Raw genomic sequence first — 144,179 nt, forward strand, 5'->3', positions numbered from 1 at the left:
CACCCACAGAATAATTGTGCTCAATGCACAGTCTACTGCTGTGACAATGGGAATGGCATCAATCATTAATTTCCTCCAGGAACTGTTCAAAATTGGTCTTTTAAAGTATAGTTTATTATGCCTATCCCAAATATAGAAAATAATAGTAACAGACTCTAGCTGAAACAACTATGAAGTTTTCAAAATTTGCTTCAAATTTTTTCGACAAGTGAAACATTAAAATATACTTCAATTTCCTATGACTCTTTCTTGATCCCATCGTTAGCCCCTTAATAGATCATACACTCTACAATAGCCAGGTAATACCTCTCTCAAGAATTATTTTATACATTTACTGTATAAAAGCTCCCTAACAAACCCATTTACCAAAGATACACACACACACATGCACTACAACATATAAAAAATATGTGAAATTTTTCCATGTTGATACATGTAACTATTATTCATTTATTTAATTCAGTTGTATGAATATACCAAAATATATATCTAATACCTTATTTCATAAAAGTTAGGTTATTTCCAGATTTTCTCTATTACAATTAATGCTGGGATACGTATTCTTAAAGTGAATACCTTAGGCAGATGTGTTAAATATTTCCATAGGGCATTTTGCCAGAAGTAGAATTGATCTCTTTTATGGATTCAGATATTTAAATGTAATATAATTTATCAAAATTTTCCATCAAATATTTTTTATTTTTTAAGACAATTTACATTCAGTTAGCAGTATAGGTGTATTTATTTTTACCATACTCTTACCAATGCATAAACTTTCAAAAATTTTCCAGGTCTATGAAAGTGAAATGTTTTAGTGTAAAATGTCATTGCCTTGATTACCAGTGAGATTGAGCATCTTTTCATAGTTTTATTGAACATTTGGTTTTCTTTGATTCTTAATTATCTGTCATATTTATCACCCAATGTTCTATTTACTTGGGTTTTATTCCTAATTAATTCATTGATATATATTCCAGAAAAAAAATTACCATTTTCACTTAACCAGAGAGTAATCATTAGGGACATCTTGTCAGATGTATAGATGGAGGTGAATTTCTTAGCTACAATTCCTGAGCATTTTTGTTTTGGGTTCACTTTCTTGATCAATTGGATCGGTACTCTTTAATCCTGCTGTATATGAGAATTATCTGGGGAGCTTTTAAAAATGACAATGTCCTCTTCTGAGATTTTGATTCAATTGATCTACAATAGGGCATGGGCATAACACTGCTTAGATGTTTTCCCGGGTGATTTCAATGTGAAGTCTTAGATGATAATCACTGCATTAGATATAGTCAAGTCTTCTGCTTATGATGCTGAAAAGAGGGCATAAAAATCAGCTGCACACAATCATTTCAGCCCCTAGCTAAGATATCACCCAAGAAACCATTTTAACTTACAATTGTCACAAGTTATTCTGCCACCTCCCCGCCCTCAGGTGATATCTCCTTAGCTCTTCTGGACCTTGGCCTCCCAGTCAGCTCTTGCCCCTGGCATGTTTTAGTGCTCCTTTGAGAAACTATTGTTTAATGGCATAACCTTGTTCAATTTCTCCCTGTGATCTTTTCCAACATACATAGAATTATGTTCCATTCACACAGCACAATTTTAAACCCTACACATTCTTTTGAATCAAGTAGGCTCTCACCATTCCACTCTGTACTAAAGAGACCACCCACCCACATCTTTTACCCAGCTGAGGATGATCGAAATCAGACTCACCAAAACCCCATATTTCCATGTTCATCACTGCGACCGATGAAATGGAATCAATCAATGGTATTTCTACATCTCCTAACATGACACAGTAATGCTGCAACTTAAAAAATACTGCTAATAATAAGCCACTCTTGTGGTTGAATGAGTATACTAAGTGAGTAAGGGCTGTTTTATATGACATGCCAGTCTTCAGTTCAAACTCAGTTCTTTCCAATATTTCCAGTTTCTTATGGTTGTGGATATTATAATTACATAGAAAATATCAGGTTCAATTTTTAATAATAATCATTAAAAAATCATAGCCACAGGCCAGCCCTGTGGCCTAGTGGTTAAGTTCGGCACACTCCAATTCAGTGTCAGGGTTTGGTTCCTGGGTGTGGACCTAGACCACTTGTCAGTGGCCGTGCTGTGGCGGTGACCCACATACAAAATAGAAGAAGATTGGTACAGATGTGAGCTCAGGGCAAACCTTCCTCAGCAAAAAAAAAAAAAAAAAAAAAAAAAAAAAATCATGGTCAGTGTGAACGCATCTGACCCTCTTTCTTTACTACTCAAACAGGATACATTTGTCATCTTTCCAGAAGACAGACAGATACTGTCTCTGAGTGTCATTATGTTTGTGCTACCAAAATTCTGCTCTGGCTACCTCTTCCCCTTCCAGTCTCACCATGCTGCTTGTCTAAAATACTCTCTGCACTACATTTACATGTCTCTGATCTTGTCGTTATGGACTAAATATTTATGGCCTGCAAAATTTCTATGCTGAAATCCTAACCCTGATCTGATGGTATTTGGAGATGGGGACTTTGGGAGGTAATTAGGTCACAAGGGTGGAGCCCTCATGAATGGAATTAGTGCCCTTATAATAGGGACCCCAGAGAGCTCTCTCGCCCTCTTTATACCATGTAGGATACAAGAAGTCGGCAGTCTGCAACTTGGAAGAGGGTCCTCACCAGAACCTGATCTTTAGAACTATGGGAAAAAAATTTCTGTTGTTTATAAGCCACCCAGTCAATGGTACTTTGTTATAGCTGCCCAAACTGACCAAGACATTTATGTTATTTTCTTCTCAGCATCAAAACTTTTTCCACTCACATCTTATTTAATTTTCAAGGTCCAGCTCAAATGCACAAATTTCCATCTGAAGCTTTGACAAACGTAATGAAGGAAAATCATCTTAATTCTCTGTATTCCTGAATCACTTTGTTCTGCTGTTACACCTCTTACAAAGAATGCTATGCACTGTAGCTGGCACTTAGAGGCCTGCTGCCTCCTTGTGATTCTAACGTGAAGAACATCGTGAACCATAACTCATCATTGCATCCCCAAAGTATCGTATGTTAACTCCTTGGCGATAAAAGTTGTGCAGTAGATATTTGCTGAATCATATGGAACTGAATATAATCCCACCAAACAAATAGGACAAAAGAAAAGATATTGAATCATATACTAATATGGTAATATTATACTAATTTAACAATATACTAATATACTAATTTAACACTTATCTGTGGGTAATTTGGTGCATAAATTATTTGACTTGAGAAGAATAAATTATTCAATATCATCAGTAATTATTTTTACTAGAAATTATATATAGAAAAATTGTTATATGAATTTATACAAGAAAAACAATGTTGTATACACATTCAGTTTCATGATAATAATACACATATGCAGATACTTTGAAGTATGAAATTATATATTACACCTCTTTCATGCATAATTTATCTTGAGGGCTATTTCTTTCTTGCATAAGAATGAAGTATATTTGGAATATTTCATTAAACTAAATTGGATATAATTAAAGTTGTGATAAGTGGCTATAAAAAATGAAACCAAATCACTAAAAGTGGCATAATATTAATCCAAAGTAATGAATAAGTTACAATTGTTTAAAAATGCCGTGATTGCTTTATTATTTAGCTCATTATTTAGTGCAATCCACCCATGAACAGATACATTTTCCCTTTAGATAAAAGGCGCTTGCTAATGAATTAATCAAAGAACAAGTATTTATTTGGAACCTTCATGGAATCAAGTAGACATTCTTGAAAATTAATAAAACGTTTTTAAATCCCACATGATTTCTCCCCTTAAGCAGCTCACAAATTATTTGGAGAGGTGTGAGTAAGGAATATACGTAAAATTGTCCAACCTGGCAGGTTAATATTAAGACTTCTGATCACTAAGCCTAGCGCTCAAAGAAAAGATTCACTGTCCTCCTCATTCCTGCTTTTTGTCCACAGTGTAAGACAATGAGTCATTTGGCGGATAGTCCTGCTACTAAAATCATTATCCACAGACCAGCAGCATTGGCATCAGGCAAATGCCTTATAAGAAATGCAAAATCTTGAGGGCTATTTCAGACCTCCAGAGCCAGAATCTGCACTTTAGCAAGCTTCTCGGGTGATTTGTATGTGGCTTAAAGTTTGAGAATCACATGTTCCACAGAGCATGTGCCCTACATTGTATTTAATTTCTAACCCAGATATTTTACCCAGGTATCCAATTCTCTCACTCGCAAAGCCTTCCACTAACTAAAAGTACTGCTTCTCAACATCAAATGTGTTTCTATTTGTTACAGCTTAAAACATTTTCTCCATCTCTTTATCTCTCTGCCTTAATGTTGGTTGTCCTTTGAGAACAATACTTCCCTTGCACTTCTTCAATTAGCTGCTGATTATTCTCTATCACCAACCCTATGGACGTTGGGCTCAGTAACGGGGAGTATAATTTAGTGTCTTTCTTCTACTTTGTTGTCACCTCCAAACTATTGTTATTCTGCTTTCTCATAAACATATTTTTGCTTCTTGGCAGCTTCTAACATAAAACAAAATTAGACCCCTGGGTATTTTATCCTACATTAGAGGATTAGCTCATGCATTCAATTACCTGCAAAACCAATTGGCTACAATAGTTGAGAGATCAGAATAGCTTAAGGGCATTTGTCAAATTTTATTCTACTTAAAACTTATTTTACAGCTTCAACTTTTGCTGCTTCTAAGGTCCAGTGGTGATGCCATCAACTCCAAACTCTGGTCTGGGGGCTAACGCTAGAGCAATAGCAATAGTCCTACTGACTCTCCTTCCAAGAGGAAAACCTAGAAGGGCTTGCCTCATAACTGCTTGCTAATCATTAGCTAGTATGCCAGAATTCTTACCAAATGGATTTTCTTTGTCATATTTTGAGTAACAGTAACGTGTTGAAAAATTCTCAAGTGTCATAAAGGCCAGTAATCTTGAGCACAGGGCAAAATCATCCAAGAGAGGCATATCAACACACTTCTCTCCCATAGATTGAGATGCAGCTTCCTGGAGGTTTGGCCCTTCATTGATAATTATTATATTGTTTTATAATAGTATTTTATTGAAAACAGAATGATGTATGTTTAACAATACTGAAGAGGATTGTGTGGAAGTGAGTTGAAGAGTGTGGGCACAGATTAAAAAAATAGCTTAAATCTTCTAATTTAGGTCATACTAAATCATATAGATAATATTACAGCATTTCTTGTTAACATAAACCCCACTGATCCCTCTGTTACCAGACACATACACGGGTTCTATACCCGCCACACAAGACGGGCCAAATAAAAACTGGAACGCCAGGCTTATGGCAAGGAAAGAGTTTTTGTTTTGGGTAACATCAGCCAGGAGACGAGAGCTCTCAAATGCATCCCGTCTCCCTGAAAGATGGGAGGTCAAGGGATTTTAAAGGTTGTGAGGAATGTAGCTGCTTGGAGGGAGGGGAAGCCTGTGGCCTTGTTGGTCGACGCTTTCCCACCAGCCTGAGTTTGGCCTTGTGAGGCTGCTGGCAGGGAGGAGGATGGTGAGATAAGGGAATTGCAGGTGGGTGTCCTTGGTTGTCTGGCTCCATGGTGGATGGTGGATTCTGATGCCAGGAAGCCAATGAGTTGAGGTTTGGGAAGCTTTAGCTTCTTGATATTCTCTGGAAATGAGTTTCCCTGTAACAAACCTCAAGAACTGGTAATTAGCCAAAACTTCAGTGTGAGCCCAGCTTGAGGCCACCTGGGCTTTTAACAAGTTGTAACATCTATCTGCCTTGTGAAGTTCAGTGCCACTATGGTTTAAAAAACTGATATTTACATATGAACGTAACAAGAGAAGCAAGGAAAGAGGGGGAGAGTTTTTGGTCTCAGCCTCATATATGTTGGGTTTAATGTAGGGGAACTGATATCAGGGCCAGCATCACCTCCTTGTCTCAAGGATAATAATATTTAGCATACAATGAAAATTGTTTTACTCTTTGCACTCTAAAAAATGTCTGACACCAACAAAGAATAATGCCCACACTTTTCGACAAAGGTTAGGTAATATGAAAGCTTAACAGTCGCTCCCAATCTCCCTTAAAAAAGTGCTGAAAGAGACCAGGCTACTTTATCTTCTTACTGTATGCACTCAACTGACAAAGGACATTAACCAAAGTAGTGCCAAGTGAAGCCCTGTGTAAGATAGGTAGTTCCCATTTTACCATCGTATGCTATTCAGCTTGTCTTATTTGGTTAGTTTTGGTGTTGTATATCATCCATTTCATAATGGGTTGTTCTAGTCAGTGGTAGTTTCTGAGTCTTATGTTTATCTTTATGTATCTGTTACATTTAATTAACATGACCATTCTTTCTATCCCTAATTTCAGGAAGTATCATTTTTATCTCCCTTATGAGTCTGCCAAAGGCTTGAGACATCGACATGCCCACCTAATATGAGCCCTCTAATAATATATGCCCACCTTCAAATTGCACTTATGCTGGAATTCTTCCTGCTCTGTCTTCTACTATATTACTTGGCATTGTTTATGAAGCAATGTAATCATATAAATAGGATTCTCTGGATACATTAACTGTCTACCATATCCAAGGAGACATTTGGGGCTAGGTGAAACTTCAAATCTTTAAATATTGGGCCGGCCCCGTGGCTTGGTGGTTAAGTGAGCGCGCTCCACTGCTGGCGACCCGGGTTCGGATCCCGGGCTCCCACCGGCGCGCTGCTTCTCTGGCCATGCTGAGGCCGCGTCCCACATACAGCAACTAGAAGGATGTGCAGCTATGACACACAACTATCTACTGGGGCTTTGGGGGGAAAAAGTAAATAAATAAAATCTTTAAAAAAAAAAAAATCTTTAAATATACTTCTCATATATTGGACCCTAATGAGTTTGTCACTAGTTGGATACTTTGCATTTATTTGTGTTTATAAGTCATACTTGTTCCAATATACAAGCGAAAAGTTATCTAAAGTATCGTTTTCAATAACTCCAGTTAACATTATTAATAGTATGTCATTGATTTAATACATCAGGTTAGCAACTAATAGAATTTAATCAATAGTCCACTTTGGATTCCTTCCAAATAAATTATAGCATAGGAACAGAGTGCTAATATGGTTTTGATCTAAGAGAATGAAGGGAGATTGCTGTCACTACCATACCAATAAAATCGGAACTTGTGCACCAGGTACGCTGATGATGAAAATGATGCATTTGCTAAATTCAAGATTGTGTACAGCCTGTCTGAGGCTGGGGTTGTCTGAGGCTGGGGTTATGACTTTTCCAAGTTATAATAATGCCTAACACTCCCTTGGTAGTATTGAGGATACCTGACCTGTATGCCAGTTGTTCACTGTAAATTGATATGTTCCATATAGTTGCTTTATTGATCTGCCTAGAATGTTAAAGGTGGTGGTTATGGCACAAACAACCATTCTTTTCCTTGCAATTCTTTAATAATTTAATTGAATTTCATTGATTGTGTGATAATAAGAGATCACAGGATCATATATCACCTTAGGACTCATTATGGAACTATTTCTATAAGGGAATTTAAATTAAAAATTGCACGTGACAGATCTAAATTCAATTATTATTGTAATATACACACTGAGAGAGGGTTGAAATTAGATTTTTTCTCCGTGTATACCTTGCATGATATTGTCTTAAAGTATTGATGAGACATTAAAAAGTACTTCTGATGCTTTTAAACCTGCTGAGATATTTATCCAGCTGCAACCTATGGTGGTACAGGTGTCAGATCTCAAATCTGTGATGGAACCTGTGGTTCATATTTTCTCAAGGGTCACACTTACCAGCATTAAACTGGAGCGTCTAAATCCCTTAGGAAACTGACTCCTTGTATAATGAAGTTTTCAGACGGCTGTAAATTCCAGAGTGCAGAAAACTTAAATACCCCTTTCCTTCTCAGACTTGATTCTACCACTCTGTGCCAAATTTATGGTTAGTGACTTAGATATTTCAGTCTTAATCACGTTAAAGTGCTTTTGTTTTAGTGTCCATAATTGCATCCTTTGGATCTAAGAAGTATAGTGGAATGCTTTTTAGCATCTCAGAAAATTTCTATCATTACCACTTTGGATCTGGTCTAAAATATTCAGTATAGTCTGCCTTTTAGACATGAAACAGACTTGGATTCTCACTGAGTAGATTTACCAGGGCTTAAAGATTGCATTCAGGACATTATATCACAGGCACAATTGCTTGCTGAACATTGGTAATTAGATTGAGAAAATGTGTCCCCCACCTCTCGGGTTAATATCAGTAGATAAGTTTCTGGATATAGAAGTTAATTCTCATTTAATCATTTCAAATGTTCTCTGAGTCTTCATACTTAGTCAATGAGGTAAACATTAGTTCACTGGACTTCTAATTCTTAGAAAACTCCTGAAAATATGACTGGGTTGGGGTTAAAATTAAGGTTGCACTATGAGATAATATGCCCTTATTGTCACTTCTTTGATCCATCATGTCTATTGCTCAGACCTATTTCGGTGATGCTGAGATATTATCCAATCCTTTTGGCCCGAGTTTAGCAAGGCAATCAAGAGTTAGGTCATACTCCTCCTTCTAGAGGTATTCCACATCCTACGTCTTGTTTTCTCCGCTATTGAGACACCCTCCCTTCCAGGCACTCCACATGTGTCTTTTAAAAGTAATTTAATTTTTCACTCTTGGCATTTTGCTAGCTAGAAATGTAGGGTTGCTACCTATTATTGATTTTATATTTTTCTGCCTTATCTTTATACCAAGTATTATAATGTTTTATAAAGTCCGTCTATAGCAGAGTCCAGCCCCTGGGAAATAAATGCTGGCTTTTCACTGATATATAAAAACTAATTATGTTCCTAATATTGACCCCAAGCTCTATGGGACAGTCAGGATGTTTTCTTGCTCTTGTGAAATTATAAGGCTTGCATGGGCACATGATGGACAGCAGCCTCCTGGGGATAAGTTACTTTCTCTCCAGTGACTTGGCGATTCCCCCCAATTTCTCTTTCTCCTGATTTTCTCAAACTTCACATCTTTGATAGAAAGCCAAGATTTTTACAGAGTACTGACCTCTAGAGATAACATTAACAAGAAAATAGTCTTCTTCTATAATGGAGTTTCCTTTTTTTTTTTTTTTTTTTGTGAGCAAGATCAGCCCTGAGATAACATCCATGCTAATCCTTCGCTTTTTGCTGGGAAGACCGGCCCTGAGCTAATATCTATTGCCAATCCTCCGCCTTTTTTTCCCCAAAGCCCCAATAGATAGTTGTATGTCGTAGTTGCACATCCTTCTGGTTGCTGTATGTGGGATGTGGCCTCAGCATGGCCGGAGAAGCGGTGCGTCGGTGCGTGCCTGGGATCCGAACCCTTGGCCGCCAGCAGTGGAGCGCGCCCACTTAACCACTAAGCCACCAGGCCGGGCCTGGAGTTTCCCTTTTAAAAATTCTGATTCTGAACCAGTTTTGTTAATTTTCAGGTGACCATGAACCAATTTTTAGACATGAGTTTTGTCACTCGCCACTCTCTTTGAGGATGATTCAGCATTTCATTTCTCAGGGCCATAGGTCTCCACTCATAATCCTGATCATTGTGAGATGTATTAAAAGCCTTTGTATCAGCCTTGGTCAGCAGATAGCAAGAGGTTATTTCACAGGGATCTTGGTAAGATCCATGAAATTTAGAATATTGCTGCAGGTTTTGCTGTCATTACTGTACCCCATCCTGATATTTTTTGTTGGAGAAATATGGTGAAAGGTAGGGGCATTTCTGAAGAATGTCCCGAATTTGTAAGGCTCAGAGCTTTTGCTTATCATCATGTGTTCTGCTTCTGATATTACAAGGATGTGGTCAGGTAAGATGGAATAGTACTAATTTGACTTGTTGAACTGAAAAGAAGTAAGCCCACCCATTTATTATTCTTGTGAATTCTATCAGTATCCATTATCAGATCATGCAATGAAAAAGGCATATGGTTTTCTTTTACATTTAGTTAATTTTGTTTTTAATGAAATTTTAACGAAAAATAATACAAACACTATTAAGTAATGTTGCTCTTTGAAATTCTTAGTTTTCAGTTCACCATGTTTCGCGGCAGAGACTATTGGCAAAGGACACTAACAGGACTGTAATCAATTAGATGTCATGTGTTTACTTTCTTGAAAACATTTTTCTACCTATGCAGAAGTGACTAGTCAAAGGATTCAGTTAGTAGGAAAATCTATTAGAAAGTGGAAATATAGAAAGCTTTTCTTCTCTTGACATCCAGAGAGTACACTGCTGAAAAAAATCTGCTGAACCCTAAAATAAGACTTATCTGAAATATGCCTGAATTGTATTGCTCTGATGGCCAACTGATGTGTATCTATCTCCTCATCCTCCTCTTATACATTCAGCACTGAAATCCAGTTAGTTTTCTATCTCATGAAAACAAACTTGGCTGGGTCATCAGTATTTAGTTTAACAAGGGACTTAAACATTTTTTGGGGAGGGGATAATTAATACAAACCATTACATATACCAAGTGTGGAGTCATTGATTAATACTTCAAAAATAATCCCTACAATGATTTTCTAGATTTTTAAGAAAATAAGAATAAGAAAGCACTTTATGGTATTTGGCATTTGCATGTGAAGAAGGCGAGTGTAACATTAGTCTTTACTTTTTTATTGTTAATTTGAAGTCTTGTCTCTTCTACTAATTTGCCAAGAAAATGGGCAGACTATATCACTATGGTGGAAGGTTTTACCCAATAATAGATTGTCATTTTATGTTCTGTTAGAAAATTCTGAAGCTGGTAAATGTCTCTGTCCACAAATTATCTGTTTAATGAATGTAATTTTATTTATTTATATCTCTAACTATCTATTTATTTGCTGGCATGATAGAAACTGCATTATTTTTATGTTTTCTCTCCTCATTTTCATATGATTAGATCTCAGTTCTGGGCATCTTATGTAAAACAAAGGTGTTGGGAAGCTCTGTGTGATTTCTGATGTAATTTTCACATATAGGCCCATGTGTTTCCATAAAATCTACACAAGTTTAAACAGAGACATCCCTTGTACCTATTCTTATTTCAAAACGTGCAAATATCAATGATTTAAGACATTGTATTATTTGGTATGTGAGTTTGTAATTCACATTGCTGTTTCCTGACCTAAGAACAGCCTAAGTAACAGTGACTAGAGGTAAAATAAAATAGTTAATTATTTCCAGATTAATTACATTTCCCTCCACTGCTATTAGAAATAAGTTAGAAGACTAGAATAGCAGCATATCAAACATTTTATCATAAATAGCATTTATAATAATATGAATTTTGGGAAAACAAAGATGCCTAGAAGAAGGAATTTAGGTCACCCAGAAAACATTCACATTATCAGAGTTCATGGCCCAAGCAACTAGGGATTAATAAATGTAAAGTATATGCCCCAGCTTGTGTTCACACTATGTCTAAGAGCAGTTCCAATATATCCTCAGGGGAAAAGATCTCCATATGGTTGTAGTGTTTTTTAGCATAGAAAATCTACTTAGTTGAATTCACTTACTGTGCAATTCTTAGTCCTTGGAGTCTCTGAACAAAGAGTATTTAAACAACTACTAGCAAAATCATTTAAGTCAGATTACTTATATCTCTTGCTGTTTTCTCATGAATTAGTATATTTATCATGTATATAGGAGGAAGGAGGAAAAAGATAAGAAATAAAAAATTTTAAATATATAGCATGGCAGTGCAGAAAAGGAGTAACAGAAAATGTCAGTTACTGTTTTTAATAGACTATTTCCTAAGATTTTAGTTACAAACTGCAAATAATTGTTATTGGCTTATGTAGAGCTTGTTTATATATAAGATAAAATGGATTGTTTTATGTCTAACTAATATCTTGCAAATTTGACTTCCAGTTTGATCAAATGACCAACATTGAAAACTATATGATAAATGCATGTAATAATGGGGTTTAGCAATATGTTATATATATCAGAAATATTTCCAACCTATCACTTCTATAATAAAACAGTATTTATAATACATAGGTGTTTTCAGTGTACAGTAGGCCAATTTGGACAAATAAAAATTGCTCATTAGTTTTTTTTTTCAGTATTGAAATACTAGACAGTCTTACAATTTCCTATTATTCTTAGAAGTGCCAATATTCACTAGTGATTCTAAGAGCAGTGTCTCATATCGAGCCCAAATAGATCTTTATAATTTAGAATAAGCAGTAACAAATTTGAAATCTGTTTATATAAAGCCTAGGACTAGAGTTACTACTGCATTCCTTAGCATGAAGTGAAATAAAATACAGAGATACAATTTTCTGTACAGGATATTAATTGCATTTTAAAGGTTAATATCAATAATTCCAAAAACAGCAACAAAAAAATGAATATACCCAGGGAGGTAGCTCCTGACAATTATTCATAGTAAAGTAAAACAGTTTGAAAAAAATAGTTTGAATTTCAAAATTACTAAAAAATTATATACATAAATATAAAATATACATATATACATATGCATATATACATATTATATATATTGTATTACAATACTTATGATTTTTCTGATTAAAATTTATCAAATAAGGTATTTTTTAAAATGTTGTAGCTGTTCTCTTAATTTTATTTTTAACTTTAAAATGCATTTTCACAGATATATCTCAACTGCACCATAGGTTGACTTTTAAGCAGCACCAGATTTCCAGTTGTCTAGTATGTATTAGTGAGTACAAACTGAATTAACTCTAATGCAGCTTTCATTAAGGATAGAAGACAATTCAGTACAGCCATTTCTCTAGGAATTGTTTTCCTTCAGCTCCTACCAACACTATGATGAATCAAAAATTTACATTCCCAACCAACAAAATTCCATAATCACAGGAACTGCGTGCCTGGATCTGTTGGACATTTTCACTTGGATAGCCTGCAGGCACCCTAAGTTTTATGTCTTCCCACTTCAAACCTGTCTCTCCTCTATAGTTTGTCCTGGTGGATGACTCTTAAGATCCACCCAGTTAGACAAGTCAGGAAACAAGAAGACATCTTACATTCCTTCCTCTATATCTTCTTTTTCTTATCAATTAAGTTGACAATGCTATCTCACAAATATGTACTGTATTTGCCTATTACTATTTATGTCTATGCCCGTGCTGTAATTCAGCGTCACGTCCTTACTTACCTAGGCTTCTCAGCTAGTCTTCTCACAATCTATTTTACTCTTTCTTCAAAATAAGTTTTTATTAAGATACATATTTGATTGTGTCATTCCTTTGTTCAATATACTGAAATGGGTCATTTTGACCTTGAAGACACATCCAAGATGACATCACATCCTGTCATAATATATACCCAACCAGGTTCTTCTTTAATTTTCCATCCACACTCCGTTGCTCCCAAACATTTGAGCTTTCTTTCATTTTCATGCTTCTCTGCCATTATACTTGCTGCTTCCTTTGCCTTAAACACCCACAGTGGACTTATTTGGTAAGTCTCAACACAATCATATTTCTCTTATAAAGAATTTCCTAACAGCCATATGGAGGCTCTGAAAAAAACTTGCACTTTTATATACATCGTTTCTTTTACATACTTCCTTTATAACAATAGCCAAAATATATTAGACTTTTCTGTTTGTGGAGTATACTTCCATACAAAAATGTAGGCAACTCAATGTATTTGGAGTCTGAAGGCTATCTTCCCACTAGGGCACTCCAAATTCAAGGCCAGTGTTCCACAAAACTATATTGGCATAATTCCCTCTCTAATGAAAAAATCGTCTTTGTGAAAAAAAAAGAGATTTCCATTTTTTTAAAACTATCAGTGCCTCAATGCACAAACTATACATGATTGCTTATATTTATACTAATCCAAATTGACTGGACCTACTCTAAAAAATCTATTTATTTACTAAGCTGTTTACATAGGATGCCTGCCACCTCATTAGGATGTGTAGAACTATTTTCCAAATATACATTGCACATGCTAATGTCCCCCACACACACATCTTCTTCAAGTCCAATCCCTTCTTCTTCCTGGTATCTTCTATTTGGAATAGAAACATAAGACCTGGGGCATGTACCTTGACTTCATTCCCATACACTGATTAGGCCTTGCTATGTAGCATCTAGTATATCAGGTAGGCATGAACCAATGGCAGCATCACCATAATTGAGACACACCCAGAAAAATTTTGGTTTTTAAATGTCACAAATGGAATTAGTGAGTTTTCAGTGGTTAAATATTGGCCTCCTTTACATTATCATCAAAGTATCTACTATCTTAAGGTAACAGAATCCTGAACTATCAAAATTGTTTAATGATTAAGACGCTTTATAAATATCACTAACAATTCAGCCTCCATATATACGTAACCCTATCAACTCCCCAAATAATCTCACTTCAGGCAAGTATGTTACTTGAAACGTCTTTATTTACTATAATTATCTCCAGCAATTAAAACTTGTAATTCATTGCTTTTATTTTGACCTATCACTCCAAGACTCACACTTATGCCAAAAAAATAGTAAGTCCAATATCACAGTATGAAATGTCATATATGTCTGCTTGCACATCTGTTATTCAAGAAAGCTTATTCTAGTCAACATTAATGACTTATTATGAGAGTAAGAAACTGTTAGAGGGAAAGCTGAAAGCTATCTGGACATCATGGAGGAGGTAGCTTGAGGGTATATAATTAGATGAAGCAAAACCCTGAAATATGATTTGGAGTTTTGCTTGAAGAGATTAGACTCAATGAGTATCAGCCAAGACCACAGATCAGATACCTTCACCTAAAACAAAGTATACAGAGGTAACTGCAGTCCTGAGGGACCTAGAGGTCCTTCTAGAGGATTCTAGAAGATCAAATATCCAGTGATAAGTGGAAACAAATTTAAACTCAGTTCTCTGTAACACCGAACCCTATCTTCCTCACAATGAGTTACCTAATACTTGTGTCCAAAGTACCTAGGGAGCAAGCCCAGGCAGTTACTAAAGCCCAGAATTCTCGATGATTCTCTATTAAAGTTACTGATTATAAATTTCAGCTGAGAAAGCCCACATTCAAGTGTCTACTCCTAACTCTAGAAACACCTACACTCGACAACTGATCTGTTCCATCCAATACGTTGAAAGTATACCGACACATGTATTAGGCAAAGAATGCGGTAAGAGGTGTATAGTACTACAAAAATCCACAGATGATCTTTAAAATCATCTCTATGACTTTGGCTCCAAATTTTGTTCTGCTATTAACTAATTATATAGCTCTGAATAAATCTCCAACATACTAGGACTCAGTTACTTAATTTTCAAAGCGAGACTGTAAGACCAAATAACTTTTAGGACACTCTCATTAATATAAATCTATGATAATTTGAAATATAGAAAAAATATGTAATTTGAAAATGAAACGATTGATTTAATTAAATCTATGATGAATGAGTTAAAAGCCAGAAAAATTTGGGTTTTGGCCTGGTATAATTTATTTGCTACTTAGTTAAAAAAAAGTGTCATAGACTACGGTTAAAGAAATTTTGGCATATTAAATAATCATAGTTTGGAGAATTACAGAAACAAATATATCTTGGCATAGATTGTAGCTTGAAAGAAATTAACTAAATGAGATATGATGTAACTTAAGTAGAAAGAATAAAACACATATGAGAAAAAAATTAGATGAATGACAAAGCAAAATTGGAAAGGTAAATAAAGTAGATAAAGACTGCTAAATTCAGTACTGACCTGCTGCAACAATCCTTGCCTGAGCCTGCTGCAGACAATTTGAATAAATCACTGAGTTTTTCCAACTTAACCTCAAAACTCCTTGCAGCAAAGTCTTGCAGAACATTACCAGTAGGTCAGCATTTGCGCATTAAAAATAGACAATTTCTGTCCTTTGTCCAGTGTAATCTTACAGAAAACTCTCAGCGAATTTGTCAAATTGATAAAGGTATTTTTGATGTTCTTTTACCTCCTTCTTTGTGTTCATGTCTCATCATCCATTAATCTTTTCTTTGTCACCCTAGGACATTTCCTATTACAGGACCTATTCAATCTAACTGGGTTTGCTATGCAAAAAATAAATTTTATTCTAAAATTAACTTTCTATTTCCAACATATTTTATCAAGTTCTAATTTGGATTTTTTGTATAACTTAAGTAATGACTTGGAGAAAATGAGACATGTAGTCTATAAGAAGGTCTAAATAAATGTAAGATGTACTATAATACAGCCCTGTTTACTTGCCTTTCATCACAAAACTGTTTTAATGAATTTATGTCAAACAATGACACAATAAAACAAAGACTATTGAAAAGGTTTGAAGAAATATCTGTGGAGAGAATGCATTTCAGCCTCCCTTGAATAATGAGGATAATTGCTTATTCTGCTTGTGTCTAACACCATCCCTATTTATTCTGATTTAAAAACAAATGTGATTTTAAAATTGAAAATGAGTCCCTGATTCTTATCAGTATTGAAATGAGAAGATTTCATAATGGCCTTAGGACTTTTATGCTTCTGTCATGGAGAAGTCACCTTTGGTATTCCTTAAATGTGGATTTTACTTTTTTATAGCTCTTCAGAAAGTATAACTTTTGTCTATTTTTCTCTCTTTCACAAACTCAAGATCACCTTGACAATGATTGCTCCATTTGAACCATTTGAGAAAGAACAGCAGAGCAATTTTACCAATGACTAAACAGTTTCAAATGGGCTGAGATACCGATTCCAGACAGCCAAATGACCATTAAAACAGAGATGGGCTGTTGTGGAATATGAAACTAATTTGAGAAATGTGTATTTTGACATTTTTTATTACACAAGCAGTCATATACACTCTAACGTCTCCTTCTAGATATGGGGAAAAGTTATTCTTGCCATAGAAATGAAAGGACAGTTAAAGAAGGAAGCTCATTTATACAGATTTTCAAGTGACTAAGATAAAAAACAACAATACCAAAATGATATAAGTGAAAGAAATGATAAGCGCATGAGACCACTCAGCATTTGATCCTTGCCCCTCGGATCCTCTCAGAGACACCAGGAGTTGACACACAAAACCAAGTAAACACACAAAGCAGGGCAGAATTAGAGAATGTTTAAAAGCTACACTGTACCTAAAACCCAGTAATAGTATAGTAATATCTTGGTCCCTAAAATTTTATCTTTTGAAAGTATTCTAAATGATTTTGGATAATTTGAACTCATTGTTGCAATAAATAAATGATGTGATTATTTATGTAGATTTTGATCTGCAGCCATTTGGCTGATTATAGTTCCCAAATGTAACTCATAGAAACAAAGTAATACACAAATTCCCATAATTTAAAAAATTAAATATTTAATTAAATTTGCCATAGCACTCTGAAAAGAGACTATATTATTATCACAATATTATAGCTAAATATTTTGTTGCAGGAAGAAGTCAGTCATGTACCTTAACTTATATTTTCTATCATTGATCAAGTCATTATCAGAAAAGGGGGTCTTATGGAGTCTAACAAGCCAATGTTAAATATTGCTTATAAATTCAATCTGCCAAGTGTCAAACATGTTTCTGATTACCTGTCCTTGCACTCTAGGAACACTATAGCTCAGTACAAAAATGGAAAACAAAACACACAAAACCAAACAAATAAAACTAGATGTATTCCCACTCTTGAATTTTTATTAGTTACTTGAGTAAATATTCCACTTTAGTGATATAATTGCAATAGTCTATATATTCTACACATGGATGAGAAAACTCATTTGTAAAGTAAGTTTTATGACATAAAAATAGCTCTTGATCTTATTTATTGGTACTTTCTCCTTTTTACAAAATAAAGTGCAATTTTATCTATAAAGTTCTTGCCAATTATACTACTATGCAGTTTCAAGAATGTCACCTTATTATTTTCTGGTTATCATCCGCAGAGTCTACAATGCCTTTGCCTTAGAGGCTATGCAAATTTTTTGTTAGATATAAACCATCTCATTTCTGATTTTAGGAAGTCAACATAACCCATCTGCTGCTTTCACTTCCCAGCTGTATGCTGCTATGCCAAATTGCTCTGTTGAGCTTTATACTGTCTTTGTAGGCTATCTTTTACCCACCATGCTTACATTTGCCTTGTGTAATTCACCGTAGACACAGGTGCAGATGGTGTGTAAGAAAAGCAATGCATATGGGAACATGTAATGTTAGGCTTGCAAGGCTTTTGACCAACCTTTGAATTATAGTCCTAAAAAGTGAATTAATCTAGTATAAAGGTGGGCACAAGTGCGTCAAAATGGATATTATCTTTAAAGGGATGTCTAACTTTAGATCCAAAATCCCTGTATCCAGGTTTTCTGGAAGAAGTCAGTTCCTTCCATTGCTTCATTTTCAACATTCCCAGATGAAGATCGTGTAACCTTTCACTTCCCAAGGATGCTGCTTTAAAAAAAATAACTAGATAGATTAGATAGAAATATAGGTATGATATTTGTATATTGAGCTATTTTTATTAACAATGTGCTATATAATTATAAAAATAGTCTTCTCAGTGATATTTAGAATACTAAATAGGTTTAGGTTCCAACTATTGACACTTAAAATAAGAATTGAGCAGTCAGGTAAATTCTTATCAACAAGACCGTTACAATGTGCTCTAACTTCTCTGAAATGATCAAAAATCAAAACGTATGTTGGGAAGTTATAACTTCATAATTGCCCATTGAAAAGTTATATCTGGCCACTGTCATTCTGCTGACCTAGATTTTTTATGTAGATGTTATTAAAACTGCTTTGATCACTAAAGTACAATTTGTACACCTTAGCAGTTTTGACTCTTTTTATATGATATTTGAAACTGCTAAGTTGATAATTATTCTTCTTTACATGTTAAAATATTTTTCCATCCTTCTGTCTAAGAAAAACAAGATTAGAGAGACTCGGCGACATACTTTAATGGCGGTATTGAAAAGAGTAATCGTTCAAACTTTTGAGCTCATGCCCATTTTAATATAGTTACTCTCTACAGTGACTTTTGATAATCAAAAATGTGTAATAAATATACCTCAGTACATTTTTATGAATTATCAATATTTGGGTGTTATCAGAACTATAGAACTTAGGCATTTGTGACAGAAATAGGCCCACAATAAAAAAAAAAAAGTGTTCTATTAGAATTGTCAGTATGTTATGATCTGATTGAAATTCTGAATTTGTATTGCAAAACTCTCTTTACTAAGTGCAGCTTTTAATTTTGAACTGACATGATACACTTATCACAATATAGTGTCAGGAGTGATACCATCATATCTGCTTCTTGGTGCCAGAGGCTTTAAGATTTTTAATCTTTTCATTTTTCATCTAAAAATGAGTTTATCTATAAGGATGTCAAACATTTCTTAGAATTTTGACTTGCTTGTCACTTTACAACAACTTTTCCAAATGTGCTAGACACACATTTAAAATAAATTTTAGGGGGAAAGGACAGCTCATACTTGTATAAGTTTAAGAGAGATGAGAAACTGTCCCTTCTCCTTCCTAATCCCCCACCACCCAAATCAAGACACAGTGGAATCACCAAAGGTATGGATTCAATTTTTCTGCCATAATAAAATAATTCCTGAGAGGCTATTCATCTATAAATACACTTTTAGGTCAATTCAGTGAATGATGATGGATACAAACTGATACAGGACAATGAAGGCATGATATTCAAAACTGATTTTTCATTTTACTTAAAAAAACTCACAGTTTTAAAGGTCTATTTTCTTTCAAAGAATTTGGAATGAAGTTATAATTTCAACCAAAAAGTTTTTAAAAAAAATTTGTAGAATATATTTTTAAATTCTGGCATTACCTTAATTAAAGTTGCATAAATATGTACACTTATATCAAAAGATCACTCAAAGTCAAAAAACACAAAATATAACAATTTCTGATTGCTGTGAATACTGGGGGAAATTGTGCCATATTTATTTTTAAAAATGTTTTGAGACAGTATGTATTATGTCAGTCAAGGGAAATATTTTGAGCACAATAATCTTATTGTATAAAACCACAATACATTCCCAGATTTCTCAGCTAATTTCCTTTAGTCTGAATAGTTCTATAATTATTTACTCTATTATCAAATCTACTAAAAATATAATCTGGCTAAGAATTTCTGAGCCAAGAAATACAGATAACCCTTCTTTTATGCCCTTATGTAGTCTAATGTTCTTACTGGATTTGAAGCTAAAAACTGATGTTTTGAACCTGAGGCTATAGATGGTAAAAAAGGGCTGAAATTCTCTAAAAGACATGCAAAAAATTGTGTGAATATATGGGGCTTTTTATTCTATGGTAGGAAAATGTAGATGTATATTGCATACATTTGATAGGTAGGTAATTATTTCCTTAGAGACTTATTGGGAGCCTAATATGAGGGCTATGACTGCCTTCAAGGGGCTCTTGGTTTACTGACACGTAGACTCAAATTTGAGTTGACCTGTAGTATATGGTTAGTCAATGTAAGTGTTGTTTTTTCAACTGACTTCCAATTGCTTACAGAAGAATTTGAAATGCAGTGATCTGCTACATATTGGACCAACATCAGCATTCCATACATTTGAGTAGGTAGTGGGATACGCATACCCCGTGGAGCAAGACGGAACTGAGGTGAAGCAGCCATTCTTTCACTTTCCGGGTAATGAAAGATTATCTGTATACCTGCTTGGATTAGAATGGGGAAATACAGAAAAGACTATCCCTTCTTTATTGCTAGATAAAATTACTGAAAAATCATATGCCTCTTTAGGGTGAGATAATTTCTTAACTGGTGCATTTAAACATTGCTTCTCCACCACTCTCCTCGCTCCAATCTGGAGAGCAATCTTTAAAAAAAAAAAACATCTGCATTGTCTTCAGTCTGTTTAACTATTTGTTAGCTTTGCATTGGCCTCTGTGTCCCTATTTACCCCCTAGTATCTGTGAGGAGTATCCCTTTGCTCTTTGTTTGCCGATGTCAATGCCACGTTCCATTCCCTCGTCATTGCCAGACACCCTCCCGACATGGAGCTTTTTCTTATATGTTTTTTTCCCCACCATGTTCACCTATATAACCCCTACTCATTCTGAAATCTCACCGCAAATGTTCCTTTTAAGGAAAGCACTTGTGGCAATAAATAATTACAATTTTAACTTATTTTATGTGTTGTTTTGATTGATGTCTTACTCAGACGCTAGAATGTAAGCTCCAGAGGGCAGAGTTTTGTCTATTTTTACTCACTCTTATTTGCCCAGCATGTTTCCCCTTGGCTAGCCCTCCATAGCTGATAGAAGTCTGAATAATGTTTGGAGAAGGGCTATATATCAGTTCATATAATCTCAGGGGCACATTGGAGAAATGGACGTTGAAGCAGGCTTGTAGGCTTGTTTTGATCAATTTAATACTTATACATTTCTTAATATTTCCTGTGCTATAGTAACTGACTACTTGAGAAATATATATTTGCTGGTTTACAAAATAATTTTCATATGCATTATTTTATCTGGTCCTCACAATGCTCTAACAAGTAAATAGTTGCTGAATATAAATCTAGATGGGAAGATTCCTAGTCTCCCCTGCCTCGCCTCAACACAGACATTAGGTTATGGTCCATAACCTTTTCAGAAATCTAGAGTAAAAAGAATGCCACCCTCCCCATCTTTTGGAATTCAGATTATATTGTATAGTCCACTGCAGTGTGTGAGTCAGGGCCAGATGGGGTTTTTTTTTTCCCCTTAGTTTTGCACTCTAATTACTTTAACCACAGTATGAAAATATTAGTCAATTAATAAAGTTCTTTTTTCTTTTTGATTTCAGGTTTTTGAAATGGAAATTAAAAGAAAATCTTCTTCCGTTAGTGACTTCACTTGTTTGAAAAAGAAAACCTAAGTAGTTAATGATTTAGCAGAATGGAGAGAGTAAAGACAGTAGAGGAAGTTAAGGCTTACACTTTTAATCCAGTGTTTCCTACACAACAGGAACCTGAAATAGAAGCATCATTGATTCTTCCCCAGTATTAAATTCAAAGTTCTGTTTTCATACAGTTTTACCAAGCCTTTGACAGTCCTAGTTATAATTTAATGTTTACATCTTTTCTCATTTCAGAGGTTCATTATAATGTTCTTTTAATGGAAATTAGAAAAAAATTAACTTTTTTTCACAAATTGGCTGCCAAAAATTTGTTGCTTTGTTAATTTACTTAATGATGTTAGTGTCCAAGTAGATGCAAGACAAGAGAAGTAGCTTACGTCTTTATTTTCTGAAAATATTCTCCATTTCTCAGTTTTAGATTAGCTAAGAACATGTTACCTTAGGTAAGACTTCATGCCTTTCATTTTACCAATCTATAAAATTGATACAAGGTTGTCTATCTTGCTTTAGGATTAAAAAGAGGTTTCAGTAGTAGTTGATACTTCTAGCATAATTTTGAAATCATAGGATAATATTTATATATAGTTAGCCTTTTTATTTTGACCTAATTATTCTGTCTTTCAATGTAGAGCTCTTCACTTATGAACTTTGTTATCAAATTTGCTTTCACTTAATCCCATTTGCTTATGTCCGCCAGTTCTAATACACTGAAACAAAATTGCTCCAGGGAAAAACAGTTTATTATCAAACTTCAACTAGAGCAAAAAAGTAAATTGTGCCTTTATAACATTGGTGAAAATGCCTGGAACAGACGTTATCACCCATAGTTTGGTAAATCTTTGGAAAGCTGAAAAATTAAATCAGTGCATTGTCTTAAACAATGTAGAAGGATTCTAGTCTTTTGGAGCAATAATTAGAACTATTTATTATGCATCGGCTATTTGCTTACAATTCTGCCATCAAAACACCAAAGGGAAGAATATTATACAGAAACACCCAGATAATTGATTTCCTGATTCTATACTGATTGTTACACAAAAACCATAGGATGAGAAACTTGGCAATTATGTTATAAGAACTTCAGTTTAAGATAGCAGGATTACCAAAATGTTAATTTTTCAATTAACTAAAATGAAAAGAATAGAACAAAAAGCACAGAAACTTAATCAAAAAAATGAATTGGATAAGAAAGTACAACAAATGACTTGTCTCAGCAATTTTCAATTTCAAGAAAATGTATGGAAGCTGGAGTACTTATGTTTATCGCAATTTAGCAGTCTGAGTAATGTGAACAAAACTCACAGTATAGAAAAGCAAAAATTCTAGAAAAAATAATATGAAAAATTATTTTCCCACATGTTTCACAGCAAGCAAGAAAGTGAGGGAAATGTGAGCCTAAGATAATGATAAAGCATGAGTTCAAAGAAGAAAGTAAGCTTTGAAGTTGGTAGCTGCCTTAGGGCATTTGATAATCACTAGATGCCATGTCTTGAGTTTTAATTCTCTGTGTATATAGAGGATACCAAACAAACCCTAGAGTTGACACATGGTAAAATGTCATATTATAGGCTCTCAAGTAAAGGCTGAATCTTTGAAAGGGGTTGCCATACATAACAATTGAGTAAATCTAAAAATTCACCACACAGACCCGACTGTACCAACACTCACTTATAGACCTTCATTCTCATTGGAAGGATAGGAAAAGTTTCAGCAAATGCACAAACAGAGGTTGAGATCTGAATTCACTGTATTCTTCTGGCTCAAACAACTACGATTCGAGAAGATGGTTTTAACTGGTTCTGGGTTAGTAATGACCCAAGGCAGATGACAGACTCACAATCCTGAAGGAAAGCATTCTAAACTCAGGTTTCCAAAAATGTGTCTTAGCACAGACAAAGGAACATCAGCTCACAATGAAAAAGGCAATAAGCACATAAAAAACAAACCACTCTGGACAGGAATCAGATGAAACAACAGAAAAGAAAAATATATATCATTCGTTTAAAAAAAAGGATTTGAAATTATAGCAGAGGAACAAGAGATCTTCAAAAATGACCAACTGGATTTGGGAAAAATAGAAATTTTAAGAAGTAAAAATATGATGTTTGAGATTACAAAATCAGTGTATGAGTTAAATAACAGATTCGAAATCTCTGAAGAGGATTAAAAGCTACAAAAATAGATCTGAAAAAAAGAACAGCAATAATAACAACATGCAGCATAAGGAGACAAGGAAATGGAGAACACAAAAGAGATTATAAGAGGTATGAAAGATAAAATGAGACAGTTCAAGAGACGTGAAAGATAAAATAGAGTTCCAGTGTAGTTAACAGAGAAAATGTTGGACAGGCAGAATACAAAGGGATATTGATTGAGAATTTTCCAGAAACATTTACAGTCACAAATATTTGAATGAAGACTAATGGATTCCAGAAAGAAAAATAAAAATAGATTCCTATTTGGTCACTTCATGGTGAAGCAGCAAAGCACCAAAGGCAATGAAAATATGTTAAAAGTAGCCGGGGGAAAAGGGGATGGATTATGTACAAAAGAATGATAATTAGATTGTCAGCTGACTTCTAATAGTAACAATAGAAACCAGAATGAATGCAAAATACAAAACAAAATGAAAACCATTTAAATACAAACTAAAAATGTGAGGTTGTACAATGTACAACTTATCATTAAAGGAGTTTTTTTAAACATATACTTCAGAGAGAAGGAAAATGAACCTAATGAGAAATTCTGAGGAGCAAAGAAAATTGAAAAGAGCATATGATAACTTCAAAACTAGTAGAGAAAAATTAATGGAATTAGAAAACAAAATAAAACCAAAAAGAAGGAGAAACACACGCACACACAGACTTAGGTATATAGAATGAAGTAAATAGAAAGAATAAAATAAATGGTTTAAAAATATAAATGAATCAGAAATCAAATTAGATATCAATGAAACAAACTCTTCATTTAAAAGATAAATATTTTTAAACTGGTTTAAAACACAATTGCAGCTATGTGCTGTTTATAAGATAATGGCTAAAGCATGTAAATAGATATATTGAGAAAAATATATATATATAAAATGAAATCTGATAATAAAAACAAAACATTGATGTGGCTCTATTGAAATTGAAAAGAAAAGATTTTAAGGCAATGTTGAAAGTGTGATAGAAATTTTAATTTCAAACTCACATGCCCCAACATAATGTTCCCAAAGTATAACTAAAATAATTGAGAGAAATAAAAGTAAAAATGTACACCAATAATCAATGTGTTCACTTTTTACGTAATTCACTCAACAATTAATGGAGAACACACCAAAAAAATGATCAAATATTGTAGATTTAAATAAAACATATAAAACATTTTGTTCAGCGGACAAATATATAAAACAGTGCAAATGACTACAAAATACACATTTTCAAGCATACATGGAGATATAAATACCACTACATAGTCTATATATTATTCCATAAAGCAAGTCTTATCAAATTTCAAAATATTATATAACAGGAGTCAGGAATTTTTTTCTGTAAAGCTCCAGAGAGTAAATATTTTCATCTTTGCCTGCCATGTAGTCTCAATTGCAACTACTCAACTCTGCTGCTGGAAAGTTAGCAATAGAAAATATGTAGATGAACGGACATAACTGGGTTCTGATACAACTTTTTTTACCAAACAGGGTTGGGGCTGGATTTGGCCTATGGGACGTTATTTGCCAATCTCGGTTATAAAGTGCATGTTACCAGATGTGTGTATATTTAAGTTCAAAATAAGTATGATACTTAATGAAAAATACTATACAATTGTAACAATTTTAAAGGCCATTTTTAAATATCTCAAGTCAAAGAAGACATCATAACAGGAGTTGGAATATATTTAGACGTAAATAATAATGAAAATAGTACTTTATAAAAATGTAACAAATGCTAACTCAAGAAACATTTATGAACTAAGTTAAAATTCATTAAACGAAAGGCTAAAATTAAAAGACATAAATGAGTATACCTGAAGAGATGAAAACTAATGTATAATCCAAAAAAGGAGGAAAGTAAATAGTTAAAACATGAGAAGAAATTGATTAAAGAGAATATAAAATTAAAATGAGAAGGTCTACAAAAGCATTTATTTTAGTCAAATGTTTAAAGACTAAAATAAAATTTAAAGAAGAATTAAAGAACTTTTGCAATATTTCACTTTCCTTTCAAAGAGGAAAAATATACACGTGTAACAAGATCAGAGAAGATAGCCCTTAAAGTAGTATGTACTTAAAAAAAGTAAGAAAATATTACGATCAACATTTTGTCAGTATATTCAATATATTTAATACTTTAAAGAAAGAAAGCGTGCAAAAATATAACAAAAAAGATACTCATGAATACATGTATAAACTTAATAATAAAATAAATCAATATTGAAAAATTATGCTAACAACAAAATAGAAAATCAAGTTTTACAGATGAATTATATCACATATTCCAAGTAAGATAATTCCAATATTATGCTAATTCTTTCAGAGAATACAAAAAATAGAAATACTTATTATCTAATTGTGAGTCGAGTCTCCTCATATCAAAATAAAACAAAGATGACAATAGAAATACATATTATAATCAAAAATGTATCACAAAATATATGCAAAAATAATAGAAATAAATACAAAAATGTATTTAAAGGATACCATCTACACAGACACACATGCATGCATATGTGATATTTGATTCACCATATTGACATATTAAATGGAAAAAAACTAATTATGTAAAAAGATACAGAAGAAAGCTTTTGATAATGCCCTCCACATGCAACAAAAATAAAAACAAAAAATTTAGCAAAATAGAAATAGAAAGGATAGGACAAGCAAAGTATTGTATGGTGAAAATATAAAAGCTTTTCTTAAAAATAGTAAAAATGCCAAGGCTACCACTAAGTCAATTCATTGTATTAAAACTTTGGCCAGTGAAATACTAGAAGCAAGATACCCCAAACAGGTCTCCATTCTCCATTCTTTCCTCCTACAATCTCTTTTCTACCAACAGTCACAGAGATTCTTCTGTCACTTCTTTGCTGAAACCGATCCAGTTTTTTCCTCATTTTTCTTAGAGTAAGATCCAAAAACCTTACAACGGCCTACAAGTAGTTATATGATCTGACTCTCATTTTCTCTCGGACATCCTTATTCTCTGTTTCAGCTATACTGGCCTTGCAACTTAAGGCACATGCTCACTTGAAGATATTTGCAGTGGCATTTCCTTTGTCTGGACCTGGTTCCTCTGGATAGCCATTGCACCCATCCCAATCTTTGCTGGATTTCAATCTGCAATGACGCCTACTCCAACAGCCCTAGTCCTATGCGACTCCGTCTCCACCATCTCCCATACTCCAATACCTTCCACCCCCTTTACTATTTCTTTTTCTAGAGCACATATCACCTAACATTCTATATAATTGGCCTAGTTATTATTTCTTTTGATAAGATGACCATTTAATGTATTATCTGAATAGAACAATTTGAAGAATGGAAGAGGTTGCTCTTACAGCATGTTATGACAACAGTCATAACTTGGAACTATCACAAACAAAAGGGGCATGTGCTTACTCACCCTATGGCTTATTATCTTTTTTTTAATTTTTATAATTTTATTTATTTATTTTTTCCCCCAAAGCCCCAGTAGATACTTGTATGTCATAGCTGCACATCCTTCTAGTTGCTGTATGTGGGACGCGGCCCCAGCATGGCTGGAGAAGCGGTGGTGCGTAGGTGTGCGCCCAGGAATGAACCCCGGGCCGCCAGTAGCAGAGCGGGCGCACTTAACCGCTAAGCCACAGGGCCAGCCCATTATTATCTTTTCTTAATCCTTTAGTAACGTGAGTTCCGTGAAAGCAAAGATCTTTGCTTTGTTTACTGATGTAATTTAGATGGCTAGAATAATATCTGTCAAAATAAATATTTGTTCAGTGAAGAAATGGCAGACAGGTTTTCCTTACTGTAAAAATAAAATCTTTCCCTCTCAAAATACTCTGTGATCCTAAAAGTAATCAAATATTCTTGGTCAGTTAACTAGACTGCAAATGGAATTCCGAACAATTCATATAACATGATTTCACAGTTTTTCAGTAGGCAGAAATCATTCCTGAGGTGTAGACTTAAGTTATTATGACTTTTTATATAATTCTCTTGAATAAAAAGTTTTGGGTTTTGACAATGCTGGAGGGTTTTTTTTTTCCCCATGTAATATATTTTCTTCAAATATTAAAGTTTGCCTTCCTCTCATTTAAAAATTAGGTGGATTTTTGCAAAATGAAATGGAGAAAGAGGTGTGGACAACCACAACACACACAGGCTGGCAGATGCAAAACAAATAGACCAACAAAAGCATTTGGAGCCTTTACATTCTTGCCAGTCTGATGCCTTCACACAGTCTGCAAAGTGCTGTGAGGACTGTCCTTATGTTTATTCATCGAATAAGAAATATTTGCAAATTTCTCTTTCCCCTTTGGATATAAAGTTCTGTGAAATATGATAAAGTAAAAGGAACATTTGAATGACAGAATCTGCATACATATTTCCACTACAGGCAATAGGAATACTTGTGACTTTCCATCATTCAAGTGCTGTATGAATACATATTTAAAAATCTACTAGTAGATACTCCTTTATATGAGAACAATCAATAGTAATTTTTGGGAAATCAATATTTATTTTTAAAAGTGGTCATTTAAAAAAACTGATATTCAAACAATTTAAATCTAACTCCAGACGCACGATAGGAAAGAAAAAAAAACAAAAAAATATATCTCGTTTACACAGCTAAATTGAGCCTCCATTGGATATTGAAATGTTTAAAAATAATAAACATTGGCTTTTTTTAGTCTTTCATGGAAAAGGCTGTACTGTGAACTTACCTTTTAAGAAACCAAGTGATTAACTTGGGCAATATACATTCCTTACCAGTTGCTTTGCAAATGCAGGCTGTTGAGAGCAAATGAGGTTGTCTCAATACCTGCAGGGTGTACTCATTTGTCTTCTATCTCCCAAACTCTGATTCGGTTTGCATTGCTCAAAACCCACCAGACAAAGACTCTTGCTGCTTGCATTCTAGACTGGACAATGAATACACACACCCGTATATGATATATATTATATATCTCGTATATATACTCAGATATCACATACATATATACATATATACACATCGCACATACGTGAACACATTCTTGATGTATAAATTCAGATTACCAGTACTACATCAGTTGGAAAGTTGGGTTAGAAATTCCTTGAAAAATAAACACTCAAATACAGTGAGTCTTTTTCATCACTGTTACAGTAAGGGTCATGTGATGCTGTCTCTAGATGTGTAGAGGCAGGTAGTACAACCCTAACTCTATTGTTCTTCAGCTCCTAGCATGAGTCAGAGAATCCACCCTCAGGAGGACCTCTCTAAATTAATTTGCTAGCTGACAGCCTGAGCTAAAATAGTTGCTAACCTAGTTACTGGAAAGTAATTGAAGTCACTTAGGAATCACATGTACAAGGAATTGAAGACATTTTCTTTCTCTGTATAGATAACGCAAACATTTCTGGACATGCTATCCTCATATTACCTCAAATGTTAACAAGGATATTGCACAGTTGTCTAGTGCTATCTATATCTCTATCAACTAGAAACTTGCCCTGCACAGATTTATAACCATCACAACTCTGTCCCAAATAATGAAAAAACAGTCCAAACAACAAAAAATTTCTCAGTATACCTGGAATTGTAACAACCACCCCACCAGAGAAGTCAGTCTCATGTAATAGAGAAAGGATTTGTTTTGTTGCCAGGCAGAGGAGATTAAATCTTGATATTGTTTGGTCGACTTATTTATCCTCTCTGAGCCTTGCTTCTGCCACCTTTAAAATTGGAATAAATCATAGTTTACGTGTGTGTGCTGAATGTTAAATGAAACAAAGTGTTTAAAGTTGTTCTCAGATCATTCCATACTCAGTATTCGGCATATGTTTCCATTATTTTCAAAAGGTTAAACATTATGATTTTATCATAAATATTTAAGTGATTTGAATTTTAATTTATTTGAAGTATCCTAGAAGCATTTTACTTTCCTTTAAAATGCTGGAAAATCAAATATGTAAGGCATGGGTCTTTTAAACTTTTCCCCCTTAATGTTATTAATAATAGACAAAAGAAAGAACAGAATAGAACGAGGGTTGGAATATTATTAGTACTTTTAGCACAATTAATACTTTTTTGTACGCTGAATTGACAACCATCTATACAAGCTTTGATATTTTCCTGTTAATTCAGTGTTTTCCCAAGCAGTTACATTTTTTTCTTTTCTTAAAAATCTGTTTTTACCAATCAAGCACTTTGTTATTTATCAACTTTGAGTCACTAATATGAACAAAATAAATAGAAATGGAAAAATAGGCTTAGTGGTTGATATCCATTGTTTTATCTGATTGTAAAGATTAGCTTAATCTTAGTCTTATTTTTTTCAAGCATGTTTTGAGCACTTTTAAATGTACCCATTTGTACATTTGAAAGTAATGTCCTAAGGTGATAGTTTTTGGAGCCTGACTGCCCTCTTTGACACATGACAAATATCTACTTGCAGGGCTTTGCCAAGTTTTCATCTATTTCATAAAATTCACTTATCAAGGCAATTTTCAAACTTTTCTGAAAGGAAGCTCCAAGCAATTAATTAATTTGTTTTTTGATTATATTTTTCATTGCATTGCTCCCGGCCAAGAATTTTCCCTTTTGAGTTGCAAAAACAGTTTGGTCGTATTCATTCATAATTTGCATTATTGGCTTCAAAATATTGCTCTGAGTGATATTTTCATTTAGTTATTGCTCAGGGTTTTTTCTCACAAGAGACAACAAAATGCACGCTCTTTTGAAACTTCAAAGTAATAAAATCCATATTTTAAGTAAGTATCTAAAAACATCCCACTTTTTATTACTTTGGCTAATGAATAAATTGAAGTTATGATAGCCTACTCAGAAGCAGGAGCATACTCTTTCAACTCTTAGTGATTTCCAGTTACTATGAACTTCTCTCAGTATTTTATTGATTACAATATCACACATTAAAAATCCTTTAGTCTCTGTTCCTTATCTCAGTTTTTAGAAATATAATTTTAAAGTATTGCTTTTTAAGTGGAAAAGTATCTGAAAATATAATATACATTAAAATATAAATGTATAATGTATTTGACTCATATGAACTCACTGAAAGACTATTTCAACTGAATATATTTCCTTTACTTGTAATAAGTATGTAGGACAATAATCAACAACCAATGATGAATAGATAGGATTACAAAGTGACCAACTTATTTTTAAAGCCAAATGTGCTAAACTTTGAGAACACACACAACCTCCCCCACCCCACAAAGAGCATATTACTTTTCACTTTCTCTACTTTGAGTGACTAGCATTAGCTATATAGAACAGTGAATTGATCTCATCTTGTTCTAGTTCTGGTATAATGATGTTCTCTTACCAGAGTGCTCAACCTTCTCTGTTCAAAGATAAGGCTTTTTGAAAAGTATTATTCACCAGCCACTTGTTTATTTGGGAATTTACAAAGAAGCTTGAGATGGACTAACATGGAAATCTTAATTGATTTGCTTGTCCTTTTATGTGGCAAAATCTTTATGAAGTAATATATTCAATAAGTTTGAATTTATTTTGTTTAAAGATTTAAGAAATGGCCAGTCACATTCTTGTTTGGTGCAGTATAAGCTGACACTCTGCCACACAGCTCGGTTGTGTTAATGTCTCACCTTGACAACACACTTTGAAAAAAGTAGAACTGGGAATCATTAAAGTACAGTTATCTTCTTTGAAGTCTAATTAGATTAAATAGACTTTTATTATTATAACTAGTAAACTGTAATTTTTCTAGCATATTTAAATGGAATCATTACATTGATCATCACCTATCATCTGTATTTAACTGAAATTGTGAATCAGCTATCATAAAGATATTCCAATATATAAAATCCTCAAATTTGAATTAGTTATGTAAAATACTCAATTCTTAAATATTTCTTGGTTCTATGGGTGTACATTTTATTTCAGGAATTACACTATTACTTTATATTTCAATAACGGATATGACTTCTTTATGACATTCGCTTAATAGCAGAAAGAGTAGTCTATAGGGACTCATTCTCCTTCATTCTCATGTCTATAACAGATGCTTTGTATAGTTCCAAAAGTTAATTTCCCCAATATATACTTGACAAAGTTGAGAATAAAAAGCTAGGGAAAAAAGGAATAAATTTAGGTGCTTTGTCTTACAGAAGCTTATCATAACCTAGTCTAATAAAATAATTAATGATGTAAAGAATGCTATATCAATTTGTAGTCTTCACTCATTTATTACAAAATATTTAGAGGAAACCTACTATGTTACTGACTCTCTCATAAGGATATGAGAAAAAAAATATTTGATAAATTCCTTCTTTCAAGAAGCATACCATATTAATGTTTTAAACTGAAATTGCAAATAGAAACAGCAACTGTGTGTAGATTCTAGATGCTGAGAGTTTTACACATAATCATTGATGCTTTGAACTCAGAATCATCTAATTTACAAGATGGTGAGAATTTTATAGCAGCATTTAATTCCAAGACCTATCCAATTCCAGTATTACTATTATTAGAGGTTGCAGGTTGGCAACTCACATGCTTTATATGGCCCAAATTGAGGTTTCATCTGGCTAAGAAAATATGGGTCCACGAGTGAGTGCTTGTGTTTTAATTAAATTTGTGTTCAAATAGGTAATATCACACAATATTTGAGATGTATACTCTTCTCAAAAAAAAAAAAAAGCCTGACAAGTTTACACGTTTACCCCTTTGCAAGACTCTGACAGAGCTGATTAGTGGTCACCTATTAGCTAGGCCACAGCGCTTGATAGTTTACTACTGTCTGCTCCTCCCCAAGGATTTTTTTGCAGGCCTAGTGTCAGCAACCATTAGTCACTAAGGCTTCCTTTGTGGTTTTCGCATGAAAAGAGAGTCAATGAAGGAAGAAGCACACTTTCTGTATCCGAGACTCAATGAAAACCAGACATTGCCAAATGATCTATCAGCTTCATAATTCTTGAAAAAGTTCATTTACATCTGGTTTGATTCATTCATTTATATCACTATGCTAACCTCTGGATTTGAGTTTTTGGCCTCAGTTCTGAAACATTTCCAAAGGTGATTATATAGAATTTTTTTACTACCTCGTGTGTTGGAAAGCTCACTCAACAGGCAGCCCACGTCACTGAGGGATAGATGCAGCTATGTAGTAAAACTGTCTCTTTTTGCTTTTTTTTCCTTTAACATTTTCTTTTTTCATTAAAAACATGATTTCTATAACTTTCTCACTAATTTACATTTAAGAGTGATTTGCCTGTTGCACCATAAAAGTCTGCAGATTTTGCCCATGATAATGAATATATGATCAAAATGATACCTCTCTCACTCCAATCACTTATTTGCATTAAAGAATCATCACAAACGGTGAACTAGGCCTTCAGAAAATTATCTTGTAAACATCTCTGTCATCTGCATTAACATTCATGATGTGTACTTCCAAATATGTTAGAACAGCATAGCCTTCTTCACTTATAAAACACAATTATTTAGATATATATAAACCATAAAAGACAACAGTGAAATAATATGTTAAGAACCACAAAGGAAAAAATGAGCAAAATTTTAAAATTCAGACAAGCTTTCCTTCAACTATAAATAATATGACAATAATTGAAATTTTTTTTTTTTTGAGGAAGATCAGCCCTGAGCTAACATATGCTAATCCTCCTCTTTTTGCTGAGGAAGACTGGCCCTTGGGTAACATCCATGCCCATCTTCCTCCACTTTATATGGGACGCCACCACAGCATGGCTTGACAAGCTGTGCGTCGGTGCGCATCCGGGATCCAAACTGGCAAACCCTGATCCGCCCCAGCAGAGTGCACGCACTTAACTGCTTGCGCCACCAGGCTGGCCTCCAGAATAATTGAATTTTTAAGAGTGCAGTCATGAGTCTTATCTGAAGAATCAACTAGATTGGTGAAACTTCAGTGAAGAACAATGGTCAGCAATAAATATGTTTAATTGTAGTTATTAGAATCAAAGGTGGGAACAAAATGAACTAATAATATTTAAATATTATAAGTTCTCTAAAAGAAGAAATAAAATGTGAGAAAGTAAAATAACCTCATCGATGATTGCATAGGTAATGAGAAAGAGTCGAGGATATCACATAAAGATGATAAAATAAAATGGAGAAATCTAAATAATTAAAAAGGATATTAAGGATATTATGAAATATATTACTATAAGGTAATAATTTAAACAAAATCAAAATCTTCATAAATACCAGAATTAGTTCAAAAAAGCAGAGAAAACATACTCTTTATGAAAAGATATATTTAATACACACATGAAAATAACTTCAGAGCTCATGAAAATATGAAATTAAGCACATCGGTCATGTCAATATTTATAACTGTGTTTAAATCTTCTGCTTTTGGATTTGCTCATTAATCAAAATCTAAGTTTATTCTGTACAAGAGATTTACCTAAAATAGAAAGACTCATAAAGGTTAAAGGGGTGGGCAAAATTATACCAAGAAAACACAAGCAATAAAAAAGCAGGGGTTGTAATATTGATATCAGACAAGATTGTCAAAAATATTATTTGAATACAAAAATGCATGACTTTGGAGAATATGTAGCCTAATGGTATAAGAGCCCATATTCTTCCCAAAACATTCTGTGTTTGTAGGTTGATATGGGTAAAGATAAATGAATAGCCAGATCAGCTTCTGCTAAAATCAGTCAGAACACATGTAATATTGTTTCATTATTTCACGCCAATTAGAATTATCATAGAAGTTCATAATAGTTATCTTAGAAGTGTTACGCTTGTAAGGAATAAACAATTTTAAAAGTATATGCATACGTTAAGATTCAAAAGAAGTGGGAAATTGAGCATATTGAAAAAAATATTAATTTTTTGGATACACATATGATAACCACAGACTGGATATATTCCTATGATTTTTCAGGGAAGATGTTACAAATCAGAAATGTTGCTATTAAGGGGGAAATTGGAGGAATTTTTATCGCTTCTTAGGATAACAGCAAACTCCTGGTGAAATTAGACTTTATACATTCTGAAAGAAATGCTCTAAGGCTTTCAGCACTGATTGAACATGGCATGTGCACCTAGAAGATGTATGTCTTCAATAGTTGATGATTACATCATACTCAGAAAAACTCAGCACAATTAATACAACGATGAGAAGAAGAGGAGTACCAGATAATGAAGACGGAGCTGGCAGAGTGGGGATGCACGATTGGCAGTGATGGATGGAGCTTACTCTCCATGAGGACCATGAACTTATTCAGTGTGGCTACTCATGCTGAGTTCCTTTAGCCAGAAAACTGCCTGTTCAGGGGACAAAAGAGAAAGAAGATGTTTCACTAACATTTAAAATATTTATTTAAAAATATTTTGGTTGTGCTGATACCATGATCTCACAATAGGAGTGCATAGCAGAGCTTCAAGGGAAGAGAAAGAAAATGGAGATAAACCTAGTTCCTGCATCTACCCTTCAGAGCAATATGGTGAGTTGTATTCTCTGACTATGTCCACTTTGGCTCTGTTTAAATTTTTTGGTTTTTTTTTTTGTTTGGTAAATAAAATGTATATACAGCCAGCAGATGTTACATTTAAAACAATTCAGTGTTCACAATCTAACAAAACCAGTGAGAATTCCTATGCCTATGAAATCAGCAACTCTATACAGATGATGATTTTTCTCCCGATTTCTGCTGGCTGACATGTAAAAGCTATCAACAAATGTCTAGTGTATTACACGAAAAATTCAAACGAGTAACTAGCAAAAGTAAAGTGCATTATTGTCAACTATATTTATGATTAAATCATTTTTATTTACTCATTGCTACAGAAATAACTTATCATTCTCTGTCTTGTAGGGTCTGAAATTCATTGTGTAAAACAAAGTAAATTTGGCCATGGTAAATCTTGATGCTTCCATTGCTCTATGATAGATTGAAAACAGGGTTAGAGATGAGGGAACATAAAATGTTTACCTGCATTCACATAAAATCATAGTCAGTTTGTCTTAATAAGCAGTTATAGTATTTATCACGTTTTATTTTATTTATTTATTTTTTTGAGGAAGATCAGCCCTGAGCTAACATCTGTGCTAATCCTCCTCTTTTTGCTGAGGAAGACGGGCTCTGAGCTAACGTCTATTGCCAATCCTCCTCCTTTTTTTTTTTTCCCCAAAGCCCCAGTAGATAGTTGTATGTCATAGTTGCATGTCCTTCTAGTTGCTGTATGTGGGACGCGGCCTCAGCATGGCCGGAGAAGCGGTGCGTTGGTGTGCACCCGGGGTCTGAACCCGGGCCGCCAGCAGCGGAGCGCGCGCACTTAACCGCTAAGCCACGGGGCCGGCCCTCACGTGTTTTAAAATTATATGTTATTAATATTAATTTTGGTGGTCTAGTGGTTAAGAATCAGCACTCTTACTGCTGTGGCCCGGGTTCATTTCCAGGTCAGGGAAACACACCACCCGTCTGTCGGTTATCATATTATGTTGACTGTGTATTGCTGTGATGCTGAAGCTATGTCACCAGTATTTCAAATACCAGCAGGGTCACCCATGGTGGACAGGTTTTAGAGGAGCTTCCAGACTAAGACAGAGTAGGAACAAGGACCTGGCCACCTACTTCTGAAAAACTGTCCATGAAGACCCTAAAAAGAGCAGTAGAGCATTGTCTGATATGTTGCCAGAACATGAGAGGATGGTACAAAAAGACTGGGCAGGGTTTCACTCTGCTGTACACGGAGTTGCTAGGAGTTGGAATTGGCTGGATGGCACTAACAAGAAAATATTAATTACTTTTTAATTTCTGATGAATCTTTCTTTCCATATTTGAAACAAATCAAAAGAGATATTTTCAATTTCTTCTTCCATTTGGGTTTCAATTATTTTCTCCAATTTTGAAAAGAAAATAAAGGCTTTGGATCTTAGTGAATTAAGTTGAAAATTTGACTTCTATGCATGTGAGAACCATGATAATTATAAAAAATATTTGTATAGTCCCCACTATATACAGTATGAGAAATATAAATGTTATTGAGATCCAATCATCTTTTCTAAGATTTCCAAATCTAAAATGTTTAATAAGAGATGGACATAAATATAAGATAATATAGAAAAGTATAAGTCATAAGAGAGATAAAAATCAGAGTCGTTTTTTATTTAGGGGAGGGAGAAATTGCTTTAGCACAGGCCTTGAGGCATCAAGAAATATGTTGTGTCAGTTGGGACGGATTCTAAAGTGTAAATGGAGGGCCAGCCTCATGGCTTAGTGGTTAAGTGAGTGCACTCAGCTACTGGCGGCCCGGGTTCAGACCCCAGGTGCACACTGACGCACCACTTCTCCGGCCACGCTGAGGCCACGTCCCACATACAGCAACTAGAAGGAAGTGCAGCCATGACATACAACTATCTACTGGGGCTTTGTGGGGAAAAAAAGGAGGAGGATGGGCAATAGATGTTAGCTCAGAGCCGGTCTTCCTCAGCAAAAAGAGGAGGATTAGCATGGATGTTAGCTCAGGGCTGATCTTCCACACACAAAAAAAAATAAAATAAAATAAAGTGTAAATGGAATGTGGAGCAAGGGAGATGAGTCAAGATGAGGAGCATCTTTGTGGAAATAATGGAGATCTGAAAGCAAAAGCGTGTATAAGAAGCAACTTAGTTTGGACAGGTCTTGTGCTTCGTTAAAGGAGTTAGAAAAAGATAAGGCTGAGGAGGTTGAGTGAGGTTAGTTCAAGCAGAAAATTAAATATCAGGAAAATAAAATGGGCCTGTAAAAAAAAAAAGACATTGGCAATTTTGCTTTCATTGTTGCTGTTTGCTTGGGAACTGAAATATTATCAGACTCCATGGGAGAGACAGAGAAAAGAAATAACAGAGGAGAACTTTACGGATATTCCTGGCAAGTCATACTGAGAGCACGAACTGGAGAATTGGCGGTAGAGAGGTGCCCAAGAATAATCTGGGTTGTATTTTAGAATTGTCTTTATATGCCTTAGGGTAATGAAAAATATATGCTAGTCTTTGTATGAAAAGAGAAGCAAGAGTTTCAACTTAGCTAGTTGCTCTAATATGGATTAAAATATACAATAAATCACAGATAATGTTATATTGGTCGTTGAGCCAAGCAAGAAAAGTGATATGATTCCAAAATAATTTTTTGATATTGTATCTTGTAAAGAACCTCAGTATTCTGATTGATTTTAGGAAACTCATACAAAAATAAAATGTTCCTCCATCCAGGTGCCACCCTGACCTGATGAAGAGCAATAAATTCTTATAAGGGCTGAGGCTTATCTACAGCAGGAGGAGGTTAAAGTATCCTCTTGCTTTACATCACATGTCAAGACACAACTCAAACTCCATATATGGAGTCAATTTCCATATATGATCAGACCAAACACCAGCTACTGCTGCTCTTGTTCCAAAAAACGTTATTCCCATTATATTCCTCACTAGCTTTATATACTTGCAGGAAATGTACACTGAGAATTAAAATATCTTCCCTTGGAATCATAGCAGGGAGAACTAAGGAACACCGATGTAAGTGGTACTGTTTTGTTGTTGTTGTTGTTTTGGACACACTCTATATTGTTCCTTAATGAACACACCTGAACTAAAGTAATCATACAGTTGGGTTTGAGAGAGTTTGGATAACTAAATCCAGAAGCAACTCTGCAATTCTTCAATAGAAATTGTCAAAATATGAGTTTGGTAATGGTGAGGGGTAAGATACAGGACATCATCAGAATTGGTTTTAAGTACTGTATAACTAAAAAGATAAAAGTGCTGTTTCAGAAGAGGAGACCAGAGAGAAGCAGTGGATTATTTTAGGATAAGGTATTCTGAGGAATAAGATGGTGATTATTGGTTTGAAGCTTTTAAAATTGAAATGCCATTGGGTTGTCAGAAATATAAAAGGAGGAAAAATTTAGTTTTAAGTAAGAGTTTGATTAAGAATCACAGAAGAGTGACAGTTTACTTCTTAGGCATCAATAATAAGATAACTAGGAAATCCACAAAAGCATGTCAGACTTTCCACGGGTTCATTGAGGCATAACCTATTATGCTGTATCTCCAACACACAGCACATGTACCATGCTTCCCTCCACAGAGATTATCTGGCACAGTGGCATAGAATAAATATGAGAACATGATCAACAGGAGACCAAAGGTGTCATCAGGATCTAAAGGGTGTTTTTCAGAGGAAAGAATATTATTTAAAGTGTGGAGATAAAAGGAAGAATAAAAAGAAATAATGTAAGTATGAGAATCAATATACTCTATATGTCAGTGATGCTATATTATAGAGTTTTACATCAATATAGAATTAAAGAACACATCTACACAATAACAAAATGTAGAAGAGTGATAAATGGAGAAAGTGCATTAAGATCCTTGAGAAATGAGTGAGATAGTTACTCTAACTGCATGAACTAATAATAATGCAAGAAAAACAGAACGCATATCTGGAAATGTTCACCTCACGGTAAAGAATGAAATTTAGGATATTTATGTGAACTTGTTGAATCAATCTCTTAGTTTTGTAGTCGGAGGGCTGTGACTATCAAAATTTCAGTTCATTGAATCTCGCACAGGTTACATACTGACTTAGGGGCATAGGTGAATCCACATCCCCACTGGTGCTCTTTAGAGAAAGTTAGGAGAACACTTGAAAAAGTCAAATAAAAATATTTGGCATACATTAAAGATCTAGGGACTTCTCTTACACCAAACGTATATTAAAATGGTTTTCTTTGTATAAGGAAGAACTGCTTTAATGAAAGGAAAAAGCTAACCATTCTCCTCATAGCCAAATGCCCATGGACATCTGAAGTCAATCTGGTCTTGGAGAAAAATAAGGATTTAATGTAGATATCAGAGTCATAATCTGGGACATGTTGTTAGTAATGGCTATCAGGGTGCTTGAAAAACGAAGTGGAAGACAAATTTGAAGTGAGCTGAAATTCAAATTGCTAGAGAATTTGTATTAATTTCACTGACTTAGGCAGCTAAATATGATCTCTGTAGATTGCCAGTTGATATATATTAACCCAAATCTAACATTGGCCAACTCCAAATGGCAGCCAGAGGTAGAGGAAGAATATGAAAGGCTAAATATTTATTTATTAACTATGCATGTCCCCCAAGCCACTTCTAAGAATGTCCTTGAAGATTATTTCTTCACCCACTTAATGTGAAGAATAGATTGCAATATGGAACGCTAAGTTATTTGGGGAAAAATACACTTTTTTTCTGCTCTCTCATGGTCAGAAATGCCCGGGACAGCATTACAATTACAATGGTCTCATTGATATCAGCAGTACTTGAGTACCAAATATAATGATGGCCCAAAATAGTGCTTCCCAATCTTTCTCATTTTATGGCACATACAGAAAACGTTATTTGTACAATTGGTATAGCATGCCAGGGTAAGAAGATAAATCTGCTTACAACCAAAGGGACTGGCCAGAGGGTTCCAATTACCTCAGTCCCCGTCTGAGGGACAAAGAGCTGAAGGCATCAATACTACAGCACACCTGCCCTCTATTTGAGGCATAACAATGTGTTTTATAACCAAGATTTTGAATCCCAGATTTGTCCCACCGGCAGATGATCAAAGGTAGAGTAAGAATGGTGAGTGTCATGACCACAATGACAAATAGGTTGGAGATGATCATCAGATCTCAAGAAAAGTCAAATATGCACAATTTCTTCTGACTGACATTATTTAATGATAGAGATCTTGGAAAAAAAGAATCAAGAAAGCTATATTTCTTCTCTGATTCATATAAGAATTATTCATACCAAACAACTCTAGGTTTGGAAAACTGAGGCCAGAATTAAGCCATTAATCTAGAATCTTAGGTTTCATTCAATTCTGAGGACTAAGCCAAGAGACCCTAGAACAAAGGAGAAATAAGGTACATTTAAAGGACTCTGAACATAATATCATAATTTTGTTCTTAAAACTTCGTCCTAGAATATTTTAAGGAACCTGTGGCATTAAGTTGGCAACAATAGCCTAAGTAAAGGGATATACCTAAACTTTCAGAAACTTTGCATCCTAGCTCTATGGAGATATCAATTACCCCCATTTGTGACTGGTCTATTTCCTTTATTTATGGTGTTCTTAGATAAACCTAGAATCTTAATTTTAAGAGTTTCATATTAACAAATCTTATCTTTTATGGTTCTTGCTTTTCATGTCTTCTCCAAAAACACATCTTTACTCAAATTTATAAAAATAGTCTAATGTGTTTAAAATGTTTATAATTTTGCTTTTTGTATTTGTTTAATCTATTGTGTATACTCTGAGGTAAACATCCATTTTTTTAAATTTGGAAACAATTAATGTTTCTCTATTTCTTAAGTAACTGATCCTTTATCCATTGACCAATAGCACTAGCTCTGACCAATATATTACTGCTTCACGTGGTCTAGTCTGTTTCTCAGGACTGTATTTTTTCCATCATTTTATATTTCTTTCTGTATATCAATATGCATTACCCTAATTAATATAGTTTCATTATAACCATTGACATCTGGAAGAGAAAGTCTCCCCATTTGATCTTCTTTACTTGTGGATTGACAATTCTTAATTATTTATTCATTTATATATATACTAGAATTATTTCATCAAATTTCATGCAACAACATGGATTGAGATTTTCATCAGAATTGTGTTGAATCCATAGTTCAATTTGGGAAGGACAGATATGATTTCCTATGCATCAACCGGATTATCTTTCAATAATTTAGCTTATTTATATCATTCTATAAAATGTCATAACGTAATCTTAAAAGTTTCTGAACATATTTTGTTAGATATACTCTTAGGTATTTTGAATTTTTGTTGATATTATTATCAATATCTTCATTTAAATTATGTTGCTAATTGTTTTTTGTCTGTTTACAGAAATGAAATTGATTTTTGTACATTTATTTTACTTCAAGTAAAACTTGTAAAAATCTCTCCTATTACTTCTAAGAATTTATCTGTTTTGGTAAGTAAGTTTATAAAAATTTGCTTATTTTATACTTTGGATGATAAAAATGTATTGGATTTTACCACATACTTTTTTTGAACTATTGATCATAGGTGATCATATGACTTATCTTCTAGTTAACATAATGAATTAAACACGATTTTTAATAGTACACTAAACTAGTGTTCTTTGAGTAAATATTATCTGGCTATTATAACTATATATCTATACCTCTATTAATATCTATCTACATACTGTTTTATTCCCCCAATTTGTTTGGAAATTATATTCTTTTAGTGGTTACACTGACATTAAACGTAGTTGATATTTTAAAAGTTAAATAATTCAAAATCGCTAGTGTCATTCCTCCAAATTAAAAGGGCTTGAAAAGCCTTATGTCTAATCATCTCCAACTAGTTTGCATGTTTTTCTTATACATTTCAGTTCTATTTATTCTTCTTCTTAACTTCACTACTATTTAACTAAGTATCGTTGTCATCCTCCTTCCCTCTTCCTCCTCATCATTATCATTATCATTATTTGCATAATTGTTGTACTATTTAGTAAATGTTTATTTAAACTTATGTACTGTTTTTCCAATTTGTTTCTTTGTAATTTCCCAGATTTTCTTTTTGAAATATGCTGATTCTTTCTGAAGTACATTCTTCAGAAAATCTTTGTCTGATGTTATCTTGATTTAAAAAAAAAATGGTTTGGGTTATTTGCAATGTATTTTACCCTTATTGTTGAAAAATAATTTTATGTGTAGAGAACTCTAGTTTGTCAGTATTGTCTCTCAGCTCTTTAAAGTTATTATTCCATTTTTTTAATCTTATCTTATTACCTTTGAAAAAGACTCCTGTTAGTCATATATTTTTTTCCTATAGTTAATTTTCATTTTTCCCTGGCTGCTTTTAATATGATCTTTTTTGGCTTTGTTTTGCTGCAGTTTCAGCTAGAGTTTGTATATAAAATAAATGATTTTCATTTATTTTCTGGTGTATATTGTTTTTTTAGCTGTGGTTTCATATCTTTTATCAGTTTGGGATATTCTCAGAATACTCCACTGGCTCATTTCTCTTTTCAGATCTTTCCATTCATAGCCCTTCTCATTTAACTATTCTTTCATATTTCAACTCTTCTTGATTCTCTGAACTGTTTTCTGAGTGATCTTTTTTTAATATATTGTCAATTTACAAAATTTATATTCTGCTGTGACTAATCTGGCACTTAAGTCATCAGTTGATTTTTTGTTTCTGAGTTAATTTTCATATACATAGTTTCATTTTTTTCTTCTTCCTGGTCACTATATTGGTTCTATTTGTTCATTTGGTCAATAAAATTTATTTACATATTTCATACATGGTTATTTACATTCTGTTTTTAAAAATGAATGGCGCTGAGAGCTTTAGGCTTCAACAAACTCCTGTGTGTTGGTTATGTTGATTCCCATACATAGTAGCCTGTGTTTGGTGAATTTTTATTAACAGATCATATTTGACTAAATTTAATATGTGGGAATCCATAAGTATCTGTGTTGAGGATTTCCTTCTTAACCCGCAGAAGACTTATACTTGTTTCTCATAAACACCAGGGATACTAACAGCCAGGAAGAATTTAGTTTTTCAGCTTGGGAATGCTCTGTCTAATGAGTAATGTAAATTTATAAGTGGACTAGCTCACTCTATCTTGGGTAAAGGTCTGCTGAGAGATTTTGGAGGTACATGTGTGACAGACAAGGAAGGTTGTCATAAGTGTATTAAAAGGATAACCTGAATCTGTATGTTTAAGCATTTCTGGGTACTTCTGGCCTGCTGCTTCTCCCACTAACACTGCGAAAGTCAGTGTAGGTAACTAGTCACATAATTTCATACAAACATTTTGTTGCATTTTTTACATATCAGAATTACGGGCTGGAATGAACCAAGAGCTAAAAATAGAGCAAATTAACACTTTTTGGGTCCTGTGCTAGTAGATCTGGGATTAGGGCACTTAGGCTTCCTGGATGCTTGTATTATTGTCTCTACTTTTGTAACTTCCCTAGAGGGTGGGGCCTGACCAGAGACAACCAGCATCGGTAATCATCATTTGGAAGAGAAGGAATGAAATATGTTCCTTATCTCCCTGGAACCATAATAATAGAGATCTACAGACCCATGGTGAGGGGCATGTAGCTTCATCAAGTACAGACACTAAATACTAGGATTTATCACCAAAGATGGAGGCTTCCATGAAGGGAATAATAAACCCAAACCAGTGTATATTTGATTTATAAACTGGTTAGTTTCCAGAAAGGCTTCCAATTTACCTGATAGAACCTAGGAAGAGCTGCTGCAGTCCTCTGAGAAAAAATAATTTTCTCCAGGAGAAAATAGAAAGAATTGGGGGATGAGTAAAAGGCTGGGCGAGGGGGGCTACTAAAACGGACACTTCTGAGGATTAGGACAAGATTTGGCCATATGAAGGCTTATGGAGGCTAAGGAGCCAGGACTAAGGACAAAATAGTCTCTCAGTAAAAAAAAAATTATGGTAATGACTTGACTAGAGATTGAAAAAGAACCACTGAGAGTGACTATAATAGTCACAGGAATCCAGCAGAGTCTCACCATGAGCTCTATCTAGGCAATTTCAGCAGTGAGAGCAGAAAAAAACAAAACCAAACCAAAAAAGCAGCCACAACAACAACAAAAACCTAGCAGTTCTCTTGGTTGAAGTAGAAATTATGTACGCAGGTAAGGACTCTTGGGAGGACATGCAGAAAGGGCATTCTCACTTTATCCTGTAGTAAGAGATAGTCGCTATTGCTGTAATATCTTTACAGAGTCTTAGAGAATTTCAGTAGATTTGCAAAGTTCACGTATTTAAAGTACGAAAGGCAGACTTGGAAATTGACTGAGAGCTTTATTCTCTCATAATCCTAAATTTACTATATCCCAAGAGAATTCACTGACATGACCTAAATTATAGAGCCAATGTGAAAAATATAAATGTTCTAGGTTATTAATTGATGAAAAACTAACTTAGGGTGAGAAATAAAATTGGTTTTAAAAGTACACCAAACATTATCTTTCTATCCTCTTTTACAAACACTGTTTTCAATAGCAATTTTCAAGTAAGTATATGAAATAATACTTTTCAGGCTGAATAGGTTTCTCAAAATTCAGAATACATTTTTGCCATGGCAAAGCAAAATTTTGAAGGGGAAAACATTTATAAATGCAATTTGTTATTTTTTCCCCTCTAGGATATCTGATAACTAGGTTGTTGACTGAAGTGACTGGTTGTTTTCCTCATCAGGCAAGCATGACTTTAATTCTATTGGAAGACCTTTAAGAGCTTCCAGAAATGAGATTTTAGAGCTGAATGTGCTGTGAAAATATATTCTTTTCCTTTCATTTTAAGACTGCCATTCTGGAACATTCAAAAGTATGGCATTCATAATCGGAGACAGAGAACAAACATGAAAAGCTGTGGTTTTCAAATTTTGTTATGCATTTCAAACTCAGTTGTGTTATGACTGCAGAAGAAAAATAAAACTGCTTGCTGACTGACACAGAATACAGGGCTGACATGGTCATTTCCTAGCATTCTTATATATTTATGAAGTTTTCTCTGACTTCTTATTTGGAACACAACTGGATTTCATACCAATAAATTATCCTTGTTTTAAGCACAGTTCTGTGCCACCTATCCATTTTTCATAAAACTTCATGAGATGTATACAATTATTGTTCCCATTTTAGAGATGTAAAATCTAAGGCTGAGTGGTTAAAAACTTTTATAAAGTCACATATTTGTAACCAAAGAGCTAATCTCCAAACACAGTTTCTCTGTCCCAACTGCTGTTCTACAACCCTTTTTAAAAAATAATTTGCTTTAATAGGTAAAATAAATTAATGAACAGAAGAATATTTCTAAATTTTAAAACATTGTGGCAAAACTATGTTTCATTATTGTCAAAATAAGTGCCCTTAAGTATATTATGTGATATCTACATACAAAAGAAATCAAAATGTGAACTTCATCCATACACACATTTGATAATTTTGTTTTGATTTTCTCCTCTGATTTGGAGGGTAAGTAGAAAAAGTGAATAAAGGATGATTTAAAAAGAGTTTGTTCAATATATGCAGGGAATGGTCAATTCTCCACTCATGAAAAGGAGTAATATAAAATGTCTTGGTCAGTTCAGGCTGCTATGACGGAATATGGTAGACTTGGTGGCTTATAAACAACAGAAATTTATTTCTCACAGTTCTGGAGTCTGGAAATCCAAGATCAGGGTGCCAGAATAATCGAGTTCTGGTGAGAGCCCTCTTCTGGACTGCAGACTGTAGACTACTCATTGTATCCTCATATGGCAGAGACCAGAGAGAGGAAGCAGGCTCTCTCATGACTCATGAGGACACTAAACCCATTCATGAAAGTTCCATCCTCATGATCTCATCTAATCCTAATTACCTCCAAAAGGCCCACCTCCTAATACCATCTCATGGGGGTAAGGTTTCAGCAAAGGAATTTGGGGTAGGACACAAACATTCAGTCCATAACGTAAGGACTTTTATTATCCTGAAAAACAAAATCAAAATATCAAATTTCCATTCATTAAAATAAAGGATGGCTTGAGCTCATTTTTAGGTTCATGTCTAATTTAAATATTTTCATTAGAGAAGCAGCATCTTACCCGTTTGTACCATTTAAAATATTAACATTTATAAGCAAATGAGAAAATTTACTTATTGTATATAATAGTTCAGAGATATTTTATCTTGTTCACAGAATGTACTTGGCTTTTTGACGGCCTGGAGAATTCATGGCAACGGTAAAGGATATAGTGTTGATATTTCATGAAATGGTTGTGCAATATTAATGATTTCTTTAAGACTTGATTTTTGATCAGGGGAGTAATGGGCGAATTTGGTAATGTAAGGGATAACTGTTAGCTGTGTGCTGCCTTAATTCTTCAATGTACTATCCACATTGCCTACCAATGGACAGCCAGATCAAGGGATATACAAACTTAGTGTTGACTAAACTTTATGACACCTGGTAAGTGCTTTGGACTAGTGTAATAGCTTTTAAAATGTTCATTTCTGTTATTGATCTCACAAACCCACATTTGTATGGATATTAGTATGTGTGTATAGCCATTTAATGAATATCTTAGGGAACTCATCTACTCTAAAATTGACATTTTACTCGGAAGTCTCCAGGAATTTTTATTTATTTTTTATTTACTTTATTTGTTGAGGAAGATTCACGTTGAGCTAACATCTCTTGCCAATCTTCCTCTATTTTGTATGTGGGTCGCCGCCACAGCATGACCACTGATGAGTGGCGTAGGTTTGTGCCTGGGAACTGAACCCAGACCGCCGAGGGAGAGCACACCAAACTTAACCACTAGGCCACTGGGGCTGGCCCTAAGAATTTTTATTTTAATATAATTGTATTCTGACTTTATTTTCCATGTCTTCATATTCCTGTGTACTATCAATGATTACGGCATAATAGAAGTGACATAAGACTAATGCTTATATTTGGATTGTGCTTTTTCAGAACAGCATAATGGTACTATAATCATGGATACAGGAAACTCGGCCAAATGTTACCCTTAAGTATTTTTAGTAGGAAAATTAATGTAAGTTACAAATAAGATAAGTGGCTATCAATCTAGTCATCTCTATTTATGGCAGAAAATGGTCTCAAATCTGTTAACATTTCAATATCTCAGATTCCAAGTGATTCTGGAAGCTCAAAACCAAAACAGTGCATTATTTACATTTTTAATTTGCCTGGTTTTGAGGAAAATGACATCTGTGCAATTTTTTCCTTCCAAAACACATTAATTTCTACATAGGCTGAATATAAAACTGGGAAAGCTAATGCAGAATACCACTCCTATCCTGTCACACATACAATAACAACATTACAAAATATACATTTATTTTCAAGTACACATACTCTTCACAAATAAGCAGAGGTCAGTGTTTTATACTATAAAATATGTCAATTTCATAATCAAATTCCTTAAAATATTTTTTAAATTTTTAGTTAAAAAGCATGCAATTTCCTTTTTTGTGAGTTAGTGTCCGATTCTATGAGTTTTAATACATGCAGAGATTCATGTGCCCATCACCATAAACAGGATACAGGAAAATTCCATCTCCCAAAAAAGTCCCTTGTGCTTCCCTTTTGTAGTCAAACCCCGCCTTCACCCTGAACCCCTTATAACATTGATCTGTTTTCCATCTTTATAGAATTGTGTTTTCCAGGAATTTGTAAAATTTGAATCATATTGTATTTAGCCTTTTAAGATTGACTTCAACTCAGCATAATGTAATTTGTATATCTTCCATGTCATTGGCAGTGTTGATACTTTGTTCTTTTTTATTACTATGTAGTATTCCATTGAATGGATGTACAGTTTGTTTATTCATTCACCTCTTGAAGGACATTTAGCTTATCTCCAGTTTTGGGCAATTAAATAATGGTTCTATAATCATTCATGTGAAGGGTTTTGCACGACATAATTTTAGTTTCTCTAGGTAGAATTTCTGAGTCACATGTAAGTATACGTTTGGTTTTATAAGAAACTAACTAACTGATTTCCAAATTGACTGTATCATTTTTCATCCTGACCAAAATGTATGAGATATAGTGGCTCTGCACCCTTGCTGGCATTTGGTAACATTTTGTCTTGTCAGGCTTCTGTTTTGTTTTGTTTTAGCTATTATAACAGATAAATAGTAGTATCTCATTGTGGTTTTAAGTTCTACTTTCATAATCATTAATGATTTTGTTTACATTTTCATGTATTTATTTCTCATCTATTTATTTTCCTAGGGGAAGAGCCCATTCAAATCTTTTGCTAATATTTTTATTGCTTTTTGTTTTTGCATTGTTCAATTTTGAGAGTTTTTATATGTTCTAAACAAAAGTCCTTTGCCGGATATGAGATATTCAAATATTTTCTCCCAGCCTGTAGCTTGTCCTTTTATTTAGCTTTTTCATCATATAATGCATGTACATTAAGGTAGATAAGAATGCTTATAGTTGAAGAAGTCATAATCTATTTTTCTCTACTTGGAGCTATTTTATTGGTAAATCTGAGTGGCTATAGGTTCTGTTCTTGAAGAATTACTATGTAGATTTGAATTTGGCATTTAGTTTAGAAGTTGTGTGACTAAAGGTTCATTGACTTAATATCTTTTAGCCTTACTTAACTTATATACAGAATGGGATGATACTAGTTATCAAGTTATAAAGCTATTGTAATAATGTATATAAAGGCACTTAGCACAATGCATAGCCTATCATGAGTGATCTGTGATTTAAATATTAATTAGTAGTGAACTTTTAAAAATAACTTCATAGTAGTAATACAAACTTGACTAATTTTCTTACTTTACCACATATTTTAAAAGATTTTCAGGCTGCCATTCCTTTGTTGTATTATTCCATCTTTATTTAACATTACCGGATATTTTACTCCAAGACAAAATATTTTCCTCTATACATCAGCCATTTATTAAATTCATTCACAATATATGAGCTAACAGTCATAACCTTGCATACAGCATCATTTTATGTCTTGAGAATTTTTAAGTTCACTCAATTATTTCCACTTTTCTTTTGATGTTTTTAATTCTCCCCTAATTTTCCTAATCTCAGTACTCCTATTACTGCTCGTTCCTACAACTCAAATTTGAACTATATTCCTCTGCTTTTGTTTTTATATATCTTAGAATAATCACATAAAGAGAAGTGTTTCTCTTTGCTCCCTGTCTTTATACAATTGCTTCATAATGAGCAACATATCTTTTATGCCACAAAATGATTCCTAGTTTCCTAGAGCAAAGGGTGCTGCATTTCAGAGCTTCTGAGAGCTGCAAGGGAGATGCAGGTGGGTGGGGAAAAGATTCCTCCTGATACTATGATACGTTATCTACTGAGAAAAGGTTTCTAAACCTGGGTAATTTATAAACATCATATTTTAATACTCACTATCTTACGTGTCAAGACGAATAAAAATTCTTATTTCCAGATACTTAAAAATGCTAAAACAGTCTACTAATTTGGGTCTTAAAGGATAAAAAGTAAGAGCCAGCCCTGACGGCCTAGTGGTTAAAGTCTGGTGCTCTCCTCTTTGGTGCCCTGGGTTCATTTCCCGTTCGTGAAACCACACTTCTTGTCTGTCAGTAGCCATGCTGTGGCCGCAGCTCACATAGAAGAACCAGAAGCACTTACAAGTAGAATATACAACTATGTACTGGGGCTTTGTTGGGGGTGGGAAGAGAAAGCTTGGCAACAGATGTTAGCTCAGGGCAAATCTTTCCCAGAAAAAAAATATATATATATAAAAAAAGAGGATTAAAAAGTAAAAGATAAATGTGGTTTTATCACCCTAGTTCCAAAGATTTCAGATTGTTTATTTTCTATGAGTTTACCTCAATGTCAAAGTGGCTGTGAATGGATTTAAATTAATGCCATCTCTGAAACTCTTAGTTGTTGAGTCCTCATCTACAATGGTTGGATTGTTCTTGAGAGATAAGGGCCAATTTAGAACTCAAAGGATCATGTGCACAAGGCAGAAGAGCACATTTCCTGTTTGTGGTTTTGCTCTCTGGCAGTGTTTGCTGCTCTCATTCCCTTATCAACTGTCCTCCGGAACGATACTGGGTGGTAAGTGATTCTTGAAAACTCTCTATATTGACTCTGCTTTCCTTCTAATCCAAGTGATGGAGTTTGGGTTCTCCTGGAGGCAGACACTGAAATGGAGTTAGAATTGTAACCGGTATATTGGGCAGTTACACTTTAGAAAGAAAAAAGAGAAATAGATAGAACCGGACAGGGCAAACAGTCAGACCGTGATTCCAACATGACAAAATCTGAGCCAGCCCAGTGGAGAGTTCTCAGAGCAAATAGAACCTGTTAAAGAAGTCCCTCTGTTGGGTGGAAATGGCCAAGTCCTTTTACCAGCTTCTTGGTCAGCCGCTGGCCAGGCACCCCATCTATAGGAGCATAGCTGCTGCTCAGAAACATAGGTGGACCCTGAAAGTCCTAATCACTGGCGACTTTCAACTAACACACTGCAGTCGGACAGAAAGTCCTTCTAGGATGAGATGATCTAAGTGGTACTTGTGCTTCTCCATGTCTGACACAGCAAGCAAAAACACAAGGTCTAACTTAGTTAATCGCTTTACCTCACATTAAAAACCTTATAAATCAATTTATTTCTATGTTGAAGTATAGTTACTAGCTGATTATTCAGAATACATTATAGAAGTGAAACATAGATATCCCAGGGGCTGGCCTGGTGGCGCCAGCGGTTGAGTGCGCGTGCTTTGCTGCAGCAGCCAGGGGTTTGCCTGTTCAGATCCCAGGCGTGCAAGGATGCACCACTTGGCAAGCCATGCTGTGGCGGCATCCCATAAAAAGTGGAGGAAGATGCGCATGGATGTTAGCCCAGGGCCAGTCTTCCTTAGCAAAAAGAGGAGGATTGGCAGATGTTAGCTCAGGGCTGATCTTCCTCATAGAAAAAAATCCACAGATATCCTCTAAAAAATATGTTATTTGGAGTTTTGTTTTTATTTTCTAAGGAAAAACAAAATGAAAACATCAAAATAAAGACAAAATACTCCATAAGAAGATTTCCAATATACGAACTCATATATTTTTACTTTCTTTGTTCTATAAGGTTATGTTGTCAAGAACAAAACTTTAACAAACATAAAATAAATTCGACCTCTTGAGAATCACATACCAGGGACAGAGGTAATAAAAAATCCTAATATATTAATTTTTATATTTCTAAGAAATAGTCAATGTAAATTTTTTTCCTTTTTCTTTGCTGAGGAAGATTTTCCCTGAGCTAACATCTGCTGCGAATCTTCCTCTTTTGTTGCTGAGAAAGATTCACCATGAGCTGAGGTCTGTTGCCAATCTTCCTCTTTTTGTATGTGAGCTGCCGTCACAGCATGGCCACTGACAAACGAGTGGTATAGGTCTACGCCCATGACCCGAACCCAAGCCACTGAAGTGGAGTGCACCAAACTTAACCACTAGGCCACCAGGGCCCGATGAATATCAACTTTTTGCTAAATGTTTATATATATTTTTATTTATTTAATATATTCTTGACCAGAATGTACAATAAAATAAAAAAAAAATCTACTTTTGAATAAATGCCCCAAAGAGTCTAATTATCTATATGGAATGATATATTACATATTTTAAATTTTAATTTAATAACCTAAGACATACTTCTTCCTTTGTATGAGTAGATATACTGTCTAAATTGTTGTTCTAGAGAAATAATATATTGCCTATGAAGGGGAGAAGAATTTGCCACCCTAAATGATATCTCTTTGGCATAAGGATTATTTTAGGCTGATTATTTTTAGAAACAGCAGACATAGGAAAAGCTCTGAAAACTGAGTAAAAGTTACCCTCTTGTAAGAGACATTTACATTTACAAGGGAAATCTCCATTTGTAAGAGTGCCTCCCTCTCTGTACTAGGAAGAGGAGGAAGACTAAATCTCTAGGAACTCTTATCAATGGAGAAGGTAGAGACTTAAATCTGCATAACAACCATACTCTCGTTTACTGTGCTTTTCCTGATAGCCTCTGATAACTGGCCTCCTCACCAACCCCACAACATCTTCTTTTGTCTTTAGATGGAGATGGTATTTAAGATGATGGCTTGGGCCATTTCAGGAAGTTACTCAGTTTTCCTGGGTATTTCCCATTTATACAGGAGGTATTCATGTTATTAAACTTCTGTTTGCTTTTCTTCTGTTAATCTGTCTTTTATTACGGGGGGGTCTCAGCCAAGAACTTAGAAGGGTAGAGTAAAAATTATTTTTTCTCCCCTACACCTACAGCTCTGAATAACCACTGAATTTTTTTTTCATCTTCAAAAATTTTTTCTCTGCTAGAGTTTTTTCTCATTCTTACCTTTATTGAGTGTACATGCAACTGATATTTTGGTCCATTTCATATAAAATGAAGTGGATTATTTTTTATCTTATAATAAATATTTTAACAGAGAGAATAATGGCTGAGTAATATCAATTTGTTCAGAAAAGTGAATAAAATAATTTACAAGCTTACTCAGCTGAATTCTAGCTGTTCTTCCTTCTTTGTCTATGAAAAATAAGTAATATTAGGAGTAGTAATACAGGTCCACAGAGAGATGCACATGAATACATATAAATAAATCTTTTTAGCACATACTTATTTTACCATAATCAAAACACAATTTCTATAGGAGTAGTAGTAGTAATAGTACCTAGTAAAGTTTTTCTAACAATGACATAAGATATTCTTTGATTTCAAAGAAATATCATAAACAAGACTATAAAAAAATAGTTAATCAAAGTAATTGTTACTGAGCAATGGCTTGCCACCTGTTGCACACAGGAGACAGAAGGACAGGCTCTCAACTCTGTCTCCCCGATCCAGGGCTTTGGGCAAAATTGATGGGATGAAGGGCAGGGTGGTCCAAAGTGTGGAGATAAATGATTGGAGGTAAGGAGCAGTGAGGTAATTGATGAACTGCTCAAGCATAGTCAAGCTTCATGCCTCTTCATAGGATGCATGTTCACAAAATGGTGGTGTTACCATGATCTAAGGATGGAGCTTTCAGCCCTTTGATGTCAAAGAGTTCACTTATAGGGCCTTTGAGCAGCCCAAGTTGATGAGTTGATGGTCTCAACTGGCTTGAACTGGACAAGGGGTCCCAATTCCTGAAAAACCACTCTTACTTACTCTATCGATAAGCTGAGGTCAGTTGAACTGGTCCTAGAGGGCCCGTGGTTATATAATCAATTTTATACAGGTTATGCAAAACACATTAATTAATATTTAAAGCCACAAAAGGCAATGCAATTCCTCACATATTTCTGGCACTTAGAAATTTAATACCTCAATTTGTAAATATTCTCATCATTTTTCAGATTCTACACATTAACAAATACCCTGAGATTTATTACACTTCAAATGTAGTCCCTATATTTCCTAAAAATACCAATCTTTGTGTTATTGGATGAGCCAGAATTGGAATTCACGTCAAAGAACTTCTAGCTCAGAATTCTTTCTACCAAACAGTCTGTCACACACGTCAATGATATTTTAGATAGAAAACTTCCCTCCTTATTCATAAAGTGAATGTCCCATATTTAAATATGGAAGAATATTCTGAGAATGCATTATATCCACATGTATATATCTATATATCTACCCCATAGAGAAAACTGAAAGTTAGCTAACCCATAATATTTTTGCCATGTTCAGAAGTCTCTGGAAAAGAAGACTGCACTTTATCCACTGTTAATATCTTACTTGAAGGTGTCTGGTATTCAGCATTCAAAAACTAGAAGTTGAATTAGGTGAATAAATTTATAAATTGAGGATTTGGAAATATATGTGTAAATTTATTAACTTTATTAACAGTGTTTAAAGGAAGAATGGTAATGGAAAGAAGAGTTAGCTCTAACCGAGGGGAACCTCCTCAGAGAACTCACTCTGTGGCTGCCCAGTGAGTGAATTCAACTAAGCCACTTATTGTCCTTGAATTTCATTTTCTGAAGCGCAAAATCAGTGTTCCTTTCAAGGCAAATGAAATATTTACCGAGCATCTTCTTTAGGTGATGTGGTTCCAACATGTTATATAAATGAGTCAAAGATGGCTTCTGTCTATTGGCTCCTAAGTTGTTTGTTTCTTCACAGCAGGCTGAGACCTGTTGGCTTAAAAGGCCACTGGTGTCAAATTTTTACACATCTATTTGTTTTAAACATAGCCCAAATAAGCAAAATTTTAGCCATTAAGAGACTGATTGCTTTGCATACCCCACAAAATTAAGCCCATTATCTGCTAGCCATAGGTAAGATAAGGGCCCCACGCCATAAAGACCCCCGAACTGCTGCTGCCTTCAAGAGCCCTCTGACTTGGAGACTGCTGTCATGCTGACAGGCGACATGGCCTAGACAAGTAAGGCTCGTGTTTGGTCCCCCTCTCGCCCAGAGTTCCCTTGGCCTCCTTGCCTTCCGGATGGTGGCCCCTACTGCAGCCTTGGGACAGTCTGGGGCTATGATGAACTTTCTCCATGCAAACCTGTCCCAACATCACCCAAGAAAGTTTGTGTGTGCTACTGCCACCTGGTGGTCGTATATTTTTTCTTGATCAACCCTGATATCTCACTAAGAGCCCTTACTAATGTGACTAGGGTCAACCAAATTATTTTTGTCTTCTACTAGCTAGATATATTTTCTTAAAAATAATATTCACTGAGTGCTTATGTGTCCGATAATCACTGCAATATATATCACCAGTCTATAAAATTTATATCTTAAAAAAATATATAAAAATAATCTGCTACACCATTATTAAGATTAAACCATCATGTTGAGTCACTAGACATGTAAAATAATTGATGCATTCAAAATATCACTTTGACACATCTCGAAAATGCTTTCCAAAAACATCATGGCAATTTAATCCGCCACATTCAGGAAAGCAGACATTCATTTTCCAAATCTTTGCCAGTATTGAACATTGTGAACTTAAAAAAAAAGATTTCAAGTTTTATGGTTGAAAATGGAGTATCATTTTAATATACATTTCATTATTAACTAGTGCAACTTAGAAAATTTTCTTTACTCTTATGAAATTGACATCATCATGTATCTATATGTCATTCATTATCTTAGCACTATTCGTATAGAGTAATAGAATCTTATATATTTGGTTTTATAAACCTTTATTTTTTGAATTTTGATTAATATATGCTTAATATTTTTGTTCTACAATTATTATTTCTCATAGTTTTTTTCATTGTTTCAGAAATGATTTCTAAGTAAGAAGTAAGATATTTTTTCTATATTATTTTTTATAAAGACTCAAATACTTTTATTCTACTAGACTTTGTATTCTGGTCTTTTTTTAAAGTTTTGTGGTAAAATACACATAACATAAAATTGACCATTTTCACCATTTTTAGCATGCAGTTCAGTGGCTTTAAGTACATTCACATTGTTGTGCCACCATCCTCACAATCCATCTTCAGAACTTTTTCATTTTCCCAAACTGAAACTCTGTATGCATTAAAAATAACTCGCCATTCACCTTCTCCCCCAGCCTCTGGCAACAACCATTCTACTTTCTATCTCTATGAATTTGACTACTTTAGGTATCTCATAAAGTGCCTCTCACATTGACATAGAGATCTCCACAGTCTCATGCCAGGCAACATGACCTACTCCCTGAGAGTGGTCACCAGGCCCATTCCAGCCAGCATTTTTTGTCTCCCGGTATGACATTAGCATCTAGCCTTGCTTGGAAACTTGATTCTTTAAAAGCTCCATGGAAAATAGCTTCAACTAGCTGCTGAATTTAACCAACCTGGTAGAGCTCTAAGATGGTAGCAGATGCTGCAAATACCATTTCATTATACTACTATATGATAAAAGGTTTGAACCTCAGCTCTTTAACATAGCAGAGGCTGGGCTGTTGTCCTTCCAATTTTGCAGCTAAAAAGCCCACAGCCGGAGAGACAAGTTCCCTTGCAACATGTGAGATGTAGCCTAATAGATAGAGTGTAATGTCTCAGAAAGCAAGGAAAACTGGAAATCCACATGCCTGTGATTGCTCTGGGCCCCATGAGTTTCTCCCAGTAAATACTGATGCAACAGGCTTGGTATGTGTGCTGTCTGACTGTTTGTCCTGGGCTTCTGGCCTCACTGTCTTCAAAAGACCTGGAGTCTATAATACCTCACATGAGCAAACATTATTATAAAAAATGAATTAAAGTATAACATATAGATAAAATACATTTACATACACACACACACATATAAGGAATAACTGTTGTAGAACACTTAGGTTTCTATTAAAATATATACATAGAAATTCAAATAAAGTTGTTTTTTAAGTTCTCTTCTAAAAAATGCTGTCTATTGATTTTATAACAATAAAATTTTCTCTTCATTTTTAGAGAATAGTCATAGAATTGTTACTGTGGGACTCAGTTAACTTTCCTTTTTTCTATTTATTTTCTTAAATGTTAAATGGAGTTTCCCAAGCGAAAGCTTTCTTTTCCTGTCAATAACTGACTTCCAGTTAAATTCAGAGCTCAAAGCATTTGGATTGACTGTCAGAGTATAAGATCCCCAGCAGCCTTCTCTTTTATATACTTCCTATCTCTTTGTGGAAAAGCAATACACCACAATAAGATGGAAATCTTCTGGGTCAAATGCTTAAGTTCTTTTGAAGGTTATATACTCACTACTTATATAGCATTATAATATCTTGTATTTTTTCTACTCCCTGTTACCATTAACAATATCGGACATTATCATTAACTTAAAAATAGATATCTTACCTTAGAATTATTCGCTTCTTATGGAATTTTTAGCTTTTTCTCGAGTTCATTATATAGTTGCATATATCATATTTCTGAAAGCAAAATAATATAACACACAAATAGTGGTAGAATGATAAAATTACTTTCCAATAAGTATTTTCTCCCTTCAAACTTCAAGTTTATACATGTTACATAAAGCTAGAAAAAAAGTTAAAGCTTTCTAATATAATAAATCAATTCAAAATTTTCTCTTTTAACTGAAACTATTCATCAAATACCAACTCAAGATAGCTAATATACGTGACACAGAAAAAATAGCTACATATTGGATTTTTAACTTTGAATAAACAGTTTATTTTTAACAACCAATACAAATGAACATATAAAGCATAAACCAGCTTTTATATGTCTTGGAATTTAACTGAGTATAAATTAATAAACAGTAAACTACTGAGAAGTTCTTTAACTTTTACTCAAAATTCATGACGTCTGGGTCTTAATAATTTAAAAAAAAGAGAGAGCTGTTGCTAATTTTATATTTCTAAACGATTAATTTTAAGATGCAGACCACACTGGAAGAAATGTAGTGAACACAAATTGACATATAAAATTCATAGTTGGATTTTTATCTAGGAGGAATGAATGTCTGTCTGAGTGCCTAAGAAACACAAATTGATATAATATTTAAATTATTCAATAAGACAGATGCATGTAGTAGAGATTCCTCATGAGGAGACAGTCTCTAGTTTTAAGGAAAAAAAGGAATGTCTTCAATTTGATTAGAAAATTTGTATGGAAATAAAAGGAATATTTCAATGGATAGATTAGAGAGTCACAAAGGTTAAAGTTACTTTATGATAGAAATATAAATATTCCTTTTAACTCTACTTTAAGAAGAGGGAATGTTAAACATCATTTAAAATAAGCAGATTAATAAAATACACTACTTTTTATTGATTTCACTTAGGAGAGAGAGAGGGAGTTTAGGGAGAAAAAATGACTTCTAGAGACATAACTGGTGACTCTGAGGCTAAAAGATAATTGACCATCAACTTAGCAAATAAAATAAGTCAGAAATAGAAACACAAAGTCATATTCAATATGACCATGGAAAAAAGGAAAACTGTTTTTGTTTTTTTAATCAAGGAGCAATTTCTACAAATAAGCATGGCAGGTGCCAGCAGCTGGAAACTCCCGCAGAAGCAGAAGGAACTCATGGGTCAGATTAGATCAAACATCAGTGCCCATTAGTTCTGAAAAACAGAAGTGCATGGAAGCAATGAAATTAGAGTGAATGTTAATCTAAGAATGTACGTAATGAGTAGACTAAGTTATTCACAAAAGATCACACAAGCAGTGAAATGCAGAGATAAAGCAGAATGTCTACCAGACACCAAGGTGTTATTAGAAGTGGCAGACATGTAGAGTGAGATTAAAGAAACAGTAATAGTTGAAATAATTTAATGTATAAATGTCAGTTACCTGCATTTTCTTCCAGTGTGTTGGTAACTATTTCTATCAGAACAAGGTCTTATAAGTGGGGCCTCTAAAATATGCTGGTTCTTTACAGTCAAGCAAACCAAAGATATAAGGGAGAGTCTCAGACATCTGACACAAAGAAGTGTAACCTTTCAGAAATTGACACCGCTATGTTGTGCGCTTTTTCCATTTATACCACTAAAAAACTTTCAAGTGTGTGTCAGTTAAAATGAGTATTGACTTTAGTATGATATCCTTTCTCTTGTTTCACAATCCACATAAGTCTGGCTTTTTGGGGTCTACAGGACAGAAGTTTATGACCAATAGTTTCAATGATCTCAGAAAAATAAATGAAAAATGAAATTGGTCAGATGATCAAACCCAAAACCTCAAAGTAAATTACGTATTTCAGAACTTTGAGGTGCTATTTTACACCGTAAATAGGTATAATTTGGGGTGAATAAATCATTGTAACATAAAAACATTATTTACTGAAGTAACTCCAAATCATATTTGAGACTTCAAGGATTCGAAATAATAATGAGTGCCAGGGCCATTCGATGGGGAGATGTCAGTCTTTTCAACAAATAGTATTGGGAAAATGAGATATGCACATGCAAAAGAAAGAAGCTAGATCCTTACCTGAAACATCACACAAAAATTAACTCAAAATGGAGCTAAAACCCGTGAAGAAAACACACAGGAAACACTCCATTGGGTTTGGCAATAATTTCTAGGATATGAAATCAATAGCACAGGCAACAAAAGAAAAAATAGATAAATTGGACTTCATCAAAATTAAGACATTTGTGCAGCACTTCATGGTTTATGGTAGTAAGGCTATAATGAGATAATACCAATATTGCCACTGCTTGGAAAATTGGTAATTATCTAGTTTACAGTTTCATCAAAAAAGCGTAAATATAGAAAAAAAATAAAGAGAAGGAAGAAAGTGCTAAAGGCAAAGAAAAGGAAAATGAGAGAGAGGCAATAAGGGAAAGAAGGAAGGAAGAAATGAAAAAAGAAGGAAGAAATAAAGGTGAGTTAGGGAGGGAGAAAAAGTGGAAGGAGAATGGGTAAAGGCAAAATATTCAAAGACTTTTGTTTTGGTTTGATTTTTGGTTTTGGTTTTGGGCTCAGGTCAAAGTTCTCCTCTAATTACTAATTAGGCACCAGCAATAGATCAGGTTCATATGTGTTTGAAGAACTCATTAAGGAAAAAATGCACAAGTAAGAAAGTCAATTTAGCTAAAAGACAAGTTCACTTTCTACAGAGCCACATCCCAAGTTTTGAGTTATCAGTCTATAGGCCACAAACAATCACAACTCATAATTTTTCAGTACGTGACTTTCTAATTTAATGGAGCTGGAAGCTATCAGTCAAAAAAATATATAGCTCTTGAGATAATTAGATGAGTGTGAAGTAAACATAGAAAATATACTTCAAAATATTAAATAATCAATCAGTTATCATTTTGCTTACATTCATTTTTGGGTAAATTATTTCTTTGTAAACAAGAAAATGAATTAAACAGAGAAAAAAACAAAGGAGAGAAAAGGAAATAATTAAGTGCCTGGAAATTTTGGAGGAATAATCGCTTATTCAAAATTTCAATTTCATGACGAAAAGCTTGTTAGGGGAGCATAGACTTTTTGAACAGGACTTAATACTTTTGCAGTGATTTAATGTTCAATGAAACAAACAGCCTAAAATTTATCCTGCTTCTCTGTGAATACTTTTTTTTCTTCAATGAACATAATTTATTTATCACCATTGTTTTGCTAATAAGATTTATACAGTCATGCAGGGATGTGTTCTTAGAAATGCATCGTAAGGCAATTTCGTCATTGTACAAACATCATAGAGTGAACTTACACAAATTTAGATGGGATAGCCTACTACACACCTAGGCTATATGGTACCAATCTTATGGAACCACCATTGTATATGTGGTCCATCCTTGAGCAAAGCATCATTATGCAGTGCATTACTATATAAGTATGAAGAATATTCTAAAATATGTATATATTAGATATACAAAAATCTTTTTTCCTTAGTCTGGTAGAGATAATTTAAAGTAGTTGAGTCGAATCAATTGAATCCCTATGTTATCAGAAGTTAATATCACGAATTTTAATCAGCATATATTTGCATAACTGTCACTATTTAACAACATATGTTATCTGTTAACAATTAAAAAAATATAACCTTATTAATTTAAAATTAGTAAAATGCTAATGCTAGAGTAGTAGAGGATTGTGTATAACGATGAGGTTCATGATAGAGTGAATTTAATAAGTGATTTGAATAATTAAATCTATGATTTCACTAGTTTTATGAATGAGATTGTGCATTCACAGAGCTAGATGAATCCAAATGTTCAGAATTTATCCGCAGAGTTAAAATTTTTAGATTTACTCTGAAAGTCATCTCCAACTCCAAGAGTTCTATTATCTTCTGGGTAAATACAGTATGCTTTCAGTTCTATCTCATACTCCTTGAGCCATACTGATATTCAGATATATATTGAGGCAGCCAGATTAATTTAAAGAATGATTTATATGCAGCAAAATATGTTAATTTCTTCCATAGTGATGACTTCCTCTCCAAAAATAGCTAAAAATCTGATTCCACTGAGCTCAGAGTTCAGCATTAGGAAATAAATTCTATCTTCACTTGCAATCTACATAACTCATAGTTTCAGCTTGAGTCTGAAATTTCTAGTTCGTTTGTTCATAGATCTTGTCCTGTGTCTACTAGTTTATTATAAAGGATATAGATGAATAGGCAAATGAAGAGGTACATAGAGCAATTTCCAGAAGGGTCTCATATGCAGGAGCTTCTGTCCTCATGGTGTTGGTGTGCATCACCGTCCCAACACATGGATGCTTTCACCAACCTGGAAGTTCCTATGAATATTTTTTATGAGAAAAATTTTGCCTTCTTCTTTGCCTATTGTGTGAGTTAAAGATTTTTTTTTATGATTTCTTGCTTTGACCTGGATGGGGTAAATGTTTTTCATATATTATAAATTGAATACTCGGGCATTATTATGAGAGGGTTATTTCTACCTTGCTTTATGAATGTGAAAACTGAGGCTCAGAAAGTTTAAGATGTTGACAATGATTCAGGACTATGATGCCTTTAATCAATATCACATTGTTTTTAGAACAGAAATTTGCTCCTGATAATTCCCAGTATGGCCAAAATGAAAATAAAATAAAAAAAAAAAACTATAATTAGTTACACATGTAGCGATCTTTAGCTATATAAAGAAAAAATCTGCATCTCTTCATTTCCTGAAACATCTCTGCTCTGTGGCATAAACAGTCCTACTTGTCTCAACAGTGTCATGCAATTTGAAGTTCTTATATTGTTCTTGTCTCTGAATGTTTCTCTTGTCCTCATTCACACACATTCAAGTCTCTTAATGCAACTCTTTGAGTATGGTCTCAATTTGAACATAGTATATTTGTCATAACTGAAGTATCATAGAACAGATGTAAAGGCTATCCTTGAATATAAATGGATCCTTAGAAATGTCAAGTCCCTTTATTGTCTAATATCTAAAACTGCAACATAGAACCTGAGAAAAATGTGTGCATAGGGAGAAATCTGCAGTTGAATTATATTCTAAGTAAAAATCTTGTGTGTCCTATAACAATAATGTATTGTTTTGAATTAACTAATTTAAATTTTTAATTATGTCAGAATTTGAAAATTATATACCCTGCTTGTTCACAAAAGTGCTGTAAGACTCTTCTGCTCATGTGTCCCTGAAGGCTGTTGCTGTATGTTTGTACTGCTTTGGTGTGGTTTATTCTTTACAATTGGTGAATATGTTGTGTCAGGGGCAGGCTGAAATATCCAACTTTCCTTGTCTCAAAAAGGCTGATCTTCCTCCTGATGATGCTACTGCCAAGTCAAGAAAAAGACCTGTGAGAGCCAGCCCTGATGGCCTAGTGGTTAAAGTTTGGCGCCCTCTGCTTTGGCATTCTGGGTTTGGATCCCTGTCGCAGAACCACACCACTCTCTGTCAGTAGCCATGCTGGGGCAGCAGCTCACATAGAAGAACTAGAAGGATTTACAACTAGAATATACAATTATGTACTGGGACTTTGGGGAGGAATAACAAAAAAGACCTGTGAGATCAAGCAGGAGTCTTGTTCCCTGCATTATATCTCCTTTGCGTTCCTCAGTTTGTACTTGGGCATTCTGGCTCAGCAATTCTGAATACCGTCAATCTTCAAAGTCCAATGCATCTACAAGTGAATGTAGCTTATTTCACTACTCAAGGACAAGTATTTTACCCCTCCAAATAATAGCAAGCACTTATCAAGCACGGTCCTAAGACCATTTTAAGTGCTTTCATGAAATTGTACCTCATAGACCTCCAATTACAGGGAGCACAGTTGACCAGGACCCAGCTGCTATGCTCTGAAATCCATCTCTGCGTTTGTGAAAAGTCCACCCTATGCCTGGGCTGCTCCCAGGCAGTAACTGCACTCACCAGGTTACTTTTGTAGACCATTCTTGGAAGACTTAGCATACCTCTGACAGTTGGCTTAAAGACTCCCCAATAGCCTTGCTGAAATTTTCTACGTTGCACAGCAGTTCACAGACCTTCTACCCAATCTATCCTCTTTTTTTCTTCCTTCTGGGTCAGACTTCAATTGTGTATAGATGACTGCCCCAACCTTATGAAGCTCTCTCTCCAGTTTCTCTCTAACGTCTCTGCATGCTTAAATCAACTTGATAACTGTTCCTCAGATGGTTCAAACCAGCACAGGTATATACTACTATTAGCCCAATTTTTATGCCATAATAGAAATTAAGGTACATAACTGATCCAAGATTACTGACTTAGAAAGGTATAGATCTGGGACTACACTAAGTTCCCCAAAGGGAAGCCATCTTAGGTCTGATCAACTTACTGCAAGGAGTAAGTTCTAAGAAAGAGTACTTGTGAGTTGGACCTCAGGATCTCTACGTAGATTGAAAACATTTCAGTCTATATTATACCTAGCAGGAATTTTGTGTTCTGTAAAATGTCTTTCTTCTATAATTTTTAGAACTGATGCAGCAACTCTTATACTCCCATTTCTTTTTTAAAATTTTTGTCATGTTAATTCATTTTTCAATAGGGACAAGGGATGCACTAACCACATGTGCACAGGAAGAAACCTTCTTTGTAAGTGTGGGTCTGTAATTTTAATATATTGAATACAGTGCACATCTGTTCATTTAGGTTTATTTAACATAGGTGTATCTTTAGATATTTATTCATTAAAATATTCCTTTAAAGTATATTTACATCTCTACTCCTAATTATTATTTAGTGTCTTTTTAACAAATAAGGAAACTAAAGGCCAATTTATACATATATTCAGTTTCTATCCTGTCGCTAATTTGGATGATATTTAACACGTCTGGCAGTCATTGAAAAATTTCCTTTTTAAATGAAATAATGACATCTGTTTTGTTTTGTCACCTAGTTAAAAGGGAGATGAGCTCATTTGGGTGTTCACCCAATGCACACTGAAAATTTCCAGGTGGTGGTAATATAATATGAACTTGCCTTATTCAAGATAATCAACTTCAAAAGAAAGATGCAACTTTTATTATGAGTTTATGCCTACTCTAGCATGTTACGAGTGTCATAAGACTATGATTATGTCATTGATTCAAGTGGAACCATATATGTAGTATTATGATTTTATTGAAATGTTCCTTATAACAATTGTGCTCATATCCCATTCTAAACCCCTCACCAAAAATTATTTATAATAAGAATATTATAAAATAGAAACATTTTATAGTTGACTTCTTCTGATTCGTATTCCTCTAAACAATTTGAGACATACTGTCTAGATGATAGTGCAAATTTCAAATGCAAATACATGCTTATTAAAAAGAAATGCAGGTTTCCCCCACTATTCAAAATTAGAGTATTCCTATCACCTTTTGTAAGCTGAAACGTCATAAAGCAAAGATGCAATTGTCATTAACTTACATGGAAAAAATTTTTGAGCATTGCCAGATCCAAGAAATAATCTACCAAATGATACCAAATAACACACAAAACCTAAAATAACACTAATATGTAGTAAAAGCAGGAATGATATGATAAACATACAGCCTATATAAAGTAGACATAATGTTTGTACAGTGTAGTTTCTCTTACCAGAATCGGGAAGACAGCGAGCACACTGGAAGGCTGAGAGGCGGTGGTGTTGATGATGGTGTGTTAGCCTGAGTCGTCAGAGGTTGCGGTGGTGGGAGGTACAGGACACTGGGGTGTAGGAGAGAGAGGAAGAGCGTCGTCTATTGACATCTCACCATCATCTGAATCCCTCAAGGCAGGCAGGTCACTAATGTTTATACCTTCTTCTATATCTGCCTGCCTTCATGTTGATTGTCGAGGTTGGTCATCAGCTGTGGCTGATGTGGCTGATGTGCAAGGCTTGAAATACAACAGGCTTGATGGCTTAGCCTCTATAACAGGCTCACTGCAAAACAAACACTGAAGGCTATTTTTGCTTTTTGCAAAAGTGAAAATCCTCTTTAGATTTCTTTCAGTTAGCAAAAACAAGTACAGTAGTCTCCCCTTATCTGCTGAGGATAAGACCCCCAGTGGATGCCTGAAACCTTGGATAGTACTGAGCCCTATATATACTATGTTTTTTCTATACATACATACCTATACCTATGATAAAGTTTTATAAATTTATAAATTTATAAATTAGGCACAGTAAGAGATTAACAACAATAATTAATAATAAAATAGAACATTTATAACAATATAGTGTAGTGAAAGTTACCATAGGTCTTAGCAGCCTTATCAAGTCTAGAACTTTCACCTTTTCACTTAAAGGAAGCACTTTATGGCTTCTCTTTGTCATACCCAAATTGCCTGCATTACTACTCTTGGGCTTTGGGGCCATTATTAAGTAAAAATAAGTATTACTTGAACACAAGCACTGCAATACCCTGACAGCTGATCTGATAACCTAGATGGCTACTAAGTGACTAATATGGGTCAGTAGCATATACAGCGTGTATACACTGGACAAAGGGATGATTCATGTCCCAAGCAGGACAAGGTGGAATGGCGCAAGATTTCATCCCACTACTGAGAATGGCGTGCAATTTAAAACTTATGAATTGTTTATTTCTGCAATTTTCCATCTGATGTTTTCAAAACGTGGTCGACTGTGGATAAACGAAACCACAGAAAGTGAAACCACTGGTAAGGGGGGAGTACTGTACTAATGTAGGTCTTTCGTAAAAACAAAGTTGCCTAAAGCAAACTTTCAGATAGTGGGGAAAACCAGTATATAACATCTACTTATCAATATTATCAATAATCCTAAATATTAAACTATCATACTGACCTGTTAAATCAATACTACTTTTTTGATATAAATTAAAAGTTTCCCAGAATAAGGGCTTGAGGATCTGGAGACTATATTAAATATTTAGCATACAAGTGAGGGTTACAACAAGGATAACAGGAGACATCAGTCATTGAAACATGAAAATAAATAATAAGTGTTTCTTTCTTTCATCTTTAATCACTTTTGTAAATTTTGTAATTATCTTAAATATTAATCCTGGAAAACAAAAACAAATAAGGAGAAAAAATTTGTCAGGAGACGACCTGAGAGCTTTTCATTTGACCAAGACTGTCAACATTCACACAAATCTAAAGAGTTATTAGGCTGAGTGAATAACATAGCTGTCATTCATTGACATTGAGTGCAAATTCTGCTATATGGTAGAGTTCCTTTGAAAAAATGTTCTGATATTTTTTTACATCTGATCATTATTTTATTGCTTTGATTAATTTTTGTCTTCATTCATGGATGGATGGTCTGAGTCACTTTTGGCCCAACAGTATTTGCATTGCTACTCCTCAGTGCTTAAAAAATATAAACATATCTGAATCCATTAGCAAGCTTCAATTTATGGCTTATAAGATTGTATTACTCTGAACAAATGATGTTGGATAAAAATCTAATGAATTTACATAATGGAATCTATAAATGTAATGGATTAACTGCATTAGTGTATTTGTTGAGGTAATTTACTTTTCCTTTTTAGATGGAAAAGAATGTTTTTAATTTCCTTTTAACAGATATTATTAATCTTGTTGACTTTGTGGCTAAACAAGTTGTCAGTTCTGTTTACCACTAAAGATAAAAATGTTTTACATTTGAGCCTCTAGGAAAAAAAAATGCCGCATGAATTTCTAAAAAACTACTTTGAATATAAGCAGATATATAAAAAATATTTAAAACATATCAATGGTAAATAAAAACTATTACTATATTGCATTATTTCTAAGAACTAAAGCAAAAAATAATGGTGTCAAAGCACAAAATGAAAAAAAATTTATACAGTCATACAAGAGCATTATTGACCTCATATTTTTAAACTATGTAACATAATTTTAAATGTAGCAGACTTTGTTTTTAATAAACAAGGTTGAAAATGATCATTTTTTGCCCTTATTTCTATCCAGTTGTGCAGTAGTATGTGTATGTTATGATCATATTTTGTTAGAAACTATATTCATTTAATTTCAATTTTCTGAATTCTGGGAAACACATCTTCTCTACTAAATCATTGCAGATATCTGAATATAGTTAGGAAACTGAAAAAAATACATATATATATGACTTTGAGTTCTAAATGTTGATTAACACAAATTACCTCTGTGATGGTCAAGATTTTAAACTATGGAGCATATATTATGAAAATATATAATTAAATAAATAAAATTAACATTAGATTAAAAATTTTGCAGCAGTTTTGGAAAGCCTCAGGCAGTATGACACTAGCATATACAAATAGTGAGGAGAATTGGATGGAATAAAAATAATAAACATTTTGACAATAAAATCCAAGACAGATGAGAGAAATACAACCACATTCAGATGAAAATGAAGATCACCAAAAATGTTAGTTCTTTCCCATTGTGGTCCCAAATACGGAGGCATTGGAAGTTAAAATGGTAAGCTGTACAGATAATTAATAAGGGACAATAGAACAGCAGTAATAAAGCTAAAATATTTTCTGGCTTGAATATCTAAACAACTCTTTCAAGTAGAATTTATGACAAAGTGATCGTGTGATTATAGAATATAATAGTGCCCAAGATAAACTTAAACCATCAATAAAGAGAAGGGGCTTTTATTTCTTTTCCTTTTTTGTGTGAGGAAGATCAGCCCTATGCTAACGTCTGCCAATCCTCCTCCTTTTTTCTGCTGAGGAAGACCAGTGCTGGGCTAACATCTGTGCCCATCTTCCTCCACTTTGTATGGCACGCCGCCTCAGCATGGCTTGCCAAGAAGTGCGAAGGTGCACGCCTGAGATCCGAACTGGCGAACCCTGGGCCACCGCAGCGGATCGTGCGCACTTAACAGCTTGCGCCACCAGGCGAGCCCCAGGCGCTTTTATTTCTAATCCTATACTCAAAAATAAAGAAATAAAACAATCTGCATTTGCTTTATATAGCTGCAAAATAAAGTACCACAAATTTAGTGGCTCAAAATAACATCCATTTATTATGTTACAGTTCTGTAGGTCAGAAGTCTAGTGGCTTTGCTTGACTTAGGGTCTTACAAAGTCAAATCCGGGTATTAGTCAGCCAGGGCTGTTTTCTGGAGGCTCTGGGGCACAATGTGCTTCCATTTTTATTCATTTTATGGCAGAATCTCATTCTTGTAGTTGTAGGATGAAGGTCCCTAATTTCATTCTGGCTGTCAGTTGAGTCCCTATTTCCTTTCTCGCTGTCAGGTGTCGGCGCCTAGAGGTTGTCCACATTCCAGGTTACGTGGCTCCCTCGTAATTTGTGCCTCTCTGATCTTCTCTTCTGCTTCATCTTTCTTGCTCCCTTTTCCGCCTCTATTATTAAGGACTCATGTGATTATAGTGGTCTTAGCAGGATAATCTCCATATTTTAAGGTCACTGATTAGTAATCTTTATTACATCAGCAAAGCTCCTTTACCATGTAAGCAAACATATCCACTGTCCCAGAGATGAGGGTATAGGATCTTCTTGGGGGCGATCCCTATCAACTTCCTATCAAAATATCAATAGCATTTTTCCAGAAGTAGAAAAAACAATCCTAAAACAATTTGATATCAAGTACTATCTCAAAATATATGCAGAACAAAATATTGTGTCACTTTGCAGTATTCTTTCAAAAATGCAAAATCTAAATCCAATTATGAGAAAATAATCAGATAATCTGAAATTGATGGGCATTCTACCAAAAAAATTGCTCTGTACTCTTCAGAAATGTCTACATCATGAGAGAAAAAGAAAGGCTTAAGAACTTTTCCAGTTTAAAGAAGACCAAAGAGACCTAACAACTAAATGTAATGAGTAATCCTAGATTGTATGCTAGACTGGGGAGAAATGCTCTACAGTGTATTATCAAGATCAGTAGCAAAATTTGAGAATGGATTGTAAATTAGAAAATAGTATTGGATCCACGCTATATTAGATGGCTGTTAAATTTACTGTGGTTTGTAAAGAGTGACTTTGGCCCTAGGAAAGGTCTTATATTAAGTTCGTGGAAAAATTTGCAAATGGGATAATAATAACGATAATAATAGTAGCAATGATATCATTTTTCTATCTATTTAGAGGTAAAATGGACACACTGACAGGTGATAGATAGATGGATGAAGCATATATGACAAAATATCAACCACTGGTGAATCTAGATGAAAGAGAGACAGATTTACTTGGACTATTTTCCCGATTATTTGTTTAAATGTAGATAAAACAAAGAAACAAAAACTACTCATTGTGAAGCACAAGTCCCATCGTATTATATGCACTGTGCTTCAAAACGACCTTCTTCATGATGGAGGTACTGCTGATGTGGAAGGTAAATTGGCAGTTAACTGAAGCTTTGCCACACTACCATTTTAACAGGGCCAAGAGAGAGAAACAGAACAATATGTCAACCTCGTGGTGGAGACAATTAGTGGTGTTCTAGCATGGACTAAAACTTACTAGTACTGCGTGCAAACATAATTATAACGGGTAGCAGTAAGATTTTGTAGAGATTCTCTAAAGGAAACAGAAAATTCGCAGATATTACCAAATCGTCCTTCTGATCTCCATTTTGACAAACTCTCATTATGAGCATGTTATGACAGCTTGTGGGAGCATAGGCTATTTTATACAAACATAATAAGTACTGCAAAATGTCTTGAGGCAAAGTATGCCTTTTTTTTTCAATTTTAACATTTTATTGAAATATAAATATACATATAGAAAAGTATATCTATGGGTATAGCTAATGAATTTTTATAAGCTGAATACACGTGTATAAGCACCAGGATCAAGATATACAACTTTACCAGCACTCCAGAAGCCCTCTTATTTACCACCACCACTCCTCCAACAAGGATAACCACATTCCTGACCTACAACAGCATAGATAAGTTTTGCTTGTTTTTGTACTTTGCATAGATGAGAAAGGAAAAAACAACACCTGATTGTTGTGGGCTGGGAGCAAGCCTGGCTCTAATAGCTTGGTCACGGCGTTCTCCTTTGAATATATTAAAACATCAACTAAAAATCACAAAACTGAGCCACGAGTCCCCTAAAGATGTATGCTTTTTACTGGCTATCCCATGCTAATATGTGAATTAAGAAGCCAAAAATAAGTACGGCCTTGATTATTTTTTCCTTGCCACCATGATGGAATGTATTTTCCACAACAAAATTACTAGTTGTTTTGATAATGAAAATATAAATGAGACCACATCTCCATAATTATGTACTATAATAGGGAATATAATAAATATCATTATCAAAACTGATGGAATAGCAACATTCAGATATATAAGCAAGGTCTGATAAACCATAAGATAGAAAGCTGTTTAATCTGTGCTTCCTGATTAATTTTACATGTTTTCATACTTAAAGGTAATTACATTTATAACTCATCTTTGAAAGAAAAAGACTCTGAGATTATTTAATATGTGGACTTGATCAATAAATCAGAGCATTCTGCTGTGCCAACTTTCTATATTTACTTACTATTTGATGTCTCATTTTCCCCAGTATTGATACCTTTTATAGGATTATTGTGAGAATTTGTGAGCTTTGTCTCAAGTCTTTACAAAGCTATGGAGTTGTGTCAAAGTCAAATATTATTTCTAAAATTTATTTTATATGTTAAAAACTTTCTCTTATAGATTTTGTCTTTATTTTATGTATAATTTGTAGAAACACATAAGACTGAGAGTATTGGTAACTATCAAATATAAGGTAATCTTTTAAATCAGAAACAGTAGGCTATAGTACATGAATAAATAACCATGATGAAAATATGTAATGAATCTGAGTATATACCCATTTCTTATAAATATATAAGATAGAAGGTTCACCTATAAATTGGAAATACTTTAAAATATACTTTACTACATGTATTAAGAATTTGAAGAATAAAAATTACATTTAATTTTTGACCAAGTGAGCCAATTTCAGAGAATTTACCTAATGAGGGGTGTGACAAAAATGTTATACATTTTTGTCCAGCACTGCTTTTTGCAAAAAAAAAAAAACCTCTGACATTCAACATTATGCATAATTAAGAACATTTTTCACTTCATGAAGTAAATAAAATTTTAAATCATGTATTAAAAGCATGTTTAATAGTATCTAATAATAATTACCATATATTGTTAAATAGAAAAATAAGCCACATAGTTGTTGAATAATCCAAGTTTCTGTGCCAATCTTCCTCTATTATGTATGTGGGATGCCACCACAGCATGGCTTGATGAGTGGTGTGTATGTCTGTGCCCAGGATCCAAATCCGCAAACCCTTAGCCACTGCAACGGAGCATGTGAACTTAACCACTACGCCACCAGGCCGACCCCTGAATAATCAAAGTTTTGTCAGGAAATACATTTCCATTCAACACACAGACATACATACAGAAACATGACTGGAAAGAAATATACTAAAAATTTAATAATATTTGACCCTGTTTTATTTTCTCCTTTTCTTTTTTCTTATTTTTAAAAATTTTGAAATGAGTATATATTATCCATATACTTTGAAAAATATTGCATTTTAATATAACATTTTAATACTTGCAAAATGTAAAGAAGTAAAAAGTGTGAAATAGGATATATATCTAAAATAATCAGAGATGGGAGACACACACACACAATAAAAACTATAAAATAAACTCCAAACTACACTGTGTTTGGCCTAAAGCAAAGCCCGAGTGGCAATGCTTTATTGGGACTTGCAAACTTAAGTTGTGAAAATGTAGAAAAAAGGAAGTTGAGTCTTGAGTGGATTGGAAACAATAACAGATGATGTATTCCAGGTGACCATTGCTTCACAAAGAGACATAGATAGCATGTCTCCTTAGTCAAGCAGGATGTCTTTGGACAGGGGTAGAGGAAGAACACACCCTGTACTCTTTCTTTGGACAGCAGGAAGGAGAAAACGTTTTTTTGAAGTTCCCTTCTGTCTCCTGCCCCCATTGGCTGAGGGTTGCTTATCAGAAAATAGTTGCTCCTAGACTTTTGGGTCATATCCCTTTTCCCTTTACAGCTGCTGAGAAGCCGGATCCCAGTCCTTGCCTTGTAGAGCTTCATCAGATTCTGCAAGTGACTGGAGTAGCTGGAGACTTGGAACGTTGACCTTAGACAGGGGAAGCAGGGAGAACTGAAATGAATAGGTCATCCCATGGGAACATGATTCAGAATAAAAGATAATTTAAGACAGTGCATAAGAGGGATCTAATACATACAGAAAAATCAAGTAGTCCAGCCAAAACATGAAACTGCAAATAAAAGGGAAGGATGCAGTTTCCTTGACATAAAGTTAAGATCTTTAACCACGATATGACACAGTAGACAATGATAACAATTGAAAAATCTCTTAAACTAGATTAAGAAAAAAATCTTTTATATAAACTTCCTGTCAAAGCAGATACTCAGTAGAGAACTACAAGTGTTGTGATTGGGAAAGATTGATTAATGAGGCCTAATAGGGTTTATTAATAAAAATTATATATAAAATATCCACAGATTGGTTTAACAGTTCAATGACGTTTCTTGGTGTGGTTTCCCTCATGCTTCCTGTGCTTGGGGTTTTTTGAGATTCTTGGATCTGTGAGTTTATAGTTTCCATCAAATTTAGACAATTTTTGCCATTATTTCTTCAAATATGTTTTCTGTCTCCCCCCTCTATCTTCCCTTTTTGGGATTCTAATTATACATATATATTAGGCCATTTGAAGATATTCCACCTCTAACTGATTCTCTGCTCCTTATTTTCTCTCCTCCTTTCTGTGATTAATTTTGAATTAGTTTCTATTGCCACATCTTCATGATTGTCATTGTTTTCTTCTGCAGTGTCTAATCTCCTGTTAATCTCAACCAGTGTATTTTTCATCTCAATTATTGTAGTTTTCATCTCTAGCAATTTGATTTGTATTATCTTTCATATCTATACTAAACATGCTCAATCTTTTGTCTAGCTTTTTCAACATATGGAATAAGGTTATAAGAATTTTAACATCTGTTTCAGTCTCGGTCTGTTTCAGTTTATTTGCTTTTTTCCTCATATGGCTTACATTTTCCTGCTGTTTTTGCATGTCTGCTAAGTTTTGATTAGATGGCAGATATTATGAATTTTGCACCTTGTTAGTTGCAGGATATTTTTGTACTCTTCTAAGTGATGTTGAGCTTTGTTCTGAAATGTAGTTAAGTGACTTGGAAACTAATTCTTTTGAGATTTGCTTTCAAAGTTTATTAGATGGGCCCAGAACAGGCTGTAGTCTAGAGCTAATTATTTACCTCTACTGAGGCGGGATCTTTCTGTGTGCTCTACCTAATGGCCAGGACTCATCAGCTTTTCTAAATCCTTTCTAATTCTTATGGGTAGTTCTTTCCCCAATGCAGGGGAGTTTCCTCACGTGCCTGCATTGATCCATACATGCTAAATACTCAAGGGGGACCCACTATAGATCTTTGGATTTCTCTCTCAATGTATTTCTCTCTTCTCTGGCACCCTGCTTTGAAAACTCAAGTACGTTTGTCTCCCTGTACTCTCTGTTACATCACCTCACTTAAGGAATCTGTTGGGCTTTGACCGAGCTCCTCTCCCAGCTTTGTGATCTGGAAGTACTCACTGGGCAATAGGCTGCAGCAATTGAAGGACTCACCTTGTTCATTTTCCATCTCTCAGAGATCACTGTCCTCCATTGCCTGATTGCCAATGTCTTAAAAATGTTGTTTTAATATATTTTCACCCTGTGTTTTTGAATTAAACTAGACTATCACGAAAACCTGTTAATGTGGGCTGCACTTTTTAACCCCTTTACTGAAATGCATTTGGTTATTTCATTGCCCTACATTAATACAGAAAACTCTAAAAGACGGATTATTTTCAATAGAAAAATGTTGTCAATGTCATTGTTACTACAATCTTTACTATTCTTTTTATGAAGGCCCATATAAAAATCTCACAAAATCTCATAAAAAATCTTGGTATAATTAATAGTTAGACTCTTTTCTGTACTAGACTGGCATCATTATAAACAGTTATTTATGAGACTTTTTTCCTGCTACCTAAAAGTATAGGTCCAAATGTGTAATTTGATAGATCCAAATGTCTAATTTGGGAAATGATCTCCCCACTTTATTTTTCTGATGACTACTTTTCCCTTGTCCAAATCCTCTCAGTGATTTTTGGTGAAACTAAATACACAGGGATACTAAAAGAGAGGGGTAGACAGATAGATTGGTAGTTGTGTGACCTCCCGTGACTTTTCTAAACTGAATTTCTTGCCTGCCGAGTTCAACAATCCCCACTTGATACTGTAGACATATTTAGTTCTATATAATTAATTTCTTGTATGCCCACCAATGGAATCTGCCAGAACTCTCATAGTCTAACAGATTTTTGGATTTGGCTTCTTTTCTCCAGCCATATCCTGCTGCTCCTCATCCCCCAATATGACAGTGGCAGTGCCCTGAAGGGTTGCGCCAAATGATGTACTGATGGGAGAATAATTAAAGTCATTCAATTATCAAATGTTTATGGAGGATCATATATGTGCCAGCAACTATGCTGTGTTATGGAGATATAACACTGAACCTGACAGATATCAATCTACTTTCACAAAAATCTACTTTCCAAATGTATGGCTGTGGGGCCCGGCCCGGTGGCGCAAGCGGTTAAGTGCATGTGCTCTGCTGCGGCAGTCCGGGGTTTGCCGGTTCGGATCCCGGGCGCGCACCGACGCACTGCTTGTCAGGCCATGCTGTGATGCTGTCCCATATAAAGTAGAGGAAGATGGGCACGGATGTTAGCCCAGGGCCAGTCTTCCTCAGCAAAATAAGAGGAGGATTGGCAGAGGTTAGCACAGGGCTGATCTCCTCACAAAAAGAAAAAAAAAATCTATTGCTTTGAATTTCCTCCTGAAATGTCTAGCCATGGTAAATGCAGTAGATTTTTCTGACACAGGAAAAAGTAGGACACATTCTTTAATTTATTAGTATACATTCCAAATATTTAAAAATATACAATCAAAAAATTTACCTATAAGAAAGTACATTGGTACTTCACATATGGTGATTATAAAATATTATTTTATCGGTGTAAACTTAAGCAGCAAGCTCCTATTTAGAGGGATGCTATCGGAAAGGAGACCAGGCACAATTACCAGAAACAAATGGTGATTATTCAAGTTAAACCTAAATAATAATGTCACAACTACAATACTTTCCATATTAAAATATATAGACATAAAGTGTAAATCAAAAGAAAATTGGAACATATAAGTGTTAGGGTAGAGGAAGGAAGGGAGAGGCAGAAACTTAGACATAATATTATCAAAAACTGGGTTGCCTAAGGGTTTTCTAGGTCACAGACTCGTTTTAAAACTTTAGAATACTGGTAGTTCATTACAGTTCTATAAGTAAGAAGGAAGAAAATATTACCTATTTTTTAAAGACATTCTAGTTACTCTTTTTGGTTGTGAGATTGAGTAGTGAACAAGAATGAATCATGTCTACCCTCACAGATCATGCATTTTAGTAGCAAAGGGAGTTATCACACACACACACACACACACACACACACAGACAAAACATACCAATTGATTAGACTTTATTTATTTTTTTTACCTTTTACATTCAAGTATTTAATTCATTTTTTTCAGATGCATGCAGATTATTATTATATTTTTTGCAAATATATTTTTTAAATTTTTTGTTTATTGCAGTAACATTGGTTTATAACAATGTATGAGTTTCGGGTGTACATCATTATACTTCTATTTCTGCATAGATTACATCATGTTCACCACCCAAATACTAATTACAACCCATCACCACACACATGTGCCGAATTATCCCTTTCGCCCTCCTCCCTCCCCCCTGCCCCTCTGGTAACCACCAATCCAATCTCTGTCTCTATGTGTTTGTTTGTTGTTGTTATTATCTACTGCTTAATGAGGGAAATCATAAGGTATTTGACCTTCTCCCTCTGACTTATTTCACTTTGCATAATACCCTCAGTGTCCATCCATGTTGTCACAAATGGCTGGATTTCATCGTTTCTTATGGCTGAGTAGTATTCCATTGTGTATATATACCACATCTTCTTTATCCATTCGTTCCTTGATGGGCACCTGAGGTAGCTTCCAAGTCTTGGCTATTGTGAATAACGCTGCAATGAACACAGGGGTGCATGTATCTTTACGCATTGGTGTTTTCAAGTTCTTTGGATAAATACGCAGCAGAGGAATAGCTGGATCATATGGTAGTTATATCCTTAATTTTTTGAGGCATCTCCATACTGTTTTCCATAGTGGCTGCACCAGTTTGCACTCCCACCAGCAGTGTATGAGAGTTCCCTTCTCTCCACATCCTCTCCAACACATGTTGTTCCCTGTCTTGTTAATTATAGCCATTCTGATGGGCGTGAAGTGATATCTCATTGTAGTTTTGATTTGCATTTCCCTGATAGTTAATGATGTTGAACATCTTTTCATGTGCCTGTTGGCCATCAGTATATCTTCTTTGGAGAAATGTCTGTTCAGGACTTTTGCCCATTTTTTAATTGGGTTGGTAGTTTTTTTGTTGTTGAGATGCATGGGTTCTTTATATATTTTGGAGATTAAGCCCTTATCAGATGTATGGTTTGCAAATATCTTCTCCCAATTGTTAGGTTGTCTTTTCATTTTGTTGATGGTTTCCTTTGCTGTGCAGAAGCTTTTTAGTTTGATGTAGTCCCATCTGTTTATTTTTTCTCTTGTTTCTCTTGCCCAGTCAGACATGGTGCTTGAAAATATGTTGCTAAGATCGATGTCGAAGAGCGTACTGCCTATGTTTTCTTCCAGAAGTTTCATAGTTTCAGTTCTTATATTCAAGTCTTTAATCCATTTTGAGTCAATTTTTGTGTATGGTGTAAGGTACAGGTCTACTTACATTTTTTGGCATGTGGCTGTCCAGTTTTCCCAACACCATTTTTTGAGGATACTTTCTTTTCTCCATTGTATGTGCTTGGCTCCTTTGTCGAAGATTAGCTGTCCATAGATGTGTGGGTTTATTTCTGGGCTTTCGATTCTATTCCAGTGATCTGTGTGTCTGTTTCTGTGCCAGTACCATGCTGTTTTGGTTACTATAGCTTTGTAGTATATTTTGAAATCAGGGAATGTGCTACCTCCAGGTTTGTTCTTTTTTCTCAGGATTCCTTTAGCTATTCGTGGTCTTTTGTTGTTCCATATAAATTTTAGGATTCTTTGTTCTATTTCTGTGAGAAGTGTTGTTGGAACTTTGATAGGGATTGCATTGAATCTATAGATTGCTTTAGGAAGTATGCACATCTTAACCATGTTAATTCTTCCAATCCAAGAGCACGGAATATCTTTCCATTTCTTTGTGTCTTCTTCAATTTCTTTCAGCAATGTTTTGTAGTTTACAGTGTACAGATCTTTCATCTCTTTGGTTAAGTTTATTCCTAGGTCTTTTATTCTTTTGGTTACAATTGTAAATGGTATCGTATTCTTAATTTCTCTTTCTGCTACTTCGTTGTTAGTGTTTAGAAATACAACTGATTTTTGTATGTTGATTTTGTATTCTGCACATTACCATATTTATGTATTACTTCTAAAAGTTTTTTGGTGGATTCTTTAGGGTTTTCTATATATAAAATCATGTCATCTGCAAATAGTGACAGTTTCACTTCTTCCTTTCCAATCTGGATCCCTTTTATTTCTTTTTATTGCCTAATTGTTCTGGCTAGGACTTCCAGTACTATGTTAAATAGGAATGGTGAGAGTGGGCATCCTTGTCTGGTTCCTGTTCTTAGAGGGGTAGCTTTCAGTTTTTCATCATTGAGGATGATATTAGCTGTGGGTTTGTCATATATGGCCTTTATTATGTTGAGGTACTTTCCTTCTATACCCATTTTATTCAGAGTTTTTGTCATAAATGAATGCTGTATCTTGTCAAATGCTTTCTCTGCATCTATTGAGATGATCATGTGATTTTTAGTCTTCATTTTATTAATGTGGTGTATTACTTTGATTGATTTGCAAATGGTGAACCATCCCTGCATACCTGGAATAAATCCCACTTCACCATGGTATATAATCTTTTTAAAATATTGTTGTATGCGATTTGCTAGTATTTTGTCAAGGATTTTTGCATCGATGTTCATCAGTGATATTGGCCTGTAATTTTCTTTTTTTGTGTTGTCCTTGTCTGGTTTTGGTATCAGGGTAATGTCAGCTTCGTTAATGAGTTAGGGAGCTTCCCCCCTCCTCAGTTTTTTGGAAGACTTTAAGAAGGATAGGTATTAAGTGTTCTTTGAATGTTTGGTAGAATTCACCAGGGAAGCCGTCTGGTTCTGGACTTTTATTTTTGGGGAGGTTTTTGATTACTGTTTCGATCTCCTTACTGGTGATTGGTCTATTCAAATTCTCTATTTCTTCTTGATCCAGTTTTGGAAGGTTGTATGATTCTAAGAATTTATCCATTTCATTCAGATTGTCGAATTTGTTGGCATATAGCTTTTCATAGTATTCTCTTATAATCTTTTGTATATCTGAGGTGTCTGTTGTAATTTCTCCTCTTTCATTTCTGATTTTACTTATTTGTGCCTTCTCTCTTTTGTTCGTGGTGAGTCTAGCTAAGGGTTTGTCAATTTTGTTGATCTTTTCCAAGAAGCAGTTCTTGGTATTATTAATTTTTTCTATCGTTCTTTTAGTCTCTATTTCATTTATTTCTGCTCTGATTTTTATTATTTCCCTTCTTCTACTGATTTTGGGCTTTGTTTGTTCTTCTCTTTCCAGTTCCTTTAGGTACATTGTTAGATTGTTTATTTGATATTTTTCTTGTTTGTTGAGATAGGCCTGTATTGCTATAAACTTCCCTCTTAGAACCGCTTTGGCTGTCTCCCATAAATTCTGGCATGTCTTACTGTCATTTTCATTTGTCTCTAGGTATTCTTTGATTTCTCCTTTGATTTCTTCATTGACCCAATCGTTGTTCAGTAGCATTTTGTTTAATCTCCATGTATTTGTGGCTTTTCTGATTTTCTTCTTATAGTTGATTTCTAGTTTCATACTGTTGTGGTCAGAAAAGTTGCTTGGTATTATTTCAATCTTCTTAAGTTTGTGGAGACAGATTTTGTGGCCTAATATGTGATCAGTCCTGGTGAATGTTCCATGTGCATTTGAAAAGAATGTGTAATCTTCAGTTTTTGGATGGGATGCTCTGTATATATCTACTAGGTCCACCCGTTCTAGTGTGTCATTTAAGGCCAATGTTTCCTTATTGATCTTCTGTTTGGATGATCTATCCATTGGTGTAAGTGTTAAAGTCCCCTACTATTATTGTGTGACTGTCTATTTCTCTTTTTATGTCTGTTAATAATTGCTTTATATATTTAGGTGCACCTACATTGGGTGCATAGATATTTACCAGTGTTATATATTCTTGTTGGATTTTTCCCTTGATCATTATGCAATGCCCTTCTTTGTCTCTTTTTACAGTTTTTGTTTTAAAGTCTATTTTGTCTGATATGAGTATTGCTACCCCAGCTTTCTTTTCATTGCCATTTGGTGGAGTATCTTTTTCCATCCCTTCACTTTCGGTTTGTGAGCATCTTTAGGTCTGAAGTGTGTCTCTTGTATGCAGCATATATATGGGTCCTGGTGTTTTATCCAGTCAACCACCCTATGTCTTTTAATTGGAGCATTTAGTCTGTTGACGTTTAAAGTAGCTATTGATAAGTATGTACTTACTGCCATTTTTTAACTTTTTTTCTCAGTGTTTTAGTAGTCCTTCTCTGTTCCTTTCTCCTTCTGTACAGAATTGATGGTCTCTTTAGTTTGACCTATCTCTGAAAGCTCTACTCTTTAACTCCTTTCCTCCCTCCTTTTATGTTTTTGATATCATATCTGACCTCTTTTTTGTGCATTTGTATCCATTAACTTCTTATCATGGAAATAGATAATTTTTCCTATTTACGGTTTTCTTTTTTCCCCTTAAATCAGTCCCTTTAACATTCCTTGTAGCGCTGGTTTCTTGGTGACAAACTCCTTTAATTTTTGCTTGTCTGGGAAATTTTTGATCTCTCCTTCCATTTTGAATGATAACCTTGCTGGGTAGAGTATTCTTGGCTGTAGGTTTTTTCCTTTTAGCACTTTAAATATTTCGTGCCACTCTCTTCTAGTCTGTAAGGTTTCCACTGAGAAGTCAGCTGATAGCCTTATGGGGTTTCCTCTGTATGTAACTTGTCTTTCTCTTGCAGCTTTTAGGATTCTCTCTTTATCTTTAATTCTGGACATTTTGATTATGATGTGTCTTGGTGTGGGCGTCTTTGGGTTTACCTTGTTTGGGGCTCTCTGTGCTTCCTGTACCTGGATGTCTGTTTCCTTCCTTAGGTTAGGGAAGTTTTCATCTATTATTTCTTGAAATAGGTTCTCTGCCCCTTTGTCTCGCTCTTCTCCTTCCGGGACACCTATAACATGGATGTTAGTGTGCTTGATGTTGTCCCAGATGTCCCTTAGACTGTCCTCACTCTTTTTAATTCTTTTCTCTTTTACCTGTTCAACTTGGGTAATTTCTTCTAGTCTTTCATCCGGCTCACAGATCTGTTCTTTTGTATCCTCTACTCTGTTTTTAAGTCCATCTAGTGAATTTTTCATTTCCAGTATTGTATTCTTCATTTTTTATTGGTTCTTTTTATATCTTCCATTTCTTTGTTGACATTCTCACTGAGTTCCTCTATTCTTCTCCCCACATCAGTGAGCATCCTTAACACTCTTTGTTTGAACTCTCTGTCAGGTAGGTTGCTCATTTCTGTTTTACTTAGTTCCTTTTCTGGGGTTTTGTCCTGTTCCCTTGCTTGGAATGTATTCCTTTGCCTCCTCATTTTGCCTCTTTCCCTGTGCTTGTGTCTGTGTATTAGGTAGGTCAGCTACATCTCCTGCTCTTGGATAGGTGACCTTATACAAGTGATGCCTTAGGAGACCTGCAGTGTGCTTCCCTCAGTTCTCAATGTTCCACGGGTGACCCCTATGTGGGCTACGTGTGTCCTGTTGTGGCCTATTTGCTTTCCCTGTAGGTGCCCAGGGCGGCTGAGTTATGTTCCTGGCCAGGTGTTGTAATGCTCAGCTGCTTGTAGTTGTTGTGAGTCCTTCAGTCTCTTTATCAGGTGTGGGTAGCCCCAGCACAGTTGGCTGCAAGTTCTAATACCACATTTGTGTTGCAGTATTTCTTTTAAGTGGGTAGGCCCCCAGCGTGGCAGGTTGTTTTTATTCAGGGGCTTACAAATACTATAAGCCTCCAGCCTTTAGGTCTCTTGTCAGCTCTCTGAGGATTGCAGCTGGGTTGCGCTGGCTTCAGGCATGGGAGCACCCAATTTTTTCAGGCTTTGGAAGGTGGGGCAAACCCCCTATGTGTGTCTTTAAGAAGCACAAGTCTTCTGCAGCTGACAAGCCCTGCCACCCACAGGTCCACACACACAGTCAACACAGTCCTGTCCCGTGTTAGTGCCCCGACCTCCTGAAGTGGACCCAGTCTCTCCACAGCGGGAGCCTGACACACTCCACCACTGCCCCACACTTTCCACCTGCTCCTTGTGCACGCCCTGCCCCACTGAAGTCGGCTCAGTTGCCAGGCTGCAGAGAATCCAGTCACCAATCTATGCAGGCCCACAAGTTGCCTGAGGGCTTGTTGTTGGGTGGAGCCAGTCTCTAGGGTGGGCTGCCTGCCCTGGCTGAGCTGGATTAAATCTGTGCTCTAGAGCGTGAGGCCCACCTGGATAACCTTTTATTTTGAATGAATGTGTAGAATAGGCCAAAACAATTTTCTCATTTTCTTTTGAAATGTGAACTTTTCATTCAAATTTTTAATAATTTGAAAGGAAAAAACTTCCAGGAAAATTGACTATTTGGCAGTAATGTTTGTATTCTTTGTCGAAAAAAAATTTTCTTTATGTATTAACAATAATATATTGATTTGCATCAAGGCATGCTTTCTTTGTCTAGTTTATGTTTTATTTCTAAATATTTATCACGAGAAATTAAATAATAAATAAACTTTTATTTCTGTAAGTTCTTTCTATTTTTATCCCCCCATGGTAATTCAGGATTGAACATTACAATCTGTTTTCCATAGAATTTCCATTACTCTCACAGAATACCCTAAACAAGATAAAGAAGTACAAACCTGGAGTATGGTTTCAGTTAGACATGATGAAATAGACTCATCCAACTGAGATGACTCTCTTCTATGAGGTTTTCTTAGTGCGTTTATCTTTTAAGGAAATGTACACTTATCATTGAGAAAGGATCACACTTTAAACAATATATTTCACTGAATTCCTTGAAATTAAGCACGTATTTTGAATCACTAAAGATCACTGCATGAGAAAATAATTTTTATTCATATTTAAACAATTGCATGCTGTGTTTTGTGGCATTCAAAATACATTTCAGAAGCTTTATTTCTGGGAAAAAAATAGAATCAGTGAGAGGGAAAATGGTGTCAACTAATAGGAGTAAATTGATGAAAATGTGTCTGGCCCAGGTGCCCTGGTGCTGGAGGTTGGGATCTATTTGGAATGGAAAGGGAAAGATAGTGATATACAAGGTACTTAATGAAGAGTCTCCAAATTGTGCTACAAAAAGGAAAAATTTGATCAGTTTGTTTTTTGCTTGTTTCCTTTTGTTTTTCTATTTTTAGTTTAAAAAACAAGAAATATGGAGATATTAGGAATTATTATCTTTGTAGAAGTCAATGACTTTAATTCCTAAATTTCCCTATTTTATTCCTTTATTTAATTATTTAAGATCTCCACAGAGGAAAGATTCAGTGACAGAAATGAAATTAGATGTAGGCTCCCATGTAAAAATTATAAAAACAGATAGATCTTCGAGGTACTGATTTCATTTCCTTTGGGCTTATATGCAGAAGAAGAATTGCAGGATCATATGGTGGTTCAATTTTACGTTTTTTGAGGATTCTCCATTCTGTTTTCCATAATGGCTGTACCAATTTACATTTCCACCAACAGTGTACAAGGGTTCTATTTTCTCCACATCCTTGCTGTAAGATAATAGAAAATATACATTGATCTCTGTCCCTAGTTCCTGGCACAGATCTCCCAGAACCCTTTTAATTTCCTACTAAGAGCATCTTTGAGGCGACTTTGAGTGGGCTCCTGGATGATTCCTGGATGGGGGCTGGTCACCAGAAAGCCTAAGTCATGATTAGAAGCTTGTAATTTTCTGGTCCACCCCCCACCCTCCAGAGAGGGAAGAGGGGCTGGAAATGGAGTTAATAATTGATCACGCCTGTGTGAGGAAGCATCCATGAAATCCCAATAGTAGAGGGTTCAGGGAGCTTCCAGGTTGGTGAACACATCCACACTGGGAAGATAATATACCTCAACTCCACAAAGACAGAAGCTCCTGAGCTCAGGACCCTCTCAGACCTCATCTTATGTATCTCTTCATCTGTATCCCTTATTATCCTCTAATAAATTTGTGAATGTAAGTATTTACTTGAGTTCTGTGAGCCACTCTAGCACAGTAATGGAACCTGAAGAGGGGGTCATTGGAAGCTCTGATCTATAGCTGATTGGTTAGAAGCACAGGTGATCACCTGGGCTTGTGGCTGGCATCTGAAGCAGGGGGGAGGGGGACAGTTTTGTGAGACTGAACCCTCAACCATGGATTGTGCTATCTCTGGGTAAAAAATGTCAGAATTGAGTTAAATTGTAGGACACGCAGCTAGTGTTGGAGACTTGCTTGTTGTTGTGGGGAAAAACCTCCACATGCTTGGTGACCAGAAGTGTCAAAAGTGAAGTCTTTCTGTGTGAGAGTAAAGAAAGACTCACAGGATAAAAAAAACAGTGGGGAAGAAATGGATTCTTCTCTACATAGGAAAAGAGTGAGTTTTTCTTACACTGACCAACACTTATCTTTTACGTTTTTTGATAATAGCCATCCCACCAAGTATGAGGTATTATCCCAGTGTGGTTTTGATTTGCATTTCCCAGATGATTAGTGATACAAAGCACATTACCATGTACCTGATGGCCATTTGTAAGTACCTATGTGAGAGAATATGTTAATCAGATTGACTGTAGTAATAACTTCACTATGTAGATGTATAACAAATCATCATGTTTTACACCTTAAATATATACAAATTTTATTTTTAAAAGTAAATTATATTTAAAAATTAGAAATAAATAAAACAAAAACAGCCATAATGATATGATGTATCATTGTGGTTACTATTTATTGAGGAGTTACCATATGCCAAGTAATCTACTAAGGGTTTTATCTACATTATTATTTTATTTACTTTTCAAAATAACTGCATGAGGTTGGCATTAGTCTATTTCATATACAGAAGCACAGAAGCTAAGGGCATTTGAGAAACTTGACGTAGACTCAAGAAAATTAAAGACATCAGCACAATTTTTTGCCGGTGGAGATTAGATGGCATAACATGACTGAACCCTTTTTCTGTTGGTCTTAAATAAGGTATTCCATGATTTGTTTTCCTGGGTTAAAGATCCTCTGGTCAGACATCATGCTTATTTTTCTTTTCCTAGGAAAAAACTAGGAATAGTCCCTGAGCTATGTTATTGTTCTTTTTATTAGATACTACATCAGACCCCAGATTTCTTGAAGGGTCCGTTAACATAGTAGATGGATTGAGTCATAAATGTGTTTGTCTCATCACACAAGTAGGGAATCCAGTCAGCACTGTCTGTGACAGACCCCCCAGCACTCAGAGTGCTAAGCCAGATGTGATGCTCTGGACTTTTAGGAAAATGTGGGTGTCTCCCTTTCAGATGGCAAGAGCAGCAGTGTGAAATATTACTTGGCCCCACGCTTAGTAAGTAATTCACAGGCAGGCAGGGATTTATACAAACATAGGCTGGTCTCTGCTTCCTAGGTTCCTGCAGACCCTAAACCTGTTGCTTAATGTCATGCAGATAACAATTTATTTGGAGAAATAATTCAAATCAATATATATCTGAGAAAGGATTCAAATCAAGGTCTCTACTTGAGTGACAAAGAAAAATAATACTGCCTAATATGGAATTAATTAGATAGTAAATATCTGATAACATGAGAGAAAGTGGCAAAGCAGGAAGGCAATTTTATTTCTTCAGTTTTGTTTAGAACTGTAATCTTTGATGTAATGATCTTATAAATCACTGTTTATATAATAAATGGTAGAATTCTTATAACAGATTTTTTAAAACAAACATTTACAGAATTTGAATTATGATCTCATCTGACTTCTTGGATATTTCCATCAGGGAAAAAAATTGATATGCTCAGCTACAATTCATAAAAATGCACTATAGCCCTCTGGCAGTAGCAATTGAAATGACAAAACCAATATCCAGACAGGTAATAGTAATAACCAGACTCTGGATTAGAAATCTCTGATACCGTTTATTTTCCAGAAGCATTGGCATGTTGTAATCTTGGTTGGAGAGTAGTAAGAGCACCAATGATGTCCCTGAAATGGGTAAGAAGAGAGGGAGGAAAGAAATTAAATGTTTACAAACCATGGAATGGAAGGTGGGCAGAGAAAGGGCTATAGCAACAGCAACTTATTCAGAAATTTGGACATAGGCTCTCTTCAGTAATGCAAAGGCAAGGAAGGAAGAGCTGGAAAATGATCTAAAACATATAAGTTAATATCCTTCAATATTTTTAGTTTAGGATGTTAATTCTTATTGGACAAAGAAAGTCACTACTCCCTGATAAATGTGCTTCCTAAACCATCATTTTCTAAACTTTAGTCTGACTAAAAATGACTTGGAGATCTTAGTAAAACATACAATCCTGGACCTTACCCGCAGATTTTCTGAATGAGTAGGACTTGCACAGAGTGCAATAATCTGCATTTCTAGCTAACTAACAGTTGATGATTGTGCTGTCTATTTATAGATGCAGTTAGGCAGAATGACCCACCCCAAGATGTCTACATTCTAATCCCTGGAATCTGTTGAATATATTATGTTACATGGCAGGGGAGAATTAAGGCTACAAGTGGAATTAAAATTGCTAATCATCTGACTTTAAATTAAGGAGATTATCTGGATTTATCCACATGGACACAATGTAATAACAAAAGTCCTTGAATGGAGAAGAGAGAGGTAGAAGGGTCAGAACAATAAAGATGGCATCTTGAGAAAGACTGAGCTGGTCATTGCTGACTGAAGATGGAAGAGGTCATGAGCCAAGGAATGTGGGCAGTGTCTAGAAGCTGGAAAAGGCAAGGATATGCGTTCTTCTCTAGAGCCTCCAGAAAAGAACACATCTCTGCTAATACCTTGATTTTAGCCCAGTGAGACCCATTTCTGACTTCTGACCTCCATAACTGCAAGATAAAAAATTTGTGTTGTTTTAAGCCTATAAGTTTATTGTAATTTGTTGCAGCAGCAAGAGGAAACTAGTACAATAGATATTAATACAATACATACTTCTAAAGAAACTAATGCAGTACATACTTTGAATACCAGGGTTCTAAATCATCACAAATTTTTCTCTCCATGAACTTAAGAATTAGGTCATTGGAGAATTCAAGAATGTTCTTGACACTCAGTTATCAGTAGTGTTTCCTGGCAACTATTTAAGGTATGCACTATTATAAGTTGCTAGTTAAAACAGTGATAATGATGATAGAAACCACAGTGGCCAATTATGCTTTTCTAAGTATATTTATTCAACCATAGAAAGACTCTGTTGAGGATGAACTGTGCTAAAAACAAAAACACAAGAAAGAGAAAAGAACATTCAGCTGTTTCTTCTAGGGAAATATTAAAAGACATTTTAATGTGGGAAGCCTTCCAATCTATATCATTTTGATGAACTCTCTATATTTATCACATAATAAGCATTTTTAAAATTTAAGATGATTAAATGAAAAAAAAATTTTCACCTGTGGTTGGTGACATAGATTCACATAGTGCCTTTCATAACTAGGGAATTTACAATGTGCTAGTTAATGGCAAACAATGAAAAGTCTATATTTTTGGATATTCTGACTCAATATTCAATTAATTTTCATCATTTTAGGGAAAATAAAATAAAATAATTGTAGTGTGTTCAGAATTTCCCATAGTTCGCATCTCATCATCTAGTTGATTCTTTCTCACTTTGTCAGTAGAATGTACTTATTGTGCAAAGAGTTTGAAGGAGATAAAGCTCAGATACATGCCTATAACTATGTAGAATTTAACCAGTCAGACTTATAAACCTTAAACTTGGATATGTATAGTGTTATAGTTGTCATTTGACATGCTATATTTAAAATGAGGGAATTGACAAGATCTCTTTCTTCCATTCTGTATATGCCTTCTTTCAAATGGGATGCAGCTAGTGACTATAGTCAGAGTCCTGAAGTTTCGTTCACTTTATGACTATATAAATCCTGAGAATAAACTTCATTATATAACTATAGAACTGAAGAATAAATTTCTTCTAAGAAAGAGGCATCATCATCATCACGTCATCTGATAGTATATTTTCATAATTTGTGTGCTTATATTCCATAGTTATCTTCACTAATGTGTGAATGTGTATAACAGAAATGAATAAGAGATAAAATAGGTTCCAGGAAAAATGGGTTTTGTTTATGTTATCTTATCACCTTTTATTTCATTATCTCATTTGCTATTCTTATTTCTCCCCTAATGAAATCCATGCTGTATTTCTCTTCTCCAGTTATCAGACTTCTCACTTTCAACATCCTTTTGCTCTTTACTCACACTCCTGGAAAAGTCTAATACTTATATCCATTAGATTAATCTGTACTGACATTCAATAGAATAATGTGCTTTTATTTTTTGTTTGTCTGTTTTTAATAAATGGGGTGTAAAAGTGCCCAAGTAACTCTGGATCCAGAGATAATTTTTATATCACCTAATCTGTAGATATTTCAGATCATATTAAAAAATCAATATGATCCGTCTTCCTAAGCATGTTTCTTTTTTTTTTTTACTTTGTCAGGTTTGTACATTTATTGATAGCCATTTATGTTTCTTAAAAGAAAAAAAAAGACATCCACAGCAGGTTCTCCTACTTTTTAAGCAGTGTTGGTCTCCTAGGCAACGTGTTATAGTATTTTAAATTACATTATTTGAGAATAATTCCTTTAGATTCATGTCACTGAAGAATTGTTATGCATATAAATGTCATTGAGAAAAAATGAAAGTAATTTTCAGTAGGAGGTTAGATGTATATCTTTTTTTAGATCTACTGTCATCTTGATCTTGGAAAGTTAGAACAGCATCTAGAATCAATGAATCATAGAAAGGTTGTGTAGGTAAGCAGAATTTGCTACCCCCAAAATATGTCACTTTGGCTTAACTATTTTTAAGAAGAAAAGACTCAGGAAGAACTTTGACCTTCCCCCTAACTGCCTGAAAGAATTTAAGATAAAAGGTCTGTTCCAGGAGGAAGCTATCGCCATAGATAACTATAGTATAATATGAACTAGATGTGGTAGACAGGGAGGAACCTAGCAAGACCTGTTTGATCAACGTCCCCTCACTGTCCCATGGTCTCTGCATGATATGGCAAACATTTGTTTACCAAACATTTGCTTTTCCATCTCCATGTCAACTGCCTTCTTCCTCTTTGAGGTCCCATACCATTAGCCCCAACATCCTCCTTTGCCTTTAGTTAAAGATAGTATTAAGGTGGTGGCTTTGGCCATTTTGGTGAGTTACTCAGTTTTCCTGCATTTCTTCCATGCATACATGTTATTAAACTTGTATGATTTTCTCCTATTATTCTGTCTCATGTCAATTTAGTTTTTAGACCAGCTAGAAAAACCTAGAAGGGTGGAGGAATACTTCTTCCTCCCCTACAGTTGATTTGGTTTGAAAAAGAGGGACAAGAAAATGGAGAAAATTATTTAATAAGCATCTATTAATTATTGATTCAGATGCTATTCATCTATTAATTGTTCACTAACTTAATGAACAAATAGGCATTGAATGCCTATGATATGCTAAGCACTCAGGCCCTTCTCTATGAGACTGAGATGAGAGAGTCAAAAATAAAGGACAAAATTTCTATACTTAGACGTTTTATATGCATATAAGGGAGAGAGATAGATTAAAATGTATAAGATGTGAATGGAGATTAAAAGAGATAAAAAAATAAACCAGGAAGGTGAGTATAGGAAGTGGGAATGTTTCTTTTTTAAATAGTGTTGTCTGGAGAGGCCTCTCCAAAGAGCTAATATTTGAATAAGTTTACAAATTAAGTGAGAGAGTGAGCCATGTAGATAAATGGGGAAATAGAATTTTATTAAAGAGAGGATCAAGTACTAACATCTTGAGTTGGGTTAATTCTTGCGATTTCGTAGTAAAAACCAGAAGACTCATATGGGAGAAAAACAGAGCAAGCCAGAGAGGTAGGAAAGAGGCCTGAGATTATGAAAGGTTAGTCCCAGTAAGATCTTGTCAACTATTGTGAAGACTAAGAGTGACATAGAAATTCAATCAAGGACTTTGAACAAAGAAATGACAGTTTATATGTGGAAAAGCTTCTCTGGTTGCCTCTCTAGAGAATAAATTAAAGAAGGGAAACTGAAGCAAGGAGACACTTTAAGATGCTATTAGATAATCTGCTGGGAATGTGATGGTAGCTTGGGCAAGATTCTAGTATTGAGGATGACAATATGTGGTTGGATTCTGGATACATTTTGAAGATGGAACCAAAAAGTTTTGCCGATACATTAAGTACAGGTTATGAGAGAGAAAGAGAAAAGTCAAGGATAACAAATTATTTTAGCTGAGCCACTGAAAGAGTAGGATTGCTACCAACTGAGGTGGACATAATGGCGAAAGGGACAGTAAGGTGAAGATTTTGAGCTCCATTTTGGATTTGCTATGATTTGGATGCTAGTTTGACATGGGATGGTAGACCTTGAGTAAGCAGGTGGATATATCAGACTGGAGTTGAGGGTCAAGGTGCAGTCTGGAAATATAAATTTAAATCTGTTTATCAATGTTATGGTAAGAATGAGCTCTCCAGCCCTCCTAAATTAACAAGTTAGAGAGATTGGCGGAATGAGCAAAAGAAACTAAGACTGGAGGCAAGGGATATTGAAAGTAAACAAGAATAACGCCATGGCCTGGAAGCCAAGGAGGTAGAAGTGTTTCAGGGAAGGTGAACTGAGAAATGGATTGTGGAATTCACAATTTGAACATTATTTGTAACTTTGGCAAGGGCAATTTCAATGGAGAGGGGATGAAAGCCTCACTAGATGGGATTCAAGAAAAAACAACATAACAAAGAATTTGGAGCATACTGCAAAGATATTATTTTCAAAGAATATTTTCTCTCAAGGGAAGAAGAGAAACAGATTCATAGTTGGAGATAAAGTTAGATCAATATTTTTTTTTAGGAAAGGAAGAGAAGGATATGACATCATGTTTGTATGCAATGGGAATAAAATAGAAAGAGGAATATGCAAGATAAAGTAGATAGAATTTATGCATCAATATATTTGACTAGGTAACCAAGGATGGGATCTAGGTCACAGTGAAAGAGTTGGGCTTCACTTGAAGCAGGGGGCAGTTCTCCCACAGTATCTGGAATGAAGGAATAGCATATGAATAGATAAGTACATGAAGGAGGGTAAATTAATGGTTGGGAGCTTCCAGATTTTTTTTATTATTATTATACAATGAGAATAAGGGATGTGAGGTAGGTATTAAATATTTTGTTTGAAGATTTATATATAAAACCTCACTCCACATATATATTGGTTACAGAACCAACTACCAGTCTAATGTTTACTTTCCTTCTAATATATCTCTGCTTAGTGATTGTCCAAGATTTAGGGATGGTTTAAGCAGTAAGTTGTTGTAATTGAAAAAAGATAAATTTACAAATAGAGTTGACTGACCCTCATTAATATCCAATATTTTCTACTTATTTACTCTATGACTTTTGTTGAATTACTTAGACAGTTTTGAGCTTTATTTTTTCATAAGTAAAATAAAGAGGAATATATTCAAATATATTCATCTTATATGTTTTTTGTAAAGATTGAAAGTGTCAGAAAAAATGAACTAAACATGGAAATTGGCAAAAGAGATTACTGTGAGATTTTCCAGTGACGTATAGGGCTCACATCTTTCACTGGCTTTCTATTGATTGGATCATATTTCACCTTTGTCTTGAGAAAAATAAAACTCTAAAAGTTATATTTATTGCTCTTTAAGATATTAATCAATTTTGTATCCAACCCACAATCTTAGCTTAACATTCCATTATTAAATTACTTATCAAGACCTAGCTCCTCAGATGCTCATTGAACTAGTTTTAACTTATCTCTGGTTCCTTCATTAATTAATCAGATGAAAATTTTTGGCACTTGCTCATTTTATATTTGTATGAGTGTCATGTGTTTAAATTGTCAAAATGTAAACTGAGGCAAATGTAGTATTATAATCCCTAGTAGAGTGTCTGACATATGTTATTCAACTGCTCCCCAGCCCACTCCCAGATCTACCCCAATCATAGTTTTAGCTCCTTTCATTGAAGAAACTAAACATACAATTGAACATTTCTTTCTACGATTGTATACTCTTATTATCCTAATATTTGGATATATTTAATTTGCACTCAAAAATCATTGATAATTTTTCTTGGCTAAATATTGCAAATATTTAAAGTGTGCCTACAATGGGAACTGTGGTTTGGCAGAAAAGTTAGTGGATTTGGTAAATGATAGAATTTTGTCAGAGTCCTGGCTTGATTATTTAGATGGCTTGAGTATCAATGTCTTCATCCATAAAATAATGAAAATAACACCCTCCAGGATTGCTTTTTCCAAAAAAGTACACAACACAGTTTCTACTTAGTAATAGGTACACTGACACGTTATTTGAATTTTACTCTCTATGTTCTAAAAATGTGCATATAACCATGACTATCACGAATCCTGCCATTTATTTATACTACCAAAATTTAGTACCCGTGATGGAATTAAACAACCTAGTGAAAAACTCGTAAACCTTTATTTCGAGCTTGAACAAAACCAAAACTCACCAGCTTCACAATGTCAACAGTTCAACTTATACATTATTCCACAGCTCCTTCTAGTTAATCACTCCCATTTAATGCTCTTACCATCTTCCCTTTTAGAAACATGAGTCAGTCTTCACTCCTGCCTCTCTTTTGTATAGATATCTTGTGGTGCAAGTCCTGAAAATAAGGTTAAATATTATGTGCTGCCTTGAACATCTGGTAAAATTTGGAGAGAATAAAGGGCCTAACCGCAAGTTCCTCTTCTTCTATTCTCTTGTGGATAAGATCCCCTAGTCAAACAACCCTCCTTATTACAGGGACCAGACACATTGGCTACTTATTCCTTAGTACCAGATTTCAGTTCCCTGCCAACTCCTAGAATCATTCAAATAACTCAATCACATCCTCCGTCTTATTACTACCAAGTCAGCTTCCTGTAGGCTCTGCTTGTTCACTCTGTTGTAGAGTGAAACCCCCATGTGGCCCTAGGTGGCCCAGTGTCCTCCTCCCCCTGGCTGTGAGCATATGTGACTAATAGCCAGCTGTCAATCTCATGTGTTCAATATTGGGTGATGTGTGTACGGCCATCTCCATAACGTAGAGCAGGAATTCCTTCCTCACCAATGGGATGAAAAGGAGACAAATAAAACACATCTGTTCAAACATCAAGTTTTTCCTCATTTTCTTCCTCTTCTCCATCATTCATCCATCTATCCATGTATCCATTTATTATTCACTAAATAAATAAATAAAGTTCAATTCATACCGGTATGCTTCTGAAAAATATTTATTAGTAACTCATCTATGCTAGACATTATGATGTGGCAAACTCCTAAAATTATTTTCTGAACTATTTCCTAAACGTATCTTTTCTAACTTTCTTACAACTCTACATTAATTTGGTCCCTATACATTTTTTAAATGTATTATTTTTTCAAACACACAGACAAGACTAGACGGAAAATGCTGAATAATCATGAACCTAATATCTAGCTTAATCACATGATAATATGCACTAGTTCATTCAATTTGTTTTTATTGAACCTCTACTCTTTGCCAAGAATTGTTAACACTCTTGGAGATAGTGCAGCAGAAGTGAAAGTAAACCAAAACACAACACAAAAAAACAGAATATAACAAACAAAAAAAATCACTATTGTTGAAACATTGTAGTGGGGATAAAGAGATAGAAAGTAAACAGCAAACAAACAAAAAAAGAAATATATAATGCATCACTAGAGTATAATTTCTCTGACAAAAAAACTAAGATAAGAAGATATAGCATCAAGTGGGAATAAAATTTGATTTAGGGTGGTCAATAAGTCTTTTGCTTAAGTTATATTTGGGCTGAACTTTGTAATTTGTGAGAGAATGATTCTGGCAAATATATGAAGAAAGAGAATCAAGTCAACATTTTCAAAAACTATACACTCTTGGTATGACCAAGGAACAAGAAGGAGGCGATTATGCCTGGGGCAGGGAGAGCCAGTGGCCAGAGTTAATAGAGGATGAGGTCAGAGAAAGAACCAGTGGCCAGATCATATTGGATGTTGGGAGCAGAGTTAAGGTCTCTGGTCCTAAGAAGGGTGGAAATTCATTACAGGGTTTGAGCAGGGAATTAGAATGACTATATTTAAATTTAAGAAGGAATTCTTTGCCTGTTCATAGAGAATAGGATGTAGAAGCAAAGATAAAAGCAGGGGGACAAATTATGAGGCTACTGTAATAGTCTGGGCAAAACATGATGCAGACAAAATATGACGCTAATCATTGAATTATTCTGACACAAATGAGGAATTAATCTAACAAAAATGATTCAATTTCATGAACGTATTTAAGAATTTCCTCTTTGTTGAAAACACTGGGAAAATTGCTCTATTATTCTGCCAAATTTTATGTATGCATACACACATAGGCACACACATATGTAAGATATTAAGTATTATTTAACAATAAGCAAAGAATGTATGATTGAAAAATTAGATACTTTTACTCAGAGAAGCTTAAGATTTGATACTAAATATGAGTTAAAAATACTATAATGCAAATATTCATGTTTGTTTCAACTACTTTGAAATTTTAAGAGGCTTGTTAGCATAATTAGTGCTTGTGATCCCTGAAGGCCTTCTCTACTAAATGTTATTAAAATATTCATTGTATTTGTTTTCAAATTTATAGAACAAATTACTATTGTGAAATATCTGTTTACATATACACAATAATGATACAAATAATTAATAACTGTGAGATGAGCTCAATAGTCAGAAAATTGTCTAGATCATCTCTCTATTAGCCTTTAATAGGATATGAGTAAAATCATTGACCAACCTCCCTTGACCAATACACATGAAAAATAAATGGCTGTTATGCCATGACTTGAATTTTAATTAATCTACAATCTATTTCCTGAACAAAGAATCACATTTTAGACTTATATATCTTCTTTTGAGATTATATGTAAGAAACGTAACCCATACTTTAGATAATAACATACTTTAGATAATAAGCTTTTTAAGTAAAGAATAATATTTTAATAATACTTTTAATTTTAACATTATGATGAACAGCTATTTCTTCATGGGACTATTCTGAAAACACACACAAGCTCTGCTCTATAGGAATTACCCTACTCATGTTAACAAGTCTACCACATAAACGTACATTCAACATCACAATGCAATATTTCAGGGCACCTTGGGTTTGGAACTGAAATATTTGCCCTTATGTGAAAAAAAATCTCTACTGTTTGTTTCAGAATTCAAAATTTATGTTGCACTGTGTAAGTAATTAAAAGTCATATCTAAAGTACACATTAAGTAGGTGTATCACCAGTCATAAACTCACATAAGAATCTTTGGAAGCAGCAGAGCGTCAATAACCATCACAGAAGGACGCTGCAGAACATCTTAGACACCAATTTTGATCCAAGCTGACAATTTGTTCGTTTAGTCCTTTAGTCCTTTCCTTCTCTGACTCAAGTACCTCCAAAAAATAAAAAAAAAAACATCTTGAGAGAAAAGTTAAAAAAAACAAGAGTCTAGGAAAACTCTAATGGAAGAAACTGAAATCATACAATTAATCATATTTGTGAGAATTTTAAAAAATCAGGGTCGGCCCCATGGCTTAGTGGTTAGGTGCTAACGCTCTGCAACTGGCAGCCCGGGTTCAGATCCCAGGTGCGCACTGACGCACCGCTTCTCTGGCCATACTGAGGCCGCGTCCCACATACAGCAACTAGAAGGATGTGCAATTATGACATACAACTATCTACTGGGGCTTTGGGGAAAAAGAAAAAAAAAGGAATAGGATTGGCAATAGATGTTAGCTCAGAGCCAGTCTTCCTCAGCAAAAAAAAAGAGGAGGATTGGCATGGATATTAGCTCAGGGTTGATCTCCCTCACAAAAACTTTAAGAAAAATAAAAAAAAAATAAATAAATAACCATTTAAAATTATTATATAAATATACTATATTAATACTACTGTGGCATAAACAAAATTTTGTAGTAGCTTTTCTTAAACTGTGTTGTCCAAAGGCAAAGCATGAAATTTAACTAGAATTTTAATGTTGAAGCATTCAAGTATTTAACATTGGATATCCACCATTTTCTTAGCATATGCTAACTTTATATCCTTTATATCTGAACATCATGATAAAAAATAGAAATAAGACAAAAAGAGAAAGGCTTATTCTTTTAATAAAAATAAAGATAAATGATTTTAGAAGCAAAAAGTAATATTTAGTTGCTATTTATCACTCAAGTGTATAGCTCTGATCCATGTTTCTATGGCCCTCCCAACTCCCCACCCTATTAAAAAGAGAAAAACAAGTTTTGGTTTCCAACAAATGCAGGGAACAAGTATATATTGTTTACCTTGCTATTCATTGTACTTTAAAATTTTATATGGACTTTCAAGACACTTCTACAACATCAACTCCCATTTATCCCATGTTGAAATGCTAAATCCAACATTAAATCATAGAGGAGGTGGTTGACCCTTTACCTGTTATAATACTTCTTCCTTGGAAAATTGTCGCACACTTTGTCTGTTGAAATTCTGCTTTATGAATCTACTAAAATGCCCTATTTAAACATCCTCCAAGAAGAGCTAATTTTTTCTGTTTCTGTGCTCTGAAATTATTATTATTCTACCTTTAGTAGAACACTGGTCTTTATACCAGCTTGGAATCTATATTCTGTTTGTGTATACCTTAATCACCTGCGTTAGAATATAAACTATTTAGAAATTTGTTCTGAATTGTATTTAAACTTTGGATTATTTGTGTGACTTCAATATAATTATTATTTTGTTATATAAAACCAAATAGTTAAGGTATAATATGTCTCTTGCATCAAACTGAAAGGTAGATATGTCCCTTGCCCCAACGACATTTATAATTCTCAAGAGAGAGACAGTTTTGTACAAGAGTAGTCACAAAACTGGTGCTGGGTGTAACATGAAACAGTAATTAATTTTATCGAGGCATACAAATGGAAGCCCTAACATAGCTAAGAGTCTAGGGTCAAGGAATATATATTTAAGTAAAGAGTAAGAGCTCTAAGAATCAGTTTTTAATTAAGTTCAATTGACTTTAAGCCTCAAAAATTTTTCTTTTAAATATGATATAAATATTTTTACATTGTAATCATAAGCAAAAATAGAAACTAATTAAAAATTACTTAGAAGCATATAAAATATTATCAAAAATGACAGTTTATATCCAGCATTGTTCTTTATATTTAAGAAATGTCTTGGTCCAGGTTTGAAGAAATTAAAGAAACTATATGAAGATCATAAACTAAAATATTTGAATCTTAAAATTATTTTCCTGCCTTCCTAAATGTTTATCTGCTACTTTTATTTTGTTCTTTTTCATTCAAATTGACTCTCTCATTTAATAATCGCAATCTCTTCACCGTTTTCTTATCCGTCCCATTGTCCCACTATACTAGATCTTGGATGTGTGCTCCACCATGATTAGTAATGTGGTTGATTTCCTAATTACTGACACTATTTGTAATGTTGTTATAGATGCTAATAAATCTCTGAACCAGCGTGACTAGGAGAAATATAGGTCTATATTACATTGTATTTTTATTCTGTATTTTTAATGAAAGTTTTGTATTTGTATTTTTTTTGTATTTTGTATTTTTTGTACTCTGTATTTTTTAATAAAAGTTTTGTCATATAGGAAAATAAAGCAAATACAGTGTGTCCTTTGTTGGAAATACTCCTATTGTTAAACCGTTGACTACTGTAATTTGTTGCAAAGAGCAGGATTAAGGTTCTTTCTCCTCTCTCACATAGTAGAATTCTATGAACCTTAGAAGCACTGAATCTGTGGCTCTATACTGACATTCAAACATTTGGCAGTTTTTTTAGTAAACGTCAGTCCAGCCCTATTCTAGACATACGTGATGTAAAGATGAAAGACATAATTTTTATTTTCTAGGAGTTTATATACTATTGAGAATATAACAACAAATAGATAAATAACCATAATGCAGTGAGGTAAGTGGACACTAAATGAGGAAACCCAGACGAGGAAGAAAGTTTGGGTCCCAAATCCCCAGAGGACATAATGCTTGAGATTCCTTTTAAGTGGCGTGCACAAGGTGAACATGGGAGAAAAATCTAGGACAAAAGAGGCTGGAGAAGTCAGCAGTCTGTCTGATCTCAACAAGCCCTATTTTCTAAGCCAATGAGCAGAATATCATGAATCTGGTGAATCTTAATAAATTTAGAGTAAGGAACTGGCCTGATAAGCTTTGAATTTTAGGACAGTTCTTAGAGATGCTACTAAGTAGGTGTGATGGTAAAAACCAAGCAATAAGTATTTAACGCTTCAGTTAAGGAAGTAGCATTGAATGGCTGGAGAAGATATGCTGTTAAGAAATATGTCGGGGGTTGTACTGAAAGATATTGGTCATTATGGGGATAACCAGGAGTTGGGGGGGTACTGAATCTTGACATTGGGCATGGGGAGACATATAGGCAATGACTGACAAAAAGAAAAGCTTCCAGTTTCCCTTTCGATTCATGTGGTAGATGGTTGTTTCTATCACAAATTTTTGAGTTTAATGAATTTTACTACCCATAAATATCTTCCTCAAATACTTCAACTCTTAAATTAATAAAAGAGGTGGAACAAACCCTATTATCATTTTAATAACTTGACATTAAAATTTGAGATTGTGCATCCTCTGTGCATTTCTTTTTAAAAAATAACTTGGATATGACAGGATCCTGACAGTTTCCTTGATAAACCAAAGTACTTATTTTTACAATCTCCTATGCCTGGGAAAAGGTGTTCTCAGTTTATGACAATCTTTGGCGCCTATAGGAAGCTAGGTTCCTAGGGACCTATTTCTGCACTGCTGCATGATGATTGCAGAATGGAAACTGGATTTTTCATCATTACCTCCTGCTTCTCCAGTCTTCCTCACACCAATAGCATAGCTCACTGGTGATGACATTCTGTGAATGATGACATATATAAACATTAAAGTCTGGAGGACCAAACAGTACTTTATCTACTTTTATTAATATCATGGACCACTGAAAGAAAAGAAAGCTAACAGATTTAGACTTTGAAATGAAGGTGTGTCAGGTCAACACTGTGTTTCTCCTGCCTTCTCTTTTCTGACCTTTCTCCCTTTATCTCACACTTTCTCTCACACGCAGCCACACAATGGAAGAGCTTCTAAGTTTAAAGTTAGTTATGCAATTTTATGGCGTTAAGAAGAGATATCCATTCTGCTTTTGTCTACACAGACATCTTATGTGAGCCTCAGATTTGTTTACCTTTCTGAGTTGTCATTTAGTGTGTTATTTGAATGTATCCCTACTTCACTGTTTTTAATATACATCTCCTCATGATGCAGTGAGATTAAAAGCATATTTTTTTCCCCTCAAGATTTAAGATAATTCATCAGTTCCTAGACACTCAGACATTCTGTTGGAATACAGAGATCTGGGTAAGGTGTCTTACCATACAGCTCCTCTGTTGATGCCTGACCGTGTTAGTGAGGTGGGAAAATATGAGGCCCCTCTAATTTCTTCAGCACACAGTTGTCCGCTTCCCTCAGAACCCTAACTCCTTGGTACTGAAAGTGAAGATTCTTTCTCAGGATATTTTGTTGCCCTTTTACACATTCCCTTATTTTCTGCTATGTCAGCACATAGAATTTTATGTACTTTGGGCCATGAAATTGATTCTTCTGAAACCTATAATTTTCCAAAAAATTATTTTTTATAACTCTGTTCCTGCTTTTGAAATCAAAAGCCAGAATTTTATTGTACTTCTCTGGTTGTCTTTGTGACAATTCATCACTTGGAGATGTGACAGATCCTAGTTTTGTGGTCAAAATGAAATAGAAGGAGAAAATTAAGATATGCATAAGTTAATATCTTACATTTAGAATGTATAATACCGAATCAATTAACTAGCTTTTATTTCTCATCCGACTATAAGTTTTTTGAAAAGTCGTTTTTTTTCATGTCACCAAATGCTTGCCTTGCGCTTAATGCCCCCAAATCACGCAATAAACAAATTGTCGAAGTTAGAGACAAAGCAAGTCAACAATAACCAGAGTGTAATTGAGGGTGGAAAAAATATATGTATCGTGCCATCCAAATGACTGGAGACCACTAAAATACCTTCTTTTTATTCTATGTCACACCATTCCTCAAAAATCAGTGGTGCAGCACTGCCTAGACACCAAAATCACCCTCCACTGCCAAGCCTCTCTATGAAGTCTTCTTGGTTCCACTGGTAGACTTAGTATCCTGCTCTTCTACTAGGTACCACAACCACTGCACATATTATGTTGTCTCTCTCTTCGGTCATTCCCTTTAGCTCAACCAATCCTCACTGCTCTTTCCCCCAAGGTTCCCAGCTGGCTTTACAGACATTCAACCTGAAAATCAATAAAAACTTTCTCAAAACTATGTCTACCTACTCACCTTAATTGAAAAATAATTCTACCCAGAGGACAATATTGCCCCAATAAGCATCCAAGTGAAAGCTTTTCCTTTTCGGTTTATAGTTTGCTTTGTAGTTCTCATAACCCTTGAGTTTGAAGTTAGTGTCAAGCTCTTTCTTGCTCCTTCGTGTTATTTCCATAACATTCTTTCTCTTTCCAATTATACAACTATACAAACAAACATTAGGAAAGAAAACAAAACACTATTTTAAATTGTATGCCACGGAATGCTATGATTTTCTCCCCCCCCTTCTTTTTTTTTTAATATACTGAGCTCTTATATCTTGGAAGATAATGGCAATTGACTCACAGTCTTCTTCTACACCTGGAATCATGTCATCATTCTCATATAATTACACATCCATATGGATGGACATTGATATACCGATCCAAGCTGTTTCTTGATCTGCTCATCACCAGTGACATGTTCTCTTCATAGACAGATTCCTATGAATGTACCCTGATATTGTTGACAAAAGAACTATCACTTAGAAACTCAGTAATTAAAATATCTCCTCAACTATCCTCTGATCAGCTATTCTCATGACACTCTTTCAAGCATTAATTTCTCCTCTTGTTTTCACCTTCCTCCTTGTCTGGCAGAGATTCCTTGGTCCACAAGTATTATGAGAAATTTCCAAATCCCTTGAACCAACTTCCTTTTCTTTACTTCTGTCATATTCACCAAAACAAAACAAAACAATTACCTGGTTCTTCTTATAATTTTCCAATGATATCACTACATTTTCATTGTGAGACGCATAGATCTTTTTCTTCTTACTAAGAATAATATGCCACCTATGAACTTGGACTTCAAAAATTCAGTTTGGTTTTACAGAATTATTATTTAAGGTATTGTACTATAGTTATATACATACATATATATATACACACATATATGTAGTGATACTATTTAAATTAATGAAAAAATCATTATACCCAAATAAGGAAGAAAATTCTGGAGTTACATAAATTATAAACTCACTGGATAAAACAATATGTTATGTCAGTAAACAGAACAAGATAGATCTTTAAATTACTTAATAAATAAATATCTCCAGTATAGAACTTAGAAGCACTAAGCAACCAAATCAATTGCATTTTAGTTAAAATTGTTGACTATATGATGTCAAGAAATCTTAGTATTTCAAATGAAGAACTTCATAAGTAAACATAACGATCAATCTTGATGATTTTTGTTTGTTTTCCAGAAACATTTTGTTTTACTGTTTTATCTATAATTCATAAAATTATGTTGTATCCTGGTGACCTCCCCCCTCCATTTTCTTTCCTCTGTAACAATTATCTCATTCACACACATAGTTACATATTGAAAAATTCTAAGCCATAACGAGCGTAAGATTATTAGACTATACACATGAGTTTTAAAAAATACTCTATATTAGCCAGTTTGTCAAACAGTCACCACTACTTGTGTATTTGCAGATCTCAGCAAAGCCATATGCAAATAGGAGATGATCGTGTGTGTTTTCATGAGTAAATAACAAATGCCATGTGATCTCTCAGTGTTCACTCCTCCTCCTCCTCATCAACACCTCAATGGTGTCCGCAAGTGTTTCCAAGTTTGAAAAATAAATTCCCTTTGGATCACAGAGTTCGCATCACAGGAAAATAGCTCAAGTCTGGAGTGGAATAGAAATAAGCACAGTCGGTGGCGACGCTAGTCTGTAAGCATCACTCGCGGCTTTCACTGCTGCCAGCCTCCACTTAAGATTTTTTTTTTTTTTTGATTTGAAGCCCTATCTCCAGAGCTTCCTATTAAAATGCACAGATGATATCTAGACGTTAGATAATATTACGTGCTTTTAAATATATATTAATCCATTTAATATACGCAAAACATTGAAGAGCACATATAAATAAAACCTCTTATACTAGTAGGAAAGTTTTCATAGTTTCAAAAAAATCAATTTGTTCATTCTTTCATTCTTTAATGTTTTATATGTTTTATATAAGTATACGTGCTTGTCGTTGTTCCATGCTGTGCTGACACCAAAATAGGTAAGCCATGAATTCTACTTTCAAGGAGTTGACAATCCGGGAAGAGAGATAGACACAAAGACAAGTGTTCGAGACACAAATAATAATCACAGCAAAATAAGCACGTAGCGGTTAGTGGATGCTTTCTTTGAAGCAAGCGCGGTTTGTTATATCTTTAAAGCTGTCCTTTAATTTAGGTGCAATTCTCATCTTCATTGTCTCAGAGGAGGAAAGTGAGGCAGAGATTTATCTTGCCCAAGGTCATACAACTACACAAGGACAAATATGGGATTGCAATGCAAATCATGTAGAATTTTAAAAATGCACACCTAGTCAAAATATTCACAACAAAAAGGTGATAGGGGAGGGTGTGAAGAACCACATACCAGGAGAACTTGTGGTAAATGAGGCTAAGTTAGGACATCTTCTCTGAAATGTCATAAAGTAAGAAAATTAAGGAAGGGAGGAGAGTGGGGGAAGGGCTCCCAAGGTGAGGAAATAGCATGAGAAAAGCTATTGTAGAGAAGGTCAAGCAGTTTGGAATTATTAGAGTATGCAAGTGGAGAAATGGAATAAAGAGAGAAGTGTGGGGAAAATTCTACCAGAAGCAAATCTCAGACTCCACCTGCCAGATCAAAAATATTGGATTCAATCTGGAAGCAAATGTGGAGCCCTGAAGTGTTTTGTTTCAAGGGGCGGCATTATCACGTTGATATTTTAGTTGTTTAAGTTGACATCTTTTGTGAGATAGTTTGAGGAGGCCAAGATGAGAGTAAAAAAGGAAAGCTTTTTGTATATGGCTGTGGTGGCCCTGTTGAGCTGTAACACAATGTGAATGTGAGAACTGATAATAGAAAATAGAGAAATGGATGGAATTGGATAAATTTATAGGTGGAAATTAGAAAATTAGATGAACATGTGTGCTGAGAAAATAATCATTAAGGATCATTTCTAGGCTTTTTTTTTTTTTTTATGATTCATTGCTAAATCCTCCAACTGAGATTAAGACTAAAAGAGAGATAAATGATACGGAGTTATGAGATGGAAGAATACTTCTTTCTGAAATGGGAGAATAAAGGAAGTAGTGGCATTTAAGGAAAAGAATAAATAACCTATAGAAAGAAATGGTGGCATCATTGTGGGCAAAGGGAATATGATATCTGAGCAACACTGGAAGCTGCTATCTTTATTCGGGAAATAGCAAGTAAACAAAGTTGGAGTTATGGGAAATAGGAATGAGGATGTGGTAGAGATAATACCATAAAGATAATTTGACTGGGATTAATAAAGATTTACGTATCTGGTTAGGGAATGCTTACATTTAGTTGTTTGTTCCAGAGTGCAAATTTTCTAGTAACTAAGGTTTAGTCTTTGGAAATGTTTAACTTTTAAGCCTAATTGTAACATGAATAAAGGAGTAATGTAAAGTTTCTTAGAATGGATAGAGATTAAGGATAACCAGAATAAATTATCACAAAATCTTATTTGCATTCTGTAAGACAGGCTTCATATTTACCATTGATACAATAAAATACTGAACAAAACAGTATATAAATTTAGGCAAATTAGAAGATAGACAATAGACAAGCAAACTTTTGTTTGTGAACATCTATATCTATCTCTATCCACAGGTGTAAAAACACAATTTGTGATAGAAACACATAATACACACAATGATAGAAATAGCCTGTAATGATAGAGAATAACAAAAGGAACCTTCAGATTTTGGCAGCCAGGGAACCCACTGAGATACATTTTTCACTGATTGTCTTACTGGGAAGGTGACATTTAAGCTGAACAGTGGAGAATAAGAAGGTTTCAGTCATGCAAAAAGTAGAGAGAAATGTACCTTGTCGCAACCATAAGAGCGTATTCAAAAGCCGTATAGTGGGAAAGAGCTTAGTTTGCTTATGGGATTGCAAGCAGCCCAGTAAGCCTAGAACACCCCACCGAAGGGCAGAGTTAATAAGATAAGGTTGGAAAAATGGGCAGCGCAGGGAAATAGGGGAGAAAAACAATTCCTCTACCCTCTAGGTCCTCCTGACTGGTCTAAGAATTAAACTGACATGAGACAGAATAACAGGAGAAAATCAAACAAAGCTTTATAACATGTATATATGGGAGAAACCCAGGAAAACTGAGTAACTCACCAGATTGGCTGAGGTCACCATCTTCTTCAGCTAAAGACAAAGGAGGATGTTGGGGGTGGGAGGAGTCAGTTATGAGAGATTACCAGAAAAAACACAGTAAACAAGAGCAAGGTTATTATGCAGATTTAAGTCCTTGCCTTCTGCATTGATAAGAGTTTCTGGAGGTAAGGTCATCCCCCTCTTTCTAGTAGAGAGGGAGTCACCTTTACAAATGGAGATTTCCCTTACAAATGTAAATATCTCTTACAAAGGGTAACTTCTACTTGGTTTTCAGAGCTTCTCCTATATCTGCATTTTTTTTTAAATAACCAGCCCAAAATAATCCTCATGCCAAAGAGACACATCTTGAGGTGGCAAATTCCACTCCCCTACGGGGACAATGTAGAACCTAAGTCCTATGTAATCTTCAAGTTTATGACATAAGATATGAGGGGAGTAAGGTTCCCAGGAATAACATCTTAGATTTGAAAACAGTTATGGGACTGAATAAGGGTCTCTAGAAACATGAAGGGCCTAAGAAATTTATCCATATCATAAAATTACCCAAGGCAGACATTTTCAACAAGGACCATATCTTTTTACTTTTAAAGTATAATCCTTTTTACTTTTAAAAATTGTTTTCCTTTGTTTTTAGGGATTGCATGCATATTATCTCCTAAGGTGTGACTTATACCCATCACTGGCCTCAGGCCAGGTGGACAGGTAACATTAAATGCATTGCTACAACAGTGTTTCTTAGCAGGAAAGTTCAAGAGCAATGAGCTTCAGCTGAAAAAAGTGATGGAGATATATCATTTTCACTTCCTCAAATTGAGTGATACTTTTACCAAGACTAAGGATGAAGGAACATTATAGATGTTGCCATTATTCCTCCAAAGTCATATTTTCTCAAAATATTGTTTTAAACTTTGGATGAGATCTGATAAAATTGCCAAAAGCTACATTTCAAAATCAATATACACTCATAATTTAAAATTTAATAATAGCATATTCTATTTATCAATTTTCTCTTTGAAGATGATGAGCTTTTTGCAGTGTAAAACAGCTATAATTAAATCTCCCTTCTTTAATGTGTATTGGCTCTATGAAATTCTGCTGCTGGATATGACAACTAAGGAATAATTTTAGTTTCTTAAAATAGTTTAAATATAACGTTTCCTCTGTTTTATTGGAGGTCTAGGCTTGCTAAAATCCTAGTGAAATTTTTCTTGAGATAAAATGGATCATTACATTAAAATAATACTTTGCATTTTAATGGCACAATCCCGAATATATTTTCTTCTCATTGATAGTCCTTTTTTCATTAAAGACAACATTTTATATACTTTGGTATAATCAATGTGGAAGGCTTATTATGTATATGACACTTACTTTAATTCTGTGTGATGAGATAAATTCTATCAAGCAAGCACAGTTTTGATACTGAACCTCTTAATCTCAAGTTTGTATGCCAGATGCACAGGAAACCAAATGCTGAGACATTGGTGCTTACAAATGGAGAAAGATTTATTCAAATTGGCCACAACAAGTAGGTGGGAGCCTGGGTTCACTCACAGCCACCTCCCCAAGAACAGAGAACAGGGGGGTTTTATAGAGCTAAGGGGCTTGGCCGGAGGAGCTTTGGGAGACAAATGGGTCACTCCCAATAAACCCCTGGGCAATCTGACTTCTCAGCTTCCAGGGCTGCTGAGGGCCGGCCATCCAGTGATCACAACCTTCCCGAAGGCATTCTCTTTCTTCTGCAAAACAAGCTCACAAATCCTCTGGAAAACAAGCTAACAAATCCTTGAGACCCCTGAGTCACCCCTCAAGTTAAACAGGAAAAACAGCAAATTGGTTTAATATCCACAGTACCCCTCAGGTACCCAGCTTCAGTTTGAGGGCAGTCAGCTTGTTTTATAAGAGAAAGAGCCATGTTGTAGATTGGGCTATTAAATATCCTCTATTAGCCATATTTTATTTAACAGTCAGCACTTTTCTAATTAGCATATTGGATAAAAAAAATTTTATATTGGTTAAACAGAGTCATTAATTAGCATAACGAATATGAGAAATGGGTTTAAGGTTCAATTAGAAATATTCAGGACTACGGATTAGCTAAAATAGTTTAGAGATACTCTCCCCTCTAATTTTCAAGAATAGAGTATAAAAATCCACCCAGATCTACCTCCTGAACTCCAGGGGAAAGTGCCTTCATCTGTTCTGTGTCAAGTCTTTTATTTACAAGGATTTCAGATTCTTTCATTAAGAGTGTGGGGGTGTCTGAAGCCATCCTTTCATGCTGGAACCCTAACCTGAACACCCAGTTATCTGATCTTGGGGAAACCACTCACTCAAGAACTTATAAGAGCTACTGGCAAAGCAATAAATATTAAAATTCTTCTTTGATATTATAGTAAATTCTTTGTAGTAATGATTAAAAATAAAGTATCACCATGAATTGCCATTATATATTGACAGCCTTACTAAAAACAAATTACAATTTTATTGCCAAAAGCAACAATTGAGTAGTCAAACATTCTGAACGTATAACCTAGTTTGAAATTTCCTGACGTACAATTTTGCGTTTATCACATGTCTTTAATTTTCTTCATGTTCTACTCTTGCACTGCCTTTTTCAGTTGCTATCTTCAAAGAAATAATCAGCCGTATGTCCACAACAGTATGAGCCAAAATGCTGTAGGATGGAATTACTTGACTTGCCTATAATAAATTTAAAAGTTAGAAACAATGTAAAACAAACAACATGAAAAACAAAATTAAACCTCAGCACACTGTTTTTTTGTAACATATATACATTTGAAAAAATTGCAAGACTGATCAAGGTTGTTAAAATAGCAGTGACCCTTGAGGCAGCGTGTTGTGAATGAAAGGTGACCCCAGAGGGCTTCTGGGTTTCAGTTAATGTTCTGTCTCTTGATTTGGGTGCTGGTTACATGGGTGTGTTCTCTTTGTGGAAATTCATCAAGCTGTACCCTTAAGAATTTTTGTGCATACTTACAATCAACAAAATGTTTACAATTTAGAAAAAAGATGAAGGTGGAAAAAAACTAACTTCAGCCACTGGGCTCCATGTTACACTATAAATTGAGAAATATAAGAATGATTTATAAAATGTGGGAAAAATAGAGTCGTATTCAGGATAAGAAATGGAAATCTCTAGGAAAAAGAAACAGAGGGGTGTGTTTGTGTGTGTATAGGACGACGATCCATCAAGTTTTCCATCCAGAAATCCAAGTTTATTTTTTATCTCCTTTGCCTTTACCTTCCTTAGCCAATCTACTCCCAAGTCGCTCTGATTTTCATCTTTAATACTCTTGATATCTCTCTCTCCACTTTTCTCCACCCCACATCATTTCTCAAGTATGTTACTGCAATTGTCTAGGAATTGGAATTAGAATTGTGAAATGTGTATAACCATTTCCTTTTTGCCTCCTGCTGAGTCATTCTGAATACTCACACAATGACAACTACAAAATGGAAGTCTAATCACGCTGCTAAAATGTGTTCAATCATACTTACAGCTCTTAGCATAAAGCCACAGTCTTAATGATAACCCACAGGTCCTCCTCCCATTCCACAAAACCATTTCCTTCTCTGTTCCAGTAGTACTGGCCTTGTTTCATCTTCTGGAAGTTTCCTCCTCTTACTTTCCTTGCCCGTACTGGTTCCTCTGTTTGGGAGATGCTCCCTGACCTTCTCACTTGAAAAACCTCTTCTCACTCTTCATATAGAAACTCAATCACTACCTCAACGGATTATCTGCCTAACTTTCCTGACTTTAGGGTCTGGGCTGGAGCAGAGAGCCTGAGAACAGATCCTGACAGTTTCTAACTGAAAATAATTTCAAACACAGAAATTAGGGAAATAATCATAGAGTGAGCTTTGGGTTCTTCTGGGGTAACCACGAATGTGCCTGAGATCAAAGTGTCATTGCTCATCAAAATTCAATGTCTCCATTTTAATAATTGGATTTCAGTGATGTTGTGAAGTCTCAGGAATTAATGATAATTTAGAGTTAGTATATGAGAATTCCGGAAAATTCTGAGTTTTGCTTTCTTCTGTATATATTTAAGTGGCATAGCTAGAGATACTTTTATTTATTTATTTATTTTGTGAGGAAGATCAGCCCTGAGCTAACATCCATGCCAATCCTCCTCCTTTTTTCCCTTTTTCTCCCCAAAGCCCCAGTAGATAGTTGTATGTCATAGTTGCACATCCTTCTAGTTGCTGTATGTGGGACGCGGCCTCAGTATGGCCGGACAAGCGGTGTGTCGGTACGCGCCCTGGATCTGAACCCGGACCACCAGTAGTGGAGTGCGCACACTTAACCGCTAAGCCACAGGGTTGGCCCCAAGAGATACTTTTAGATAAGGCTGTAAGAAATATATGCATCAGTATTGTCTGAGTTGTTACTGCATGTCCCTTTTTTAAATATACCTGAACTCTTTTCTGAATCCATCAAACTTTACTAGCTTATACATCATTAACATACAAATCCAAAATCTAAGTAGTATACACAACAAAAATTTATTTTATTTTTCCCATATTATATGTTGGTTGTGGCTCTGTTTCACCTGTTTTCTTAATTCTGGGGTGCATCTTAAGGATACAGCACATTTTGAGAACATGCCATTTTAGGGGCCAGGAAAAGAGAGTCATAACCACAAATACCTTTTAAAATTTTTACTTGGAAATGGAAAAAATCAGTTCTGTTAATATGTCACTAGTCCAGCTTGTATAGTCTTCCCACAGGAGAGACAGATGGGAGAGGACATATATATGTGTGGGGCCAAGTAGAAAGGAACAACAAATATATTGACAGAATAATGCAATCGAACATATTTTATTTCATAAGCTTTGCCTCTCTGATTTGACTCAAATATGGGAGATGATTAGGGGAGGAAATCACAATTCTCTACTCTTTTCCTCAGTCATAACTTTTGCTTACTAGTCCTGAATTGATCAATTGTTAGATTTTTAAAGGAAGGTACAAATTTAGTGGACTGCTAGTCTATTTAATTCTAAGGAAAGCCACGATCGCATAACCACCAAAAATGATTATATCATTACCACAGGTCCATTTTAATTATTGCAGTTTGTACTAACTTCTCCAGCAGGTCCTTACAGAGGACCAGTAAGGAATTTCCATGAATATTGAAACCTCCTCCCACTGAATATATGTATCAATCCTTCATTAATGACAATCTTTTCTACATCATCTCGAAAATCAAAGTTAGGGGTTATGTGAACCCAACAAACATGATCCATTTTGTTCGATTTTTGGAATGGATTTTGATCCACTTCCATCTTCCCAAATATTTGTATTCATTTCCCTCAACATGGAACATTGTACCTGTCATAGGGATACGCTTATATTTTGGTCTTCTTAGTCCTAGTGTAGCTAGGAAGGGCCTGGGTCTGGATTGGTCTTTCAGAGCCATTAATATTCTTTTCTACTTAGTCTGGAATGTAATATAAACATTAATTTTTATCTTTTGACATGAATTGAAAGTTATTAAGAAGAATTGTTCTTGATTATACCAGGACATTTCTATCACCTTTATTTATTTAGACTGTGTACACTAAAACCAGGCTTGGATTAACCAATGGAAGTTCTGATTTGTCAACCTAACATGCCAAAGTCCAAGTGTGATTTCCAGTTATCTCAGTCCAGAAAAGGTTAGAAGTGTTTAATTTTGTTTCTCTACTGTCATAGAATATTCCTGAATTTAGTTCCTAATTTAAGCTAAGAAATTTGGACTTTATTTGGAGTGAGACTGTGTGTGTGTGTTTGATGTTAAGTTTTCTCTAGCCTGCAAGACACTGTCAAAAACATTCATTTCCATTCAGAATCCTTGAAGTCTTCCTACAATATACTCTGCAAAAGCGTGCCTAGTGGGCTCTTGAGTCCAAATGATCACAGCCAATAAGTTAAAATTTCCTCACCATTGTCTGCCATGGTCAGCCAATTTACCGTCCTGGTGTATTAATAGGTGTGTAGGGGGCCAGTCTGGTGGCGTAGTGGTTAAGTTTGCTCGCTCTGCTTCGGCAGCCTGGGGTTCACAGTTTCGGATCCCAGGTGCGGACCTATACACTGCTCATCAAGCCATGCTGTGGTGGCACCCCACATACAGAATAGAGGAAGATGGGCACGGATGTTAGCCTAGGGCCAGTCTTCCTCAACAAAAAGGGGAAGATGAGCATGGATGTAAGCCCAGAGCCAGTTTTCCTCAAAAAAAAAAAAAAAATAGCTGTTTATAGTCTTCTGCCTTATCTGAGCCGTTTAGTTATTTCTAAATCTCCCACATTCCCCTAAAGTTTTCTTGCCCACAACCTGCTGTTTAATAGCAATATATCTACCTAGCAGGATTACGGATTGCAAATGATATGATATGATCTCAAATATTTTTTAAAAAGCATGGAGAGTATTAATAGAAAGCAATTATAGTGGAAAGTAAGTAGAAAGGTCTATTCCGAAAATATGGGGGAGAGTGGTAATATACCAAGAAAATTCCAGAGATAGAAGTAATAGCAACCATAACCAAATCAGTCAGTCAAATAGGATCAATGTATCCATGAGATACAGAATTTTGTGTATTCACTGACCGTGTGCCGAATTTAATTCGCCTCCCCAAATCCCGTACATGATGGCTTCAAAAATTCTCAAAATTAAAAATCCTAAAGACAAAGACTGGATTGGCAGTGCCTGGGTTACTTACCTAGTCACTGTCTATCCTGGGGTCAAAAAAGGAAAGATCTGACCACTTGAGCTTATGTAGAGAGAGGCAGCTTAGATATGCCTTATGACAAGAGACACAGAAGTGAATGTATAAACAAAAATAGGATAAGAAGAGTTGAAATCTCAAAAGCAAAAATATCAAATATATACTGAAAAGATATATATAGATATAGATATAGATGATATATATTTTGTGTGTGTGTGAGGAGATCAGCCCCGTGCTAACATCTGCCAATCCTCCTCTCTTTTTGCTGAGGAAGACTGGCCCTGGGCTAACATCCGTGCCCATCTTTCTCCACTTTATATGGGACGCCGCCACAGGATGGCTTGCCAAGCAGTGCATCAGTGCACAGCCGGGATCTGAACCAGTGAACCCCGGGCCGCAGCTGTAGGGGAGCGCGCACTCAACCGCTTGCGCCACCGGGCTGGCCCCTGAAAAGATATATTTTTAAACCATAATTTATTTAGTGTTTTGGTGTAGAAAGCATGTAAAATTAATTGGAAATCATGGTTTCTTAGGGAAATGTTGAAATATAATCAAAGATGAAAAATTCATCTAAATCAAGACTGACTTTATTAGTTTATTAGGCCAGGAGAGCTCATGTCATGCTAGAATAAATAGAGCCAATCTTTCTGTGTGTAGTCTGAGGGGTAGTTATAATACAGGAACGAGGAATTTCATTGTAAGTAAGGTTGAATTTAGAAAGACACAATTTGAGTAGTTACAGAAGGTGATTGAAAAGTCTCGTTTGTGATTGGTCATTATTGCAGCCTGATGTCATTTGCTTGGGCATAAAACAAGCCTACTTCTCCCAGAGATGAGTCCTTTACGTTCAACTAACTTAAGGTCCTGCAACAGTCTGGCTTTTGTGCATATGCACAAGTTTTAAACAGATATTTCCTTTATCTCATATGACAAATCAATAGAAAACTAGCACACATATATCTAGGTTTTTTTTGTCCTACAAGATATCAAAGCATTTTAATAATATTTTTGCAATCCCGTATTTCTTTATTTGTTTAGCTTTTATGGAAGATATTATGTATATACAGAGTGAGGAGTAGATGTGCATATTTCAATTATGGAAGTTGGAGTATTATTGAAAAAAATAATTTAAATGGAGTCTATGCACTCCGAAATACATTTCTTGTACCTAAATGTGTTTCCGTTAACAATCTTAAAATATTCAGACTGTGAAAAACATTCTCTGTATTCAAGAATATGTAGACAAATTGCATTTGTGTTTTCTTTGACAAATGGAAGTCTTATTTTTTAAGTACACTTATTTCTTTGATTAGGCTAAATTCCCTTACACAATTGTTCCTCATTAAGTAGGTTCATTACTTTTAATTTCAGAGATAGTAAACAATTTTATTGTCTTTTGTGGAGTTATAAAATGGTTTCATGTCATCATTATTTTAAACAAACATTATATTTTTAATGGCTCTATTTGTCTTTATTTCACATTTCCCCAACTTTTGTTAGTGCAATATTGCTTAGTAATATCAGTTTAATAGACAAAATTAGAATGTATAAATAAGCAAACATAAAAATGGAATTTTCCACCACCTTTACCCATCATGCACTGTTTGTGTTTAGATGTATAAGTATGTGTGTGTGTATGAACGTGTGTGCATGAATGTGTGTGTATATGAGTGTGTGTATGCTTTCACATGTACACACTGCCTCAGACCAGACAGCTACAACTGTAAGGGACAAAATTGTGGTCTGACTGAGGAGTGTGGCTCCTGGTTAAAAACCTATGGGAGATTTTCCAGGCTTAATCACAGGCAATTACAAAGGCTTTACCCAGCAGTCTTCACCAGAAAGCTGTGCTCCCCACACCAAATTTGGTGCACAGCCTGTGAAAGGAGATGCAGTCAAGGACTCGGACCTCTCTGGCTGATTATATTCTTTGCATATTTGCATTCCTAGTGCAGGTGTCTTCATTCCTAGGTCTCTTTTTCTGAGGTCTTGGACAGAAGTCTTCTTCAGGCAGACTTGTGGGGTCTGGAGCCAGGAGGAGAAGGCAACCTTGGAAAGACTTTATCCACTGTGACTCAGTACCCAGAAATTTTCTGCTCTTAGCCCTCTCCCCTAGCCCTTCACCCAGGTCCTGGGTCCATTAAACCACCAGATTTTTGTTTGGGGCTCCTTCAATAGTGAGACAAAACTCACAACTTCTTTGCTGATTCACCTGACTCTCCACCAGTGCACTGTTTCATGGGGGAAAATGAAACAGCAGGGAGTTGGAGCCTTCTCTGGTTTTAGCCTCTGGCTGATACTGTCATGATTAAGTGATTACAGATTTCATCCATTGTTACTTTCATTTTGGCTCAAAGTTGCTTCAACTGGCTTCTCCAATACTGGACAGCTCAGCTCTTTCTTAGCTCAGCTGAGTTCTTGACACTGACAAATCCAGGTTTTTGAATTAGCAAACTAATTTTGCAACTAAATGCAAACTCACTGCAACCAGGGAGACTAAGCATCAGAAACCAGGGATGTCTCACTCAACGAAGGAAAAAAATAGAAATTATAGGATTTGGAGAAAAAGATATTTAGGTAAAATTCCAAAGAATCAATGTTTTGATGAGCCAAAGTAACCCAAGGCTGTATTTAAGAGTCAACATCAGGTCTAGATTATGAAGTGAACTCAGGGTCCTATTTACTTGGAAACTGCAAAGTTAAAATAAATGTGGAATGTTGTGTACAGGAACCCTTGATCTACACATGGGATTAAACGGAAGCTAATTCTCAGTGTTGATGTGACCAAGATCCTCCAGGCAAGAGTAGAATGTTTCATTCTTACTGATAGACTTTCAAGCATCAATGTTTCTGAGCACCTTAATTAATAGAGTGAGGTTTCTCAGTGACTAAGAAATAAGTAGTCACTCAAAGTCTGGGCTTATTATGACACTTTAATGTTACAGTGCGTCTTTAGGAGAAATATAGTGTATGTGTATATTTATTTTTGTCTTGTACAATTTGATATTATCAAGAACACCTTTCCATGCCAATACATGTCCACCATTGTATATTTTGGCAGTATATAATAATTTATAGATGTCTTATAATTATTAAAGTAGTTTTCATAATTTATAGATGTCTTATAATTATTAAAGTAGTTTTCATATTTTGGTCCTTGGTTAGGAATTCATCTATAAAAAATATTTTATTCTTTCCAATTTCTATCCTAGGCGATATTTCTAGAATTAGAATTGATGGATGGGGCCGGCCCATGGCGTAGTGGTTGGGTCTGGTGCGCACCGCTTCGGCAGCCCAGGTTTGCCCATTCACATCCTAGACGCAAACCTACACCACTCATCAGCCGTGCTGGGGTGGTGACCCACATACAAAATAGAGGAAGACTGGCACAGATGTTAGCTCAGGGCTAATCTTCCTCAAGCAAAAAAAAAAAAAAAAGAGGAAGATTGGCAACAGATGTTAGCTTAGGGTGAATCTTCCTCACCAAAAAATAAAAAAAAAGAAAACAGTTGTTTCACATACCCGATATAAAAAAAAAAAAAGATTTGATGGAGAAAGCATCAGAGAATATTACTAGTTTATGATATACTTAATGAATTATGTCCCAACTTACATTGCTGTCAGCACTTTATGGGTATTGCTGTTTTCTATTTTTAAGATCTGATGGTATTTGTTTGATTATTAGTAATCCAAATAATTTACTGTATCTATTGTTTATTTCATTTCTTCTTGGTGAAGTCTTTTTTTCATAGTTTGAGAACATTTTACTATTGGGATATGAATTTCTGATCCTAAGAATCACATTTTTCAGATTTTGTGTTATCAAAAACCTAGATTTCTTGACTATGATTTATGTTGGGGTCTTACAAACAATGTTTGTATCCATCTCAAGAATATAAATACATACCTATACTGTCATCTTGCTATTGTATCTTCATTTTGCTTTTTTGCTTGTTTGTTTTTATATATGGAGTAGATAGAATAAAGTCCCCCCCAAAGATGTCCACGTTGTATTTCCCAAAACCTAAGAATATGTTTACCTTACATTGCAGAAGAGATATTGCAGATGTGATTAAATTAATGATATTACGATGGAGAGATTATCCTGAATTATCTGGGTGGGCCTGATACAATCAAAAGGACATTCAGAAGAGAGAAGCAGGAATTTCCAAGTCAGAGGAGATATAATGACGGAAGTAGATGTCAGAGTGAGGCAGACCCAGAAGCCAAGGAATGTTGACAGTCTCTAGAACCTGGAAAGGCTAAGAAACAGATTCTCCCCTGGTGCCTCCTGAAGGAAATAGCACTGCCCAGCCATTTTAGATGGCTGAAAGCCAACACCATAAAATAATATATTTGTGTTATTTTGAAGCCACTAAGTTTGTGGTAATTTTTTACTGCAACAATAGGAAATTGATAGGATGTGTAAATTTTCAATATATCTAGCAATTATTTGGTTTCTGGTGTGACTGCTTTTTTTCTTTTAAAAATTACTTCCCCAACTTACTTTATGTCAGTTATTTGTATAATTCTCAGTGACCTTATATACCACCTTTAACATATATTTAATATAATAAATTTATGTAGAATAGAAAAATAAATATTTAATAAAATAAATTTTTAAACATAATTTAATATATTTAATAAAAGAAAATGCACATTTTGACATGAGTTTGTATTTTCTCACCACGTTTTGTCATAAATCCTACAATGTCACCTGCATTTCACACTCTTTTTTTCTATTCTCATAGAAAAATATATACTTCCTGTTGGGTAAGGTTTGTCTTTAACTGTTTTCAGAATCCACTCCCTTCTGAACCTACTTAGGACCTTCTACTATCACTCTTTTTGTTCTCCACTGTCTCCTTCTCATCAGAATATAAATTTCTGTAACTTTATTCTCTGTTCCCCAATGGCTATTAAAATAAGATATATTTTAAATTTTATTTTTGCAATTTTTACTGAATTCTGTAATAATTAGAAATAATTACAGGAGTCTTTATAATGTAATATTAAATCTTCCTATCAAATGATTCTCTTGGATTCCAGGGAAACAATCACGTTGTACACGGATATGGCATTTTCACATCCTTTTTGATATATCTACCTTGTGTTCAATTTTGTAATACTGTGTGAGATTGAACAAATAAAATGGCAGTAGCTGTGATCTTTGCCTTTATCTTCATTTAATGGGAATCTTCCTATCAACAGAATAGTTAGGCTGTTGGCTTCAGTTAGAGATTCTCAATTTGATAAAGCATATGTTCTTGTATTATGATTTACTTTTAGGAAAGGAATTTTTATTCAATTTAGCAATAGCTTTTCGTATCTAGATATTGTCTCACTATTGTTATATTTTCTAATTTAAACTGTTTATATGAAGACATTTTTGAGATTAAATATTTATTTTTTTCAACAACTACAATAAAGCATATTTAGTTCTTGTGTATTGTTGTTTTAATGTATTTATAGATTCTATTTGTTTTCTTTATTTCAAGATTTTTCCATACATTTATAAGTGAGATTGTTTAGTTTTGGCAGGTTGTGCTAATGTTTTCATCTTTTCTAAGGGGCCAATGACACTATTTATGTTTTTTAGACACACAGAGATTTTTCCATAAGACATATAATTTTTAATTAATTGACTAATTTTAGTTAAATGAAATTTAATCTTTACAATATGATTGAAATTTGTTTTTTTTAAATTTAAATTAAATTTTGAATTTTAAATGTTGTATTATGTGACATGGTTCATAAATAGTATAATATAAATTTTTAGTCTATTGAGGTTGTCTTGGTGATATAAAATATGATCATATTTAAAAGTTCCACAGATACTTTGTAGTTCCTGGTGTATAATATGTATAATGAGTCAAATAAACTTTATCAAGTATATAAATTATGTCCCATTATTGTTTTGGACACATTTCCTTTGTCAAATATTGAGAATGCATTTTTTAATTCTTTTTGACTATTGTAGTTTTATCAATTTCCTTTTAGTTTAACTGTTTTTTTTTTTTTGTGAGGAAATCAGCCCCATGCTAACATCTGACAATCCTCCTCTTTTTTTGCTGAGGAAGACTGGCCCTGGGCTAACATCCGTGCCCATCTTCCTCCACTTTATATGGGACACCGCGACAGCATGGCTTGACAAGCAGTGCATCAGTGCGTGCCGGGATCCGAACCGGCGAACCCCGGGCCACCACAGTGGAGCGCACGCACCTACCTGCTTGTGCCACTGTGCTGGCCCCAGACTGGCTTCTTTTTTTGAAAGGCAATCTATATAGTGATTCAGAACATATACTCTTGAGCCGAGTGCTGGAATTTAAATACTACTCCTTATATTCACTAACTATATGAATTTGGGGAAATTTTTTAACTCTTCTTTGGTTCTGTTTCAAGGCCCATAGCAAATTCCAGGTAAGAGACCCTTATGATTTATATCTCATTTTTAGGTGCCTCTGTGATTTCTGAAGGCTCAAATCCAGCAACGGGAAACCTAAGACTGACTTGAAAGCTCCTCCCTTTGGATTGTGATGTTCTTACCACTTCCCATTGCAGAAACGGAGAAGCTCACTAAGTCGTGAGTCTTATTAATTTGTGCTCAACCAGGAGGAGGATGAGATAGTAATGCCCCTCACTATCTTATAGTAGTTAGAATGTGTGGTGGTTTTATTTCTAAGGAAGCTATTCCACACTATCTAGTTGTATGCTTTCTGATTATGTTGATTCCAGTCATATCTAAATGATATTGGAGATCATTTGCACCCTTAATTCTCATGAATTCAAAAGGCATTTACAACAAAACAGTGCCTATGTTGGATTTCCATTAAATCTATTTTTAATTACCTAACTATATCTCTTTTGTGAAAAACAAAAGAGATATTGAGATGTTGAGAAATTGAGATATTGAGAAAAGCAAAACGTTGGAATTTGGATAGTGTATGGTGAGTTCTTGAAGTTTTTGCATAGGAGATTAACGTGATCTCAGAGTGACTCTGAACGGTTAGAAATTCACCTGTCTGGATTAATAATATGAATCAAAGATCAGTTATGATTCCCGCAATAAAATAATACAAGATAGAAAAAAGTAAAAGTATAGAAATAGTTTTGATTATAGAAATCAATACAATGTGATGGTTAAAATAGTAGTTTCGGAGTGAAATTGTCAAGCATAGGCAATTCTTTGAACAAAGGTAGTGATGTATGAATCAGAACTGAAACCAAGATTTCAATTTGGAAATATAGAAACATGATGGTGGCTTTAGCAATAAGACAGAAATGAAGAAGAGAAAGTAAATGTAAATTTTTTAATTAGGTGAATAATAATATTACCAAAAAAATCTTTCATTTCATAGTATACCATGTACAACACTGGAAGGAGAAGAAACACATTTTGTTTTAGACATGCCTGAGAGTTTCAAAATGAAAGCAAAGTACAGTTTGCTTCCTACTTTTTCAGACATTTAAGGCTTTCTGTAAGGAAGAAGGTTGGCAATAGCTTCCCAACAACGTGTCAAGAAAGTAATTAATTCTTAGGACCTTTGGACAACATAGTGTTACCGTCTACAACAAGAGCAAGGGGAGGCCTTCTGCTGAGAAGATCTATGTTGTTTTCTTGTGCCTCTTGTTTTTATATCAAGGTATAAATTTTTATCTGAACCTGACAATTTGTTGTCCCTGCACTTCTTTATGAATTCTCCCCAGGAAAATAGAACAAAGGGTAATGTAAAATCAAAACGCAGTTGCTCTTTTTTTCTTTCATTTTGCTTTGCAATGGCAAGTTTTGGATTGAGGCATTTTAAATATTAAGGTTATTTTTATATTCCAAGGCATAAATTCTATATTGGTATGTATGTTAAAGGTTTCAATCAATTTTCATATGGAATCATTAACAAAAAATATTCATAAAACTTATCATTGAATATTCATAGGGATAATAGAGTTTCTCTAATCCAAGTAAGCAGGAAGGAATAAAGTCAAGATGAAGATAAAGAAAATAAAGGGTATTAACAAAAATAAGAAGCAAGAATTAAAAATTAGCTTAAGTAAGTAGCAATATATTTCGTTGGTACCTAAGTAACTTATTCCTGATTAGAATCACTGAATTTGTCAATTAACAAAATGTTGTGGTTGGGAGGAAATTAAATAGTTAATGCTACTTCAAAAGATTCTTAAATCTATAGGTTAACTTGAGTTCTGGGCAAAATCATTAATTAACAAAAGCTCTTGGGACAAATAAAGTTTATATAAAATTTGACACATGATATTGAAATTTCCTTCATTTTCTTTCAAAACACTCTAAATATGTTAAGAGATATTGATATTGAGATGGTATTTTTCTGTGAAGTCTATGAACACTGGGATTCTTTCTACTCCCTGCCAACACATCCAAAAAGTTCTCAAATACCACATATGAGAAGTATACAACTGCGAAGCTAATCATCTTTATTAATATAACATTTTGCATCCAAATGCCAATATTAATTTAGGCTAAACTATGTCACAAACTTCTCTTTTTCTGACAGCATGCCACACTGGGCCCCAAAAGCAAATAATCAGGCTTCCTTTGTATCCTTTTAAAAGGCTAATGTATTAATATGTTATTTGACTGCTGACAACAAGTAATAAAAATGAGCTAAGAAACACTACTGATTTAATTCCTATATATTGGTCATGTCTAGGACTCTTATTCAAGTACTCTTCAGGTAGTGTCTCCAGTTCCTGTGTCAATTGGCTCCTGTGAGTTGAAATAACACTGTGCAAAGAAAGGGGAAAGGAACCTGACTGCATACTCTCCCTAATGGAAACACCCTCAACTCCCATATGCCTCATGCTGTGTAGAAACAAATAGAATCCAAAGAACCTGATACAAACTATGCCTAGTCTTCTAGGCATACCCTAGAACAAATCATACCCTCAAAACAAAACAAAACATGACCGTATCTATATCACTAATCCATATTAGCACTCCTCATTTCTAAGAGAGAACTGGATAAACAGGAGACTAGAATTCATGATAGATTCCAGAACATAATACCTGAAGGAGACCCTGAGTAATGCCTGGAAAAAGTATCATATTTCCCTAGTGCATTTTTCTCTCTCACTTTTCTTTACAAGCAAGTTCCCCAAAATCCTTTTACTTAAGAAGAACTGACTATGCTCCAGGCAAAGGCAACTTCTTCCTGTTGGTAAATACAATCTACCTACGGCCCACACTGCACCTGCATTATCAATTCTATCCATATCTATTTGATCGTTCCCATTAAAAAAAAAGCTGTAGTTTCATAAAATCCTCTTTTAATACCACTTTCTCCTACAGCTATTGCCCAATTTTTTTCTTCAATTTAGAGTTAAATTTCTTGAAAAAATAATAGTGTCTCTACTCAAGTTTTTCTCTTCTCATACTCCTTGAAACCATTTCAAATAGACTTTTACTCCCTCAATATGCCCCCAGCGAGGATGCTAATCCTTACTTGTTGCAAGCATATTAGTAATTTCTCAGTCTTCTTTCTATTTACTCAGTTTCTCTCTTTTTCTTCAGATATATATTTTTTCACTTAGATTTCAGAACAGTACGCCCTCAAGATATTTCTTGTATCTCATTGGCCGCTTCTCCTTGGTCTCCTTTAAAGTTTCCTCCTTGGTTAATTGTTTAAGGTTTGAATGTTCCAGATTCAGTCATTAGAAAATTTATGTTTTCTCTCTGCATCTAGTGCCTTTGTAATCTTAGCCATTTTGTAGCTTTTTGTCCGCCATTTCTACACAGAAAAATTCAGGGGGGAGGGTGAAAGGGATAATTCTGTACATGTGTGTGGTGATGGATTGTAATTAGTATTTTGGTGGTGAACATGATGTAATCTATGCAGAAATAGAAGTATAATGATGTACACCTGAAATTTTTACAATGTTATAAACCAATGTTACTGCAATAAACAAAAAATTAAAAAATAAATAAATAAAAAAAAAGAAAAAAAAAAAAAAGAAAAATTCCAAATATATATATTTCCAGCCAGAACTCTCCCGTAAGCTCTCAAATCATATATCTGTCTTCTCTATATATCCTATTAGCTTTTTAGACATCTCAAAACTTATGTCCAATAGAGTCTGTACTATCCAGAAAACCTGCATTTTCCTGCAGTCTTTCTAATCACAGTAAATGACAAGTCCACCTTCCCAGTTACACAGACTGTAGAAACTTGGAATCATCTTTGAGTATTTCCATACCATTATATCTCACAGCCAGTGTGTTAGCAAAACCTGTGTGTCTCTACTTTCAAAATATGTCCAAAACCCAACTAGTTCTTACACATCCACTGACTGAGACCCTAGTACAAGCCATCATCATGACTCTATTGGGTGATGACAACTGACAGTCTCTCTGCTTTTACATATGTTCTCTTTTATCTATTCCTAACCCAACAGTTAGAAGAATATTGTTAAAATAGAAGTTAGATCATGCTAATTGCTACTCAAAATCCTGCAGTCTATTCCCATTTCATTCATAGTAAAAACCAAAAGCCTTAAAATGATCTACAATACATGATGCATTACTTAATAGTTGCTCCGTAAGCACTGCTGATACGTACTCCCCTCAAGGGCTGTATTTCTACTCTTTCATCAGCCTGAGAGACTTCTCCCCAAATATCTACACTACTCATTTATGCACATCTTTAAGGTTTTTATTCATGTGCCACTTTCTTAATAAGAACATATTTTCCTCTGCTTTCTATTTCCCTTTTGCCCTTATCACCATCTAACATACCACAGATTTTATTAACATAGTTTTTTAATCTCTCCAATAAAACATAAACTTCATGAGGGATTCTTTTTAATGTTTTGTGCCGTAGTATGTAGAATATTTTCTGGCATCTAAGATATCTTCAGTTTATTTTGCTGAATAAATGAGTGAATGCATTTCTTTCACTTCATGCTTCCCCTTATCTCCAGCTAGGAAAGAAATGGTATAGTTCTAGTCTGAGTGTGAAGTCTTGAAAGCAGGACAACCGATGATGTAAGTTCTCGTTCTAAGGCAAGTGAAGACCAACATCCCAGCTCAAAGACAGGCGGAGAGAGCAGATTATCTCTTATTCTGCTTTTTGTTCTATTCAGGCCTTGGATGAATTGGATGAGGCCCAATCCACACTGGGGAGGGCAATCTGATTTACTTAATTCACTAATTCAAGTGTTCATCTCGTCTAGCAACACCCTTGCAGTCACAGCTAGAATAATGTTTAACCAATATCTGAGGGCTCCATGGCCCAGTGAAGTTGACACATAAATTAACTATCACAGACATTAAAGTAAAATGTTATATCAGTGTTATGATTAATTTATAGTTAAATAGTTCACTGAAACCTTTGTCATTTTCCTAACTCTTTAAAGGTAATTGTGATATTCTTCAAAGCATTGGAAAGGCATTTCCCAAAGCTTTATTCATGTTTTATTTTCTACTTTGTGAAAGTTTATGTGCTATATGAATGACATTTTGTAGAGTTTCAACAACAGCAGAAAAAGAATTATACACAGAATAATTTCCTCTGTTACGCTCATCAATAAGAAAAAAAATGAAATGGTAATTGTACTTTCTTAATACAAAAAAGTCTTAAAAAGTAAGTCTTGACTTTTAAAAGCAGCTGAAAACGAGTAGTTTATTTTTTGCAATATGTCTCTAATATTTTAGCATTATCCATCGAAGCTATGAGGAAATATCTTTATTTAAACATGCATTTAATCGTTTTCCAATAATTTATTTTGAAAATAAATGTAAAGTGAGAGATAAAAAAGAATTTTCATGCCAAATTAAATATAAAATAAAATAAAGAATGGCATTTATTTTTTCCCAAGTAGAGCTTTACTAGAATAAACAGTAGTTGTTCCAGAATTATTTCTATTGAATAATCAAATTATCACAAATGTTAGGGCAATAATTATATTAATGAGTGGAAAATGTGTCTTCTCTTTATGACACTTTTTGATCTGAGGTTTTATTTAACTACTCAATACAAAGTATATTTTTCAAGTCACAATATTAAAAACTGATAATCAGTAAAGCAAAGTCAGCTAAGATTACAGAAATATCACATCTTAGCTTTTGCCCTGAAGAAAAAATGGAAAAGGAATCTAGGGTGATATTTAGTAATGTTTGTCACAATCCACATTCAAATCATTTAGAAGTCCTCTTAAATTCATCTTCAAAACATATACTAAATATATTCTTTTCTCCATTTCTAATATTAGATCTTTAATCCATGCCAAAATCTTCACTGGCCTTCATTGTCATAATAGCTTTCTAACTGTACTCCTCGATAGCATTTTTTCCCTGCAACACTTAACTTTTCTTAAATGAAAAACAAACTACCCCCAAATCTAGTGGCTTAAAGAAAAAATGGTTTTTGATTGTTCATGACCCTATGGAAGAGCTAGATGCTTCTGATAATCTTCACTGGGCTTGGCAAAGAAGTTCTGGGCTTGGCTTAGGTACACTTACATGTCTGGCAGTCAGCTGGCTGTTGGCTGATGTAGGTTAACCTCGGCTTATACTACCGGCTCTATTTCATGCATCTCTTCATCCAGCAGACCAGCCTGGGCATCTTTTCATAATGATCTAAGGAGTCCAAGCAAGAGAATAGAAATACGTAATGCCTTATGAAGCTTCAGCTCATATCTGGAGTGCTGTCACTCCTGCCACATTCTATTGGTCAAAAGTTGCAAGAAGAAGCCAGATTTAATGGATGGAGAAAGGGCAACAATGAGAGTTGCTGCAAAGATACATTGCAAGGATTGTGGATATGATATGGTGGTTGGGAAAGTGGGATGGAGAGAGTGGAGAATTGTAGTCACATTTATAGTCAATTTACCAAACACTCTAAAATATATTTTCAAAACAGTGTCCAGATTTATATGTCTAGAATATGTCAATGTGCTGCGCCAAGGCTTTAATGACTTATTATTATATTTATAATACATTCCAAACTCCTTATCAAGAATTACAATGCCCTTTATGATATGGTTTCTGCCTTCTCTGATTTCATCTTCTATTACTCTCAGCAGGGAGCTTTCCTGTGAGTTCATCTGTATATCCCCAGCTTGTCAATAAAAGCTAACGTATAGTAAACACTCACTGAATATTTGCTAAATAAATGAACAGATTAATTAATATGCAAATATTTTATATAGTCATGAACAGGTTTGTTGAGAAAACAAGTATAGTGTTGGGAATAGTCTTAGATATAAAGTTGACGTTATTTCATTTTTCCTGTAATTTTTCCTGTAATCCTGGGTAGTTATTAGGAGAAAAACAGTAATGTTGAATTAAATAGCATTCCCCTTTACTGAATTCTGCCTCTCATGATGCTAAGATCCATACATAAGTAGAATGTCCTTACACAAACACCCAGATTATTAGACAATTCGATGCCATAGCAGGAGTAAGCTCTTCCTGAAAACAAACATTTGAACACTTACATCAATTTCCGAAACCTCATTTTATCTCTATCAATATTATAGTACACTATGCAATACAAAATTTCAGACTGTGGCCAATAATGGAAGGAAAAATGCTATGAAGAACATTATGGGTTCAAATGACAAAATTGTATGATGGAAAGTAAATTAGGTAAAATATTACTTATAAATGTACTGAGATTGATAACTGTAGTGTGGATTTCTCTATTGTTAAAAAACACATGTTTATATACTTTGGGATAGAGGGCCATAATGTATTCAACTTCTCAAATGTTTCAAAAATTGTGTGTGTGTGTGTGTGTAGAGAGGTAGAGAGAGATATTGAGAGAGCAAATGATAAAGTACATGCATAGATGGGTAAAATAGTAATGAACTGGGTAAAAGCTTATATGTATTCTTTGCAATATTCTTGCTCTTACAATTTTTCTGTCAATTTTATTTTTTCAAATATAAGTTATCATATACTACAATAACAAATCTAGACAAAATCTCTACCTCTGTAAATTTGGTGTCCCCCCTAGAATCTTCCATGCATCATGTTAAAATTTTGTTTCCTTCATACTTTTTGCAGGCTATTCGCACATATCAGGACCTAATTAAAGAGTTATCATTTGGGTGGGACTTACTCTTTGCATTTTCTTTGTAGTGAAGTGTATCAATAAAGACTAGGGTGGGAAAAATTGATTTATTATTTTTTTCAATTACTACTGGAGTGGTAATTTACAGCCAGACACTATGAGACACAAGAACTTGCTGTGCAGGTTCTTGGAATTGAAAATTAGGTATTTTCTTTCTGTCCTCTCTCATACACCCAATTATAGTGAATGCTCCTGTCTCATCTCATTGGAATACTCTGTGCTACTTCTTCCTTTGCTGCCAGAAAAAAAAAATTTGTTTGGGCTTTCCCTGGATTTTCACTAGTCTTCTTCTTTATATTTTTGTCTTCCAGTGGGGACACATTTCCATACTAATACCACAGTACATAAGGCTGGCCAGGTTGAAACCACAGTCTTATAGCTACTGACAGATCCAGTTAGGTCTTACCGGGATAATGGAGTCTAAAGTGATGCAAATACATGCTTCAAAAGTTCAATAAACTCCAAGCTTTGTACTGACTTTCTTTAATAACAGAATGTCAATATCAGTATATAAGGGCAAATATAAATGCTGGAGTCTGAGGAAGTGCTCACTACCATTTTTAAGTGTTTTTATTAATTTCTTATTCAAATAAAATATGTATAAATCATGTACTTTTTGGCCTCACAAACATAATAGTAATGTCCTCCTATAATATATGCCTATGAATCAAAGTCAACCCGTACATGCTTAATTTTTCTTTAATGTTCCTGGTGGAGTAGAGCGAAGCTGTAGAGCACTCAAACTCTGAAGTCTTATTGGCTGTTTATTGTTAGGCTCTTCTCCGGGCCTTGATCTAGCCTGTGGCAACTATCTATTTTCCTGGCCACTTACTTCAATGCTGTTGGCTTCTATAACATCATTATCTGTCACCAGCTCTCCTCTTTCTTCTTGTCCAAGCATATATTTTTCAGGGAATCGCTTAACCTCTATCATATTAACATCAGTTCTTCTCATCATAAGGTTTTTACTACTTACCCACTATACCCCAAGTATACCTTAACAGAAGGAACAGTTGGAAAACACGACTGGGAAACAGAAAGCCATGTATTGCTGGCCAAGTTTTTTCTGTAGGTGATTAGAGTTAACAGCATGACATAAATATCCTCTCTATAGGACCATCAGATAGATACACTGTTTTTGATCCTCAACTGAGTGAACTGGAGCAGAAAAGATGAAGTGGCTAGTTTCCCCGCCAAATCAAGATGATCTATAGCTGAGTCAATAGTAGAATTGCTGGTATGGAACGTATGTGCCCAAGGCATCTTCTGACCCAGAAGAAAAGTTTCGATTTGGTCTATGACTCTTATGATAAAGCTAGACATAAGCTTTGTTGACACAATTCAATTGTTTAGAATAGGAAGTGACCTTATAAATCAGCCATTCTAATCTGTCTGAGGTGCATATATTTAATATATTTACCCTAGATACTCAACCATTGAACATTAACTAAATAGAGATTAGATCAGTGAAACAAGCAACTATTTGAGTCTTAATGTAGTGTTTGTTTTAATTTTTTTAATGTTTTAGCATATACAAATAAAATTAATATTATCATGTAAACATTGATAAAGTTTTTCTCTGTAATCTGGCAGCTTTATTAAGAAATCTTTTTTCTAAAAAAAAAGATATAGTTGATAATATTTGTTTTAATTATTCTTTTTTATTCCTGTATTCTATTTTTTTTTTGTGAGGAAGATCAGCCCTGAGCTAACATCCATGCTAATCCTCTTCTTTTTTGCTGAGGAAGACCAGCTCTGAGCTGGTCTTTTGCCTGGTCTATTGCCAATCCTCCTCCTTTTTTTCTTTTTCCCCAAAGCTCCAGTAGATTGTTGTGTGTCATAGTTGCACATCCTTCTAGTTGCTGTATGTGGGACGCGGCCTCAGCATGGCCGGAGAAGCGGTGCGTCGGTGTGCGCCCGGAATCAGAACCCGGGCCGCCAGTAGCGGAGCGCGCGCACTTAACTGCTAAGCCACGAGGCCAGCCCTATTCCTGTAATCTTGATGCTTTGTGCTTTGGACACAGCTGATATGTGTTTATAGTATTAAATTGAATTCAATATTTCAATCCTGTAAATGCATAATCAAAGGCTTTAGTTTTCCAAACGGTAACTATTTCTAATTGTTGAGATGCACAGCTGCAATTTAAAGCATTTAAAAACTAACCAGTCTCTGGGAAAAAGGAACATATGTTCTCTAATTTTAACTATAATTTCAAGACACAATGTCATGTTTTATCCATAAGAAAATAGCTATTGAGAACTCACTATATTCAAGATATTATTTGGTTCTCAGAGACAGTGAAATTTTCCAAAGTTTATTAGGAGATAATGAGCATAGAATGATGTTTCATAAGGTCCAATTAAAGGCCAATGACACTTTAATGAAAGCTAATTCTTTTCAACTATTTGAACATGAGCTAACAATTCTTGGACCCCACCTAACATACCTACGATGCCAGTGAATAAGAAAAAAACTAAGTCATTCTAGTGAGTGTTCTGGATCCATAGTTTCAAAATGGTATCTTCTTTAGTGAGAGTTGGAGAATTTGGAATGATGTAATCATATCCTATTCTTTTGTTGGCTGGAATGTGACTGGTGAACTCTTTGTTCGGAGTCACAGTAGGTGACCATCTTAGTCATAAGGTTGGTCTGCGTTGAGAATTGTAGACATTACCAGTGCTTATCAATACCCAGTGTGCTTCTCCTTCCAGGTAGCACAGGAGACTTTGCTTCCCAGGCCTCTTGTACTTAGGCAGAGGCTAGTTCTTCCTAAAGATTTTTGAACAGAAATGATATGCATGATTCCTGTTTTGAGTAATATTTTTCTTTCTCTTTCTATGCGACTATGTGTTGGAAGCCACATCTTGAGGTGATGGTGCCATACAATGGAAGTGGATTGGATCCATGAGTCTCTAACGAGCCATTAAACTGCAGCAGACTTTGCTAGATTAACAAATAATTAGTTATTGTGTTAAATCACTGGAGTTTCTGGATTTCATCATCTCTCTAGATAAAATAGCTTATCTTTAATAATATAAAGATTTAATTCTTTTAGTAAATGGCATTTAGGTAACAGGAAGCAAGGTATGAGCTATGGAAAATATTTGAAAGTCGGGAAGACCTTGATCCTATGAAGACACACAAAATCAAAAGGCACATAGGTCTAAAGTCTGAAGAGATGGTCAAAACTTGATGTTTGGACATGACAGCCACGTTTGGTTTTTCAGAAATAATCAGATAGGAAAATAAAAAGTTTTATTTTCTGGCAAAACAGTGTTGCTCATTCCATAGGCATTCTGTTGATTAGATCAAAAATGTATCTAAATGTGCTGTTTTCCTTCATATGTCTGCTACTAGTGTACTTTTTAAAATTTCTTAAAATAAAAGTCTCTAAATTTTTTGGAAGCATTCACTATTGATATATATTTACTTATTTGTTTGAAAATATATGCATTTATATATGTCTTTATCTTAAAATGGGAATATTAATAGTTCACACATCAGAGAGTTGTTTTAGAATTAAACAAATTATTATATGTATTGCTGGTTGGGTACTTCTGGTGGCAGACTCTGGGACAAAATTTAGCTGGCCTGATGTTTTGAGTACTCCTAGGATAACACCTGAGCAAGGAAGGGGAAGGAAGTAAAAATGGGCCAAAGGAGTAGCTCAGCTGCAGTGCAGGCCCGATGACAACATTAACTGATCATGGGGGAGAACTTTGGAACAAGACTGGCCTTTCAAAGTTTTCTCTAGTTGAGCTGAAATGTCCAGGCCTTTTTATTCCATAGCAATCTGTCACTGGATTCCCATTGCCAGGGGAGAGAACATGGCAGCTGGGACCACACTTTCTTCACTGTCTTCCTCAATATGTGAAGTGCTTGGAACTGACCTAAGCATACTGAAAATGCTTTTTAATTTTTATAGTATAAAAGCAAAATTTATACCCCTCCATATTAATGCATTGATTACATTTAGTATACACTAAAAGTAAACAAGGATGCTATAAAGATAAATTAGTTGTATTTTTTTTCAAATATTGTCTATTAGTGGTTCAAAATCCTTTAATTCTTACTATAAATGAGAAGCCTGTAGTAAAGAAGGAAGAACTATAGTTGGTTTCTTTTGTTTTTGCAATCCCACATTCTTCTGAACTCAATAGTTGCTTTTATAGTCCCTCTTGGGTTGGGGCCAAGAAAAAGGTATTTTAGAAGAAAAAAGAAAAATAATATGCACAGTTTATTTACTTAAAATCCAGCTTCAGGAAGTCTAGGGCTGTTTCTGTCACCTGTGAAGCTTTTTGGTGCTCTTGGTTGATTCAGATCCTTGGGAATCACCCACTGGCAGGGACTCAAGTCAGGATATGTCTCATCTAGATGGCCATTTCTGTCATCAATATGCCTTTACCACTGTTTCTAGCTGTTTACTCCACAGAGACTTTCTCTGAGCAGTAATCTTGCACCTCTAGGCAAGCCCCATTATGGCTAGGTACCTTTAAAGTTTACTCAACTGCAATGGGTTTCTGAAGATTTGCGTGGGCATTGGGAAAACTCGAGCATCCTTATGCCGAAAAACATGAAAGCACAGGTCCAAATCCAGCTCTCTTTCTCTTCCTTCTGCTGTGTCAGCTCCGGTTAGACACTCACCTTTGGAACTTGTCAGCTGTAAGATTTTAGAAATGATGTCCTCCAGAGTCAGTTGTCACATGACATCCTCTTCACGGTGCTAACAGTCGTGGAGTGCAAACTCCACCCTCCTCACAGAACTATAATATGATGGAGATCTTAAAAACTCTTACAACTATCTTTTTATTGATTTCTCACCTACTCTATATTGAGTTTGATAATGACTTAAAGTGGTAAAACCACTTTGGAGATACTGCATAAACAGTTATTTACTCATATTAAAACTGCAGATACAAGACAACTGCTTTTTTCAACTGTGTGTCCTCAGCTGAAATACAAAATGAGGAAGAATATCATTAACATTCTCTGATAGTTTTTTGTTTTGTTTGTTTTGTTTTGTTTTGTAGATCATGTTGAAAGACTGATAGCCTAAAATATTTGGCTTATCATAGCAATATGGAAAGCACAATGTTTGGGAGAATCTGACATCCTTAAATCTAGGGCAAATTAAGTGAGCCACATTACTGAATGCCTTATTACATTTAAAAAGTATATAGACTTCGATCTAGTAATTCCATTTTTATAAATTTATCCTATAGAAATGCTCGAACAAATCTACATGGAATTTTCAAAACGACATTTTTTTCCTGGCAAAAACTTAGAGACAACTTAATTGTTTCTCAGAGTGGGAGTTTTATTTATCTTAATATATTGTGGAAACTGAAAAAAATCATTGCCTAAAGAACTGAACTATAAGAAATATTAAAGGTAGTCCTTCAAGCATAAGGAAAATAATAACAGTAGGAATTGTTGATCTTCGTAAAAGAATGAAGAACATTTGAAATTTACGTAGGTGAAAATAACAACTTTGTTCTTATTATTTTAATCTATTCAGATATCATCCATGTCTGAGAAACTGTCATAGCCTACAAGAACACAGGAGACATGACTATTTAGTGCACTGTAGTTTCCTGGATGGTATCATGGGACAGAAAAAGGACATTATGCACAAACTAAGGAAACTTGAATAAAGTATGGACTTTAGTTAATAACAATGCATCAATATTGGTTCATTAATTGCCACAAATACACATTAATAAACATTAATATAAAACATTAATAATAGAGGATACTGTGTAGGGTGGGAATTCTTGGTACTGTCTTCTCAATATTTTTGTAACACACACTGTTTTAAAAAACAAAGAGTATTTGAAATTTGTACCCAGATTACAAAAGAAGAAATAAAACTATCTCTATTTTCTCATGTCATGATTTTCGATGTAAAATATAAAATACAATCTATAATAAAGCTCCTCAAATGAGAGGGAGAGATATTAGTGAAGTTTTAGGATACAAGATTAATACATAAAAACCATGCTCCGTATACTAATAGCAAAGACTTGGAAATTGAAATTTAGAAAACAAGAACATTAACAATATCATAAAAATATAAAATATTTAGAGACCAATCTCTCAATTTTTTGCAAGAACCATTTTCTGAAAGATGAAAAACATTACCTATGTAGATAAAGAAGACCTAGATAAATGGAGATATATGTCATAGGTTGGAAAACTCAATAATTTAAGATACTGGTTTTTTCCTAAACCTTCTATTGATGTAAAGCAATCATAACCAAATACCAGCTAGCTTCTTTGTACAAATTGAAAATGTGACTCTAAAATTCATTTAAATACAAAATCACTAAAGTGATTTGGTTTTCTCCAAAAACACTGGAGAAAAAGAAGTAGGAGGAGCTGCACTTCTTCCTTAAGGAGTTACTAAATGGCTACAGTATTCAAAATAGCGCCTTACTGTCATCAAATTAGACTCATCACCAACGGATCAGGATAGCGAGTCTAGAAGCAGACCAACTCTCTTCTTTTCAACAAAGTTGCGAAGGCTACTCGGTGGAGAGAGCATATAATCTTAAAACATGGCGCTGAAACAACTGGATATCCATTTGCAAAACAATGAATTTCAATCCATACTTTGCACTACATACAAAAATGAACTGAGAATGGATCGTGATCCTAGATTTAAAACTTTATATACTCCTGGGCTGGCCCCGTGGCTTGGTGGTTAAGTGAGCGTGCTCCGCTGCTGGCGACCCGGGTTCGGATCCCGGGCTCACACCGGCGCGCTGCTTCTCCGGCCATGCTGAGGCCGCGTCCCACATACAGCAACTAGAAGGATGTGCAGCTATGACACACAACTATCTACTGGGGCTTTGGGGGGAAAAATAAATAAATAAAATCTTTAAAAAAAAAAAAAAAAACTTTATATACTCCTGAGGCAAACATAGGAAAACATATTTGTGACCTTGGATTAGTGAAAGATTTCTTAGGTACGTTACCAAAAGTATAATCCATAAAAGTAAATAGTATTTATACGTTGGACTTCATCAAAATTGAGCATGTCTGCTCTTTGAAAGACACTGTTAAGAGAATGAAAAAACAATATAAGACTGGGAAAGATATTTACAAGTCATATATCTGGTAATGAAATTGTATTCAGAATACATAAAGAGCTCTCTATACTTAATAAGGAAACAGCTCAAATTAAAAAAAGAGGCAGAAAATTTAAATAGACACTTAGCAAAGAAGATGAACAGATGACAAATAAGCATATAGAAAGATACTCATCGTCATTAAACAGTAGAGACATGAAAACTAACACCACAATGAGGTGCCATCACTTACCTATTAGAATTTCCTAGAAGCAAAGGCACCCTACATAGTCTCCCAGTATTGCTTGGATTTCTTATAGTAAGGTGGTTTCAGGACGTTAGACATCTTACATTGTAGCTCAGCACTCAAATTGAAAAATTTCCAGCAAACCATGGGAAAGCTGGATCTTCTCTTAAGATGCAGATTTGGAAGTCACACAGTGTAGCCACCATCATAGTCTATTAATCAAAGCAGTTGCAAGCGCAAAGAGATTCAAGGGGAAGTTAATTAGATTCCACCTATTAAGAGCGAGTAGCCAGGACACATTTTAAAAGAGCATGTGGGACCATGCTGCATCAATCTTTGAAAGATATATTGTCTACCACAACGAGAACCACATATTCAGAGTCTCTAAGAATTTCCTCATGAATTACTTATAATTATAAAGAAGAAAAAAAAAAGTGCCTTTAAATGATCAAGATTAAGAGAGATCCCTACGAATGATGCCAGCCTCACCTATGTGTCTAGATCACAGTTCATCCAGAAAAGATCATCCCTCCTAATTATGTAAATATGGGAACATGGAAAGACATTATCCCAGGATTATGATGTTACCGAGGAATTAAATCTTCTGTTCTCTGATATCTATCTGGTATGCAAAGCTTGTCATTGCATAAAATGGGCACCAATTTAAAGAGGCTATCTTAAAATGTCCAAAGCTGACTCCCTACAAATTCCCATTCTCTCATTTCCTAGTATCAAACTATTTTCTCTTTATGGGGCATATATATAAGGTATAAAGCAACATATCACTGCCTCTTCCCTTGAATTTATAATGTTATCTCTTTATTTGAGACAAGCATCCAGTCATTTTCTTCCCTCTTGTCACAAGTGCATATTGTTACTTTAGTTCTTTAGGTAATTGCCTCTTTCCTTTTTATTACTCTCTTTTTGGCTGACTTCCACCTCACAGCCACTATAAGATGATATGAACAACTCCTAAGTAAATGACAGTCTTGAAGCTGCTGACCAGAAAATTCTACATCTCTGTAGGAGTTATAGATGTAGCAACACCTTTAGGATCTCTCTTGAGAAAGTGAAAAGTGGCAAATATGCCTGGTTATTTGATATTTTTAGACCCTAAGTTATACTTGCCATCATGTCAGGACTCAGAGAGGGATCCTGCTCTATCTTTGTATGCTAATCAAAAAATTAATTCCTCCATAGAACTATAGAATTTTAAGAGATTGGTTTCTAGTCAATTTGCCACAAAAATAATTTAAAACTTTTCTTTGTAATTTTGCCTTTCCTCTGAATAGGGTTACTATAACTATTTATATGTAAAGATTTAAATTAAAAATCCAGGTCAAAACAGAATAAAAAACATCTTAAATAACAATCAGAAGTTGAAAATAATATATTAGGTAAAAATAAAATTATAATGGCTAATATACAAGATTAGTTCTTCCGCACTTTGATAGTGGTAATAAAAGGAAGTGAAGAAATATGATACCTTTTTTCACTAAATCTGAGGAAAATAAAAAGGTAATCTTCTGCCCTGTCAAGGATTTTTGAAAATATATCTCTTTGAATGTCACTATTATAGAAAGTTTTGGTGATAGATGAAACGTATTCTCTGAGAAAAAAATAGGTACAGTACATTTTGAATTTGAATAATCAATGTGACCCCATAGCTCTGATAAGACATTTTCCCCAACTTTGTCCGTATTATACATGGCTGAAGAATATCAGAGCACTCTTTCTTACTATCCACCCTCAGTTCATCCCCAGTAGTTTTATTATATCTCTTATACTACTGTCCCCTAAAGGGATACCTTGAATGTCACTGATTTTCCATGTCTCTAGGATGCAAGGAAATTGTCAGGTTGGATATGATAACACTGTTTTCAGAAAACATGGATGCTATAAAAGATGACAGATGTAGTACAAAAGAGATAGCTTAAGTAACTTTCATTATGCAATATTTGAAATCGTCAGTAGTCATACCAATGATATAAGCAGCAATAACAATAATAATAATAATTGCAACTGTTGAATCTATAAAAGACTATGATTCCCTAGTGATGCTCAAATGAGGAAAGTCAATGTAAAATGAGTAAAAAGAAAATATATTATTGAAGAAACATAAACTAGAATAAGATGTGCTTATAATTTTTTAAATTTTTAATGAGAGGGACAAAGTATTTAAATGTTTGTTTTCTCTATTTGGCTTGCAAAACAAGAACATATATATCATACATGTAACAGGGTCTGTGACTTGTGCTGTTGCACAGAACCCAGCTTTTATTGGGGCCCTGTGCTTGGGTTAATGCTCTGATGTCCTCATCTTGAAATCGTTAATAATTTTATCTCTGACATTGTGTATTGCAAGCAAAGTTTGACGTGACCATTGAGCAGGCACGTGAGCAAAGAAGATACACACAGTATGCATGTGCTAATTCCTTGATGCCCCATTTGCGTACCCAATGAGCACCGGATTGTGGTGAATCCACAATACTTGATATTTCAATGAGATTCAAATTGAATTCAAGGTGAACCTGTTATGGTAGCTTACGTTGTGTTCACTTTGAGTCTTGCTAAACTACCATGCAAAGGGGGCCATGAGGATTTTGTGCTGATTTCATCAATAGTTATGACTGAATAAGCTAGGTCACTGACAGCCCCAAGAGGCTGCATTTTCCATATATGGAAATATATGAATTTATATATGAATATGAATTTTTCATATTGATATTCATATATGAATTTTTTTGTATTGATATTATGCTAAATATCATGACATTGAAGTGAAGAGAAAAACAGAACAACCTATAGTTTCTTTTCTTTTCGGTCCATTCATACCCATCAGTAAGCCCCAGGAGAGAGTTTTAGTGATATGTACAATATTAAGAAGTGAAATAGCAATAGTTGAGTTATATTTGTGCAATATTTCCATTTATTTCTGTTAAGAATGAAATGTATATGCATGGATGAGCCCCAAATTATGGTGTGCAATTTTGATGATTCCATATAGGAGTTAAGCGCTCACATATCTGCGTTTAAAACCTGCATTGCACAATATAGGCATGAATGATAAAAGCCGTGATAATAATTTAAAATTTTAATGTTTCTTTATGTAAAACAACATTAGATGGCAAAGAAAAAAAAAAACACCATGATAGGTATTGAGACAGATGTAGAAGAAAGCTGTATAATTTAGTACTTTTAAAAGCACTCTTTTCCTGCTTTTTTGAACAAAGGGTCCAATGTTTTCATTTTACATTGGGTCCCACAAATTATGCATGTGGTAAAATATAAAGATTAAAATATACTGTGATAAAGTGTTATTCATTCAAGCAATATAGAATTTAAGATTCAATAATTAATCATGATAATTCACAATATAAAGAGACTTTTTAAAGAAACATGCTATTACCTCAATACATGCAGAAAAATCATGTGAAAAATGAAACTCTCAATTATCAGTATATTAGAAAGAGAAGGAACTTCCTCAACATATTAAAAGATATTTATGAAAATACCCACTAAAGCTAAGATTATATTTAATACTAAAGACTGAATGATTTCTTTTGAGCTCAGGAACAAAACAAGGATATATGCTCTCATTGCTTTAGAGATCCCAGCCAGTGAAATAAGATGAGAAAATGACCACAAGTCATAAAAGTTATAAAGGGAGGGGGTAAATCTTTTATTAATGGTTTTTAATAAATAATACATTAATCTTGTATCTCACAGTATTGCTAAATTCACTTCTTATTTCTTATATAATTCTTGCAAAGTCTTTGGAATTCTCTACATAGCTGACCACTGATTTAGGATGATATTTTGTCATAGAGTAAGTTTCCACATGCATTTAAGTCAATTTCTGGACTTTCTATTCTACTTCATTGACCATCAGTTTCGTCATATTACATATTTTTAACCTTTGAGGCTTTAAAATGTATTTTAATATTTGGCCAGATTGGTTGCACCTCACTATGTTTCTTTTTACAGGGTTTCTGTAATATATTTCATTTATTTTTTTCCAAGAAATTAATGATTAAGGTGTCAGTCTTCCCTCAGATCATTTTATAGTTTATATTCTATTAATAAAAACAAAAACTGATACTTTTATTTCATTTAGGCAAGTTGATTTATTGAAACTTTTCACAGGAATGTGACTGCTAACCCCCAAGTAATTCAAACCAAAAACTTAACTATGTTGGCTATTCTTGGGAGAATCTAAAATGTAACATTAAAGGATAATCATTAAACTGTCATTATTATAAATGTTTATATTTTTAATGTTCATTTTTCTAAGGTAAAATAAATAACAGTGTTAAAGTAGTGGCATTTTTCTTTGTTTCTAGATATCAAACATATATATTTTGGAGATCATATATGTATATATATCCAAAAAAATCAGCTTTGGAAGAAATGGAAGATCTTTTCTTATAAATATAAATTATTTCAGTAGCAAACAAAATGTACCTTTTGTGTAATTTTCAGAGCTTTACATACTGTCTTAAATTTTGAATACAATTTCTGAGGCAGAAATCTTAAAGAATACGTATGAAAAATGAGAAACAAACCTGCACACATGAATTATGGTTTAAACCTTGTCATGTTAATAAAAGGTGACAGGAGCATATTATGCTGCTAGATGAAGTTTCAGCCTTTATTACGTGATTTGATTTCATTGAGATCCATGGAGATAAACTGAAATATTTAGTGACAGTTCATTTTTTTAAACCCTCTCCTCCTCAGAAACAGATCAAAGAACGTAGACATATAATTTATTATACTTGGCACCCTAATAAAAATTCTGAATATTTACACAATTGAATCAGTTCTCAGTTCCTTATCTATTAAAATTAGCAATTCATATACCTAGATAAACCAAACTTCCAACAAATACGTAAATATCTTTTTAGTTATAAAGGATATGAGTATGACATTGAAAAGTCAGTAGAACAAATATTTTAATATGTACTGCCTCTAGCACAAATGGAGTTAATATTCTGTCAATATGTCCATTTTACTGCACTTATAATTCAGCTGTAAAAGACCATTCAAGCAGAAGCATGCCCCTGTAGTCATATCATTTCCCTACCTTTACCTGGCGATCGTTCATGTTATTTCAACTACTTATAACTCAGTATATATTTAATTTACATTTATATTCATACCTAGAAATATCCCCTCAGTGTTCCCAGAGAAAATAACAAGGTTGACAGTATATAAAAACTCTTCTGTTTTCAGAGAAATATTTCATTTTCAATATTCAAAATGTTTTTTTAGAATTTAGTATATCAAGACAAAGACCTCCCTTCCTTGAATTTGTGTGTCGTATATTGCTGGATATAATGACGAGCTACAGAATATGCAGTATAATAGAAAAATTTGGCTCCGGAAGCAAATAGTAAACATTACTCTACTTCCATACTCATAAAATTCAACGCCTTCCTTCATCTCCTTTCTACTCTAAGGTTTACATAATAAACACTAAACAGTGTGATTTTTCTCTTCCAATAATCCATTTATTTTTAAATTTCATCATGATTGCACTGGTTTCCTTGGAAAAACATTTCATTTTAACTCCTTGTGATACTAGAGACAGAATCATTCCCAAGGTTTTCAGATATTCTCAAGGACTTGATCAGTATACTACCACAGAGAAGAGAGGATATCCTGCAACATATGGTAAAATATGATGATGATCAAAATCAGTTTTCCATGATTAGGTTTCTGGTAAAATTAACTGGAAAATCTGGAATAAAAGAAACATATTCTTTCTTAGTGGAATTGAGGAGCCGGTGATGTGAATTAACGCTAAGGTGATCTCACATTCTGAGTGCTTCAAGTACCATGTGTGTGCTATTATCTAGGCCAATCTCTTTACTGACTTTCATACTCCACCACAAATCAAAGAGAACATGTAACAAATTGTAGCAGAGTTTACTTCCATGACACAACTCCCGTTCTTCCTCTTTTTGTTCATGGGGTCACCATGTGATTAGTGTTTCAAACAAAGAATTACAAGCATCATCAGTTCCTGCTTCATCACATCTTCTCTGTCCATTCTTTCGCTTTCTTTATATAATTGAGCAGGAATTTTTAAAATAGCGAATTAATCAACCTGTGTTTGCAGTATTTCGTGGAGTTTGCAGTGTCATTAAAGACCGCTTTAGTGCAAGAATAGCCTTTGGCAACCCCAGACCTGATGGGGAGGTAACACAAATGGATCTTGACCTTTGGTTCTTCCACTCTCTCTCTAAAGGCTCAGAAATATGATAGATCTGTTAGCACTCACTTGCACCTCCCTAGTAGGTGGCCAGCACATAGCTAGTGTTTCAGAAACCATTGAGAGGACTAAGAAGATACAAAACACTCATGATAATGCAAAATAAATCATCTCATAGGACTCAATAAGGCAATATCTTTGGCATCTAGGACTCTTCATTGGGAATTGAAGGCCAGCGAAGCACATTTCAATGATATCGAGACATGCCTTTGCACGGCCAGCCATCTGTTAACAGTGAGCTGTATCCTCACCAACTATAAAAGAACTCATATACCATGATCCTTCTGTTGCTACTCAGCAAACACTCTCATCTCTGCAGCAACCTCACACTACATATATGAAAATTAGCAATTAAATTGTCTGAGCAATTTTATTTTTCATTTATTTTGTTGATTGAATACTATAATTAAAATCTATTAATTTGGTGCCTAGAACCCTTTTGGTACTCTTGTATGAGTTTCTTCTTGCCTTTTTTTCAAGAATTATTTTTTACAAGATGCAATATAGTGCCAAGCATATTCAGTTTTTCTTATGTCAACAAGATTTGGAAATAAATGGTGGCATGAATAACACTTAAAATAATGCACTACCCTCAGTATGGCAGATTACATTTTCCAAAAATGTTCACAACAGTATCTCCAGTTTCCCATGTTCTTTTTAGAACTTTGCCACTCTACTATCAGATGGTAGAATATATGTACCTTCCTGTTGAACTATGGCAGAAGTGATAAAATATGATTTCTGAGGCTAAAAGACAATGTAGCTTTTGCAGGTTCTCTCTCAGAATTCTCACTTTTGGATAAAATCATCGTGCTGTTAGGAAGCCAAGCAGTCACGTGGAGGTGTTCTTCCTGACAGCCCTTTTGTGAGACCCCAGCCAAGAGCCTACAACCAACCATCAAACATGTGGTGAGTGAGCATTCAAATAACTCCACACCCCTGCTGTCTTTGTAACTCCCCAGATTATGCCACATGGAGGAGAGCAAGCCTTTCCCCACCAATCTCTTCCAAAATTATAGATCTGTGAGTTAATAAAAGATTATCATTAGCTTAAGACACTACATTCTATAGTGATTTGTTATAAAGGAGTAAGCAGCACACTTACAGAGTAACATTTTGATACTCTATGCCATTCATACCCTTCTGTTTTCCACGGGTTTAGATAACGCACACTTTAATGAAGTCAATTCTATGGTTATTCCAATTTTTGTTGTTTTGCAAAATTTTGTAGTACTCCCTCTTCTTACTGCCACTATAAACAAAAGTGACCAAAATCACAGTTTGTCTCTAATAAACACTACCGGGGTTGTTATTTTTCTTTCTTATGTGGTAAGCCTGACTGCTAAAGAAATTCTTAAAAATGAAGATGAATATAATGTTCAATATATCTCTTTATTAGACATATAATGCTTTTAAGTATTAGTGCACTAATAAGAAACTTTGAAAAAAAAATTTAGGGGCTGGTACTGGAGGGACATTTAAGTAGCATAGGTTTATGATCCTTGGGAAATAGGAAACTGTGACATAAATTAAGGGGGCTATATAACGTGGTAGTTCCTTACGTTTTTGTCTGTTACAATCCATTTTTACTGCATTTGTTTATTCCAACATTGGGATAGCATTTGGATCTACTCTTGATCAAAAATATATCCCAGTCTTCCTGATAGCTCAGTTTTAATGTTTGAAGTTGTTGATTTCTCTTGGGAGTCTCAGGAGTCTATTTGCAAATATGGCTTGTGACAATTGGCTTTAATGTTCCAATAATCTCAAGGTGGTCATAGAAGTTTACTCCTTTCCATTTCACACAATTTAACCCTCATCATCCACTTGTACAGAGGTTGGCAAATTTTCTCTGTAAAGGGTCAGATAGATAGTAAATATTTCAGCTTTGCAGGCCATATGTCTCTGTTGCAATGGTTTGACTCTACTATTATAAAACAAAAGCAGCCATAGAAAATACGCAAACTGATGGGTCTGGCTGTGTTCCAGTAAAACATTATTAACAAAAACAGGTGGCAGATTGGACTTGGTCCATGGACAGTAGTTCGCCAAACCCTCTAGTAGAGTAGGAACACTGTAGAAATGTTTCCATTAAATATTTGGCATCTCCACAAAGACAATTGTTATTTATTATGCAAGCATTTTTCTTTCTACACACTGGTTAAGAATAGATCTTTTAAATAATATATTTTAAAAGGTTTTAGCAAGATAGAAATTACATATTTTAAAGTTTAGCAAGTACTACAAATATGCTTTTACCTTGTAACAAAAAATTAAAAATCCTCGGGACTTAAAAAAGTGTTCTGGTGATGACAGTTTGAAGATTGTCTCATGAGTGAGCTAATGAAAGTTGCTTAAATAAACACGTGGATTTATTAGAGAAAACAATAGCTTCTTTTGCCAGGCACAAAAAATATTTCTTTGGGTTTTATCACAAATAGAAAAATACTTTTGGAATTGAAGGCATAGAGAAGCATATCCTTACTTTCTAGTCTATAAATAAATAGTAATATAAAGTTCAAAATAAAGATAATGTATTCCAAATTTCTTTTGTTACTCCAAATAAAAGAGTTTATTTTTTTTTGTTTTAAAATATAGTCAAATTCACAATTAAATAATAACCATACATGCTTTTTTAATTAATTCAGTTAAATATATTTCTGGGTCACAGTTTAAGGATCCAAGCTTAAAATAAGGAACTAAACAAACAAAAATTGTTTCTTTTATTGAGCTTGCATTTTACTAGGGGATGAAGATAACAATCAAGACAAATATAGGTCATGGGGGATGATTATAAGTGTAAGACATAAAGGGAAACAGGCTAAGCATGTAAGGATTATAGCGAAGGAGGATACAGTTTTAGGTATTCCAAGAATCATTAATGAGAAAGTTTCATTTGACAAAAGACAAGAAAGAATTGTTATCTGGTTGTAGTTTCATGGGTGAAAAGATTTGCAGGTAGAAGCGAGAACAGCTATAAATGCACCAACGTAGGAGTTTGCCTGATGTATTTGAGGAAGACCTGGGAGTCTTGCCTGTGAGACAAGAGTGGAGAGAAGAATGAGGATGTAGCGAGGTATGAGTTCAGAGTGGTAAGGGGGAATCAGATTCTGTGAGACCCTGAAGGCCTTTCCAAGGATTTCGGTATTTACTTTGAATTGGGAAGGTATTGAAGAGTTTTGAGCTGAAATTCACATGAACTTATTACTTTCATAAATACTCTTCTGGCAAAACTTGAAAAAAGGAGATCAAAACATAAGAAGCTATGGGTGTTTAAATCAGTGTGTTAGCAGCGGAGTGGCAGAAAACGATCCGATTCTTTGATGAGCAAGATGCACAATAACCCACACGAAACATGAAAATCAGTGCTGCCAATAATAAGATTAAATGATAAAAGAAACTTAAAGTAGTGAGCACAAGAATTGCTATTCTTATCCATTTCATTGTGCTGTTCTCAGTTTTCCCAGAGGACATATGCTAAGTGAAATCAGCCAGTCACAAAAGGACAAATACTGTATGATTCTACTTGTATGAGATATCCAAAGTAATCAACTCATAGAAGCAGAGAGTAGAATGGGGGTTGCCAGGAGCTGGGGAAGAGGGAGGAAATGGGGAATTGATAGTCAAACGGTACAAAGTTTCAGTTATTCAAGATTCATAAGTTCTGGAAATCTACTACTACCAACATAGTGCCTAGAGCTAACAATACTATATCATATACTTAAAATTTGTTGAACGTAGATCTTATATTAAGTGTTCTTGTCTCACACACACGCACACACACACACACACACAAATAATAATGAAAGGGGTAGGAGGAGACTTTGGAAGGTGATAAATATGTCTGTGGCCTTGATGGTGTTGATGGTTTCATGAATGTATAATTATCCCCAAAGTCATCAAGTAACATCCATTAAGTATGCACAGTTTTTCACATGTGAATAATACTTCAATGAAGTGTTTTTTTAAAAAAAGAACATTAGTAGCAAACACAATGAATTCAAATAAGTTCTGTACTTTAGTTAATAGTATTGTATTAAGGGTGATTTTTTAATTTTTATAAATGTTTTATGATTATGTAAAATGTTAAAATAAAAGGAAGCTCTATGAAATGTTAACAGAAACTCTGTATTAGTTTTGTAATTCTATGAGTCTTAACATCTCAAAAAAATTCTTAATGATTGAAAAAAAGATAAGCATGGCATTGCAGATGCACCCTTTATGAAAAGATAGGTCTAGTGATTCAAATAAGTTGTCATGTTCATTTTTTAATGGTTCCCATACCAAAAAAAATACATATATTTTATGTATACATACATATAAATACATACAAATAATACATACATATAAAATATATGCATTTTATACAATAAATGTATTATGTATTATATATTATACATATATAAATTTGCATTGAGAATGCTAACTCTGATAGTCAATAGTAAACTAGAGTTTACACCTAGGTCCAAATAAGACATGGATTTTAAGATATTCCCCATGGTTTAAAGTTAATCTAATAAAATATCAAGAAATGTAAAAGTTTTACAACTTTTTAATTTTTATTAACATCTGAAATTAAAATTTACCAAGGGGAAGGGGCATTATGTTATTTAATGTTCAAAGAGAAATTTTTAGCAAAATATTAAGTTCATTTGACTTTCTTTTATGGAAAAGAATATGACTGCAACTCAAATATAAAAATTATCAGTGCATGCTAAAAAGACAATCAATGTGTAGCTACCAGTAACAGGCTAAATTAGTAATAGATATATAATATAATAAATATTCAAAGCATATACTTGTTTTGGCTATATCTCCTACTTAGTTTTTTAATTCTACATTCAAGACTCAAGTATTCTTTAAAGCTGAATTTCACATTTCATTTTCAAGTGGCAAGAATCCTCATATAACAATACGGATGAAGCGACTTCAGGACTTTTCCGTTTTAGAAATATCACAGAGATTACAAGGGGGAAATCCTCAAGCACGTTCAAATTTACTCAGTCTATCAACGAGTACACACAACAACTGTGTTAAGTCATTATTCAGTCTCAGTGAGTTCAGTTATCCTCAGGTGCCGAATGTAGAAATGATTCTCCATTTCATCTAGCTTGTCACTTTTGTTGTTATTTCTGC

At 34.5% G+C, this 144,179-nt stretch overlaps 1 long non-coding RNA gene across 6 annotated transcripts; it reads right to left on the bottom strand.

Moving 5' to 3' along the window:
• Positions 1–34,313: 34,313 nt before the first annotated feature.
• Positions 34,314–104,675, bottom strand: LOC147914589 (uncharacterized). 6 transcript variants are annotated; one of them, XR_015555086.1, is made up of 7 exons: positions 104,616–104,675; positions 100,445–100,632; positions 95,323–95,460; positions 65,060–65,167; positions 57,414–57,487; positions 54,665–54,780; positions 34,314–35,357 (listed from the first exon to the last, which is right to left on the bottom strand). It is a non-coding gene; the product is annotated as an uncharacterized LOC147914589 (long non-coding RNA). The 6 variants fall into 6 exon arrangements; XR_015555085.1 differs by lacking the exons at positions 34,314–35,357; positions 54,665–54,780; positions 57,414–57,487; positions 65,060–65,167 and adding exons at positions 71,985–72,566; positions 85,870–85,939; positions 86,759–86,806; positions 92,581–92,655; XR_015555083.1 differs by lacking the exons at positions 34,314–35,357; positions 54,665–54,780; positions 57,414–57,487; positions 65,060–65,167 and adding exons at positions 83,191–83,497; positions 85,870–85,939; positions 86,759–86,806; positions 92,581–92,655.
• Positions 104,676–144,179: the final 39,504 nt, after the last annotated feature.

The sequence above is a fragment of the Ceratotherium simum genome, chromosome 18 (assembly GCF_057802395.1).
Source record: "Ceratotherium simum simum isolate JZ-2026a chromosome 18, ASM5780239v1, whole genome shotgun sequence".
Classification (NCBI taxonomy): Eukaryota; Metazoa; Chordata; class Mammalia; order Perissodactyla; family Rhinocerotidae; genus Ceratotherium; species Ceratotherium simum.